General features: G+C 40.5%; 2 protein-coding genes and 1 non-coding gene across 3 annotated transcripts; 2 read left to right on the top strand and 1 right to left on the bottom strand.

Moving 5' to 3' along the window:
* Window positions 1-50,064: 50,064 nt before the first annotated feature.
* On the bottom strand, window positions 50,065-99,472 carry HSPA4 (heat shock protein family A (Hsp70) member 4). Its single transcript, XM_065918550.1, has 19 exons — window positions 99,123-99,472; window positions 89,619-89,676; window positions 87,652-87,792; window positions 83,320-83,442; window positions 74,603-74,702; window positions 73,814-73,947; window positions 70,865-71,109; window positions 66,731-66,807; window positions 65,384-65,535; window positions 64,782-64,888; window positions 64,041-64,174; window positions 62,605-62,786; window positions 61,492-61,581; window positions 57,797-57,949; window positions 56,812-56,937; window positions 55,935-56,042; window positions 54,360-54,479; window positions 52,431-52,592; window positions 50,065-52,251 (listed from the first exon to the last, which is right to left on the bottom strand). The coding sequence occupies exons 1-19, from the start codon at window positions 99,227-99,229 to the stop codon at window positions 52,048-52,050; spliced, it is 2,523 nt and encodes an 840-aa protein (XP_065774622.1). The 5' UTR covers window positions 99,230-99,472; the 3' UTR covers window positions 50,065-52,047.
* A 24,961-nt stretch (window positions 99,473-124,433) lies between these two features.
* Window positions 124,434-138,760, top strand: ZCCHC10 (zinc finger CCHC-type containing 10). The gene is made up of 4 exons (XM_065918548.1): window positions 124,434-124,507; window positions 133,198-133,359; window positions 136,407-136,448; window positions 137,087-138,760. The coding sequence occupies exons 1-4, from the start codon at window positions 124,467-124,469 to the stop codon at window positions 137,352-137,354; spliced, it is 513 nt and encodes a 170-aa protein (XP_065774620.1). The 5' UTR covers window positions 124,434-124,466; the 3' UTR covers window positions 137,355-138,760.
* Window positions 138,761-141,351: 2,591 nt separating this feature from the next.
* Window positions 141,352-141,455, top strand: LOC136156722 (U6 spliceosomal RNA). The gene has a single exon (XR_010661208.1). It is a non-coding gene; the product is annotated as a U6 spliceosomal RNA (small nuclear RNA).
* Window positions 141,456-144,179: the final 2,724 nt, after the last annotated feature.

The following is a 144,179-nucleotide window of genomic DNA, read 5'->3' as shown; positions in this document are numbered from 1 at the left end:
TAAGAATGTCCTTCAGGGAAAACCAGAGTTAAAATAGTCAAATATCTGGCAAGTAACAAAAAAGACAAAATGCTACATGAGAAAACATGGAGCAGATACAGGGAAAAAATTAAAAGTATAAGGCACTCAAGTTGTTGTTGTCTAGTCGCTCAGCTATGTTCCACTCTCTGCAGCCCCATGGACTATAACCCACAGAGGAGACCACCTGTCTCCTTTGTCCATGGGATTTCCCAGGCAAGAAAACTGGAGTAGGTTGCCAAGTCTTCTTCCAGGGAATCTTCCCAACCCAGGGATTGAACCAAGTATCCTGCATTAACTGGCAAGTTCTTCACTACTGAGCCACCAGGGAAGCCCTTTAGACACTCGTACCTACGGACAATTAATCTTCAACAAAGGAGGCAACAACATACAACAGAGAAAAGGCAGTCTCTTCAGCAAGTATTGGGAAAGCTGGACAGTTGCATGTAACTCAATGAAGCTAGAACACTCCTTCACACCAAATAAAAAAATTAACTCAAAATGACTTAAATACTTAAACACAAGACATGACATAAAACTCCTGAAAGAGCATAGGCAAAACATTCTCTAACATAAATTGTACCAAGGTTTTCTTAGGTCAGTCTCCCAAGGCAATAGAAATGAAAGCAAAAAAAAAAAAAAAAAAAAAAAACTTAAAAGCTTTTGCAACAGCAAGGAAACTATAAACAAAAAGAAAATACAACCTATAGACTGGGGGGAAATACTTGCAAATGATGCATCTGACAAGGGTTTAAATCCAAAAATATACCAATAAGTCATACAATTCAAAAACAAAAACAAACAATCCAATCAAAAAATGGGCAGCAGACCTAAATAGACATTTCTCCAAAGAAGACATACAGATCACCAATAGGCACATGAAAAGATGCTCAACATTACTAATTATTGAGCTTCCCTGGTAACTCAGCTAGTAAAGAATCTGTCTGCAATGCAGGAGACCCCTGTTGGTTCCCTGGGTTGGGAAGATACCCTGGAGGAGGGCATGGCAATCCACTCCAATGTTCTTGCCTGGAGAATCCACATGGACAGAGGAGCCCAGAAGGCTACAGTCCATGGGGGTCACAAAGAGGCCAATAAGGACATGAAAAGATGCTCAACAGTACTAATTATTAGAGAAATGCAAATTAAAGCTACAAGGAGATACCACCTCACACAGGTCAGAATGGCCATCATTAAAAAGTCCATAAATAACAATGCTGGAGATGATGTGAAGAGAAGGAAAGCCTCCTACCTTGTTAGTGGGAATGTAAGTTGGTGCAGCCACTGTGGAAAACAGTATGGAAATTCCTCAAAAAATTAAAAATAGAGTTGTCATATGATCCAACAATTTCACTCAAGCATATACACAGACAAAACTATAATTTGAAAAGATACATGCACCCCAATGTTCATTGCAGCACTATTCATAATAGCCAAGATATGGAAACAATATAAATGCCCATTGACAGAGGAGTAGATAAAAAAGATATGGTATATATACACAATGGAAAGCTACTCAGCCATCAAAAAGAATGAAATAATGCCATTTGCAGTAACATACGTGGATCTAGAGATCCACCATATACTAAGCCAAGTCAGTCAGAAAGAGAAAGACAAATATTACCATATGATATCACTTACATGTGGAATCTAAACTACAGCACAAATCAACATATTTATGAAACAAAAACAGACTCACAGATACAGAGAACAGACTTATCCTTACCAAGCGGATGGGGATAGGAGAGGGAAGGATTGGGAGTTTGGGATCAGCAGAAGCAAACTATTATATAGAGAATGAATAAACAACAAGGTCCTACTGTATATCACAGGAAACTATATTCAATATCCTATGATAAACTATAACAGAAAAGAACAATAAAGTTTTATTTCTATATATAGAATATATCTGAGTCACTTGGCTGTACCACAGAAATTAACACAATGTTGTAAATCAACTATACCTCAATAAATTTTAATTTTTAAAAAACTTTCAACCTCCCAAAAAATATTGTAAGGCATTTAGCTATTATTTTTTGCTAGTGAATCTGAATCTCTCAATAACATGGATGATTGGGGAAAACAGAACTTATAAAAATCAATCCTATAAGAATTCTTTAATACCAATAATCGAAAAAGTTACAGAATATTTACTTCCAAATACTAAAAGGCTTCATGTCCACATGTCAAATTTAACTTTCAAGAAACTGCTAATTCTTGTCATGTGAACTGTTTTAATATGCAAAAACAAGTTGAACAGCAATCTAATTTATTTTATGGTACTATCCTAACTCTGACACTAAAATCTGAGAGCAATAGTAAACATGTATACTCCACACTTAAGAAAATAAGTGTAGGGATTATCAGATATAAACTAGTATATATCTCCAGAAAGCAGGAATAGAGGGAACATACCTCAACATAATAAAAGCTATATATGACAAACCCACAGCAAGCATCACCCTCAATGGTGAAAAATTGAAAGCATTTCCTCTGAAATCAGGAACAAGACAGGGGTGCCCACTCTCACCACTACTATTCAACATAGTCTTGGAAGTTTTGGCCACAGCAATCAGAGCAGAAAAAGAAGTAAAAGGAATCCAGATAGGAAAAGAAGAAGTGAAACTCTCGCTGTTTGCAGATGACATGATCCTCTACATAGCAAACCCTAAAGACTCTACCAGAAAATTACTAGAGCTAATCAACGAATATAGTAAAGTTGCAGGATATAAAATTAATACACAGAAATCCCTTGCATTTCTATACACTAACAATGAGAAAACAGAAAGAGAAATTAAGGAAACAATAACATTCACCATTGCAACAAAAAGAATAAAATACTTAGGAGTATATCTACCTAAAGAAACAAAAGACCTATACATAGAAAAATATAAAACACTGATGAAAGAAATCAAAGAGGACACAAACAGATGGAGAAACATACCGTGTTCATGGATTGGAAGAATCAATATTGTCAAAATGGCTATTCTACCCAAAGCAATCTATAGATTCAATGCAATCCCTATCAAGCTACCAACGGTATTTTTCACAGAACTAGAACAAATAATTTCACAATTTGTATGGAAATACAGAAAACCACGAATAGCCAAAGTAATCTTGAGAAAGAAGAATGGAACTGGAGGAATCACCCTCCCTGACTTCAGACTCTACTACAAAGCCACAGTCATCAAGACAGTATGGTACTGGCACAAAGACAGAAATATAGATCAATGGAACAGAATAGAAAGCCCAGAGATAAATCCACAAACCTATGGACACCTTATCTTTGACAAAGGAGGCAAGGATATACAATGGAAAAAAGACAACCTCTTTAACAAGTGGTGCTGGGAAAACTGGTCAACCACTTGTAAAAGAATGAAACTAGAACACTTTCTAACACCATACACAAAAATAAACTCAAAATGGATTAAAGATCTAAATGTAAGACCAGGAACTATAAAACTCCTAGAGGAGAACATAGGCAAAACACTCTCTGACATAAATCTCAGCAGGATCCTCTATGACCCACCTCCCAGAATATTGGAAATAAAAGCAAAACTAAACAAATGGGACCTAATGAAACTTAAAAGCTTTTGCACTACAAAGGAAACTATAAGTAAGGTGAAAAGACAGCCCTCAGATTGGGAGAAAATAATAGCAAATGAAGAAACAGACAAAGGATTAATCTCAAAAATATACAAGCAACTCCTGCAGCTCAATTCCAGAAAAATAAATGACCCAATCAAAAAATGGGCCAAAGAACTAAACAGACATTTCTCCAAAGAAGACATACAGATGGCTAACAAACACATGAAAAGATGCTCAACATCACTCATCATCAGAGAAATGCAAATCAAAACCACAATGAGATACCATTACACGCCAGTCAGGATGACTGCTATCCAAAAGTCTACAAGCAATAAATGCTGGAGAGGGTGTGGAGAAAAGGGAACCCTCTTACACTGTTGGTGGGAATGCAAACTAGTACAGCCACTATGGAAAACAGTGTGGAGATTTCTTAAAGAACTGGAAATAAAACTGCCATATGACCCAGCAATACCACTTCTGGGCATACACACCGAGGAAACCAGATCTGAAAGAGACACGTGTACCCCAATGTTCATCGCAGCACTGTTTATAATAGCCAGGACATGGAAGCAGCCTAGATGCCCATCAGCAGATGAATGGATAAGGAAGCTGTGGTACATATACACCATGGAATATTACTCAGCCGTTAAAAAGAATTCATTTGAATCAGTTCTAATGAGATGGATGAAACTGGAGCCCATTATACAGAGTGAAGTAAGCCAGAAAGATAAAGAACATTACAGCATACTAACACATATATACGGAATTTAGAAAGATGGTAACGATAACCCTATATGCAAAACAGAAAAAGAAACACAGAAGTACAGAACAGACTTTTGAACTCCGTGGGAGAAGGTGAGGGTGGGATGTTTCAAAAGAACAGCATGTATATTATCTATGGTGAATCAGATCACTAGCCCAGGTGGGATGCATGAGACGAGTGCTCGGGCCTGGTGCACTGGGAGGGCCCAGGGGAGTCGGGTGGAGAGGGAGGTGGGTGGGGGGATCGGGATGGGGAATATGTGTAACTCAATGGCTGATTCGTGTCAATGTATGACAAAACCCACTGAAATGTTGTGAAATAATTGGCCTCCAACTAATAAAATAAAATTAAAAAAAAAATAAATAAATAAACTAGTATATATAGAATGGATAAATAAAAAGGCCTATTGCATAGCACAGGAAACTATATTCAATAACCTGTGATAAACCATAATGGAAAAGAATGTATAAATATCTATAACTGAATCACTTTGCTATATAGCAGAAATTAACAACATTGTAAATCAACTATACTTCAATAAAATAAATGTTAAGAAAAGAAATGTAATAATCCTAAATAAAATACCAGAAAATAGAATTCAATGGAATATTAAAAGTATAATGCTTAACAGTAAAGTAGATCTATCCCAGGACTGTAAAAGTGATTTAGTGTTAGGAAATTAATCAGTCATATACTCTCCCAGGTCAAGGCATCAATTTTTTAGTGACAGTCTTACGTTTAGACTCTTGTTAAATTTAGTATCTTTACCTTATGAAAATTCTAATTCTGGGAATAGAATGACACTTGCTAAACATAATAAATATATATTGTATAAAGAATTTATCTCCCATGAGGATCCTGGTTATATTCAAATAATTGTGTATTTAATAATTGCTTGACATTATCAATGGGAAGAAAATATATACTCTCCTCAGTTATTCTAGTTCCTTCACACTGTTGAAATAAACCTTTCAATCAATGTGTAAGGTTATATTAAGTAATTCCTTCTCCTCCTCTTCCCATCAAATGGGTACATCTTAGAACCAATAGCTTAAACCTAAGGAAATCAGATATATCTCAAGTGAACAACTCACTCCACACTTACTGATGTAACTCTCCAACTCTCATATGAAAATCAGGAAAAAGACAGGGATGCTCATTATCATCATTATTATCTGAGACTATTGAGAAAGGCCTGACGAGAACAATAAGAAACAGCACTTAAAACTGTAACTATTAAAAATGAGACTATACTATCATCTTCATTCATTAACTCATAAGATTGTTTTCTTGTAAAATTTGAGACAATTTAAAAAACTATCAGAACTAATAAGAGTTCAGTTCCATGTTACTAGTATACAAAACTCAAGAGTTGGCAAGGGTCTGGTAAAACAGACATACTCACACATTGTTCATAAGAATTTAAGTTGGTACAACCCTTTTGGAAACAATTTGGCTATAGGTGTTAGAAATCTTAAAATATTCATACAAAAATAAACAAAAGTTTAGCTCTAGTAATTTTCTGGAAGAGTCTTTAGGGTTTTCTATGTAGAGGATCATGTCATCTGCAAACAGCGAGAGTTTCACTTCTTCTTTTCCTATCTGGATTCCTTTTATGTCTTTTTCTGCTCTGATTGCTGTGGCCAAAACTTCCAACACTATGTTGAATAGTAGTGGTGAGAGTGGGCATCCTTGTCTTGTTCCTGATTTCAGAGGAAATGCTTTCAATTTTTCACCATTGAGGGTGATGCTTGCTGTGGGTTTGTCATATATAGCTTTTATTATGTTGAGGTATGTTCCTTCTATTCCTGCTTTCTGGAGAGTTTTAATCATAAATGAGTGTTGAATTTTGTCAAAGGCTTTCTCTGCATCTATTGAGATAATCATATGGTTTTTATCTTTCAATTTGTTAATGTGGTGTATTACGTTGATTGATTTGCGGATATTAAAGAATCCTTGCATTCCTGGGATAAAGCCCACTTGGTCATGGTGTATGATTTTTTTAATATGTTGTTGGATTCTGTTTGCTAGAATTTTGTTAAGGATTTTTGCATCTATGTTCATCAGTGATATTGGCCTGTAGTTTTCTTTTTTTGTGGCATCTTTGTCTGGTTTTGGAATTAGGGTGATGGTGGCCTCATAGAATGAGTTTGGAAGTTTACCTTCTTCTGCAATTTTCTGGAAGAGTTTGAGTAAGATAGGTGTTAGCTCTTCTCTAAATTTTTGGTAGAATTCAGCTGTGAAGCCATCTGGTCCTGGGCTTTTGTTTGCTGGAAGATTTCTGATTACAGTTTCGATTTCCTTGCTTGTGATGACTCTGTTAAGATCTTCTATTTCTTCCTGGTTCAGTTTTGGAAAGTTATACTTTTCTAAGAATTTGTCCATTTCATCCAAGTTGTCCATTTTATTGGCATAGAGCTGCTGGTAGTAGTCTCTTATGATCCTTTGGATTTCAGTGTTGTCTGTTGTTATCTCACCCTTTTCATTTCTTATTTTGTTAATTTGGTTCTTCTCTCTTTGTTTCTTAATGGGTCTTGCTAATGGTTTGTCAATTTTGTTTATTTTTTCAAAAAACCAGCTTTTAGCTTTGTTGATTTTTGCTATGGTCTCTTTAGTTTCTTTCGCATTTATTTCTGCCCTAATTTTTAAGATTTCTTTCCTTCTGCTAACCCTGGGGTTCTTCATTTCTTCCTTCTCAATGAATATAGTAAAGTTGCAGGATATAAAATTAACACACAGAAATCCCTTGCATTCCTATACACTAACAATGAAAAAACAGAAAGAGAAATTAAGGAAACAATACCATTCACCATTGCAACAAAAAGAATAAAATACTTAGGAGTGTATCTACCTAAAGAAACAAAAGACCTATACATAGAAAACTATAAAACACTGATGAAAGAAATCAAAGAGGACACAAACAGATGGAGAAACATACCGTGTTCATGGATTGGAAGAATCAATATTGTCAAAATGGCTATTCTACCCAAAGCAATCTATAGATTCAATGCAATCCCTATCAAGCTACCAACGGTATTTTTCACAGAACTAGAACAAATAATTTCACAATTTGTATGGAAATACAAAAAACCTCGAATAGCCAAAGTAATCTTGAGAAAGAAGAATGGAACTGGAGGAATCAACCTGCCTGACTTCAGACTCTACTACAAAGCCACAGTCATCAAGACAGTATGGTACTGGCACAAAGACAGAAATATAGATCAATGGAACAGAATAGAAAGCCCAGAGATAAATCCACGAACCTATGGACACCTCATCTTTGACAAAGGAGGCAAGGATATACAATGGAAAAAAGACAATCTCTTTAACAAGTGGTGCTGGGAAAACTGGTCAACCACTTGTAAAAGAATGAAACTAGAACACTTTCTAACACCATACACAAAAATAAACTCAAAATGGATTAAAGATCTAAATGTAAGACCAGAAACTATAAAACTCCTAGAGGAGAACATAGGCAAAACACTCTCCGACATAAATCACAGCAAGATCTTCTATGACCCACCTCCCAGAATATTGGAAATAAAAGCAAAAATAAACAAATGGGACCTAATGAAAATTAAAAGCTTTTGCACAACAAAGGAAACTATAAGTAAGGTGAAAAGACAGCCCTCAGATTGGGAGAAAATAATAACAAATGAGGAAACAGACAAAGGATTAATCTCAAAAATATACAAGCAACTCCTGAAGCTCAATTCCAGAAAAATAAATGACCCAATCAAAAAATGGGCCAAAGAACTAAACAGACATTTCTCCAAAGAAGACATACAGATGGCTAACAAACACATGAAAAGATGCTCAACATCACTCATCATCAGAGAAATGCAAATCAAAACCACAATGAGGTACCATTACACGCCAGTCAGGATGGCTGCTATCCAAAAGTCTACAAGCAATAAATGCTGGAGAGGGTGTGGAGAAAAGGGAACCCTCTTACACTGTTGGTGGGAATGCAAACTAGTACAGCCACTATGGAAAACAGAGTGGAGATTTCTTAAAAGACTGGAAATAGAACTGCCATATGACCCAGCAATACCACTTCTAGGCATACACACTGAGGAATCCAGATCTGAAAGAGACACGTGCACCCCAATGTTCATCGCAGCACTGTTTATAATAGCCAGGACTTGGAAGCAACCCAGATGCCCATCAACAGATGAATGGATAAGGAAGCTGTGGTACATATACACCATGGAATATTACTCAGCCGTTAAAAAGAATTCATTTGAATCAGTTCTAATGAGATGGATGAAACTGGAGCCCATTATACGGAGTGAAGTAAGCCAGAAAGATAAAGAACATTACAGTATACTAACACATGTATACGGAATTTAGATAGATGGTGGCGATAACCCTATGTGCAAAACAGAAAAAGAGACACAGAAGTACAGAACAGACTTTTGAACTCTGGGGGAGAACGTGAGGGTGGGAGGTTTTGAAAGAACAGCATGTATACTATCTATGGTGGAACGGACCACCAGCCCAGGTGGGATGCATGAGTCAGGTGCTCGGGCCTGGTGCACTGGGAAGACCCTGAGGAGTCGGGTGGGGAGGGAGGTGGGAGGGGGAATCGGGATGGGGAATACGTGTGACTATATGGCTGATTCATGTCAATGTATGACAAAACCCACTGAAATGTTGTAAAGTGATTGGCCTCCAACTAATAAATAATATTAAAAAAAAAAAATAAAAAAAAAAATAAAAAAGAAATCAAAGAGGACACAAACAGATGGAGAAACATACCGTGCTCATGGATTGGAAGAATCAATATTATCAAAATGGCTATTCTACCCAAAGCAATCTATAGATTCAATGCAATCCCTATCAAGCTACCAACGGTATTTTTCACAGAACTAGAACAAATAATTTCACAATTTGTATGGAAATACAAAAAACCTCGAATAGCCAAAGTAATCTTGAGAAAGAAGAATGGAACTGGAGGAATCAACCTGCCTGACTTCAGACTCTACTACAAAGCCACAGTCATCAAGACAGTATGGTACTGGCACAAAGACAGAAATATGGATCAATGGAATAGAATAGAAAGCCCAGAGATAAATCCACGAACCTATGGACACCTCATCTTCGACAAAGGAGGCAAGGATATACAATGGAAAAAAGACAATCTCTTTAACAAGTGGTGCTGGGAAAACTGGTCAACCACTTGTAAAAGAATGAAACTAGAACACTTTCTAACACCATACACAAAAATAAACTCAAAATGGATTAAAGATCTAAATGTAAGACCAGAAACTATAAAACTCCTAGAGGAGAACATAGGCAAAACACTCTCCGACATAAATCACAGCAAGATCTTCTATGACCCACCTCCCAGAATATTGGAAATAAAAGCAAAAATAAACAAATGGGACCTAATGAAAATTAAAAGCTTTTGCACAACAAAGGAAACTATAAGTAAGGTGAAAAGACAGCCCTCAGATTGGGAGAAAATAATAACAAATGAGGAAACAGACAAAGGATTAATCTCAAAAATATACCAGCAACTCCTGAAGCTCAATTCCAGAAAAATAAACGACCCAATCAAAAAATGGGCCAAAGAACTAAACAGACATTTCTCCAAAGAAGACATACAGATGGCTAACAAACACATGAAAAGATGCTCAACATCACTCATCATCAGAGAAATGCAAATCAAAACCACAATGAGGTACCATTACACGCCAGTCAGGATGGCTGCTATCCAAAAGTCTACAAGCAATAAATGCTGGAGAGGGTGTGGAGAAAAGGGAACCCTCTTGCACTGTTGGTGGGAATGCAAACTAGTACAGCCACTATGGAAAACAGTGTGGAGATTTCTTAAAAAACTGGAAATAGAACTGCCATATGACCCAGCAATACCACTTCTAGGCATACACACTGAGGAATCCAGATCTGAAAGAGACACGTGCACCCCAATGTTCATTGCAGCACTGTTTATAATAGCCAGGACATGGAAGCAACCCAGATGCCCATCAGCAGATGAATGGATAAGGAAGCTGTGGTACATATACACCATGGAATATTACTCAGCTGTTAAAAAGAATTCATTTGAATCAGTTCTAATGAGATGGATGAAACTGGAGCCCATTATACAGAGTGAAGTAAGCCAGAAAGATAAAGATCATTACAGTATACTAACACATATATACGGAATTTAGATAGATGGTGGCGATAACCCTATATGCAAAACAGAAAAAGAGACACAGAAGTACAGAACAGACTTTTGAACTCTGGGGGAGAACGTGAGGGTGGGAGGTTTTGAAAGAACAGCATGTATATTATCTATGGTGAAACGGACCACCAGCCCAGGTGGGATACATGAGTCAGGTGCTCGGGCCTGGTGCACTGGGAGGACCCTGAGGAGTCGGGTGGGGAGGGAGGTGGGAGGGGGGATCGGGATGGGGAATACGTGTAACTATATGGCTGATTCATGTCAATGTATGACAAAACCCACTGAAATGTTGTAAAGTGATTGGCCTCCAACTAATAAAATAATATTTAAAAAAGAAAAAAAAATAAATAAATAAACAAAAGTTATTCCCCTTATAATAGATACTATTGCTTTCCCAAAAGATTTTGGATTTTTCTGACAGAATCTAAACTTTGGGGTATATTCAGCCAAGATCTAAGGCAAGCATGGTAGTTCTGTTACCTTTTGCCAATGATGGGTCAGGAATACACATTTGACTTAGACCAAGGAAAGGGAAGTCTGCTTGAGACATTAACCTCTGCAAATAGAAAGGTCTTAAGAATAAATCCCTTCTGCCTCTACCCTTTTCTCTCCTTTTCTATCAAATGATGATGTGGTACTTGGAGCTATGGCAGTTATCTTGGATCATGAGGGCACACGTTGTCAATACACTGAAGAACAGAAAGCAGCTGGGCTCTTGATGACATTACTCCAGCCTGTATAGTATTTCTCTAAATTGGCATCTGAACACATAGCAGGCATCCACTATTCTTGGCTGACATCTTTTCAATAACTCCATGATATTTTGCTAGTTTCACATAAGTCTTACCTCCCTATACTAGGAATTCAAAGATCTACTTAGACTTCCTTTTTGCTAGATGGCAGACACGTGTCCCAAATTCTGTCAGCATGGTTCATCCATATGAGACTAGATTCAGAAGGGAGAGGTGAAATGACAGCAAAGAGCTCAGTTTTCTAATAGTGTGTTGTTGGAGGCCACTGGTGCTCCTAGAGGATCTGTGGCAGAGTTTCTGGAGTCTAGAACTTGGGAGTCACTGGGGCAAAGTAGCAGGAATTGGCAGCAGTAGTGTTTCGCTATTAATAGAAAGTCCCACAATGGGATAGAGCACAGATTCTAGCCTCACTGTTCCCGGCAGTCATATCTGAGACTAGTTGCCTGTATCACCATCCCAACTCCCCAGAGATACCTATTATCTTGTGTAAAGATTCCTTTCTGCTTAAATATACCCTGTAGATTCTCTCATTTGCAAACAAGAGCCTGAACCTTTAATTCTACATCTAGCAAACCATTTCAAAGAAAATAATTCAAAATCTAAAAGGAGCCTTATACACAGATGACCACTGCTGTATTATTTATAATAGTTGAAAGAAATATTAAACCAGCTAAATGTTCCACAATGAGAAAATTATTAATGAGTAATTTATAATAAATCCAGTTGAAGTCTGTAAAATGTATAAAATATGGAAAACTACTAAAACCATAATGCAGTAAGGCAAAATCATATAGAGTTTGATCATAGCCATGTTAATAGAACAAGCCTCATAAGCATTTCTCCCATTTTTATTTATCCACCAAGTACCTCCTATGGTCTGTATAGTCGAAGTTATGGTTTTCTGAGTAGACATGTACAGATGTGAGAGTTAGACCATAAAGAAGTCTGAGCACCAAAGAACTGATGCTTTCAAATTGTGGTGCAGAAGGCTCTTGAGAGGCCCTTGGACAGCAAGAAGATCAAACGAATCAATCCTATAGGAAATCAACCCTGAGTATTAATTGGAAGGACTGATGCTAAAGCTGAAGCTCCAATACCTGGCCACCTGATGCAGAAAGCTGACTCATTGGAAAAGATCCTGATGCTGGGAAAGACTGAGGGCATGAGGAGAAGGGGTGATAGAGGATGAGATGGTCAGATGGCATCAGCAACTCAATGGACGTGAGTTTGATCAAACTCCTGGAGATAGTGAAGGACAAGGAAACCTTGTGCACTGTGGTCCACGGGATCACAAAGAGTCAGACACAGCTTAGCAACTGAACAACCACCTCCTATGGTAAATACCTTGGCATGTCTGCACAGCCCATGAGTCATTCCATCTTCCCTGAGAATTTGCCTTCCCACATCACAAGTTTGGGTCCTGGCAGCCAAGCTTGTGCCTCATGATCCCTGCTCTCTGAGCAAAGTTGACCTGGGGAGACCACATGAGCCAAGCTGAGTCAGTGAGAATCTTCTCCAGGTATCTGAACCCAAATATTAATGTTAACTTCCTTGTGTGACTGGAACTGTCTACCAAGTGAGAGAGGTGGAGGGAAGAGGGAAGAAGGGGAGGCTGAAGTGGGGAAAAGGGAGAGGAAGAGAGTGGGCAACTTTCTAAATTCTCATCTCAGCCTATTCTTGAGTTCTAACTTCCTCCTCCTCTTTGGGTTGTGGAAGAAACTCCCATGTCCTTATGAAAACATTTTGCCACTAACTAGTTTGAATGGGCTTCTGTTCCTCAGAACGAAAGATGGTTTTACTAGCACGTTTCTAAAGGTGAAACCTCAGGATGCCATGGGCAATCTGAGGACATCTCACCTTCAGCATCCCTGAGTTATTTCCCGTCTACTTTCACCTTCCCAGAGGGTGAACCTTGTACCTCAGCGTGCACAAACAGGTCAAAGTCACTCTCAGCAAATTTGGCTAAACGAGCTTGGACCCTTGGAGAAGGAAATGGCAACCCACTCCAGTGTTCTTGCCTGGAGAATCCCAGGGGCGGCAGAGCCTGGTAGGCTGCTGTCCATGGGGTCACACAGAGTCGGACACGACTGAAGCGACTTAGCAACAGCAGCAGCAGCAGCTTGAACCCTGAGCTCCCTTCACTGGACTGGTCAGAGTGGGGGACCAGGGAAGGGTAGGAATGAGGAAAGCCTAAAGGTATCTATACTAGAATGAACTTGTCTTATGGAATATTAATGAACCATAAAAAGGAACAAAATTGTACAATTCGTAGAGATAGGCATGTATCTAGAGACTGTCATACAGTGTAAAATATGTCGAAAAGAGAAAAACAAATAACTAACATTGTTTATACGTTCAGTCACTCAGTCGTGTCCAATTCTTTGCGACCCCATGGACTTCAGCACGGCAGGCCTCCCTGTCCACACTGACTCCCAGAGTTGACTCAAACTCATCTCCATTGAGTCAGTGATGCTATCCAAGCATCTCATCCTCTGTCATCCCCTTCTCCTCCTGCCCTCAATCTTTCCCAGCATTAGGGTCTTTTCAAATGAGTCAGCTCTTCGCATCAGGTGGCCAAATTATTGCAGTTTCAGCTTCAGCATCAGTCCTTCCAATGAACACCCAGGGCTGATCTCCTTTAGGATGGACTGGTTGGATCTCCTTGCAGCCCAAGGGACTCTCAAGAGTCTTCTCCAACATCACAGTTCAAAAGCATTAATTCTTCAGCAATCAGCTTTCTTTATAGTCCAACTCACATCCATACCTGACTACTGGAAAAACCATATCCCTGACTAGACAGACCTTTGTTGGCAAAGTAATGTCTCTGCTTTTTAATATGCTGTCTAGGTTGGTCATAGCTTTCCTTCCAAGGAGTAAGCGTCTTTTAATTTCATGGCTGCAGTCACCATCTGCAATGATTTTGGAACCCAAAAAATAAAGTCAACCACTGTTTCCACTGTTTCTCCATCTATTTGCCATGAAGTGATGGGACCAGATGCCATGATCTTAGTTTTCTGACTGTTGAGTTTTAAGCCAACTTTTTCACTCTCCTCTTTCACTTTCATCAAGAGGCTCTTTAGTTGTTCTTCACTTTCTGCCATAAGGGTGGTGTCATCTGCATATCTGAAGTTATTGATATTTCTCCCGGCAATCTTGTTTCCAGCTTGTGCTTCTTCCAGCCCGGCGTTTCTCATGATGTACTCTGCATATAAGTTAAATAAGCAGGGTGACAATATACAGCCTTGATGTACTCCTTTTCCTATTTGGAACCAGTTTGTTGCTCCACGTCCAATTCTAACTGTTGCTTCCTGTTCTGCATACAGGTTTCTCAAGAGGCAGGTCAGGTGGTCTGGTATTCCCATCTCTTTCAGAATTTCCCACAGTTTATTGTGATCCACACAATCAGAGGCTTTGGTGTAGTCAGTAAAGCAGAAATACATGTTTTTCTGGAACTCTCTTGCTTTTTGGATGATCCAGCGGATGTTGGCAATTTGATCTCTGGTTCCTCTGCCTTTTCTAAAACCAGTTTGAACATCTGGAAGTTCACGGTTCAGTACTGTTGAAGCCTGGCTTGGAGAATTTTGAGCATTACTTTGCTAGCGTGTGAGATGAGTGCAATTGTGCGGTAGTTTGAGCATTCTTAAGGAAAGTTTTGACCAACCTAGAGAGCATATTAAAAAGCAGAGACATAACTTGGCCAACAAAGGTCCATCTAGTCAGGGATATGGTCTTTCCAGTAGTCATGTGTGGATGCAAGAGTTGGACTATAAAGAAAGCTGAGCACCAAAGAATTAATGCTTTTGAACTGTGGTGTTGGAGAAGACTCTTGAGAGTCCCTTGGACTGCAAGGAGATCCAAACAGTCCATCCTAAAGATCAGTCCTGGTTGTTCATTGGAAGACCTGATGTTGAAGCTGAAACTGCAATACTTTGGCCACCTGATGCAAAGAGCTGACTCATTTGAAAAGACCCTGATGCTGGGAAAGATTGAGGGCAGGAGGAGAAGGGGATGACAGAGGATGAGATGCTTGGATGGCATCACCAACTCAATGGACATGAGTTTGGGTGAACTCCAGGAGTTGGTGATGAACAGGGAGGCCTGGCATACTGCGGTTCATGGGGTCGCAAATCGGACACGACTGAGCGACTGAATTGAACTAATAAGAACCTGCTGTATTGCACAGGGAACTCTACTTAGTACTCTGTGGTGACCTGAATGAGAAGGAAATCCAAACAAGAGGGGATATATGTGTACATATAGCTGATTCACTTTGCTGTACTGTCAAAACTAACACACATTGTAAAGCAAATATACTTCAATAAATTAATTTTTTAAAAAGAATGGATTTGTGTTTACTGGAAGGAAAACAAAAGTGTTGGAGCTGGGCGTTGCTTAAAAGGCCTTGGCCAGAGCCAGAAGGAACAGTGAAGGAAGAAAGACAATCTGGAGACTGGGCATTTTGGAGAGAAAGCAGAGGTCTGAACAGTTGTTAGAAGACCCAGTTTTCAAGGACATAAACAGATAAAAGAGGATGTTTAGAAACTTTGCTGATAACTGCTGGTTGGTGGTCCCATTAAGAAAGCCTCAGCAAAGCTGTTCTTTATGCCCATCTAGCTTCTGAGAGACTGAGCATTTCTTTCAAATGCTTAATTGTACTGAGACTGTCTTAATGAAAAGTGATCTAGGTTTTTTCTGACTTCACAGGAGGGGGTGGAACAATCCATGCATTACTTGGATGGAGTATAGAAGATGAGATTTAGTGGTTGTGATCCTAAATATAAAAGGGAAGGGAGCACATGAGGGTTTGTGCATTTCCTGAAGAAAGCGCCGCTCATGAGCACACATTCCCATGGCTCCCCAGAGTGTAGAATGAGCTGTGGTGTGCAGAAAACCTCCATCATCCTTCTGTACCATTTGCAGCAGAACCTCTCCAGGAATCCTGCTAGAAATGTAATTCAATTAAAGGTGATGAGTTGACTGCTGATCAGGATGATTAAAGCCTTTGCTGAGGCAGAAATTTCAGCACTTTGAAAGGACCAGACCTGGCATGTCTCCCCCAGTTTCCCTGGGCAAGTGGTGCAGCCCAACCAGACAGAGCAGTCTGGTCTCCCCTACACACACACCCATAGGACCCCTATCGCTAGGAAGACAAAGATTCCCTTCCCAGTACACATCCCTGACACCTCTGGAGAAACAATTCAAATCCAGAGATAAGAGAGAATCCTTCCTTCTCTCTGAGACTCATCTTCCCCAAAGGAGACAGGCTTTCCCTGGGCCTCCTAGGACTGCTAAAAAAGGAGATTGGGCTATCCGAGAAGGCACTTTCTGGAAGGTCCACATCTGCACATGTGAAGACACTCCCACATGGGTCAGGAATAATGTCCTGAAAAGAAATTGATGTCTACCTTGTCTCCCCCATCCCATTAACTCAGAATCATTCCAGACACTTTCTCCTCCCTCTCCTCACACTCTTGATTCCGTGGTTGTCTGCAAAGTCCTGTGAGGTTTGTACAGAAAGATGATTGACCTGTCATGAAGAATTCCCGACACACAGTCCCAAAAAACACATCACTGCCTGCACCCCATACACATGTCCCAGCCTGCCCCACACAACTGACAGAGTGGCCCACCAGGGAGCTGACAGTTCTAATTAGGCAGAGAGACTTAATTAGCATAGCCACAGTGGTGAGAACTCCCTGGAGAATCCAATGAAAGCCTGAAGGATCTCCAGACATGTCTGTGCAAAATAGTTAGGGGAGAGAAATGTGCCACATGCTGACCATGAGACTCAATGTCCTCAACCTGCCCTGACCAAGGCTTGGGTTGGAATGAGCCCCTCATCCATTCTCTCTCCATCCTCCATCAGCCACCACCCAATCATCCCCTCCACCTAATCATCCATTTTCCTTTTACCTACTCCATCTATTTATGCCTCCACCCACCCACTCATCCGAAGAAGGCAATGGCAACCCACTCCAGTACTTTTGCCTGGAAAATCCCATGGATGGAGGAGCCTGGTAGGCTGCAATCCATGGGGTCACAAAGAGTCAGACATGACTGAGCAACTTCACTTTCACTTTTCACTTTCATGCATTGGAGAAGGAAATGGCAACCCACTCCAGCATTCTTGCCTGGAGAATCCTAGGGACAGCGGAGCCTGGTGGGCTGCTCTCTATGGGGTCGCACAGAGTCGGACACAACTGAAGGGATTTAGCAGCAGCAGTAGCACCCACTCATCATCCTTTCAGTGATCCAGCCACAGAATGACCATCCTCTTTTTAATCCACTCTTCTACTCATCCATCTTTCTGCCCAACCACCCACCTGTCCGTCTCTCTGAGTTGCATCCAGTCAACCATTCATCCAGTTGCAATGTATTCAATCTCTAGATTTATTTATGCCATCAAAAACCAGGCTGCCACACATCCACTCACCCATCTATCCATCCAGCCTACTGCATGCAGGATCTATGCCAGGGTCTGTGGCTACAGAAATAAGTATGAGCTGCTTCCCCCTCAACCCCAATAAAGTCATCTCGGTACAGTGAAAAGGGGCCTTTATGAAATAAAGCCCCCCTTTTTTTATAAAGCCCACACAGTGAGCTCCTCTGGAGATCTGAGTGTGTTTTCTGTCTGGATCCCCAAGCACCACATTCTGGTTGCCCTACCCCACCAGCTCCATCATAGCCTGGCCCAGGGACATTTTCCTAGCAGACCTAAAGGCAAAAGAGAGGAGCAACATTCCATGTGGAACTGCTAGAGACTTGAGTACCCAGCCACCCACAGTGCCCAAGTACCTGACCAGGCAGGGGTGGGAGGAAGTTTCTCTTCAAGGTACTAAGGGTCCCTCATCTATACCACTTCCTCCCTTCAGCCTACAGATCCATGCTGTCCAGCAAAAATATAATGTGAGTTACATATTGAATATTAAATTTGCAAGGGACCGCATTTTCAAAAGTCTTTAGAAAGGTGAAATAAATTTAATATATTTTACGCAACACAATATGTTTTAAATATTATTTCCACATGTATTCAGTATAAAGATTATTGAGGTAGTTCACAATTTTTGGTACCAGGTTTTCAAAATCTGTGTGTGTTTTATACTTAGAGTACATCTCAGTTCAGACAAACCAAATTTAAAGCGCTCAATACCACACACAGCTAGCAGCTATCATATTTCAAGGCCGGACCCAGACATTAAGGCCACCCTGATAATTTGGGTCCTTTTCAAACTGATATTTGCCAAGTGTTTGCTAAGCACTTAATCAGAGGACTAACTGAGCAGTGTGACAGGAAGGACAGGAAAACAAAGAGCACTGCAGCCCCCTCACAGCCCCTCCTCCACTGTCCTGAGCAACTAAGGTCCAGCCTCAGACCAGCACACCCTCTCTGCAAAACCTAGGCCCTGCAGTCACCAGACTGACCTCTGACACACATAGTCTAACCACCTTGAGTTACTTAACTGTGCCCCCAGAAGGCTGTCTCCATTCTTAGAAGTCCCCAAGGGAATTCTTGCCAACCATAGGGAGTGAGATCTGTCATCATGGCTCTGCCCATGTTCATGGAGCTCCTGGTTCCTCTGAGAGATGGGGTTCCAGGATGCTACCCAGCCAGCCTGCCTCTCAGCCGGCTTTACCCCTGCTCAGATTCTCTCTTAGCCAGGACTAGCCAGTGAGGCTGGAGAAATAGAGAGGTATTGGTCCCCAGGAGAGAGACTGCCCAATGCTTACATACTGGGTGGTCTCCTGGCTTCTCTGAGACCCCCTAGAAGTCTATGGGGGTAGGGAAACCCTGTCTCATCCAAGAGGTAAAGAAACTGAGGCTCAGAGATGCTGAGGGCTTTGCCCAGGCATATAGGGTATCAACAAGAGTGGGGCAGCAGATTGGACCCCAGGGCGCCCACTGTCCATGCCGCTGCCCTCTTTCCTCCCACCCTTCCCCACTGGCAGCCCCTCTAGACAGAGGGACCAGGCAGCAGAGAGGGCTCTGAAAGGCTCCTCCAAGGTCCCAGAGCCAGGATACCACCAAGGCAGGCCCAGGAAGAGGCACTGTCACCAACCGGTCCCACCTTCCTCCCATCCCGTCTCCCAGAAATAGCATGCCCTGGAGAGCACAGCCTGCAGGTGCCTACAACAAGCTCAGAGCCTTCACACCTCGGTGCCTCTGCCCATGCTTCTCTTTCTGCCTGTTATGTTCTCCCTTCCCCTTCCTGCTCAGAAAAGTCCACTACAGCCTTCAAGTCTCCCTCAGAGCTCAGCTCACTGAAGCCTTCCATGCATGACAAGCCCAGGCGGAACAACAGCTCCTCCTGCATTTTCCCCTGTGAACAATACATCTGTTGGTTCGGGAGCCCCTCCATACTCTGGCCCCCACAAAGAGCAGATATGGATCCTGTAACCAAACCAGTGCCCAGCAAGCAGGAGACTGGCACACAGTAAGGACTCAGAAAATGCTTATCAATAACCAGAAGGAAGCTTACCGTGCAACGATAACCTGTGTCACCAATGGGCTGTCTGGGTCCCCACTATTCTTTTCTTTTTCAGTTTTATTGGAGTAAAGTTGATTTACAATGTTGTGTTAGTTTCAGGTATACAGCAAACTGATTCAGTTTTACATATACATATATTCTTTCTTTTTTTAGATTCTTTTCTCATGTAGGTTATCACAGAATATTGAGTAGAGTTCCCTGTGCCATACAATTTGTTGTTCACGTGCTTAGTCATATCTGACTCTTTGCGATCCCATGGACTGCAGCACACCAGGCTTCCCTGGCCTTCATTATCTCCTGGAGCTGGCTTAAACTCATTTCCATTGAGTTGGTGATACCATCCAATCACCTCATCCTCTGTCGCCCCCTTCTCCTCCTGCCCTCAATCTTTCCTATCATCAGGGTCTTTTCTAATGAGTCAGCTCTTCCCATCAGGTGGCCAAAGTACTGGAGCTTCAGCTTTAGCATCAGTCCGTCCAATAAATATTCAGGGTTGATTTCCTTTAGGAATGACTGGTTTGATCTCCTTGCAGTCCAGGGGACTCTCATGAGTCTTCTCCAGCACCATAGTTCAAAAGCATCAATTTTTCAGTGTTTAGCCTTCTTTATGGTGGTACACAATAGCTCCTTATTGGTTATCTAGCTTAGATATAGTAGTGGGTGTATGCTAATCCCAAGATCCTGATTTATTCTGGGTCCCCACTCTTAATCACAGCCTCTTCCCATTTCTCTGCAAGCCCATGCACCTGTGGATCACCCCACCTTGGTGCAGCAGGGACACTGGGAACCCCTGCACACATGTTCACTTGCAGTTTCCCTCAGGGAGAGCCTCTCCTAGGCTCCCAGCTTCCATCTGTAACTCTCTGTCCCCTTGGCAGCAGGCTACCCAGGAAACTGTAGCATCTCCCCTTCCGCAGCCACCCACTGAAAGTGACATCCTCTTGGGGGATATCAAAAGTCACAGGTAATGTAGTTTGCTCGAGAGCATTTTGGAAGATTATTTATCTGTGTTCTCCAGAAAATGAAGGCTGTAGTAGATCTTGCTGATCATATTACCCCACTGAGAGGCAGAAATAATCCTGAAGGTGGCACGTTAAATCACTACTTTGTAATTTACTAAAACAAAACTAATACCCAAAGAAATGTTTTCTCCACCATTTTATAGCAATTTCACCATTAAACTGTCTTTGATTGCAATGCATAACAATGAATAAAGAAAAGGAAAAAATATCTTCAACCCAGCCAAGAAATTTATTTTTCTGAACACTAACAGTTTTCCCCATGAGCAAAGTGGCATCATCATCTCCAGAGTAGACATGGCCACCTAAAATGATGAGTGGGAATGAGCAGGGTCACTCTGCATGACAAATAGCTTCATCCTCCCTCCTCCCCAGAGAAAGCCACCGAGTCCTCTCGCTGAGACTGAACCCTGGATGGTCCTCACTGGAGCAGCCAGGATGAGCCAGCAAGGCAGTGTGTGGAATCCCAGAGAGCCCTAGACTCTAGGATTCAGCATCTTTGGCCTTCAAAGTTCAGGAGTATTTATAGGCAAGGGCTCCTGGCAGGTGGGGAGAGTCAACTCCCAGGTAGAGATGGACTCTGGGAGTGTCTAGACATTAAGCTACACAGAAGGTGGCAACAGTCACTGAGAAAGGGAGGCCAGACCATTGACCTTCTTCAGCCACAGCTTCCCAGTACCTGTAAAGCCCCCAGAGGCCAAGACCTACCCCTCTGGGTTCCAGACCTCCAACATGAGCAGCTGCACACAGCCTAGGACGGACAGGAAGGAAGGAAGCAGGGCACTGGGCCCTCTGCTCGGCTAGGTGATCCCTTCTCACTTAGACACTCTCCTTAGGCCATCTCCCTTGCCCTTGTGGGTTCTATGACCACGTGACTCTCAGATATGCCTCTCTCTGGTCAACTCACTACCCTGAGTGCCAGACTAAAATAGCTAACTGCCACCTTGACATTTACTCTCAGACACTTCAGCATCATTACAAAGTGAAGCTCCAATACTTTGGCCACATAATGGGAACAGTCAACACACTGGAAAAGACCCTGATGCTGGGAAAGATTGAAGGCAAAAGGAAAAGAGGGCAGCAGAGGTTGGATGGTTAGGTGGCATCACCAACTCTATGGGCATGAATTTGAGCAAACACCAGGAGATAGTGAGGGCAAGGAAGCCTGGCATGCTGCAGTCCATGGGGCTGCAAAGAATCAGACACGACTTAACGACTGAATAACAATAACAGTGGACATTTAAAACTCAACAATTCAAATCTGGGCTAGTGATTTTCTCCACCAAACCTGACTTTTCCTATTTAAGGGAGTGGCATCTTCATCCAACCAGTCATCCCACAGAGCAAGCCAGACATCTGGAAGCAGACACCTCAGCACCTCCCTTCTGCTTACACTGCATGCCCAATACCCCCACACATACACAGTCCTGGCGATTCCTTTTTTTTTTTTTTTTTTTCCTTTTGGCATGTGGCATGCAGAATCTTACTTCCCCAACCAGGGATCAAACTCATGATCCCTGCCATGGAAGCCTGGTGTCTTAACCTAAACTGGACCATCAGGGAAGCCCTTGATTCCATTTTTTTAATTCCTCTCAAATAAATGGCATCTCTCTGCATCTACACCTCCACTACTGGGCCAAGCCACCATTGTTTCTCACCTAGACACCTGCACTCATCCCCTAACTGGTTTCCCTACTTGCATTCTACCCCTGGACAATCCATTCTCAATCAGGAGCCAGGGTCACTCACCTTCTACTTAAAACCTTCAGTGCTGTCCACTGCTCTTAGGTAAAGACCACATTTCCTCTCCAGCCTTCATGGCTCTACATGGTCTGGCTCCAACCTCTCTCTCTCCCATTCCACCTCCCACTATGGCCCCTTGCTTTCAGCACTCCAGCCACCAGCTTCCATTTGGTCCCTTGAACTCACCTTGACCATCACAAGGAAACCCCATCTTTCTTGCCTACTTATCTAAAGGTTATCCTTCAGGTCTCAGTTTAAATATGCCTTCCTAAGGCAAGAAGTTCTCCTTACCATACACACATTTTCCTTCCAGCACTCACTACTGTTTATGGCAATGCTTCCATATGTATGAATATTAAATGCCTGGCCCCATCAGGATCTAAGCTCCATGAGAGCAGGGACCACAGATTTTGCTCAACATCATGCAACTAGGGAATATTATAAAGATGAATAATGAATAAAGACAAAATCAGGGTTATAGTGCCATGGCTCAAGCCCCTTTTCTCAATGGAAGAATATCCTTTCCACATGACTCAGCCTAAATGTCAGTCCCCAATGGCCCTAGACTGTCACTTGCCCCCAGTAGCAAACTGACTCTGGACACCAATCCCTCATTTATTCCTCCCATGAGTGACAGTGTGTGGATGGCTCAGAGTCACTTGTCCATATATTTGAAGACATATACCCCAGTGTCACCCAGGCACACCCATGGGAAAAGCTGTGACACCATGGGAAAAGAAGCAATAAGTAGAGCATGACCAAGATGGTGGAGTAGTAGGACATAAAGCTCACCTTCTCCCACCAACATGTTAAAAAGTAATTGCAGTTTCTGCATTGTTGAACTTTGCCATTTGATATTGGAATACATTCTAAAATAAATGTGACTATGTAATACATCATTGTAATGCACATTTCTTGCTTTGTGTCTTTTGCTGATGAACTGAAACTTACCACTTATCTTATATGTATTTTAGACTATGGAAATGATGTTAGACAAAAGGCAAATTTGAGCAATTTTCTTATTTGAGTTCAAAATGAGTCATAAAGCAGCAGAGACAACTCACAACATCAACAACGCATTTGGCCCAGGAATTGCTAATGAACATACAGAGCTGTGGTTGTTCAAGAAGTTTTGCAAAGGAGATAAGAAACTTGAAGATGAGGAGTGTAGTGGCTGGCCATCAGAAGTTGACAACGACCAACTGAGAACCATCATCAGAACTGATTCTCTTACAACTAAATGAGAAGTTCAAGAACTCAATGTCGACCATTCTAGGGTTGTTTGGCATTTGAAGCAAATAGGAAAGGTGAAAAAGTTAAGCACCTGAATGTCTCATGAGCTGATAAAGAAAATAAAGAAAGAAATAAATCACCACAAATAAAGAAAATCATCGTTCTAAAGTGTCGTCTTCTTTTATTCTATGCAACAATGAACCATTTCTCAATTGGACTGTGATGTGCAACAAAAACTGGATTTTATACAACAACCTACAAAAACCAGCTCAGTGATTGGACTGAGAAGAAGCTCCAAAGTACTTCCCAAAGCCAATCTTGCATCAAAAAAGGTCATGGCCACTGTTTGGTGGTCTGCTGCCAGTCTTACCCACTGCTGCTGCTGCTAAATCACTTCAGTCGTGTCCGACTCTATGTGATCCCTTAGACAGCAGCCCACCAGGCTCTCCTGTCCCTGGGATTCTCCAGGCAAGAACACTGGAATGGGTTGCCATTTCCTTCTCCAATGTGGTGTGAAAGTGAAAAGTGAAAGTGAAGTCGCTCAGTCGTGTCCTACTCTTAGCGACCCCATGGATGGCAGCCCACCAGACTCCTCCATCCATGGGATTTTCCAGGCAAGAGTACTGGAGTGGAGTGCCATTGCCTTCTCCAGGCTTATCCACCACAGGTTCCTAAATCCCAACGAAACCATTACATCTGAGAAGTATGCTCACCAAATGAGCATACTTCTCATTGATGAGATGCACCGAAACTGCAATGTCTTTAGCTTTGTTCAACAGAAAGGGCCCAGTTCTTCTCCATGACAGTACCCAACCACACATTATACTACCAATGCTTCAAAAGTTGAATGAATTGGGCTACAATGTCTTGTCTCATCTGCCATATTCACCTGACCTCTTGCCAACTGACCACCACTTCTGCAAGCATCTCAACAACTTTTTACAGGGAAAATGTGTCCACAACCAACAGGAGGCAGAAAATGCTTTCCAAGAGTTTGTCGAATTCCAAAGCTACAGGAATAAACAAATTTATTTCTTGTTGTCAAAAAATGTGTTGATTGTAATGGTTCCTACTTTGATTGGTAAAGATATGTTTAAGCCTAGTTATAATGATTTAAAATTCAGGGTCTGAAACTGTAATCACTTTTGCACCAACCTAATACATCTACCTGTGGTATGATTCTCACAAAATAGCTATTGAACTCTGCCAGAAGACTCAGACTGCTGAAACGACAAGAAAATTTCCATGTAATTAATAGGAAAAAGAAAAGAAAGCAAGAAAGGATCCAGGTTGGGACCTGCTCCTTTTGGAAGGAACTGTGAGAAAAGCCCCCTCAGTGGTGGAGAGATAAGTTGGGACAGGGAGCTTCAGAGCGAGCTTCAGAGCCTCAGAGGAGAGTGCAGCAGCTGGGTTGGGGCAGCCAAAACAGGTGTGCAACCCCATGGTGGGTGAGGACTGGGTGCTAGAACTCAGGCTTCAAAGATTAGAACCAGGGAAAGGACTGGGGTTGGTGATATGGAAATAACCTGAGGAGGCTGGAATCAATGTGACCACAACTGAGTATACTAGGAGGAATCCTGGGCTGCCTTAGAGACCAGACACCATTGTTTGGGGGGATGCATAGGGGAGAGGAGGAACATGGGTTGCAGCCTTTTTTCCTGTGTGCATGGTCACAAAAAGCAGGACATTGCTTGCATGGAGTCCATGGGCAGTCCCAAGCCTCCAACACCTCCTCCCCAGAGATTACGAGTGGTCCCATGCCTTCACTGCCTCCTCCATGGACACCAGGAGTGCTTAAAAGCTCCCACTGCCTCCCTCCAAGGCTGCATAAATGGTCACCAACTGCTGCCACCACCACCCTAGCAGACTCCAGGAGGAGTCAGAAGCTACCTCCGCTCCCACTGCAAACTCTGGGGCCACACCTGAGCTACCACCACTGCCAAGAACCTCAGAACTGGGAACCAGCCACCACATCTTCCCAGGTGGCTGAGATGGTAAAGAATCTTCCTGCAATGCAGGAGACGTGGGTTTGATCCTTGGGTTGGGAAGATCCTCTGGAAAAGGGAATGGCTACCCTCTCCAGTATTCTTGCCTGGAGAATTTAATGGACAAAGGAGCCTGGTGGGCTACAGTCCATGGGGTTGCAAAGAGTCGGACATCAGAATAGTCCCTATCAAGGGGATTGTTGTTGTTGTTCAGTCGCTAAGTCATGTCCTACTCTTTGACTCCATGAACTGAAACATGCCAGACTTTCCTGTCTTTCACCATGTCCTGGAGTTTGCTCAAACTCATGTCCATTGAGTCAGTGATGTCATCCAACCATCTCATCCTTTCTCAGGGGCATAATGACCAGCACATGCTGAGGAAAGAGGTGACAGACATCCATACTAGAAAGAGTCCTCACTCCAAATACAGTAAACCCACACAAGCTACACAGAGACACCCCCACATATAAATAGCCCTCCAAGATCAGAGTAGATAATTATTTCCCCTAAACTCACAGAGTAAGAGAAAATATAAGTAAAATGAAGAAGTAGAAGAACCACTCACAGATAAAAGACCAAGATAATTCCCCCTGAAAGAACAATGAAAAAGACCTCTTCAGTCTAATAGAAATCAATTTCAAGAAGGAAATAATGAAAATACTGAAGGAATTTAAAAAGGCTATCAGTAGAAATGCAAAATACTATAAAATAAGGAATTAGAAACTATAAAGAAGAATCAGAAAAAATTAGAAAACTATTTGCTGAAATGAAAGCAGAGCTAAAGGAAATGAATAGCAGAATGAATAATCCAGAAAAACAAGTAAGTGACCTGGAAGATAGAATAAGGGAAATCACAGTCAGGAGAGCAGACAAAAAGCCAAACTCCCCCCAAAAATGAAAGCAATATAAGAGACCTACGGAATAATAAACAGCATGCCAATCTACACATAAAAGTTATCACAAAAGAGGAAGAAAGAAAATTGGGGATAGGATCAAAAATGTATTTGAGGAAACAGATATGTAGGTACAAGAAGCACAGAGGATCCCAAAGAAGATAAATCCAAACAGACCTATACCAAGACATATTATAATAAAAATGGCAAGTCTTCCCTGGTGCTCAGTTGGTAAAGAATCTGCCTTCGATGCAGAAGACCCCAATTCAATTCCTGGGTTGGGAAGATCTGCTGGAGAAGGGACAGGCTACCCACTCCAGTATCATTGGGCTTCCCTTTTGGCTCAGCTGGTAAAGAATCTGCCTGCAATGCAGGAGACCTGGGTTGGGAAGATCCCCTGGAGAAGGAAAAGACTACCCACCCACTCCAGTATTTTGGCTTAGAGAATTCCATGGACTATGTCCATGGGGTTGCAAAGTTTTGGATACGACTGAGCAACTTTCACTTTCACTTTCCCTGGTGGCCCAGTGGTTAAGACTCCGCACCTCCATTGCAGGGGGTGCAGGTTCAATCCCTGGTCAGAGAACTAAGATCCCATATGCCACACAGTGCAGCCAAAAACTAAAAAAAAGGAAAAAAATTAATGACAAAAGTAGGAGAATTTTTAAATGCAGCAAGAGAAAACAAGGAATTAATTACAAGAGAACCCCCATAAGGCTACCAGCTGTTTTCTCTACAGAAACATTGCAGGCCAGAAGGGAGTAACAAGACACATTCAAAGTCCTGAAAGAGCAAAGTCTGCAACCTAGGCTACTCTACCCAACAAGGTTATCGTTTTGAAACAGTTCAGTTCAGTCACTCAGTCATGTCCGACTCTTTGTGAATCCGTGGGTGGTCATGTATAGATGTGAGAGTTGGACTATAAAGAAAGCTGAGCATTGAAGAATTGATGCTTTTGAACTGTGGTGTTGGAGAAGACTCTTAAGAGTCCCTTGGACTGCAAGGAGATCCAACCAGTCCATCCTAAAGGAGATCAGTCCTGGGTGTTCATTGGAAGGACTGATGTTGAAGTTGAAACTCCAATACTTTGGCCATCTGGTGTGAAGAGCTGACTCATTTGAAAAGACCCTGATGCTGGGAAAGATTGAGGGCAGGAGGAGAAGGGAATGACAGAGGATGAGATGCTTGGATGGCATCACCGACTCAACGAACATGGGTGGACTCCGGGAGTTGGGTGATAGACAGGGAGGCCTGGCATACTGCGGTTCATGGGGTCGCAAAGAGTCGGACATGACTGAGTGACTGAACTGAACTGAACTGGACTGAAGCATGCCAGGACTCCCTGTCCATCACCAATGCCTGGAGCTTGCTCAAACTCATGTCCATCAAGTCAGTGATGCTATATCCAGCCATCTCATCCTCTGTCATCCCCTTCTCCTCCTGCCTTCATTTAGAATAGAAGGAGAAATAATGAATTCCTCAGACATGCAAAAAATAAAAGAATACAACAACACTAAGCCAATCCTAAAGAAAATATTGAAAGACCTTCTCTAAGTAGAAAAGAAAAATCTGTAGGAAAGAGAAAATCACAGTTGGGAAGTAAACCATTAAAGAAGCCAATACATACATTTTTAAAAAACCAAAATATTTCAGTGAAAGCAATGATAAACACAATGAAAGCTGAAGGATGAACACAAAGACGTAAAAGAGGACATCAAAATCATAAAATGTGGGGAAGGAGACTAAGAAAATGTAGGGACTCTTTTCAGAGAATTTGTTTGAGCCTATATGACAACTGGTCTAATGCAAGCAGAGATTGGAAGGGGTTAGCATACTTGAAAAACAGGGTAATCACAATTCAAAACATACAATAGATTCACTAAAAACAAAAAGAAGAGAAAATCGGTATAATACAGAAGAAAATCAAACAACAAAAGGAAAAAGACAAAGAAGAAATGTAAAATCAATGGGAAAACAAAAATGACAATACTTATCAATAATTACCCTAAATTTCAATGGACTAAATGCTCCAATCAAAAGACACAGATTGAATTTTTTAAAAAAGAGCCTACAATATTGTGCCTCCAAGAGACCCACTCTAGGGCAAAGGACACCCATAGACTGAAAATGAGAGGATAGAAAAAGATATTTCATTCTAATGGAAATAACAAGAAAGCTGGGGGCACAATACTCATACCAGACAAAATAGACTTTAAAACAAAGGCCATAAAGAAAGATAAAGAAGGACACTATACAATGATATAAGGATCAACACAAGAAGAGGATTTTATATTCATCAACATATATGTACCTACTATAGAAGCACCCAAAAACATAAAAGATATAAAGGGAGAAATTGCCAGGAATACAGTCATAGTAGGAAACTTTAATATCCAACTCAAATCCGTGGGCAGATCTTCCAGACAAAATCAATGAGGCAGTAGAAATCCTAAATGATACAATAGAATAGTTGAAGTTAATTGATATTTTCAGGACATTACAATCAAAACAATAAGAGTACACACATCTTTTTCAAGTTCACATGGAACATTCTCCAGAACTGACCACATACTAGGGCAGTAAACAAACCTCAACAAATTTAAGAGTTTAGAAATTATCTCAAGCATGTTTTCTGACCACAACAGCAGAAAACTAGAAATTAACCACAGAAAAAAAATGAGGGGGGGGGGGGAACCAATTACATGAAGACTAAACAACATGCTACTAAAAAAATTTAAAAGGGTCAACTATGAATTCAAAGAGAAAATTTTAAAATACCTTGAGGCAAATGATAACAAAAACACAACCATACAATATCTATGGAATATAGCAAAAGCACTTCTTAAAGGGAAGTTTATGGCAATACAAGCTTTCCTCAAAAACAAACAAAAAACTCAAAAAAAACAACCTAGTCTACCACTTAGAAGAATTAAAAAAAGAATAAATAAAACCTAAAGTCAGGAGAAGGAAGGAAATAATAAAAATCAGAGATGAAGCAAATGAGATTTTTTTAAAAAGGAAAAAAAAATCAATAAAATCAAGAGCTGGTTCTTTGAAAGGATAAACCAGTTGACAAACTTCTAGCCAGGCTTGCCAGGAAAAGAGAAGGAACACAAATAAACAAAATAAGAAATTAAAAAGGACCCTGAGAAAACCACGATTGAAAAAAACATATGTATCCCAATGTTTACTGCACACTATTTACAACAGCTGGGACATGGAAGCAACCTAGATATCCATTGACAGAAGAAATGGATAAAGAAGCTATGGGATACATATATACACAGTGGAATTACTCAGCCATAAAAAGGAACACATTTGAGTCAGTTCTAATGAGGTGGATGAACCTAGAGCCTATTATACAGAGTGAAGTAAGTCAGAAAGAGAAAAACTGATATCATATACTAATGCATATATATGGAATCTAGAAAGGTGGTACTAATGAACCTATTTGCAGGGCAACAGTGGAGACGCAGACACAGAAAACAGACCTGCGGACACAGTGGGGGGAGGAGAGAGTGGGATGAATGGAGAGAGCAGCATGGTAACATACACATCACCATAGGTAAAATAAATAGCCAGTGAGAATTTGCTGTATGACTCAGCTCAGGGAGCCCAAACTTGTGCTCTGCGACAACCTAGATGGGTAGGATGGGGTGGGAGGTGGGAGGAAATTTCAAGAGGGAGGAGACATATATACCTATGGCTGATTCGTGTTGATGTATGGCAGAAATCAACACAATACTGTAAAGCAATTATCCCTCAATTAAAAATAAGTAAACTTTTCAAAAAAGAAATGATAAAGGAGACAAAGCAACTGATACTGCAGAAATACAAAAAACCATAAGGGTATATTATGAACAATTATATGCCAACAAATTCAACAACCTAGAAGAATGGACAAGTTTTGAGAAACATACAGTCTGCCAAATTGAATAAAAATAGATAATTTGATCACTAAAAGTAAAATAGAATCTGTAATTTGAAAACTCTCTACCAAAAAAAGCCCACAACCAGGTGGCTTCACAGGCAAATTCTACTTACACCAATCCCTCTCAAACTCTCCCAAAGAATTGAAAAGAAGGGAACAGTCTAAAGACGTACTATGAAGCCACCATCATCCTGATACCAAAATCAAAGACACCACCAAAAAAGAAAATTATAGGCCAATATCTTTGATGAATAGAGATATGAAAATTCTCAACAAAATATTAGCAAATTAATCCAACAACATATATAAAAGATCATACACCATGACCAAAAGGGATTCATCCCAAATTCACAAGGATGATTCAACATGCACAAATCAATGTGATATACTACATGAGCAAAAGAAAAACTAAAAATCTCATAATCATCTCAAAAGATGCACTATAAGCATTTGACAAAATTCAACATTCATTCATGATAGAAAAAAAAACTCTTACTAAAGTCAGTATAGAGGAGATGTATCTCAACAAAATAAAAGTTATTTATGACAAACCCACAGCCAATATAATACTTGTGGTGAAAAATTAAAAGCCTTCCTGCTAAAACCTAGAACAAGACAAATCCACTCACTCTCACCTCTTCTATTCAACATAGCATCGGAAGTCCTAGTTACAGCAATCAGACAAGAAAAAGAAGTAAAAGGCATCCAAATTGGAAGGGAAGAGGCAAAATTGCCATTAAAAGCAGATGATGTATATTGTATATAGAAAACCCAAAAGACTTTATATAAAAATTCCTAGAACTAATAAATTCAGCAAGGTAGCAGGATACAAAAATAACACAGAAATCAGTTGCCTTTCTTTACATCAACAATGAAATATCACGAAGAGAATGGAAAAAAAAAAAAAAATTTTTTTAAATTGCACTAAAAAAAAAACAAACAGGAATAAACCTGACCAAGAAGGTGAAAAATTTCTTCACTGAGAACTATAAAATATTAATAAAAGAAACTGAAGATGATTCAAAGAAATGGAAAGATATCCACTGGAAAAATTAATACTGTTAAAATGGTCTTAATAACGGAAACAAACCACAGAATTAATGATATCCATGTCAAATTATCTATGACATTTTTCACAAAACTAGAACAAACAATCCTAAAATTCATTTGGAGCCATAGAAGAAAAGGAATTACCAAAGCAATCCTGAAGAAAAAGAACACAACAGGAGGCATACCCTCCCAAATTTCAGATAATACTACAAAGCTATAGTGATCAAAACACTGTGGTATTGTCACAAAAACAGATATATGTATCAATGGAACAGAACAGAGAGCCCAGAAATAAACCCACACACCTATGGTCAGTTAATCTTCAATAAAGGAGGCAAGAATAATCAATGGTAAAAGACAGTCTTTCAGCAAGTGATGTTGGCAAAGTTGGAAGGAGTGTGTAAATCAATGAAGCTAGAGCACACGCTCATACCATGCACAAAAATAAACTCGAAATGGCTTACAGACTTAAACCAGAGACATGACACCATGAAACTCCTTGAAGAGAACACAGGCAAATCATTCTCTGGCATAAATTGTACCAGTGTGTTCTTAGATCAGTTTCCCAAGGAAAGAGAAATAAAAACAAAGATAAACATATGGGACCTAATCAAACTTACAAGCTTTTGCACAGCAAACCATAACATAAATGAAAAGACAACCTAACAAATGAGAGAAATATTTGCAAATAATGCAACTGACAAAGGCTTAATTTCCAAAATATTAATCTCATACAACTCAACAACAACAACAAAAACAATTTTAAAATGGGCAAAAAAAACAAAAACAGGCAGAAGACTTAAATAGACATTTCTCCAAAGAAGATATGCAGATGGCCAATAGGCACATGAAAAAGATGCTCAAATTCGCTAATCATTAGAGAAATGCTGGGACTTCCTTCGTGGCCCAGTGGTTAAGAACCCACCTGGCAACGCAGGGGACTGCAATCCCTGGTCCAGGAAGATCCCACATGTGGCAAAGCAACTAAGCCCATGTGCCACAACTATACAGCCTGCTCTCTGGAGCCTTTGAGCCACAACTACTGAAGACCTGTGCCTAGGCCCTGTGCTCCACAACAAGAGAACCCACTGTAACAAGAAACCCACCCACACACCACAACTAGAGCAAAGCCCCCACTCACTACAACTCAAGAAATTCCCTACATGGCATCAAAAATCCAACACAGCCAGGAGAAAAAAAAGAGAGAGAAGTGCAAACCAAAACTACAATGAGGTACCCTCTCCCATTAGTCAGCATGGCCATCATTAAAGAGTCTACAAATAACAAATGCTAGAGAGGATTTTGAGAAAAACCAAACCCTCCTGCACTGTTGTTGGGAATGTAAGTTGGTGCAGTCACTGTGGAAAACGGTATGGAGGTTTCTTAAAAATATAAACTATAATTACCCTATGATCCAAAAACCCCACTCCTGGGCATATATCCAGAGAAAACTATAATTCAAAAAGATACATGCACCCATATGTTCATAGCAGCAATATTCTATGTTCACATTCTAAGTTCACTATAGCCAAGACATGGAAACAAACTAAATGTTCATCAACAGATGGATAAAGAAGGTATAATACATATATGCAATGTAATACTACTCAGCCATAGAAAAGAACAAAACAGTGGCATCTACAGCAACATGGGTTCAACTGGAAATTATCATACTAAGTAAAGTCTTTCAGAAGGAGAAAGACAAATACCATATGATACCACTTATATGTGTAATTTAAAATATGACATAAATGAACCTATCCATGAAACAAACAGAATCATGGATATAGAGAACACACCAGTGATTGCCAAGGGAGAGGGATTTGGGGGTGGGATGGAGTGGGAGGCTGGTGTTAGCAGATATAAGCTTTTATATCTACAATGGATAAACAACAAAGTCCTACTAAATTCAATGTCCTATAATAAACCATAATGGAAAAGAGTATTTATTAAAAAGAATATATATATTATTTTTATTATAGTTAATATATAATTATATAATCTAATATATATATAACATTAAATGTATTTTATATATTATGTTATTAATATACAATTATATATATATATATATATATATATAACTGAACCCATTTTACCATACAGCAGTTATTAACACAGAACTGTAAATCAACTATATTTCAGTAAATGAATAAATAAAAATAAGGCATCAGCTCTTCCAAAAATTAATTAAAATTAAAGTTTTTAAAAAAGAAGGAATAGGATTCTCTCTCAGAAATTTGGGGATCACTAAGCAGAACCGCCTGTTCACCCATGGGCAGCTGCATCTACCCTTGTCAATGCCCACTCCACATGCAGCCCTCATCATTCAGGCCTGTCAACATTCTTCAGAGGAAAAACACCCTCGCTGAACAATCCCCAGCAAAAACCATGGGTAGGGGGAGACACTTCAAGCTAAGCCTGGCTGGGCTCATAAGCAGCGAGCTTGACAAGAGTACAGTGAGCTCCCTGGGTGTCCAGCTGCTGAGACACTGAAGTATCTCCCAGGAGAGGACTTGTCCCGGGAGAAAAACAATCAAGCATGACGAACTTAACCCAGAGACCAAGCCTGATGATGTGATCAACTCTGTCCCTGATGCTTCAACCAGGGCGTAAGAGAGAAGAGAGCTATAAACCAAAACCAGGAACCCCTCTCCTACAAACCCTGCAGGGCAGCAGACATCAGGGCCACAGGCATAAACCTGAAATACCCAAGAAAGAGACTCCAGGGGGAGACGACAATGCCTTCAGAATCAGGAGGCTCTAACCAGAGTCAGCAGGGCCCAAGGGACCAACCAGAGCCCAGCAGTTGGCGCGAATGAGAACACAACCCAGCCACCATGACGATCCCAGGCTCAACCTGTTCATGGACGTAAAGGTCAATCACAAAATGCATGGGGAGACCACACTGGGAAGCGATTCCCAGTGGGTTAAGGGTCAAAAAAAAGTGTGAAAATGCACCAGTCTGGAGAGTTTAAATCCCCCAGTTACTTTACAAAATTTGTAAAAATCAACTGGTCCTCAGAGACTCAGCCCTTCCAAATCTAAGTCCATGAAGACAGATTTATGGATCATTATTAAACTGCTGAGAAAAGGTATCAACCAGGAGACTATTAGTCATAAATCAGACAAATGAGTCTGCGGTCCCATCAGTAACGAGGAGACGTGGACATGAGCCAGCAGCACTGAAGTCTCAGGCACACTGGTTCAGAGCAGGTGAGGGACAGAGAAGGCTCAAGCCTGAGTTTCACTCCCCTCACTCCAACCAGACCCAGCTCAAATTCTCTGCCCTTGGATTTCAGGCTCTGATGAAGGTGCCCAGCCAGGCCTATAGAGAGGAAGGATCAAGCCCTAGAAACAGTTGTTCCCAGAGCAGGCAGGTGTCCTAGGGAAGAGAACTTGATGTCAATGGAATTTTCCTGGGTTGGAGTTTGGACTGAGCCCCAAAGCTCAGGACATTGTGAAGACAGGCCTACACATTTCAAACAGAACAGCTCTGCCCACTAAATTAAGACATGGCCAAAGGTCTTCTTCGGTGGTTCAGCGGTAAAGAATCTGCCTGCCAATGCAAGAGACTCAGGTTTGATCCGTGGGTCAGGGAGATCCCCAGGAGAAAGAAATGGCAACTCACTCCAGTATTCTTGCCTGGGAAATCCCGTGGACATGGGAGCCTGGTGGGCTACAGTTCATGGGGCCACAAAGAGTCAGACACCACTGAGTGACTAAATAAAGAGACAAGGCGAAGCAGGCCCTTCTTATCCACCCCGACACCCTCATGCCCAGAAACACTCCCAGAGGAGGCTCGGAGAGGGTGTTCAGCCCCCTAGCTATGTGGCAACTTCAGGGCTTCTGCCAGGAGGGAGACCCCAGTTCACCCCCCAGATGGTCCCTGAACTGTGGTATCACAGGCCCTGATGTCACTGAGCTCTAGAAGTGTGGTGTGCGGAGGGGGAGAAGACAGAACTCCTGGATCTACTTTACACACCAAGACTCACAGAGGTTCCATGAGCTACCCAAGACAAGGCAGCCAGGCACCAGCGCCTGTCTCTCCCCCTGCCTAGGTGGGCCGATGCCAACATCTCCTAATGTTCCCCCTACATGGACTGGACCAGTCACACCCTGAGGCCACCTGGAACCCCACTCCAAAGTCCCCTCCTTCCTTGCCCAAGTGTCCCCTCCCCGTTGCACTTCCAAGATTCAAGCACCAGGCTGGGCTAGAATGGACCCCTGGGAAAAGGCCAACCCTTTTTCAGGCCCGCATGGGAATACTAGCGCCAGAGGACCAGGACAAGGCGGATGGCACCCACACGCCCCACTCCGGCATCACTGAGGGTCTTTTGTTGGCACAGATAAGCTTTGTGATGAACAAAGGGAAAGGAAAGGTGAGGACAAGCCTGCCGCTGTTCCCATCCCACCCCCAACACTGGTGACCAAGCCACTCTCTTGCTACAGCAGAGCTGATGCCAAGCTTGATTCAGCAAGGAAGGACACCCTTTTATTTTCCTCTATAAATTACTTTCCTGAAGAAAGCCGTAAAATTGAACAGGAACTGTTGAGTTTAAATCGTTTAGGATGTTTTTACCTAGGAATGTCAGTGGGGAGTGAACAAAGTCCAGGCCCTGAAATGGGCCTCTGTCACTGGAGGCCTGACCTCTGCCATCCACTGAGATGACCTTGGTGCTGCTGCTTTATTCACTGAGCTTCTGTGGACCATCCATGTCATCCTGGGTGTGTCATAGGCACTGGAGTACAGCAGAGATTAGGTGAGACATGGTTCCTGCCTTCCAGGAGCTTACAGTCTAGTGGCTAGGATACGAGCAAATAAGGTGAGTACAGACTGTGATAATAATCACGATAGCTCACACTCTCTGAGCACTGACGCTAATGGCAGGCACTGTTCTCAGTATTTTACATGCATTAACTTTTTTACACAGGAGGCACTGAGGAATTAAATAACTCATCCAAGGTCACTCGGTCCATGGAGGGTCAGGAACTGTTAACACAGATGTGTCTGGTTCTAAACCCTCTCTCTCTCAACCCCCTCACTCTGCATCTCTTGTGATAAGACCATGAAGGAGACAAACAGGGTGATGGGAAAGAGCAACTGGGGGGAGTCATTTTCACTCAGAGGAACCCAGGATGGCCAGAAACCTGAAGAAGTGAGCCAGGAACCATATGGGCCTCTGCGAAGCAGGCTGCTGCCCACAGAAACTGCATCACAAACCCCAGAAGCAAAACTAAGTGTAGGGGGATTTCTCTGGTGGTCCAGTAGCTGAGGCTCTGCGCTCCCGTTGCAGGGCACCCGGATTCAATCCCCGGTCAGGGAACTAGATCCCACATGCCACACTGGAGATTATGGGAGTTGAGAGGGTTGCTGTTACAGTGAACACCAAGGCCCGGTAAGACTGAGCAAACCAGTAGAGTCAGAGTGAGACCCATCGAGACCCAGGTGGGTTTGATCTCACACTGAATGCCAATCTGCCTCATGTAACCTGAGGAGTAAGATGAGTTAGTTTATTTAGAACTTACCAGGGGCCAGATGTGGCACTACGCACTGACACACACTATCTTGTTTAGTCCCCACAGGTAGATTCTGTGCTTATCCCATTTCACAAATCAGGAAGCTAATTGCAGTTTCCAGGGCTGAGTCACAGGGGCACCAACCTTTGGGCTCAGTGCAGTCTGAGCTACATGACAGTCACAGGTTCGTTGCTGGGAACCTGTCATCCTGGGGTGCTTTGGAGCAAACTGGCATCAGGGATTTCTCATCACTCCCCACCAACCCATGAAAGAGGCCAGGCTGAAACTTGCCATTATGATGAGGGAACGCTGAGCTGTCTTGGGCCATGTACTCCCTGGAGGAACCTCCGCAGCTCCAGTTCTTCCAGGTAGGCCCACCAGATGAGTTGTGCCAAGGTCAAAGGGCCAAAAGAGCGGCCCCATGCTGGCCAATCCCTTCTGCCCCACAGCACCTCAAACCCTGGAGTGCAGACCTGTTGGGTCCCCATCACTCCTGCATCCTGGGAATGCCCCACCACGTGGACACAAAGAGGAGGCACAGCCGGAACCCACCCCCAGATAAAGGACATTGAGTACCACGCATCTCAGGGCTCCCACCCCCAATCACAACTCCTACTGGGCCTTTCCCAGCACCTCTGGCCCTACAGGAGTTGAGTCACTGTGGGTGGACCAGTCAGTGGATGAAGAGTCTGGCCAGATGACTAGGAAAGCAATGTGACTGCTAGCATGGAGGCCCAGATGAGTCAGGAAGGACCCTGCAATACAGGGGGGACACCGCCCACTCTCCCAGCCAGACGGCAGTGCATGGCCAGCACCTAGTCCATCTCCTGTGCAGGCCCGCTCCTGCCATAAGGAGGCAGCCATACGGAACCCACCAAACCCAGTGCCCTTAACTGCTCCTGTGGACAACCATCTACCCAACTCCCAGCTCTTTGATTCAGCCCCTTCCCTTCACTTCCCGGTACTAATATTCCACTTTGTGGGGTCTCTCTGTGTGGCCAGAATGGTGAGCCTCACACACAGTCTTGTTACTCCTCATCACCTATATTTCGCAGAGCCTTGCCAGGGTCACCCAGCTGGTTCATGGTAGAGTCAGGACTGAGGCAGGTCTGTCCAGTTCCAAGACCATCCACCTATTCCCTCATCCTCCCAGCCCTATCAAATATTTCTGTGCCCAAATCCCCAGTGCATCATATCCCCCAGTGCATCAGGCATTGGGAACCCCCACGACCCTCCTCCCCTTCCACTGCCTCCTTCCCAGGCAGATGTAACTTCTATCCCCACCCCCTGTCCCAGGTGCCCCACGTTAGCAGCTCCTGGACTAGCGTACTGACAGCAGATGCTTCAGACTCCCTGGCTGCAGTGTGGCAGTATTGGGCTCCCCAAATGTTGTTTACTAACAAGTCCCTGAGAATTTATGATAAAGTTGATGAGGCCTAACTGATGGGTCCAGGACCAAAGAGAGCCAATTACCCAACACTCACGGCTATGATCTTAAAACAGATGTTTGAGTGTGTAAAATTATGGCTTGTGGTTGAGAACTGCAGATACATTCCAGCCTTCCCTTTTATTGCCACTCATAAATGTTAAATGCAGCAAGATCTACATCTGAAATTCAGTTGTTGCCTTTAGGTCCCAGGTTTCTGAAGCTAAGGCTACGTTTGGGGCTGGGGTCCTGGCGATCACTCTGAAACCCCAGGAACAACCTATGAAAACAAGCTGACACAAAGCGCAGCAGAGGACCCCCAGGGTTCACCCCTGATGACCCCAGAGTACAGGTCACAGGAGTCAACAGTCTCTGCGCTCTAGTGTTTATACTTTAGGTGACCCAAGCCTGGACCAGTAGACCACCCTTCCAGAACACAAATCAGCCTGATTCTTGGCACATATATAGGGGCCAGCTAGGAAGGTGGATTCTTGCACATTTGGGTGTGACTTACATTTAGAGTTACACCTGGTTCTCTGGAAGTTTCCTGGGCCACCCACAGCAGGGTCTCTAGGAAGCCAGCCCTGCTCACATGTGCCTCCTCATACAACGAGCAAGTGGGGGGTGTGGGGGTAGGACAGACACAGAAAAGAGAGCCTGGGAAAGTGGTGCCCCCAGGCCAGAATTCTCAATAGCAAAGTTTGGCATTCTGCTCAAGCCCGGAGACCCTTGCTGAGGGACGAGCCCCTGGACCTGCTCACGGGGCAATCCCAGAGACTCAGTCAGCACACCCTCGTCTCTGAGCAGATGCACCTTGAAGTCTCTGAGAAATTCACACATTAAGGGGCCACTTGTGGGTTGGTTGTGTCCTTCACGAAAGGATAGTGTGAAGTCCTAAACCCAATACCTCAGAATGATACCTTATTTGGAAATCCGTTGTCGTTCAGTTACTAAGTTATGTCCAACTCTTTGCGACCCCGTGGACTGTAGCACACCAGGCTCCTCTGTCTTCCACTATCTTGCAGAGTTTGCTCGAAGGAAATCTGTGGTTGTTGTTCAATTGCTAAATTATGTCCAACTCTTTGTGACCCCATGGACTGTAGCATACCAGGCTCCTCTGTCCTCCACTATGCCAGAGTTTGCTCAAATTCATGTCCATTGAGTCGGTGGTGCTATCTAACCACCTCATCCTCTGCTGCCCGCTTCTCCTTTTGCCGTCAATCTTTCCCAGCAATAGGATCTAATAGAGCCCTTACAAAGTGAAATGAGTTCATTAGAGTGAACCCTAATCCTATATGACTTGGCATCCTTATAAAAAGGGGAAATGTGGACACAGAGCAGACCCACATGGAGAGAAAACAGTGTAAAGACATAGGAAGAATGCCATCCGCAGGTAAGGAACACCTGAGGCCATCAGAAGCCAGGACAGCATCACAGGTAGGTTCTCCACCACAGCCTCAGAAGGAACCAGCCCTGTCCATGCCTTGATTTCAGACTTCTGGCCCCCAGAACTGTGAGAGAACCATTCCCCAGTCATGTATGTTCCCAGCATGAGGGACTTTGTGACAGCAGCCCCAGGAAATCAATACCCCCATCGTCACTGGAACTACAGCCGGGCAGAGGCAGGGCCACCCCCCAACATGAGCCTCCTCCAGTCCTGGTAGAAGGTCCTACTAAGTTGTTCACATGGTCCCCTGATTTTGGTGAAGTTGTTAACTGAGCCATTCTAACACAAATATGGCTGAAAACAAAGGAAATGTAATCACCACCAGCAGGACCTATGAAATAAGAAGAGAAAGACTCAAGGGGCTTCCCTAGTGGTCGAGTGGTTAAGAATCTGCCTGCCAAAGCAGGGGACATGGTTCGATCCCTGGTCCAGGAAGATCCCACATGCTGTGGAGCAATTAAGCCCACGTGCCACAACTACTTAGCCTGTGCTCTAGAGTCCAGGGGCCGCAACGCTCAGCCCACACGCCCTGGAGCCCCATGAACTGCAACAAGAGAAGCCACTGCAATGAGAAGCCTGCACCCCACAACAAAGAATAGCCTTCTCTCACCGCAGCTAGAGAAAAGCCCCCACAGCAACAAAGACCCAGCATAGCCAAAAATAAAATAATTTTTTTAAAAGAAAAGAAAGGCTCAAAACTGGCATGAAAATAGAAATAACTGGACCCAAAGACGACTTACCCGTATTTTCAAACTGGGAACAGCAACTGGGATGCCTGACACCTTTGCACTGGACTGGTCTCTCCAAGACCCAGGGCAGGTGTTCCTCTTCCCTGCTCCCTTCAGAGAAAAGATGAGGTCACCCAGTTGTCAGTGCTCAATTGCATAATTGCAATTATGCATGGGGGAGAAACCTCAGCCAAATCCATTTTATATTGAACGTTGGAAATTGGGGAGTTGGACAGCAAATAGCCAGCATGTTCTTGTGCTTCCAGAGACGCCGAGGCCCGAACCCCTGCTATGGCCATCTTCAGCAAGCCACCGGCATCCTCATCAAGGTGTCTCCTCCCAGAGTCCCCCAGGCCTCATCTTTTATCCTCAAATCCCTCTACCAAAGGGCCAGGACTTGGAGGAGGTAGTCTGAAGAGAAGACACATCCCAAACAGACTGTCCCGCTTGTGGCTCACAGGATTCCCACTCTGAACACGTACTGTGTCTTCTTAACATATGACACTGTGCGTTTCCTAAAAGGCAGATTGATTCCTTCTGATTCTACTCATAGCACACGTGAGCCCTCACCTAACCACAGAAACCTGGCCAGATCTCTGGCCACCCGCCTTCACAGTGAAGCACCCAGCCCCAGGATTGCTATTTCCCAGAGATAATGGCCCTCTGCCCTGACCCCGCAGCCCACCCACTGGGCCTCACCCCAGATCCTCAACCAGCCTTCCAGCTGCCAGTCCGTCCCCTCCTCCTCTCTCCCCGCAAACTGCCAGACCTCTCTACAGTGCCAATCAGACAAACTGTGTCTTTGCTTAGAAACTTACCAGGGCTTCTCAACACCCTCAGGAGAAAATCAAGGCCATTTTTGCCTCTTAAGAACAATACAAGGCCCCAAACGCCAGGAAGTCCCTCCCCAAGTGCTTGGGACCTCCCCTAGGAAGCTGCGTGCATGAATGACTTACCCACCACATCCTATAATGGGTGCCAGGCATCAGCACAGGCCCCACATAGGTGACACCCACCCCTTTGTCCTGCCTGTTCAAGAGAGCCACGCTCGGGCAAAGGTGCCTGGGGGCCAGCTGTCACGACGCACACACCAACGTACCCTTGAGCTGCAGGGGGGCAGGGTGAGGGCGTGCCGCTCCCCGCTCCTCCATCACCAGGCCAAATTTAAAGACCCTCGCTTTATAGACCCTCTCCATGGGTCTCTGTGGCCTTTCCTAGAATCTGACCTTGCTCACCAGCACCCTCGTCTGGTGGTGTTTACCATCCTCAATTTTCAAAGACTGAACTCCCATATAAAATAATGGCTGCAAAAAGGCGTCCTAGAGAGGGGCACTTTATGCGACTCCACCCCCTGACCCCCAACCCCCTTATCTCTGGGCATTCCCTGCCCTCACTCTCCACCCAGAGCTGTGTGCCCATCCCTGCCCACCTTTGGTCACGCTCTTCCCTCTGCAGCTCCTGCACCAACCCTTCTGTCTTTACTTGCCTATGCAGCCACCATCCGCTCACCCATTACATCTCAGCTCCAATCCTACCCTGCAGGTTGACTCTCAATTACCTGTTGATTTCTAGGCCCCAGCGAAGCGCTATGGGGAGATAGCTCTGGGTCCAGATGATATTTGCATCCTCGGGACAGGGCAGAGCCCCATGGTTACCCAAGAAAATGGTTGTGGAAAGGACCAAGGAGCCAACAAATGAAACCCAGACTCCCCATTAGCCGCATCCTCCAGGTTTTCTGGGGCAGTTGCCATGGCTGCCAGGGGCTGTCCTCCCAGGCCACTGCTAGTAGCAGCCCACTCTGGGAGGTGGGCACCGTGAACAGCAGTGCCAGATTATCAGAAACCATTTATTTTGTAAGCTCAAATTAACAAGAAGCAATTTCATTAACAGATAGTACTGCTTGATGAGTTTGTTCCAATTCAGAGCTTATTTTTAAACTGTCCTTAAACGCTATGTGTAGCAGGCTGAAGAGCAGAGACTGATTTAATGGAAAGTGCATGACATTATGCCTCACCTGGGAACATCAAAACGCTGAAGCTTTTCTCTTGAACTGTGAGGGCCCTTCCAAGCCACAGAAATCTCCTCCAGTTTGAGGAAGTGGGTAGACAGGGGTGTGCCTACATGCAACAGGGCTCTGGAGCCTGTGGGCCCAATTCGAGAAGGGAACCCAGCCCAGCAAGTGCTTCTCCAGACTCTCAGCAGTCAGGAAAAAGACACACACTGAGAAAAGGAAATCACAGACTTACCTACCCTGCAGTGCTGGGGAAGCAAACTGCACCGTGGAGAGAGGCTGAAGGCCGGTGGGGCCCAGAGAAGAGAAGCCCCACACGCTAGAGACCGCGAGTCAGGGCAAATTTCCTGAGGCCCTGGTCACACCGGGACCAGTGTAAACTAGATAGTGTGTCGAAGAGACATGTCGTCCTGCCATCACTAGTAGTCTCAAAGAAGTTCCAAACTTGGCATTTCCAAAAAAATGCTGCGTCTTCCTCTCCCTCTGCTCCCCACAGCTCGGCTTTCTGTTTCCACCTCCAGCCCACAACCACCTTCACCCTCAGCTGTTGGTTATATCAATCAACAGCCTCATTTATTCCCTCTTTACCCATTCCCCAGGTTCTCTACACCCAGAACAAAGGCATCAACCTCACCTGAAACTTGTTATATATACAAATCTTCAGACCCCACTGCAAAGTTTCTGACTCAAAAACCCTATGGGGTGGGGGTGGGGGGACAGATTTTAACAAGCTCCCGAAGGCTTTGAGGCACGGTGGGGTCACGGCTTCACCTGGGAGGGAGTCCAGGAGCTGATCCACAGGGAGGAGACTCCCTACCACTGTCTGCCCCACCACTTCAGTTCAATCTCTTGCACTCATCCTCCTGATTTGGTATTAAAGAAATCTGGAAAACGAGTGGCCAAGACAGAACTCGCAGAGGGTGGGCTATGGCAGGAGATAATCCTCTTAAATGAATGGGAGTGGAGGGGAAGACCAGGGGCCCTCCTACACGAGGAAAGTTGTGTCTCTCATACCACTCAAAACAGGGATATCTACCACGAGGCAAGGAGAGAACACGAAACTAGGTGTCTGGAGGCTTCCATTTCCCCCAGTCCTTCTGAAGCTAGTCATAATCCTCTGCAGCAAAGTCCAGGGTTCAGAGAGGCACACTGCTGATTCCTGGGAGTCTCTATGCCCAGCTAGAGACCCTACCCTCTACAGAGATCAGGAGCAACCCCCCCCCCTTTCTGGGGCTACAAGTGGGGTCACACCAAGTCAACAGGAGAGGCCTAGGTCAAAAAGTGTGTTGAGGCCTCTGGTGCTCGGTAATATGTACAGCCCAGGGGCAGGAAGAAACACTCCTTCCCCAACCTGCCAGTGGGATGGGGGAAGGGCACTCCTGACCATACCCACCAGGAGGTCAGTGCTTGTAGGCTCCCTAGCCTGCTCATCAACATCGTTCCTCAGAAATCTGGGCTACTGGAAGGATTGTTGTTCAATTGCTCAGTCATGTTCGACTCTGTACCCCATGGACTGCAGCACACCAGGCTTCCCTGTCCTTCAGCATCTCCCAGAATTTGCTCAAACTCATGTCCATTGAGTCGGTGATGCCAGCCAACTGGCAGGATAAGGGCAAGAAGGAAATTTCTTCCACCGCCCTGAAGCTGCTTATACCTCAGTCAGTTGCTCCTTGTGCTGCTAATAGGGCTTAAAAAGGGAAATTACATGCCTAGAGCTCACAGTAACTTCATCTTTTTTGTTTATCTAGAATGTCTTCCACATTCATCATTTCATGTGATGAACAGAACTGGTGTGATCACAACTTCGCTGATGGAGAAACTAAGACTTCTAGAGGTTAAGTTTTTCAAAGTAAAAATATGGTCCATTGTGAGTGTCACCTGGGAGCTTGTTAGTACTGTAATCTCCAAAGCCCCTACCAGATAAGTATCTGTTTTTTAGCAAGCGCAGGGTGCTTAAGATCTGGGGTTAGTCCAATATTCCTTTATAACAAGCAATGCCACACTTTGAATGATAAGGACATCTTACAAGCAAAAGTTCATAAAAGTTCCCTGCTTTCTAGCCTGAGGCTTCTGTTAAACCACGTTAGTTTTGCTCTCAGCTACCCCAAAGGAGAGGAATGGAGCGTCTGCATTCTCCTCAACTCCAGGACTCATAAGGCACAAAGCTGCTAGTCCATCTGGACACCAAGCAAAGGAAGAGCGATGTCGCCCTCAAGTGGCCACTTTAACCCTGCCACTCACACCACACCAAATCAGAACTGACTTGGAGGGGGGGCATCGGATTCTCAGCAAGTCAGTGCCTCTCCAGATACCGCAGTGTGCAGGGTTATTGTTTGGGGAGGTAACAGCCCCATATTCCAGGCACAAACTTTTCCAGAAGGTTGTTGGTTATTGTTCACTCACTCAGTCATGTTCGACTCCTTGTGACACCATGGACAGCAGCATAACAGGCTTCCCTCGGTCAGTTCAGTTGCTCAGTCGTGTCTCTTTGCGACCCCATGGACTGCAGCACACCAGGCTTCCCTGTACATCACCAACTCGCGGAGCCTACTCATCCTCATGTCCATCGTATCAGTGATGCCATCTGACCATCTCATCCTCTGTCGTCCCCTTCTCCTCCTGCCTTCAATCTTTCCCACCATCAGGGTCTTTTCCAATGAGGGTTCTTCGCATCAGGTGACCAAAGTATTAGAGTTTCAACGTCAGCATCAGTCCTTCCAATGAATATTCAGGACTGATCTCCTTTAGGATGGACTGGTTGGATCTCCTTGCCGTCCAAGGAACTCTCAAGAGTCTTCTCCAACACCCCAGTTCAAAAGCATCAATTCTTTGGTGCTCAGCTTTCTTTATAGTCAGTCCAACTTGCACATCCATACATGACTACTGGATAAACCATAGCTCTGACCAGACAGAACTTTGTTGGCAAAGTAATGTCTCTGCTTTTTAATATGCCGTCTAGGTTGATCATAGCTTTTCTTCCAAGGAGCAAGCATCTTTAAATTTCATGGCTGCAGCCACCAACTGCAGTGATTTTGGAGCCCCCCAAAAAAAGTCTGTCACTGTTTCCATTGTTTCCCCATCTATTTGCCATGAAGTGATGGGACCGGATGCCATGATCTTAGTTTTCTGAATGTTTAGTTTTTAGCCAACTTTTCCACTCTCCTCTTTCACTTTCAAGAGGTTCTTTAATTCTTCGCTTTGTGCCATAAGGGTGGTGTCATCTGCATATCTGAGGTTAATGATATTTCTCCCTGCAATCTTGATTCCAATTTGTGCTTCATCCAGCCCAGAATTTCGCATGATGTACTCTACATGTAAGTTAGATAAGCAGGGTGACAATATACAATCTTGACATACTCCTTTCACTATCTCCCGGACTTTGTTCAAATTCATGTCCATTGACTCAATGATGCTTCTGCTACCCCGTTTTCCTCCTGCCCTAAATCTTTACCAGCATCAGGGTTTTTTCCAATGAGTTGACTCTGCCCATCAGATGACGACCAAAGTATTGGAGTTTTAGCTTCACCATCAATCCTTCTAGTAAATATTCAGGACTGATTTCCTTTAGGATTGACTGGCTTGATCCTCCTGCGAGTCTTCTCCAGCCCCACAGTTCGAACACAACAATTCTTCAGTGCTCAGCCATTCTTAATGGTCCAAATCTCACATCTGTACGTGACTACTGGAAAAACCATAGTAGGGATTCCCGGCCCCGCCATCCACCTGCTCTATGAGCTTTACTTGCTTTGACCCTTTCCTCATCCACAAAGTAAGAGTTGAATGTTTTCAAATATAGTTCTGTTTTTATTCACTAAAAATAGTGTGTGTGTGGATTCAAGTATTCCGTGCTTCACGCTGGCTGCCCAGGGCAGTGGTGAACAAGGCAGGGTCCATTCTTTAGTTGAAAATATAGATGAGGACAAGACTCACAGAGGAAAGGCCCCTCACCCAGCTTCGTTTAGGACTGCATGTACCCTCTCAACTTTCTAAGTTCTATCCCACACAACCCTCCTGGTCCTCACGGAGGTCTCATCTGAGTTCTAGAGGCCTGTCCACCAGCATTGCTGAAAGGCACACTATTGTTTGGGCCATCCTTTTTTGGAACACCTACCAAATTCAGCTGATCCTCAAAAATGCTCCACCGGGATTTACAATGCTTCACTGAGACTGTTTTCCAAGTGTTTTCAGTTTTCTCTCCCCCAAGCATTTAGCCAAGTCTTGACTGAATAGTAGTCTATTTTAAAATGCACATAGAAAAAAACAATGTACATGGTAAGGGCCTGCTTACTTGTGATACGAATTTTGATCTTCCGTGATCCAGGACTCCATATCTTACAAGTTCACCTGGCCTTTGAAGGATGTAAACACAGACCCAACTAATGAAAAAGGGCCCCAAACACAGCTTTTTTTTTTCCCCCTGTTGGTTGTTTTTGAAACCAGCAAATCTCAGGTTAGAAGTAAATATTTCCCCTACTCTCCTTCCCTGCCCTTACCGCTATATCAAAACCAGAATGACAAGGTCAGGATTAGCCTGGCACTTGCTCATGTATATTGGACGGATCTGGAAAGCATTCTGTATCTGGCTCACATCTTCTGAGGTCCTCCCTTCTCTGATCCACCAGAAATGCACTCCCTCCTTTATCCTCCTGGTGCTTCTACCCCAACATGGCCTTTTTCCCATTCTGCCTCTAGCCTGCTGCTTAAGAGGTCCCCTCCTTCTTTTCTACACTATGGCACCTGCCCCAGAGTGCGGTATCCAGCTCAGATGACCAGGGCAGTGAGGGTCATATCCCAGGGCTGCTCCAGCCAGAGGCAAGGGAGCACTACCCAGGGAAGGAATGCAAGTCTCCAGGTAACTGGTGCAAATTCTCCCCATTTGCACACAGGACAGTGGCCTAGGATGCTGCCTAACGTCCTTCCTCCCCAAGTTGACCCCTTAACTAGGCCAAGCTTCCTGACCAAGTGCTCTCCTCCACCTGAGGCCTCACTGCATGCTCCTGAAGGACCCCCGCAGCCGCTGCCACCTCTCATTTCTCAAACCCCCTCCTCCCTAACATGCCTGAGGCATGGTCATTCCCCTCTGGGAGCTCCTTGTTTCCTTCAAAGACCCCACTTCTTTCTGACACAGCCAATAAACCATCCTTTACTCCCTAAGGCAGGAACACACCCTGACCTCCAAAGCTTCCTTCCACAGCAGCTGTAGCTACAGGACCCCTCAGCTCCATGTTATACAACTTCCTGATCTTATCCAGACTCCCAGAGCATCTGCACCGACTCCTACAGACCAGGAGCTCCATCTGTCTATTGTGTCCTTTGTTCCAGCTTTGAAACCTTGGAGCCATTCTTCTTAACATATACTTCTAGGGACCTTCTCTCATGGTCCAGTGGCTAGGACTCCACGCTCCCAAGGCAGATTTGATCCCTGGTCAGGGAACTAGATCCCACATGCCACAACTAACAGTTCGCATGCCTACTACAACTGAAAAGATCCTGCATGCCACCACAAAGATCAAAAAGCCCACGAGCCACAAGGAAGACCTGGTGCAATCAAATAAATACAATAAATAAAGCAAAACAAAACCAAAAGAAAGATCTAAAAATAAATCAAATACGCTAATTTGCTTAACACTACAAAACTCCAAAATGCTTACCACAGAAATCTTAGAAAACACAAACAAGCAAAAATTTACTAACAAAAAATCACTCCAATCCCACCTTGAGAAAAACCCATTTCATTTTGAAACATCTAGCCAGATTTGACTTTTATGCAAACACATTCCATGTTCTTTCCAAACTAGAAATTGTGCATATTGTTTTATAATTGACAAATTTTACATAAGAAATGATCTGTTAAAGCCACTTAAAGAAAAATGATTGAAATCAACCAAATATACAGAAGTGTACTACCAAAAGCCAGATCAATAATATGCCAATTGGTCCTTGAAGCCTGGCCCACGTGCCCTTGTCATTAACCCATAGACTGGCTTCTCCCCCTGCTTCTAACAGCATGGTTTTTTTTAAACTTTTTTCAAGGTTTTTTGTTTTTTTCACTTTTCTATCTTCCCTTTCCCTCCAGTACCAAGAATTACCATTTATTCCTTCTTTTGGTTCACAACCCTAAAACATGGATTTTAAAAGTTCTACTACCTCCAACTTCCCCCAGGTCCAACTCACTCTGCACGTATCACACACTTAAACACTGTCACCCTCGGGCTAGAAGCCCAGTGCTCCACACCAGGACTCGTCTCTCAGCCCTAGCAAGACCTACCACCTCTTTCACCTCTGACAGTTCCCCTACAAAGTCCCTTAAGATGCTTGCAAAGCATCTCAGAGGTCACTGGTTTAAAGCCTGTGTGAATCCTCACAAATCCCATGGGAGCTGTGCAAGGTCTTCACATTAATCTGTAGCTGCTCCATTGCAAAACCTTCAACTACCAGCCCTAGCTCTACCTCCAACACCCTCTTCCCCAGTGACACAGAAAAATGCTGGTACCTCTCCCAGGTAAATAGGTCTGCTATACTTTACACATGACTCCCAACATCCCTATAAAATGGCTACACTCTGGATAATCAGGAGCTACCTGGCTGGGCCCAGGCTTCCCACTCACACTACCAGGTGTCCACTCTTCCCCCGGACAGAGGCCCAGAGAAAAACAACTTTACTCCAGACACTTCTTGAAGGTGGCGAGTGCTGGCTCTCTTGGTGGGCCTAGCATGGGACTATTGAGCGGCAGGACTACAGGAAGGCCCTGGGCCCCTCCACATCTCAGGCCCAGGCTTTGTACACTTACTGTCTCTTCTGGTGGCTTCAATTCCCTTTCCGCATTCACCACCCACCAACCACCCCCCCCCCAACATATACACCAACACACACATGCGTGCACACACTACTGCAAGTGCTATGGTAGCCACTTTTAAAAGCACATTCTGGGCCATGTCCTATTCTCTGAAAGGGCAGGCATCAGTCCTGGCACTGGCCTTCGTGGGGCCATAACTCACCCCCTGCTACTGTGAAAACCCTCAAAATAAGGCCCAGTTACAGGAGCAAAGTAAGGAGCCCAGAGAACCGGGCTGAGACTCAGCATGGGGCAGCTGAGTATGGAAAGAGAACTACTTCTTACAACCCAAGGTGCTGAGCCTTGAATGTTCTTTAGAATGGAGATCACTGACAAAAGTTAACAACTTGGAATTTAGCTAAGAGGACTCTTGCCTCCAGAGAAAATTTTTTATTGGAAACACAGAAACACACACACACAATTATGAAATTAAGAAAACCATTCCTTAAGAGTGTAAGACAGGTTTCTTTTTATTAAGTTTTCCTAAACTTGTCTCATGTTTACTGAATGTTTTTCTTTGTGTAAGAATGTAACCTGGAGCTTTAACAAACCAATTTAGATAATGCAACCTGGATAAATGCTTGTCTGCACACAAGTCATCAACTGTTACTCTCTGGTCTGGCCTCCATGTAAATTCAATTGGTCTGCAAGCCTGTCTAAACAGAGAGCAAGAAGACCACATCATCTTAATTCTAATTTAAACCTCAAATTCAACCCCATCCCAAGTCCCACACCCTCCCCACACACAAAAGAAAATTTTTAGAAGAAATGGCCATTAAGGACTGAGTCAAGTTGCATAAGCATTGGCTTAATCCTGCAGCCAGCACTCCAAAGGAGCTCCTGGCCTCACAGCAGGCCAGCTGAACTCTTGACGCTGGACAGGTAGAGAATGGACAAAGCATGTTCTAAGAACAGGGCCAAGTCCTGGTGCTGCGAGGCTTCCATGCATGCTTACACGCCAACATAAATACACTTCCACCTTCCTCCTCTAAGTGACGTTTCTGTACAGCATTTTAGAGCTTGTAACAGTCTGAAATTTTTAGTGCAGAGATGGCCAGAAACTCATTCTAAATATGCAAGGTATACTCTTATTTCTAACAACATAAGTCAAAAGTAACAGAGAGGTACTCTGTTACACAGATTAACAATTATTACAAAGGTCCAAAATGTAACCAACAAAGCTTGTAACAGTTTCTAGGGCAAGGACCAAACACTACAGGTTTCCCTTAGAGTTCCCGAAATGCCTCACTCCTATCAACAGCGCCCAAAGCGCAGTCACAGGGAATGCTCTGGTGCTCCTGACGGTGACTGCAGAGTAAGAATGAGGCACTGCTAAAGTCAGGCACCACACTTTTTTTAACACTAACTTCAGACTCATCCGGTACAATCCAGTGCATCTTAGCTTTTTGTACAGTCTGTCAGCTGTTTAACACATCCACATTGGCAGATTCATGACAGATGTTAACACTAACACATAAGTGACTGTGAATGAGCCAAAAAAGAACTTTTTAACTCTTGTCCTAAGACTTCAAGCTATACCTCAAATTTACACAGAATCTCTTTCACCTGAACAAGCAGGCCAGGATACAAATCTTTATACCATAATTAACAAGAATCAATCCCTCAGTTAAATTTACCATGCCTATATTCAATAATACATCTACCCAATTCTAACTTTCTGAAGAGAAAATTATTTAGACTTTGATGCTTGGGGTATTAACGAACATACTTTCAGAAATATACATTCTCAGGAAGAACCTCCAGGTTTAAAATCCTCAGTTAACATGCTCCAGGTGAAAGGGTCCATTTTCCCAAGAGCAACACACGGTATTTGTAATGGGAACCCCTTTTATTTGGGGAAGATGGGAAGATGGGGTGGGAGTCCCAGGGGAGCGGAGTGACACGTGAAGCTCAGAGCACACCTTTGTTGTTCTATGTTAATCTATGCCATGCTCTAGCCCCTCAGAAACAGAGGGTGATCCCTCCCCCACCCCCACACCAGGCGGGGAGCCATTGTGGCAACCTCCACAGCAGAATCTTTAAGCACAATTAGAGTTCCTGTCATTTATGTCATAACAAAAAGTTTGCTTGATAGCTAGGTATAGCTTGTGCTATAGCTCAACTTTCTAAAACAAACTTCTCTTTGTATAAGCATGATTAAACATAAAAGGAGTGAAGCATAAGCTCAGTAAGACTAACTGGGCTTCTAAATAGTACCGTTATGAAAAAGATACAATGCACTTCATTTCTGTATCTAACTATTTAGAAGTCAAAATGCTCCATACATTACCGATATCCCCTCCCCCTCAAGTCCCCTAAAAACTGACTAAGAAATCTCCAGTATTTAATTGCTCTAGTTGATATTTAGAACAAAGTTGACAACTTAAAGCTTTATAATAGTCTGTTTTAATATAAACAATTGTTGGAATCAATCAATGTCCATTTCAGGAAGCTTCTTGTCTGAATCCGAAGGCACAGCTGTGTCTGTACCCTGCTCAGCAGCCTGAGGGCCCGGGTTGTCTCCTTGTCCATCCACTGGTCCATTCTGCTCTGCATTTTTTTGCTCCTCTTTTGGAGGTTCCACTTTGGGTTTGGGCTTTGAAATGATAGGGCTGCAGATACTCGTCAGCTCCTACAACAGGAGAGAAAACTGGTTTCTTGTAACAAATCTTACATAGCATACTAAAATCCAAGTCCACCCTCTCCTATCCTATCCCCAAAATGTAAGCAAAGATGGAGTAATGAAATTCTCTATTAAAAATACCAATACTGACTAGAAAAAACTATTAAATCTTTAAAATCATGAATTACTTTAATTTTAGCTTCAATCTCTTTTGCCTTGACAACTGGATCCATGGTCAGACTCTGCTTGTTCTGCAGATTCAGCTTGTTATTCATCCACTCCATTGCCTCATTCGTGCTTTTTTCCACCTTCACCATGTCAGCAGCATCCAAATGATCATACTGGTCCTCCTATAACCAGAAGCCAACCAGACAAGCATCAAAGAATGATACATTCCCTACTCAAACACTGCCTAGTTCTTCAGCATCTTCCAAAAAGTTACAATCTTTACCAAAATGAAGCCCATCTAGCCTCACAAGCTACACATTCAATTCCCTAAAAATTCAATAAAGGAAAGTAACCTCAATTTTTAAAACAGAGGAAATGCATTTCAAGATCAATAGGAATACACAAGGTGGCAATTAAAAGGTTTCAGCAGTATAAACAGCACATGCTTTACACAAAATCTTATAAATATAGTTGTGCAAATAAATATAATTTTACAATGCAAAAAAAAAAAAGGCCATGTCATTAGATATGAGGCTGGTGGTTTAGGCATTGAAGTTAAGAAACAAAATAAATATGAATACAGTTTTTCAAAAGAATCCTTTCAGAAGTAAAATTTTAAAATTAATCTTTTTAGAAAGCTTAATTTATTGTATTTAAGTTTCTTACATGCAGATGACCACCACCCTTATGGCAGAAAATGAAGAACCACCAAAGAGCCTCTTGATGAAAGTGAAAGAGAGGGAAAAGGTTGGCTTAAAGTTCAACATTCAGAAAACTTAAGATCATGGCATCTGGTCCCATTACTTCATGACAAATAGATGGAGAAACAGTGGTTGACTATTTTTTGGGGCTCCAAAATCACTGCAGATGGTGATTGCAGCCATGAAATTAAAAGACATTTACTCCTTGGAAGGAAAGTTATGACCAACTTAGACACCATATTAAAAAGCAGAGACATTACTTTGCCAACAAAGGTCCGTCTAGTCAAGGCTATGGTTTTTCCAGTAGTCATGTATGGATGTGAGAGTTGGACTAAAAGGAAAGCTGAGTGCTGAAGAATTGATGCTTTTGAAGTGCAGTGTTGGAGAAGACTCTTGAGAGTCCCTTGGACTGCAAGGAGATCCAACCTGTCCATCCTAAAGGAGATCAGTCCTTGGTATTCATTGGGAAGGACAGCTGTTGAAGCTGAAACGCCAATACTTTGGCCACCTGATGCAAAGAGCTGACTCACTTGAAAAGACCCTGATGCTGGGAAAGATTGAGGGCAGGAGGAGAAGGGAATGACAGAGGATGAGATGCTTGGATGGCATCACCGACTCAATGGATATGTTGATGGAGAGGGAGGCCTGGTGTGCTGCAGTTCATAGGGTCACAAAGAGTCGGACACAACTGAGCGACTGAACTGAACTGAACACTGACAATACATCAAGAACCTAGAGTATAATAGTAGAATTAACCAAACTATTGACCAAAGTCTGGGAGCAACCCAGACCACAGGCCAAATCCCAGCTTCCCCAAGAGTAACCTGGGTAAGGATTAAACCACCTATTTCATAAATGTCTGTGTGGATTTAATGATATAATATATTTTGGAGTATCATATGGTACTCAAGAAAATGATACACCCATAGTTTATTGTTGAAACAGTCCTACAAACTAAATTATTTGCCTAATGTGTTCTAAAACCAGATTAGAGCAAGTTAAGTCACTAATGAAACATTTCATAACGAGAAAAGGAAACTGAGTAATACTGCTCAATTACTGAGTCTCCTTACTAAAGAGAAGCAGCAAATCCCAAGGTTCTCAATAAGGTCAAATAAAACATTATACATGTCATTAACATCCAAAAAGAAAACAATGTTATTAAATAACAGAAAAAATTGCTTCAAAAATGTCTCAAAACTCTACCAAAACATTAGTAGGGAAGAGGAAAAGAAAAGAAAAAGATACCTTGTTTTTGAAAGAGCTGATTACTTTCATATACTGTTGAATTTGTTTCCCTAGTTCCTCAAATAATTTTGGTCTTTCTTCAGATTCCTGGAATCGCATCTTAATAGGCTGACCTAAATTCTTAATAGAAGAGAGAATATACAAATTCTTCACAGGGGAGTTTAAACTAACAAAGCAGTATTTTTCTACTAAGATTGATTATGAATTAAAATACATTTAATCTTTGTGTTCTATATTTTTCCCCAGACCATTGAAATATTACCCTCAGGCTTCATTAGAATATACATCAATACTGTTCCATGTGGATCCACTTCAACTTGTCACCTGAACCGTAGTTCTCAAAATACATTGGGGAGACAACCAAAAATTAGATGCCTCCTGACAGTGATACACAACACTGTATATGACGTACACTTGCCAAAAATTTTTAAATCTATCTTACAAAGCCTCCAGCTCTAACCATAAATTTACCAATAAGATAAAACACCAAAGGGGTGAAAGGAGTAAAATATAAACTGGGAATAAATTCTCCAAGACAAATAATTCAGTTTTTTCACCAAGTAAAGGAAGAGAAAATGATGGAAGGAGAACTACAGATACAGATTTAAGAGATTTATCAATACAATGTATGGGCCCTATTTGGATCCTAAGTCAAAGAAGCTAAAAAATAATTTACGAAACAACTGGAACTTCAAAACTGACCGAACATATGGTGATATTAATAATGATGTTAAGGAATTTTTATACATGGTACAGCATGGTACAGCATAAGGTTACATTTTCTTTTAAATACACATTGATGTATTTTGGGGTTAATTATAACCTAATAGACTTGCTTAAAATAACTGGAAGTGGAAAGGAGCAGAAATGGAACAAAACTGGACATAAGCTGACAACAGCTGAAACTATTATTCTGTCTCCTTCCATGTGTTAGACAGGTTCCATAAAAAAAGTAAAAAAACTCCATGAGCGGGATCTCCCTGGAGACTCTGAACACTCTTGCCAGAATGACAGGAATCTGCATCACTTACTGTCCTTGAGCAACTTCACTCCAAAGGTCAGTCACAATGGAACAGTTTAACAAGAAACCAAGTAACCAGAGAAATGGAAAAAGGTCCTATGTACCTGCATCTTTTTCCAGACAAGAGGCCTCAACTTAATTTTTTGGACTTTTAGCTCTAAAGTGTAACTATCACTTCTTTAAATACAAAACCAGTCACTTCCGCTCTGAGAGGGGAGGCTGTACATACACAGCCCTGCCCCACTGCACTGCCGCTGCCTGGCAGGACAGGAATGAACCCTGTTCGTCTTTCAATTCCTCGGCACTAAGAACACACTCCAGCTCCAATTCGGTAAAAAATTTAATGTCTGAACTCAATTTTCAGAAAAATTCTTTTGTTATCATGAAGTTTTAAAAGAAAGAAAGAAAAATAAAAGAATGAAAGACAGTGAAACTAAGTGATAAAAAGTATAGCTTTTCAATCACTTTCAACCTGCCTTCATTTAACATGAGAATTACAATTTTGAGGTATTCTCCATGCAAAGTACATCATTTCGCTTTCAAGAATCACTTACTTTTAATTCAGCCAATTTATCGACGTAAACTTGCTTTGGCTGGTCTTCTCCATCCTCATACAACCAATTTTCAGTGTCTTCTAGTTTCAAGGTAAAATTGTTACGGTCCTAAAGATGAAGGAAACAATGCAATTAAGTTGATCAAAAATTGGTTGATTCACGAATAAAGAAACAGTCACAGACAATGATACATCTGGAATTTTCTTTAAAACATGAGGTAGTGGGGAGATGGGGATATAGGAAACAAGACTGACACAATCTTATTTTGCTTTATAGGTAGAAAGGGGTTTATTACATTATTTTCTCCACTGTAGGAAACATTTGGATATGTTTGAAAATTTCAGAATTAAAAATTATATTTAAAAATAAGTGAGTTAATAGTAGATAACACTGTACTAAAAGCTACTAAGAGACTAAATCTTAGAAGTTTTCATCACAGGAAAAAAAGTATGTGTTTAGACTTATGGTGGTAATCATTTCACAATGTATATAAACATCTAATCATTACACTGTACATCTGATACAACTAAAATGATATGTCAATTATACCTAAATCTTTTTCTAACAAGTGAGGTAAAATAAACATCAGGAGAAAAGTGAGCTTTTTTTTTTTTTTTAAGAAAAATACTAGGTAAATAATAGCATGCAAGTGTATCAAAAAGTGACACACCAAAAAAAAAAGTGATGCACAAAGACTAACCTTTAGGAAACAGCCCACCAATACTGTATAAAACAAAACTACATAAAACTGTCCCCCCAAAAAATATTTTTAATCATTTTACTGTATACCTACAGATGTAAAACATCACTTTTAAGTACATTTAAGGATCCTCCCAGAAGACACAAAATGAGCAGACACACTGTGGCACGTACTTACATCTTCACTCACAAACTTCTCATATTCACCACTCAGCTTGTCTCTCATTTCGTACACATATTCTTCTACTGCATTCTTAGCATCATTCCTCTCTTTCTCTAGTTTATCCTGCATGATCATCTTACCCTGTGAACAGTAGTCAGACATTCAAAAAAACTGTGACAATTTCCTCTTAACTATTAAGTAATATAGTTACAAAAGGCTTAGAGAAGACTTGTTCTCAAAATCCTTCTAGTTCTGCAACTCATCAGAGAAAAGAGCTGGAAGCATTAGTTCTCAGTAAATTATGATGATCAAGTGAGTTTCGTGGGTGTGCTTAGGAAAAAAAGAGCAACAGAAGAAATAGCAAGATGTTGAAACTCAAAAGTAAAAATGAGGAAAATGCTAGGACAAGAACTAAAACAAACTATTAGCTCACTGTCACATAACCTGCTTGTATTACATACCCAGGAAAAACCAAAATTATTCATATAGTATAGATGCTAAAGGTTCTATAAAACTATTCTAAGACCCAATGTACCGATCATAAGAAACCTCACAGACAACAATTAATTGAAAAATTGTGCCCCAAGGTCCCAAATGCTGCACCACTCACCATAACTAGAGTTACATACCGACTGGTAACAGGGAAAGAAACTAATAAGCAAAACATTAAGGCTACTCTGAGTTCTGCCACTGATCGACTTCCCTGACCCTGGCTTCAAACATCCCAATCTCTAGTGAACAACCAAACTCACACACCCAAAATCATGAATGATACCTCCCCGAATGTCAAAGATTTCCTAAGAGTTTTTAGCAATAGACATATCACCATAAAACAATTTTGATGATATATCTTGGGATCTATTAAACTTGTCCTCCAATACCCCAAAATGTTACATTGTTCCCAAACCCCATACAATGCATAAAGATCACTAGACACCTTTGAACACTATGGTCCCATTAATGTTCTAGCTTATTGCTCTAGCAGACTTAAAATAACCACCTCATTTTCAATGTATAAGTTGAGCATCTCTCTGTCTATCTGCCATAACAGCTGATTCTCAATTGGCAGGTCCACAGTACTGGTCTTCACTTTTGCTTTCTTGGCTTGAGGTGGTTGGTCCATCTTTTTGTCTTTTGATCCAGCTTGAGAGGTCTAAAATAACAGAAATCATTAAGTACACACAAACAGACTTCAGCTTCCAAATGGGTCATGTTTCAAAGGCTGGTTTTGCTTTTTTACTAACTTAAGTTTGTTTGCTTATAGTATCTGAAAAGTTAAGAAATATATGAATAGTCAAATCCATAGACAAAAAGTAATGATGGTTCCCAGAGGATGGGAGAGAAATGAATAGAGGAAATTGGAATTATTGTTTCACAGGTGATTTTGGTTGGACAGATGAAAGAAGTTCTGGAGACTGACTATACCACAGTGTGATTACACTTAATACTACTGATCTGTACACACACATACACTTATATACACACATATACACATACACACACACAAAAACAAACTCCCATAACCCCTATACATACACATACACTTATATACACACATACACACAAAAACAAACTTGATAATCCCACCATCAACATACCATTACAATTAAATATTCTCTAATTTTCTTCCACGCTTATCTAAACATACAAACGTGCATAGGAAATTAGTAGGGAGAGGATAATGACATTTTTAAGGATCAAAAATACAGCAATAAGATGATTTCCAAAGTATATTCACCTATTTATATTATCACAAGGAGTAAGAGTCCATTTCGCTGTACCCTGGCCACAAAGAGGAATTCATTTGCCATGATCTATTATTTTCATTGGGGCAATAACCTTTTCATACACATTTATAAGGCATATTTGCTCCTCCAAATTGCCTAGTCTTATTTCATTCACCATTCTCTTGGGATCTGTGTGATGTTTTCCCCCCAGTGATTGACTCTTCTAGATTTTTTCTAATCTTTTATTATTAGTCTATGCAAGCTTTTATTTTTTAACTCATCCATCTTTCCCTTTGAGATTCCTTTCACTGCTTTCATGCTTTTTCTTTTTGTCTGTACTGTGCAGCATGTGAGATCTTAGTTCCCTGACCAGGGATTGAACCTGCACCCCCTACGTTGGAAGCACAGAGTCCTAACCACTGGACAACCAAGGAAGTCCCTGCTTTCACGCTTTCAAAGCTCCTGCTGATTCACAGATTAGATAAATATTCATTCCAGCTTTTTTTTTAAATATTTATTTATTTCTGGCTGCACTAGGCCTTCACTCCTGCTACACACAGGCTTTCTCTAGTTGTGGTGCAAGGGCTTCCCATTGAGGTGCTTCTCTTACTACAGAGCAGCATCCTCAGTAGTTGTGGTGCACAGGCTTAGCTGTGTGATCTGTGGCATATGGAATCTTCCTGAACCAGGAATCGAACTCATGTCTGCACTGGCAGATAGATTTTTAACCACTGGACCACCAGGGAAGTCCCATTCCAGCTGTTTTTTAATTCTTCATCTGTAACTTTCAAATAATCTGGAATATAATCTTCTCTATGACATGAGGCAAGATTTCAAAATCATTTCCCCACCTCCTGTCCAAATCTTACGTCAGAGCTGAAATTTATGTTATCATTTGTATTTTATTTCCTTTAGAAACAATACTATAAAAGGTATAAGTTCCCAAGCCACCTCACGAAAGAAACCTAAATAACTCCATGAAACTTCCCACACCTCTAAGGCCTGATGGGGGGAGAGGGAAAGGTCAGGCCCACCTCATTCCTTTCTCCTCCCCCACCTTCAAGAACAAAGAAAACTAGGTATTTTTCTTCCCCACTGCTGCCCCCAATCCAAGCAACAGGTCTTCACCTCCAAAAAGGCCTACAACATATTAAAGCAGCTGTGAGCATGATTTCCTCTGTCCATTATTTTCTCTTTTTACAATTATTTGCAAAGTTAAAATAATTAAAATTTGTTAACCCACATGAAAATGGGTATCAGACTTGAGCCTCCTAAAGGCTCTGCCAAACTTTTTTAAATGCCACAATCAGAAAAACCTTAGAAGGTGAGATCACACCCTGCAATGTCATAAATAATTTGTAAGAAAAGCTGTTTTCAATGTTGATGATAAAATTTAAACATGAAAACTTGAAAGTTAAAGAACAGGTTGTAAAGGACCCAAAAATGTTACACATTCACTTAAATATTATTTACAAACTGTATCTCAATATATTATTATTTAGAACAGTATTTCGATGTAAAGATAAGTTTCATAAGAGTTGACAAAATTTGAAAAAATCATGTTTCACTATTAGTAAAGAATACATTATGGGTAAGATGACTATTAGTAACAGCCATTCAGAAACTAGCATGGACCAATCACTAATCTAAGTCAAACTAGGGCTTCTGAGTGCTTTCTTCCCACACGCCACCCAGACTAAAGTTCAAAGACCATCTTGCCAAACACACTTTCCAAACACACTACAAAACCTTGCTCTAAAACTTCAAATATGCTGGCAGAGACGGGACAGCAGCACAGTCTCCTGAGTGGGACTGATGGGTGCTGCACAACCTTAGCCAAGTTTACAAGGTCTTTTATTTCCCATGGACTTCCCGAGGACCCCAAGGCTCAATGCTAACAGATTCACAGTGCTTGAGACAGACATTTCAACAATAATACAGTCCTGTCATCTCGAGCAAATGATTTGAAATTTTCTCCTTTTGACTTCTTTTGTATTAGGCTATGTATCAATAGTTAGGTCCATTAAAAATTACCTGGAAAACTACAATAGTAAGACTCTGAAACTACACTGACAGGGCAGAGCTACAAGATATGCAGAAATCTAGTATTATCACGGTGGGAAATAAGGTCGACCACATAGCTCTCAATTTCACCCCACTGCACTGAGAGCTTTTGGTCTGAAAGTTAGGAAGTTAAAAGCTTCAAGGCCTAAGGGAATTTTCTGCTCAAAAAATATTGTGTTAAACGCTTCAATTTGCAATATTAAAATATTGACTGGTAAGGCCTTGCCCAGGGATTTTCCAGTTGAATATTTATTTAAAAAAAGAAAATCACAATACTCAAACCATTCTTAAATGGGACAATCAGCCTCATGTAAAACTGATGTAAATCAAAAGAGCACCTCAGAATTTGAGGCACAGGGACGTAAAGCTTCAAATTTAGAGATCAGTTTTCTGGCTTCTTGGAAACTAAAGCAGAAAGTTGTTACGTTTTTTTATGAAAGGCTTTTAAGTATTGCGGAGTTAATATTATTGAGTTTTATCTCTATGCAAGGCAGAACTCTCTGTATTCTCTCTCTTCCTGGTACACAGTGTTCAATAGCTCTTAGGGGAATGTCACACTGATCTCTTAAATTATAAAGACTACAACATGTCAAAATTATGAGAACTGATATAACTTTGCCTTTAAGAGTACTAGCCTGGAACTTGTCATACATTATTTAGGGAAGACTCGGAGTGTTCATTAATGTTTACAATTTTAATATTTCTAAAGGCTGTTAAGGCAGCCTGGATAGGTGCTGAAAGCCAAACTTAAAAATTTGGGGGATTTTTTTTAACAAAAAAGATTCTAAATAAATTCAAGTAAATGAAGATTTCTAATATAATCCCTTTCTAAGACATGATATGTCAGGTCAAAACCAAGTGTGTAAAAAAGACAGCAAATCACACTGTAAGATACAATTTATACCTCCATTTCTTCAGACTCCACCTTATTTTCCGCTGGTGTCTGCTGCTGCTGCTCTTCAACATGTGGCTCCTCCTGGTCCACTTGCATCTTCTGAAAAATAGGTCACATCGAATTCTGAAACCAGGAAATACTAGCGAAAGACTAAAGCAACTTTCACAACACATGGGCAAAATCACAGGATATGGAAGTCCTGCTAATTACCAGCAATCAGACAAACCAGACTCTAATTCCAGCTATGACATACATGTTATACTTAGAACACAAGTTTTCCTCTCTGGATCTCAGTTACCACATCTGTACAATGGAGATTAACATTTGCCCGGCCCTTATATAAACAAGAGTGGTTACAGAACTACATTATAAAGCCGAAGCAGTACTCAGAAGTACACAGTGTAGCAATATTTAACACAATAAAATCTGAAGAGAACATGAGTTTCTCCTTGCTTCCTCACGAACACATTTCTCTCAAAAGTCTAAACTTCTTCCAGTAGGTTTTAAAATCAGACATTTCATCCTCTAAAGTACAACCACTGTATGCATTAGGGAAAGTGGACACCTTGAAAATTCTGTTAGAAGTGCTTAAAGAACAAAGTCTGCCAATAATAAAGATGTCTGTAGAGACCTTGAATCACACTAGCTTTCAATGCCTACAGCATATTATAATAGCCTCAGAGGTTTTTAAAACAAACACCTGGGCCATAGCCCAGACCAACTTTAACAAAATCTGTGGGGATGAGACCTGAACGTGCACCGTTTTATAAAGCCTTGATTTTTACACACAATAAGGACAAGGCCTAGTGCATGACTCCAACAAATGAGTGTGACTCCTATGCTACCTATGAAGTAATAACTGAGACTCAGCATTCTCCAGTAATTACAAAAGATTCAAGAACAACTGAAATTGACAAGTGCATGGTCTAAAGGAGGAAGCCAACTATGTCCCATTTCTATACAAATTCCATATAAAGACTTTGTGCTAGTTCACACATGATGGGGTATGCATGCAAACCTCCTCTCAGCAGCTCTGTCGCCCTATTTGCTAGAATTTCTAGACAAGCGTCACCTCTGAGCCATTATAAATGGCCTAAAATGGTATAAAATTGTCTAGATTACCTCTTCCTCCTTTGCATTCTGGTCTGTTTCCATCGGCTCCTCATTTTCCTCAAACTTGTGCACTTCCACTAGAGACGCACTGGACACACTGAAGATGCCATGGACATTTACTCGAACCTTGACCTTTACTTTTGAACTGGAGCCATCAGACTGAGGAGTGACTTTCTGAACTGAAAACTGAGCTAAGAACACATGAAAGACAAAAGAGAACACATAACCTAAGAGGATGAATTCAAACACAAATGTATGCCCATACTGCCAGCTTATGTCAATTTCTCAGTGAAAGGTCAGTAGCATGATACTTCAGATAAGCAAAGTGGGCACTCAGAATCTTAATACATCATCAGATTTCTCCTTCTTCTTTCACATATAACCAAACTTTTAATCATCTTCTCCCAATTAAGAACTCAAGTATCTCCTAACTCTTCAAACATGTCCTTCCCTCTAGTCCCTTATCCCAATTCATCTTTATATGCTACTGCAGAGTAAATTCCTAGAACAGATTTGTCACATTTTCCATATACTAAAAACCCCAAAGATTCCATATTCTTTGTCACTTATTAAGAAACTGCCATTTCTAGATTCAGTTACTATACTAACATTGTGCTTATGTTTTTAATCTCATAAAAACTCTGTAAACTATGAATTATGATGTTTATTTCTGTTTTACAAGTGAGGAAAACACAGTAGGTTAACTATCTAAGCTTCAAAGTGCCATTCAGGATGTTCCGAATACTTTTCCCATGTACCCTAGTTCTGTAATTATCATTAACTCTAGATTCTCTCTCCTCAACTGGTATTATTTCCAGATACTAAGTTTCTCATAATCAATGAAGAATGAAGACAACGTGGTTCCATAACCTATGATACCAACAGTCACAATCTGCTAATAATTTTTCTGCGTACACCTAACTCTATGTTAGGGTCACAACTGAATACTTTCAGTAACCAGCATCACATTATGCACAAAGTGTAACAATAATGTGCATTAACCAAGAACTACAGCCCAGGGAATTCCTTGGTGGTCCAACGGTCAGGACTCCATGCTTTCACTGCCAAGGACACAGGTTTGATCCCTGGTCAAGGAACTAAGATCTCATAAGCCACATGGTGCAGCCAAAAACTTTTTAACTGATTAAAATTAACTTTAAAAACCTTTAAAAAAAAAAAAAAGAACTTCAGTCCACAGTAGGAGATACAATTAAATAATGACCATCCTGCTGGTTCTGAACCTGATAATAAGACTGAAAGGTTTTTTTGGTGCATGTGATTTAAAGTTCTCAAATTTCAGTATATTATACTCGCTTTGATATTCCCAAAGGTTTTTTGTGCATGTGATTTAAAATACTCAAATTTCAGTATATTATACTTGCTTTGCTAATCCCGTTCTCCAAAGTACACGATTTTTTTTTTTTAATTCCCAACTCTCTACTTACCTATAGCAGGATCTGGATAAGGCAAATCTTGAGGAGAGCTATAATAAGCCTCAAGAGTGAAAGGTTCCTTTCTATAAAATGTGAGTACTTTAGAGAAAGGAGCAGCATGATTTTTTGAAAAGACTTCACAGTCACTGAATGGAGGAAAAAAGACAAACACAAATTTAGGACATTTCTAACACTTTTACCCAGGTATTCTAGTTTTGTAATTATTGTACAACTCTAGTTACTCTTCTCAACTGACCAACTGGCATCATTTCCAGTTTATAACAGTTTCCAAGAAAAAAAAAAAAGTATGTGTGTGTGTGTGTATACAGTAACAGTTTTAAACACACACACTTCATGAAAATGAAAGTAAAGTCGCTCAGTCGTGTCCAACTCTTTGCAACCCCATGGACTGTAGCCTGTCAGGCTCCTTCGTCCACGGGATTCTCCAGGAAAGAATACTGGAGTGGGTTGCCATTTCCTTCTCCAGAGGATCTTCCCAACCCAGGGATCAAACACAGGTCTCCCGCACTGCAGGCAGGCTCTTTACCGTCTGAGCCACCAGGGCACATAAAAGGCACCAATTATTTCAGCAGGATCAAATAAACAAAACTAGTGAGGACACAAACCTATTCTGATGAGTAAAGTAATTATCACTTTATTTCATGCACTATAACATAAGAGATTTGTGTAAGCTGAAACAGTATTTACCAAGACTTAACTTGTTAAGTACAAAAATGATTAAAAAAACATTACCTTGACCCTTCTTCAGCTGGAGAATTCCATCTCAGAGATATTGGATATGGCACTACATCAGTGATAGAAAATTCTCTGACTTTGAAAGCAGGCGATAAGATTGCACACTAGAATAAGAATTTTTAAAAATTCCATTTGGCAAGTAGACATTATGAACTAACTATTATAAGACCTATAAGAAAAATTGACTTCAGAAGAGCATCTACTTACATTAATAATATAGCAATATCTAAATAAGTTAGTTTTATAAGTATCTATCATTTGTCAAATCACCCATTAATCTAGCTATTCCTTATTTTTCCATTAATCTCAACCTTTATTTAACTGATGTATAACACTACTTCATGTAACAAATATGCCAAATTCTAGCAATATTTCAAGCCTACTTATGTTTCTAGTAAATTCTTTCATCTTATTACATGTTATATAGTACAAACAATTCCACTTATGAACGTCACCTCTAGTATCAACTTTAAAACAAAAGTTTCAGAACCTTAGACCTTAAAATCACTGAGCTAGTCTCAGACTAGCTGGATAATTAGCCACTGCTGTGCTGCTACAACAACCTGTCAGTGACCACCTGGGAAAGAGAGCAAGCTCACCTGCAAGGCACAGCCTCGCGTAACAGCTTCATCGGCATTTAGTGTTGTACTAATTTCTTTACCAAAAAATTTGCTGATCTTCTCTTTCACTGCAGGGATTCGTGTTGCACCACCAACTATCTCCACTGCATAAATATCTTCTTTCTTTAACTCTATTTGAAAAAATTAGAATAGACATTTAGAGTAAAAGAATCTTTCATGTTTTACAATGAAATGAAAGAGCAATATGACATCTTTTCACAACAAAATAATTCACAAATATGTAAGAAAACCCACTACCACTCTTCATCCCCTTCACAGTAACATACACACAAAAGTGCTTGCCATTTAGAAGCAGGTAGTTATATTTTAATGCTCAAAATAATGAGGGCAGGGGTGGCACAACAGTACTGAGATTTAAGAGGTGAGAGTGAGGAACATCTAAAGTCCTATAGTGCTTAAGTCCTGTAACACAAGTAAGTGTTAAAATACCAACAGTTAAGCTAGCCATAAAGAAAATAAAAGGGCTGACACAAAGTGGTAAGGAAGTTCAGTCTGACCCAGCCTGACAGGCCTGTATGGACTAAGACTAAATAGACTTCAGGATACAGTCTGAGAGTATCAGCCAAGGGATCTCAGGGCTCTGCTGGCTCAGATTATAACACAGGTTCAGTCTCCTCCTAATTCAGAAGGACAGAGGGTACCACGAAGGCTCTGCTGTCATTCATAAAACACCTGTTAATACCACCTGGTTTCCTGCTCACATTTTATGCAACAATCTGTTGAGTGACAATCTGTTGAGAAGGGCTATCTAAAGAAATGGGCTGTACCAGTATGAAAGGAACATGCATTTGTCAAAATCACTCCATTTTCATATCTGAGCCTGTGTCAAGATCAGAGTATATCTCAACACAAGACTGGACTCTAGGAAAAGGTTTGTCAAAAATTTGGGAAACAACAGTAATATATATTCCTAAATCAAGCTTTTATCTTTTACACTGAGATTAAATTAAGTATGTGGTTATCATATCCTCCCCCTTCTTAGTCAACAAGATTCAGTGACAGAAAATCCTACAAAACCACCACACAGCAACATTGCTAAAGATAGTTTTTACCACCATGAAATACTTGAGACATTAAATCCATCTTTGAATTTGTCTGAATTATGTTTGCAGGGGAAGACTAAGACTTTCCCAAATACTACTGGAGGTACTACATACAGGGGGAAGACATTGGTAAAAAGAGGTTTAATATTGCACTGAAGTAGTTCATACAACGAAAACTGGTAAAACTGGGGATGGGGGGGTGGAGAGAGTTAACATTTTCCAAACAGTCCATGATGAACAATTCAAGCACAAAAATACTTACTGGCCTGTTCCAAAATACTACGAAGCGGTGGCTCCACTCTAGCTAAGAGATCATCACACATCTCCAGAAATTTGCCTCTATGAAAAAAAAACAACAACAGGTTAAATCACAGTCCACTTTTATGTAGAATAAATGACTATAATCAAACAGACATAACAAGCAAGATGTGGAGAAACTGGACCTCATATACATTGTTAGCAGGAATATAAAATGTTACAGCCACTTTGGAAGAGTTTAGCAATTCCTCAGCATATTAAACATGGTGCTCCCATATGACCCAGCAACGCCACTCTAGGTGTTTCTCCACAACTGAGAACATGTGACCACACGAAACTCCGCACATGCATGGTCACCCCAACATTATTCACAAGAGGCAAAAAGTGTGAAAAACCCTCATTTCCATGAACTGTATTCAGCAGAAAGGGATGAAAAGAATCAAAAGGACTGATTACATGCTGAAACATGGATGAACTTTGAAAATATTATGCTAAGTAAAGTAAGGCAATCACAAAGAAGACATATTATATGATTGACCCCATTTATATGAAATGTTCAGAACTAAATCCAAAGAGACAAAGTAGATTAATGACTGCCTAGAGCTAAGGACAGGAAGAACAGATGTGGAAAGACAAGTTACTGGGTAAGGGTATTTTTTTCCCCTTTAATTAATGCTTTATTTTTTAGACTGGTTTTAGGTTTACAGAGAAATAAACAGAAAGTACACAGAATTCCCATACACCTCTTATACCCAACTCATTTTCCCTATTAGCATCTTGCATTAGTAAGATACATTTCTAACAACTGATGAGCCAATACTGACACATGGTAGTATAAATTAAGGTTCTACATAATTTGACAAACGGTGCAAGTATTCACCATTACTGTACCATACTGAACAGTTTCACTACTCTAAAAATCTTCTGTACTCTATTCATCCCTCCCTTCCACTGAACCTCTAACCATTGATCTTTTTTACTGTCTCCACAGTTTTCTCTATTCTAGAATGTCATATTGTTATCATATAGAATGTCATATACAATGTCAAATATTTCTAGAATGTCATAGAGTTGGAATCATACAGCCTTTTTAGACTGACTTCTATTGCTTAGAAATATACATTTAAGATTTTCCCATGTCTTTTCACAGAATGATAGCTCACCTAGAGCTTCTTTATGAGGTGATGAAAATATTCTAAAACTGGGTTGTGGCAATGGTTGCAAAATTCTGTGAATACATTAAAACCCACTGAATTATAAATGTGTTAACTTTTACAAATTACATTTCAAAAAAAGAAAAACAGTAGAGGCATAGAATGCACCCACCAGAATGGCAAAAATTCAAGATCACTAATACCAATACTGATGAGGATGTGTAGCAACCAAAATCAAGTTTAAAATGACAGTCTTGTTCCCAATATCAAAAAAGTGGAAAAGAGTTAAGTGTCTAGCAATAGGAGAAAACCTAAGTCTAAAGTGTCATACTAGGCAGCAATATACAAGAAGGAACAGGTGATATATGCAACAACCAAGTCAGGGGTCCAAACCCTGGGCCATAGACCAGTACTGGTCCTTGGCCTGTTAGGAACCAGGCCACACAGCAGAAGTGACTGGAGGGCAAGCTTCATCTGTATTTACAGTCATTCCCCATCACTCACATTACTACCTGAGCTCCATCTCCTGTCAGATCAGCAGCAGCATTATAAATGTAATGCTCTTGAATCATCCAGGAATCATTCCCATCTTCCCTACCCTGAACATCTGTGGAAAAAATTGTCTTCCACGAAACCAGGCCCTGTTGCCAAAAAAGTTGGGAACTGCTGAACTAAATGAATCTCAATTTCATGCCGACCAAAGAAGTCTTACACAAAAAATGAAATACTGTATGATTTCATTTATACTTCTAGAAAAGGTTAATGTAACCTATGCCCCTCAAAATAAAAAACCTTATCAGTGGTTGTCCTTGAGGATGGAGGCCTGAGGAAACTAAAATGATGGAGAGTGGTGGCTTGTAGGATGCATGCAACTGTCAAACTCAGCAAACAACACTTAAAACTTGAGAATGTCTTTACGTAAAAGTACACCAAAAACTACAAACATTAAACTCTGGTTAACATGCATACTTAAAAGTGTACAGATAGATGGCTTTGAGATGCATCAAAAGATAGACAGAAGGATGGACAGATCAATAGGTATGTGAAAAAACAAGTACAGTTAATATTATCGGTAGAGCCTAAGTGGCAGGATAAGAATGTTCACTGTAAAATTCTTCCACTTTTGCTGCATATGTGAAAATGTCCATAATAAAAACATGAAAAACGAAGTACAAAGAGCATTCTAGAAAGACAGCAGTGGTAGTGGTAGAGGTCCTTCCTTTTCATAAAGTTTTACTGAAATTTAAATTCACATACAATAGAAATGACACAAAAAGTGTCCTATTTAAAGTGCACAATTCAATTGCTCTTAGTATATTCAGATGTGCAAGCATCACCACTATCAATTTTAAAACATTTTCATCACCCTAAAAGAGTATTTTTACCACCATTAACATTATTCTTCCAACTCCACCAAAACTCTAGCCCTAGGCAACCACTCACTTTGGACATTTCATATAAACAGAATTAGACGAAATGCAGTAATTTTAACTTATTTCTTTCCTCTAGCATAAACTTTTCAAGGTTCATTCATGCTATACTATGCATCTGTACAACAGTTTTTTAACTGCCAAATAATATTCTACTATATGGACATATCATATCTTGTTTATCAGTTGAGTTTTACCTAGTCTATCAGTTGATGGGAATTTGGGTCGTTTCCATTTTGGGGGTATTATAAACAGTGCTGCTATGAACATTTGTGTATAAATTTTTGTGTAAATGTGTTTTCAGTTCTCTTGGATATATACCTAAGAGCAGAAATGCTGAATCATATGGTAACTCAGTATTTTACTCATTTTTATGCGAAATAAGTATTTCTGAGCTTTTAGGAGGGAAGTGAGCACTTCCACTAGAGATGCCCTGGATACACTGCAAACAGTTTGGTGATTGCACAAAAATCTGAATATATAATTACCACAAGACCAAGCAATTCCACTCCTGGCTATATACCCAAAAGAACTGAAAACAAGATACTCAAACAACTTGTGGTGAATGTTTACAAAGCACTCATCACAAAAGCTAAAAGGTGGAAACAAAGATGTCCAGTAATTGATGAATGGATAAATAAAATGTGGTATGCCCACACAAATGGATTATTACTTGCCATAAAAAGCAATGAGGTACGAACACATACAATGTGGATGAACTTAAAAACATTAAGTTAAAGAAGCCAGACACAAAAGAAGCCAAACACATAGTGTAGGATTTCACCTATTATACAAACACAAGAAAGCTATGGTTTAATGGAAAAAAAAAAAAAAAAAAGCTGAAAACCATCACTTCAAGTAGAAGAGAAAAGTGAGTACAATCTGGTTACTAGGCACAGTAACCTAATTCTGGCAGGCTGGAAGCAATTCTGATGCCCATCTCAATATTCTGAGCATGGCTCAGGCCACACTTTCCCAAGCAATTCATTAGTCTTTGAATTCTACCAGTAAGTAGAGTTCACATCATGAAGAACATCCAAGCAACCTAACCTGGTAACGGAAACATTCTGGGTGTTTCTGAGAATAACCTTGAAACAAATTACCCAGAATTCGTTATCATGTTATGCAAAAAGACCTGTTGTCTCAAGTGATACTAAATTACTCAAAAACACAATTTCTGAATCAATGACTAAAGCAAATTCCATATAATTCTGCATTAAAGTACTCTGCCCTGAATTTATGAAAACTAGTGACTCATGTTTTTTGTTTTTGTGTGTGTGTGTGTGAGATTCATGTTTAACACACGTTAAGCACATGTCAAAGAACTGCCAATTTCTTGGAACATTCAATTAACCAGAACAAACCTAATAGTTGACATTATTTGAATAATCAAACCCAAACTTCACATTAAAGGCAAGATCCTGAATGGCCTCTAATTTTTACCTACAAAATCTGAAGTTGTAACAATCATGATAACTTCAACAATTAGATATTTAAGGCTAATACAGAGAAACTCCACAGTTCAGTTTACCATCAAAATATTAATATGGTTACCTATTCATAGTTCCAGAAACATCAACATCATTCATAAAACATTCGATGCTCAAAGGAAGGTCTGAAGCATTTGCACTCATCAATTTCTTGAGTTTCTCACACTCCTGAGACAGTCGTAGTAATGCACGGATTTTGGACTTTATGTCTAGCTTGTATTTCTTTCCAAATTCTTCACAGAAGTGATTTACTAGCACCTCATCAAATTTTCTGCCTCCCAGTGTTGTGTCAAATGCAGTGGCCAGAACCTTTGGGAAAAGATGATAATTAGTTAAAAAACTAACCAATTTAAAATTTTACCATGACATATATCTAACTGGTAAACCGTAATAAAAAGGCAGTAAGGGACATTAAGGTCGAAACAAGGCAACGTGCATATGTCATTTAAACAAGGTTACAACCACTATGAAATGAGACATCATAACCCTCAATTTACAGATCTAGACAGATCAGACAATCTGTAGGCCACAAAGATATTAAGTGGTAGAAGTAGAATTCAAACCGAAGCTTAATTTCAAAACCTATGCCTTCCCCACTACATCAATCTGACTCCAAACAATAATTATAATTCAAGAGCCAATACACTAACATGTCATATACAGTTCTAGTCTTATCTCTACCACAAAACTGCAAATAATACCAAAGGTTACTAATTATTTAGCTCTATGCAATTTACCACCAGAAAATATGCTAAAGCCTTAACTCACAGTAATCTGTTTCTATTCAACACAGAAGACTATAATTAGGTTTAGTTATCCATTTCTAAATCTCTAAAAGAAATCAGAAGCAAACTAGATCTAATCAGATTCAATAATAGAAAACTGGCTAAGTAAATGATGACCAACACCCTCAAAATCATCTCTTCAAAGAATGTTAAATGTCCTCAGGAAGTTGTTCTTAGTGAGTGATCTCATGAAAGAAAGAAAAAAACAAAAAACACAGAACTGAATACAGTTCTGTGCTAATTCCAATTTTGTTTTCATAAATGACTAGAATGAAATATTCTGTAGTAAGATCATGGATGCCTTTCCTTTATACATATATGTTTCCAAATTTGGTATGATTCTATAGTATTTTGATAGTTAAATTTAAACTGTAATTGGAAAACTGACAAGTGACAGATGAGAGTGAAGCAAATACTAATACACATCACTCTGACTCAAAGACAAGGATAAATTATAGCCAATACCTGCTGTCTAAAAAGGTGAGAGTATAAACTGGAATTTAGAAATAATCCTATTATGGATAAAAGTAAAGCTTAAACACTGAAAATAATAACACTTGGTCCATCATTTGTATCTGTAAAAATCATGATCCTCTTATTTCCCAACCATCCCCAAGATCTGCTTTACATTAAAAAAAAAAAAAGGGAAACAAATCAGAATATAAAGCAGAAGCAAGTCCATTTTTCAAAGAAACAAAGGACTGTAACAAAGAGAAACTCCAAATACCCTTCAAACCTAACAAATACTTATTCTGGGATAGGTAGTTCCATTGGACTAATCCCCAAACTGGAGGAGCAGAAAGCCAATTTAGACCCAGCAGCAAAAACTCTGATACAGAACCCAAGTAATTAAAGCAAGTATGCAGATTATCCTTGGTTTTTAAGTACATTCTAGATAAAATCACCAAGATAGAAAATTGATTTTATGTACCACTGAGGAACTAGCAAATACTATCAAATCTGACTGTGACCCACAGACATAGGAAACAAACTTACGGTTACCAAAGTTAACCACAGGAAGGTGAGGGAGAGGGATAAATTAGGAAGATGGGATTAACACTACTATAAATAAAAGAGAGAACCAATAAGGACCTACTGTATAGCACAGGGAACTACACTCAGTATTTTGCAATTTTATAATTTTCCCTGTAAAGAAAAAAGAATCTGAAAAAGAATTTATCAATATATGTATAACTGAATCACTACGCTATAATACCTGAAACTAACACAACATTGTAATAAATCAACTACACTTCAATTAAAAAAAATTTTTTAACTCACTGAACACCTAAAATCTATACCTCTCACTCTACATAAATTTTACCTTAATAAAGAGACTAATATAGGAAGTGTGTATACATACTTAAAAAAGCTTTTTTCAACTGTGACCAGCATCACCCTCTGGTCCCTCTCTGCCGTTAACATTACTAGACTTCTCTGTATACAAAACTGCCTTCTCCAGAGCTCTATCATCTCTAGACAGCTAGACTAGAACTCCTAGGCTGGTTTCTTTGGCCAGTCAAGTTCTAGTCACCCAGAACACTCAAAACCTTAAGAGAATACCTTTATCATCCCTTAATCCTCGGTGTAAGACATCTGAAGGAACTATACGTTAAAGACTCCCTAGTAAACCTGCAAGGCAAGCATTATTTTCCCCACATTATAGATTAAAAAAAACAGGCTCAGGAATCTAAGGACTTTTTCCTCAAGTTCTATGCTCTTTGCTTCATTATCTTGTCAACACCTCAAAAATTATTTTGGGCTTCCAACTTCCACCCCACCCCTACACAACTAATTTCTAATTCAGATGACTCATACCAAGTTTCCACTAGTGAAACAAAATTCTTTAAGATGTATTTATTTATGGCTGAGGTGGGCCCTCACTGCGCTCTCTAGTGGGCTTCCTCTAGTTGCAGTGGCTTATGCTTCAGAGCACAGGCTCTAGGCGTACAAGCTTCAGCACTTGTGGCATACAGGCTCAACAGCCGCAGCCCAAGGGCTCTAGAGCACACGGTCAGTAGCTGCGGCACACGGGCTTCACCGCTGAGCAGCACATGGCATCTTCCTGGACCAGAGAACAAACCCATATCCCGTGAATTGACAGGAGGATTCTTAACACCAGGGAAGCCCCGAAACACAACTCCATAACCAACTACTTTAAGTTGCCTCTCATGAATTCCTAATTATCATACATCTGTAATATAGTCTCCTGGGAAAAATATACTTACTTTAAGTTTTCCTCTGTTAAACGCACATACAGAAACTTGATAAGAAGAATGACCCATGTCTACAAAAACTACATTTCTTGGTTTCTCTTCTAAGCCAGGAAGATCTTGTTTATAGATTCCATATGCAAGAGCAACTACACAATAATACAAAAATAAACATAATGTTATCATTTTAGTAGTAAACTTAAAATTCATTTACATAGAAAAAAAACAGATTTACAACTGCAAAAAACAATTCAAAATCCTTATAAGCTCTGCATGGTTTACTCATGAAGAACACTGACTTTGAAGAGTTATATGCTGACATTCATTTCACTTTGGCTTCCTTAATGTTTCCAATTTCCAGTTCCAGCAACTGTGGCAATTTTTTCCAAAACCACTTTCTCCCACTTTTCCAAACATCTTCCCCCATATTCCCTTGTGCCATCTCTCAACATTCCCATATATTCTGCCTCCTGAGATCTTGCTTTATAAACCCCACCCCTCTGACTCTACTGGCCCACAAGTTGGGAGAAAAACCCAGTATTTAAACCAAAGCAATGTTCCAAGCACACAATAAATGTAGTTCCTTTCCAAGAAAGCATGCAATTAAATATCAAAGTGTTATGAAGATACAGAAAAAGAACTTGTCAAGTAAACTCTTCATATGTGACAACGTACCCAAAAATACTGTGACACTGGTGGTAAGTGTTCCAAGTAAAATATGGAATAAGAAACCCTAGGGTTTTAGGATTTCACAACCTCTGAGACTGAGCAAGTAAAAAAAAATTTCAGTTAATAATCACTTACCTGCAGTAGTTTCATTCATTAATCGCAGACAATTGAGACCAGCAATCTGTGTTGCATCCATCACTGATCGTCTTTCTGCATCAGTATAGAAACAAGGAACCTATAAAAAGAATTTTTTAATTTACCGTATTATGGAGATTCCTGATTTAAAATATACCTGTCAAAAAAACAGTAAAACCCAGAAATGACCTCAAAGAGCTACAGCATTTTATTCTGTATTATGGTCAAGGAAATCTTTCAAACCAGTACAGAAAATCTGAACTATTCTATAGTCTTGGGACAAATGGACAGCCATATAGAAAATAAAGTTGCATCCCTACTCAACACCAAACACCAAAATATATTTCAAACCAAAGATGTAAATACTTTTTAAAAATCATGAGTATCAGAATAAAAGGGAATCTTTACTGTCAAAGAAAGAAGGAAAAAAACAGAAGGGATTTTCTAAATATAACACAAAATCCAAAAGAACCAGCAGGTCAAGATGAGCATCCTCTGGTGGCCAGTGCTAGGGCCCAAGACGTGGCCAGGAAATCAGCGGCACTGGGGCCAAGGGTCGCAGCAAGCATCAGCAAGGCCCATGGGAGTGGGGCACAGGCCCGGTGTGTGGGGCGCTCAGCTGGACCCTGGTTCACTCAACCTGCATGATGCTTTTCTTGCTCTGGAAGCTGGTGCAGTGGCTAGGATTCACTGCCTCTGAGATCTTTGTGCACTTGCCGGGTGTTTTTTGTGCTACTGGCCCTATGTGATTACAGCCTGGCTCCAAGCCTCTCCTGGCTAAACATGTTTGTGCCCTTCTTTGCTGCTCACAAGCTTGGTACCTACTTCCCCACTATCATCTCCATGCACCTCTCCCAGGACGGAGAGAAGCAGTTGGCTGTGCTCAGCCTTTTCTGCTGCTGCTGCTAAGTCACTTCAGTCGTGTCCAACTCTGTGCAACCCCAGAGATGGCAACCCACCAGGCTCCCCCATCCCTGGGATTCTCCAGGCAAGAACACGCAAGAACACTGGAGTGGGTTGCCATTTCCTTCTCCAATGCATGAAAATGAAAGTGAAATCGCTCAGTCGTGTTTGACTCGTAGCGACCCCATGGACTGCAGCCCACCAGGCTCCTCCATCCATGGGCTTTTCCAGACAAGAGTAGTGGAGTGGGTTGCCACTGCCTTCTCCTCAGCCTTTTCTGGGTATACACAATTCAGATTCAAGATGATATTGTGCCAGAAGCTGGTGCAGCAGACTTAGGAGCTCTGGTTTGGCCTGATCATGTCTCACGTCTTCATTCTCCTGCAGTTGCTCATGAGCTGCACCTGCTGAGGCAACTAGCCTTGCAGAGGATAAGCTAGAATGCTGGACCCCAGGATGAGGCCCCACTTCCACCATACCACTGAAGCAACCTGGGCCTGAAAATCAGCTTGTGCCCTGCCCAGGGCCCACTTTTCTCTATACCAAACATGTCTACAATTTTCCCTCAGCAGGGATAAAAAGAGCAACCTTGATCCTTAAAATGTATTCCCTCTTATTTCACGATTTAAATAGCTAATCCTGAATTAAGATCCTAGTAAAAGCCCCAGGTCAGACAGTCCTGACCTCCTCTGACAGGTGAAAACTGCATACAAGTAAAATGGTCTGATGAGCTCTGAGTATGTTCATGGATCTGGGAAAGGACTCATCGTACAAAGGCTGCTAAGCTTTGAGCCAACCTGTGAGTTCTCTGTCCCATTCCCTGAGACAAGACTTTCTAGACGCTCTATCTCTTTTTAAAAAAGTGTAAACCAGCTTGTGAATCCTCCCCTGTGCTACTGGAGAGGATGGCCCTTATCATCATTCCAACCCAGGCAGAATATGTTGAGTGAGCATGATTGGGACCCTATCTGTAGTCCTGTCGCCTGAGAAAAAAAAACTTTTCAGTTGCTTTCAAGGCGCTGCTTGGCTTCCAATCCCAGAGACTACAGTACCATGACTCTTCCACCATCTTGCGGCCAGCACTGTTAGTGCACCTAGGACAGACTTAGGACCAGATAGAGTTCTTTCCAAGAAAACTGGAGACACCAAGGGAATATTTCATGCAAAGATGGGCACAATAAAGGACAGAAACGGCAAGGACCTAACAAAAGTAGACGAGATTAAGAGATGACAAGAATACACAGAAGTGTACAGAAAAGGTCTTAATGACCAGGATAACCACGATGGCATGATCACTCACCTAGAGCCAGACAGCCTGGAGTATGAAGTTAAGTGACCCTTAGAAGTATTACAACAAACAAAGCTAGTGGAGTGATGGAATTCTAGTTAAGCTACTTCTAATTCCAAAACATGATGCTGTTAAAGTGCAGCACTCAATACACCAGCATATTTGGAAAACTCAGCAGTGGCCACAGGACTGAAAAAGGTCAGTTTTCATTCCAGCCCCTAAAAAGGGCAATGCCAAAGAATCTTCAAACTACCATACAATTGTGCTCATTTCACATTCTAGCAAGGTCATGCTCAAAATCCTTCAAGCTAGGCTTCAACAATACGTGAACCAAGAACTTCCAGAGGTACAAGCAGGATTTAGAAAAGGCAGACGAACCAGAGATCAAATTGCCAGTATCCGTTGGATCATAGATAAAGCAAGGGAATTTCAGAAAAACATCTACTACTGCTTCATTGACAATGCTAAAGCCCTCAACTGTGTGGATCACAACAAACTGTCAAAGAAAGAGATGGAAATACTAGACCACCTTACCTGTCTCCTGAGAAATATGTATGCAGGTCCAGAAGCAACAGTTTGAACCGGACAGGGAACAACAGACTGGTTCAAAATTGAAAAATAAGTACATCAAGGCTGTATATTGTCTCCCTGCTTATTTAACTTATATGCAGAGTACATTATGTGACATGTCAGGCTGGATGAATCACAACCTGGAATCAAGATTCCCAGGAGAAATATAAACAACCTCAGATATGCAGATGATACCACTTTAACGACAGAAAGCAGAGAGGAACTAAACAGCTTCTTGATGAGTGGTGAAAGAGGAGAATGAAAAAGCTAACTTAAAAACTCAACATTCAAAAAACTAAGATCATGGCATCTGGTCCCATCACTTCTTGGCAAACAGATGGGGAAAAAGTGGAAATAGTGGCAGATTTTATTTTCTTGGCCTCCAAAATCACTACAGATGGTGACTGCAACCATGAAATCAAAAGATACTTGCTCCTTGGGAAGAAAAGCTATTGACAATCTTAGACAGCATATTAAGAAGCAGGGACATAACTCTGCCAACAAAGGTCCATAGAGTCAAAGCTATGGTTTTTCCAGTAGTCATGTACGGATGTGAGAGCTGAACTATAAAGAAGGCTGAGCGCTGAAGAATTGATGCTTTCCAACCATGGTACTGGAGAAGACTCTTCAGGGTCCCCTGGACAGCAAGGAGATCAAACCAGTCAATCGTAAAGGAAGTCAACCCTGAATATTCATTGGAAGGACTGATGCTGAAGCTCCAATACTATGGCCACCTAGTGGGAAAAGCCCACCCACTGGAAAAGATCCTGATGCTAGGAAAGATTGAGGGCAGGAGCAGAAGGCAGTGACGGAGGATGAGATGGTTGGATGGTGTCACTGACTCAATGGACTTGAGTTTGAGCAAGCTGCAGGAGATGGTGGAGGACAGGGAAGCCTGGTGTGCTGCAGTCATGGGCGTGCAAAGAGTCAGACACAACTTAGTGACTGAACAACAAAGGGACAAGAAGAGGGGCTTTCCAGGTGGCGTAGTGGTAAAGTATCCGCCTGCCAACACAAGAGATGCAGGTTTGATCCCTGGGTCAGGAAGGTCCTCTGAAGGAGGAAACTGCAACCCACTCTAGTATTCTTGCCTGGAAAATTCCACGGACATAGCGGCCTGGCAGGCTAGAGTCGGACATGACTGAGCTCGCACACAAGGGATCAGAAGGAGGAGCAGGTGTTCTAATGCTCATAGAGACTGAGACCTACAAATGTTAAGTTTACAAGTGATCACATCCACGTCTGTTGGACTGATGTCTTTGGTTGATGTCAATCAGGTGCCAAATGAGAACATTTGCTAAGATAAAGAGAATGTTTTGCTAGGGAAGGAAAAGGGGGAGTGGAACTGAAACATTTGATTCATTATAAAATTCTAACACCCTAATGAAGAAAAATATTTGCAACTCACATCATAAAATAGCAAAGAGCTAATCTCTCTAATATACAAAGAACTACAAATCAAAATGAAGACCACGCTTCCCTGGTAGCTCAGTAATAAAGAATCCGATTGCCAACACAGGAGACGCAGGTTCGATGCCTATTCCGGGAGGTCACACATGCCACGGAGCAACTAAGCCTGTGGGCCACAGCTATTCAGCCTGTGCTCTAGAGCCCTGGAGTTGCAACTACTGAAGCCCACATGCCCTAGAGCACATGCTCTGTAACAGAAGAGGAAACCACAATGAGGAGCCCACACACTACAAGTAGAGAGCGGCCCCCCCTTGCAGCAACTAGAGAAAAGCCTGTGTGGCAACAAAGACCTAACACAGCCAAAAATAAACAATTTTTAAAAACATAAAAAGTTTTAAAAATGCAGTGGAGAAAAGTAAAAGAAAAACATTTTTAAAAAATGTTTTCTAAAAAACTGAAGGCCATAAATTCAAAATAAAATGAGGAAAGGATAGGAATATTTCACAAAAAGTGAAATACAAAATGGTTCATAAATTCTAAAACATTCAAGTTTACCTAAAAAGTAAAATATTAAAATCGCACATACTTTGCTACCATTATTCACTGGTCAGAATTATCTGACACGCCAATAAGCTGAGCTGATGAGGCTGTGGTCAAACAAGTCCTCTTATGCACTGCTGACATAAATATAAATTAGTACAAATTCTCTAAAGGGCAATTACACAATAGTTGTTAAAATTTAAAACATATGTATCCTCAGTCCCAGCAATTGCACTTCTAGGAAGTTAGCCTATAACCTACAAACTTACCATGTAAGAGCAAAATGTATTTGTCCAACTTTTACTCACTGTAGTATTCTTTGCAATTAAAAAGACAAAATCTGGAAGTAACCGAGATGTCCAAAACAGAGACCATGCTGTGTTGCGTATTTAGTTGCTCAGTTGTATCCGACTTTTCAACCCCATGGACTGTAGCCCACCAGCCTCCTCTGTCCATGGGATTCTCCAGGCAAGAATACTGGAGTGGGTAGCCATGCCTTCCTCCAGGGGATCTTCCCAACGCAGAAATCAAAGCCAGGTCTCCTGCATTGCAGGCAGATTCTTTATCGTCTGAACTACCAGGGAAGCCCATGAATACTGGAGTAGGCAGCCTATCCCTTCTCCAGGGGATCTTCCCGACCCAGGAATCAAACCAGGGTCTCCTCTGGTGCAGGAGGATTCATTACCAGCTGAGCCACCAGGGAAACCCCCCAAAAAAGAGACTATAGTTAAATATTAATAGATTATGGCACATGCATAAACTGCAACATTCTCCTCCACTACATGGAACGAAGCACCTCTCTAATGCTATGAAACAAATAAGAAGCCGTCCAAAATTTCTTAAAAGAAAAATAAAAATACAGACAGACTTGTACTTACTTGGGTACATAAAAACCTCTGGAAAGATCTGTAACAAAATGGTAGAACTAGTAATCTCTGCGAAGGAAAATCTACTTACTAGGTAGCAGAGGTGCTAAAGCTTCCCATACACCCTTTTATACATGTGATTTGATTCAAACTTGAGGGGTATTATTACCTTTCCCAAAATATAAAACTTATATTTAACAATAATCAATTTACAAACAGAGCAAAATACACCCAGGCCCTATTTACGTAGCAGTCGGATACCACCAGAGCACCAACGGCTGGAGCAGAAACTGCACGGAAGAGTTCATACAGAGTCCACAGACCACTGTCCTCAGACAGACCCAACGGCAAGGTCGGCCCTTCCCTGAATCCAGGAACCTGAGTGACAAGTAGTTCCCTAAAGCGACAGAAAAACTTCCCTAAATTATAAAGTGGCTCACTGTGATTAAACTGTTTGTACAACGTAGTTTATGTTTTTATACTTAAATTTCCTTCCGGAATTCTCACATTTTGGTACATCCAAGGTATAGCATGCCTTTGTGAATGACTTCCAACAGAAATCCTGGACTCTGAGCCTCAGGCAGAACTCCCCTGGTATATAACATTTCACATGTGTTGTTACAACTTGTTATTGGAGAAATTAAGCACTTCTGGTCCAACGCCCATGGATGGGGACTCTTGGAAGCTTTTAGCTGGTTTCCTCCAGATGTTCTCCACATACCATTTCCCTTTACTGATTCTTCTTTGCATCCTTTCACTACAATAAATCTTAGCCATGAATATGGTTTTATTCTGAGTCTTGTAAACTCTCCAAGCAAATCACCAAATTTCTCCAGAACCCACAACACATAACTTAATCCATTACCTTTTAACTTGATCCCAAAAGCTGGAAAAGCAGCTCAGGCAGTCTTGCCATTTTAGATAAAATTTACCTCTATACAGAGCAAATTTTGTCACCCTGCTTATTTAACTTATATGCAGAGTACATCATGAGAAACGCTGGGCTGGAGGTGGCACAAATTGGAATCAAGACTGCCGGGAGAAATATCAATAACCTCAGATATGCAGATGACACCACCCTTATGGCAAAAAGTGAAGAACTAAAGAGCCTCTCAATGAAAGTGAAAGAAGAGAGTGAAAAAGTTTGCTTAAAGCTCAACATTCAGAAAATTAAGATCATGGCATCGGGTTCCATCACTTCATAGCAAATAGATGGGGAAACAGTGGATGACTTTATTTTTCTGGGCTCCAAAATCACTGCAGATGGTGATTGCAGTCATGAAATTAAAAGATGCTTACTCCTTGGAAGGAAAGTTATGACCAACCTGGACAGCATATTGAAAAGCAGAGACATTACTTTGTCAACAAAGGTCCATCTAGTCAAGGCTATGGTTTTTCCAGTGGTCATGTATGGATGTGAGAGTTGGACTATAAAGAAAGCTGAGTGCCGAAGAATTGATGCTTTTGAACTTGATGTTGGAGAAGACTCTTGAGAGTCCCTTGGACTGCAAGGAGATCCAACCTGTCCATCCTAAAGGAGATCAGTCCTGGGTGTTCACTGGTAGGACTGATGTTGAAGCTGAAACTGCAAAACTTTGGCCACCTGATGCGAAAAGCTGACTCATTTGAAAAGACCCTGATGCTGGCAAAGATTGAGGGCAGGAAGAGAAGGGGACAAGAGAGGATGAGATGGTTGGATGGCATCACCGACTCAATGGACATGGGTTTGGGTAGACTCCGGGAGTTGGTGATAGAGAGACCTGGTGTGCTGCCGTGCAAGGGGTCGCAAAGAGTTGGACACAACTGAGCGACTGAACTGAAATACAGGGCAAAATTCAGAATCAAAGTTAGGACAGTAGGTGGGGAAAATGTCCACTGAAATCTGAAAGTCCACTAGAGATTTGGGGGAAAGCAGAAACCATCTAAGAAACACAGTGCCTGTATTGAATTTGAGCTCTTCAAAGGAAGTAGCTTTCTTCTTTGCATCCTCCAAATGTGGATTATGGGCCATAATCCAATTCTTCCTGACAAAAGTCAGTATGATTTTACTAGATAGCCAAGAAACAAGAACTCCACCAGACAAAGACTATGGGGTGAAATAAGCCCACCTGCTTTGCCAATCAGTGCACCAAAATTAAGACAAAACAGGCCAATAAACAACAAAGTTCTATTGTGCAGCACAGGGAACTATGTTTAACATCCTATCACAAATCATAATGGAAAGCAACACACACGCACGCACACGCACACACGCACACACACGGCTTCTCTGGTGGTTCAGATGATAAAGAATCTGCCTGCAATGCAAAAGACGTGGGTTCCATCCCTGGGTGGGGAAGATCCCCTAAAGAAGGGAACAACAGCCCACTCCAGTCTTCCTGCCTGGAGAATTCCATGGACAGAGGAGCCTGGCAGGCTACAGTCCATGGGATAGCAAATGAGTCAGATACAACTTAGCGACTAACACATTACATGTATACATATATAAATGCATTACCAAGTCACTTTGCTATACAGGAGAAAATACACACTTTATATCAGCTATACATCAAAAAAAAATTTTTTAATAAAAATTTGAAAGACAAAAGAAACCAACGAGCTAAAATATCAGGTAACAACTGCAGAATGAGGAGATTCACTGGAAAAGCAAATTCAACCACCTAAATTTCAACAGTCACTAAGGACGCCACCATACTACAAGCACAAAGCTATATACAGCCAGGCTTCCATCTAAATAAGCAAGTGGAAATTTCAAGGTGAAGTCTACTGCTGTCTTGCCTTTAGTGCTGGATATAAAAACAGCAAAGAGACAGGAATAGAGAAAAAACATTTCTTATTGAGAGCATTCAACTAATTCAACAAACAAGAGGCTACCATGTGCCAGGCACTATGCAGGGTGCTACCAGGAATCCAGGAAGCAACAGGCTTAGTCAGAGAGAAGCCTTTAAACAGACAGAGTAATAGAAGCAAGAGCAAAAACTAGGGAAGGAAAAAAATTATTCAAGAATATCAGAACCAGTCTGAAAAGTTCTTATAATAATGATTGCCACCTAAGACAAAAAGCAATTTTATTTTCAATTAACAGCTTTCTTCTTTCTGCTTCTTCATAGACCCTAATAATGTGCAGGGATGAAACTTACCGAAACAACACAGTCCACAACAGGCTTCTTAAGAACACTTTCTGCTGTCTCCTTCAGTTTGGATAAAAGCATGGCAGTCACCTGCTCCGTGGTAAAACTACGTTCCTCCTCCATATATTTCACCTGCAATAAAAAATAAAAGGATCTAAACTTAACTGTATTTCTTCATGTCCTAAAAACCTAAAATGAATAATTTCTAAATCATCAGTGGAACATTATCTCAAGAGGAAATTAAGAAAGCTAGTTTTGGAAGCAAAAAATAATTCAAAGGTCACTTTTAGCTTGTTAACGTGCTTACCAACCAGGATACCTGGAGATGAGATTCAGTTCAATTCAGAAGCTCAGTCATGTCTGACTCTTTGCAACCCCATGGACTGCAGCATGCCAGACTTTCCTATCCATCACCAACTCCCAGAGCTGCTCAAACTCATATCCATCAAGTCAGTGATGCCATCCAACCATCTCATCCTCTGTCATCCGTTTCTCCTCCTGCCGTCAATCTTTCCCAGTATCAGGGTCTTTTCAAATGAGTCAGTTCTTCACATCAAAGTATTAGAGTTTCAGCTTCAGCATCAGTCCTTCCAATGAATATTCAAGACTGATTTCTTTTAGGATTGACTGGTTTCATATCCCTGCAGTTCAAGGGACTTTCAAGAGTCTTCTGCAACACTGCAGTTCAAAAGCATCAATTCTTCACTCAGCTTTCTTTACGGTCCAACTCTTATATCCATATATGGATGACTACTGGAAATACCACAGCTTTGACTAGACAGACCTTTGTTGGTAAAGTCAAGTCTCTGGTTTTTAATATGCTGTCTAGGTTGGTCATAGCTTTTCTTCCAAGGAGCAAGCATCTTTTAATTTGATGGCTGCAGACACCATCTGCAGTGATTCTGGAGTCCAAAAAAATAAAGTCTGTCACTGTTTCCACTGTTTCCCCATCTATTTGTCATGAAGTGATGGGACTGGATGCCATGATCTTAAGTTTTCTGAATGTTGAGTTTTAAGCCAACTTTTCCACTCTCCTCTTTCAATTTCATCAAGAGGCTATTTAGTTCTGCTTTATTTTCTGCCATAAGGATGGCGTTATCTGCATATCTGAGGTTACTGATACTTCTCCCAGCAATCTTGATTCCAGCTTATGCTTCATCCAGCCCAGCATTTCACATGATGTACTTACTCTGCAAAGAAGTTAAATAAGCATGGTGACAATATACAGCCTTGACATACTCCTTTCCTGATGTGGAACCAGTCTGTTGTTTCATGTCCGGTTCTGACTGTTGTTTCTTGACCTGCACACAGATTTCTCAGGAGGCAGGTAGGTAGTCTGGTATTCCCATCTCTTGAAGAATTTTTCACAGTTTGCTGTGATGCACACAGTCAAAGGCTTTGGCATAGTCAATAAAGTAGTAAATGTTTTTCTGGAACTCTCTTGCTTTTTCTGTGATTCAAGGGATGTTGGCAATTTGATCTCTGGTTCCTCTGCCTTTTCAAAACCTAGTTTGAACATTTGGAAGTTCTCAGCTCACGTACTGTTGAAGTCTAGCTTGGAGAATTTTGAGCATTACCTTGCTGGCATTGTTCTTTACAGCATCGGACTTTACTTTCATCACCATTAATATCCACAACTGAGCATTGTTTTTGTTTTGGCTCCATCTCTTCATTCTTTCTGGAGTTATTTCTCAACTCTTTTCCAGTAGCATATTGAGCACCTATTGACCTGGGGAGTTCATCTTTCAGTGTCATATCTTTTTGTCTTGGGGTTCTCAAGGCAAGAATACTTAAGTGGTTTGCCATTCCCTTCTCCAGTGGACCACATTTTGTCAGAACTCTCCACCATGACCCGTCTGTCTTGGGCGGCCCTACACAGCATGGCTTATTGTTTCACTGAGACAGACAAGGCTGTGGTCCATGTGATCAGTTTGATTAGTTTTCTGTGATTGTGGTTTTCATTCTGTCTGCCCTCTGACAGGAAAGGATAAGAGGCTTATGGAAGCTTCTGATGGGAGACACTGACTATGGGGAAAACTGGGTCTTGCTCTGATGGTTGGGCCCATGGTCAGTAAATCTTTAATCCAATTTTCTGTTGATGAGCAGGGCTGTGTTCCCTCCCTATTGTTTGACCTGAGACCATACTGTGGTGGAAGTAATTCAATACTAGGTAATGGTGACCTCCTTCAAAAGGTCCCATGCACACACTGCCACACTCAAGTGTCCCCAACCCTGCAGCAAGCCACCGCCGACTCACACCTCCTCCAGAGACTCCTGGACACTCACAGGAAGTCTGAGTCAGTCTCTTGTAGGGTCACTGCTCCTTTCATCTGCATCCATGAGGACCACTATGTCAATGGTATGTTCTGACCACCAACAAAACTTGAGACAACTACCTGGGAGAAGCGAACTAGTGTGTAACTCACCATAACCCACACTGCCCCTCCATTAAAGGGCCTGGTGGTGGAAACTATTTTATCATCTGACATATTATGTATATTTTACTTTGCTCACTGTGTTGACTTTATAATCATCACCTCAATTACGATCCAATCTAAGGCAATAGTTTTTGTCAGATCTCTTCATTGTTGACTCGATGGACATGAGTTTCAGCAAGCTCCAGGGAAAGCCTGGCGTGCTACAGTCCATGGGGCCACAAACAGTTAGGACACAACTGAAATGACTGACTATTCACTGTCTTAGCCCCAACATCAAGGGCAGACCTGACAAAATAAATAATTGTTGACACCTTCAAGATATCGTACACCCTGCATAAAGGTATGAAATTCTGACAAGAGTTACAAACTGTAAATGCTGAAAAGACTGCCTAAGGTCCTATTTCACATGTCCATACTTCCCAACTACAATACAGACCAAAAAATGTCAACTCTGTACTTTTAGCTCCTGCTCCAACTTGACCACCATCTTCTCACCTTCTCCCTCCCAAACCCAACCATCATTTATTCTGGTTTAGAACAGTTTCTCACCTTCCTGATACAGACAGGAAAATATATATCCTCCCGGTGAGCCTTTCAAAGCTACCTCTTCTTTTCTCATGTAAATATTCCAAAATTCCTCCAGCCTCATACTTGGATCCACAGGTGTTCTCCCTAGTCTCTTCCTCCTTTGGCTCTTCTGATTAAATCTGCCAATACCCATCCTATTTCTTTCTTAACTATTAAGCAATCCTCATTTCCTCACCTCTGTTTCCTTTTCTTCCTCCTCTGCACTTCTTACCCATCATTAGGCCCATTAAAACTGTTTTAAAATTACTGCTGAAAATACCCTAAGTAAACCCAGTGATCATTTTTCAGTTATCAGAATTCTTTACTTTCAAATTCAACTGAATTCTCAGCTACAACTGCAAAACTGACGATCTTTTTCCCATGATTTTCAACATCTCTTGGACTTGAACCTGTTCCCATGATCCTTACTTCTCCAAAAGGGGTGTCTCAAAAATCAAATCTCCTCTCTCTAAGCTCGGTTGCCTGGAAAGCTCAAACATACTTCTGGATTCCTCTTACCACCTGAGCGCAAGAGACAGATGTGTTCACCATACCCATTGCTCACCATACCCATTGCTCAGCCTCTCATCTTTTTGAATGATCAGCTCACTTTATGCTTCACAAAGAGATTCTGCTAGATATTCCAGAGATAGCAAAGACTAAACTCCCTTTTCTCCAAAAGAACAACACTGTTTTCCAATCCTACTGTTGAGAGTATGACTACATATCTGGGAGTGACTTTATAAAGTGTTGACTTCTTTTCTTGTTCCTCCCGTAATCACTCACTAAAATCATACCAGAAAGACTACTGGGCATTAGAAAACAAGACAAGAAGTTAACTTCATATCATCACCACCTATCTGTCCAACCCCTATTAACAGTGCCACCTATGGCTCCCAAATAAAAGCCAGATCATTTAAAAAAAAAAAAAAAAAGCCAAATGGTCTTCACCAACAAGACTTCCCAAAGCATTTGTAACAATTTTCATTACAAGTTAAAACTAGAATGGTATGATATACATTGATCTGGTAACATTCTCAAGGGCTTCCCTGATAGCTCAATTGGTAAAGAATCCGCCTGCAATGCAGGAGATTCCGGTTCAATTTATGGATGAGGAAGATCTGCTGGCGAAGGGATAGGCTATCCACTTTAGTATTATCGGACTTCCCTTGTGGCTCAGCTGGTAAAGAATCGGCTTGCAATATGGGAGACCTGGGTTCGACCCCTGGGTTGGGAAGATCCCCTGGAGAAGGGAATGGCTACTCACTTCTATACACTGATCTGATAACATAAAATACTGTTTTTCAATCATAAGGCATTATCTTCAGAACCTTACCTTTATACCTGTTAACCCAGTGGGCAACTGCACAATATCATATGCAAGTTTGGATTTTTCTGCCTCCACAAATGGATCAGAGAATGCTCGGCCATGGAATCTTTTAAATCCTTGGACTGTGTTCTTTGCATTGGAAATTACCTAAGAGAAAGGATATCAGAGTCAAAGAGTAGAAAGACTACTATAACAGCAATTAAATGGGGGGGAGGGGGAGATTCAAAACTTTCAAGATTAAATTAGAATCCTTTTCATGCCAAACTTTCCTTCCTAGTTTTGTTTCCTTCAGCACTAAACCTTTATAAAGATGCCTTCTGAAGTGAGGAGGGATGGACCGATACGGTCACACAGTGGCAGGCTAGGACCACAGCCCAGTTTGTCTTACTTCCTCAGTAAGACAGATCATTACCCTTGTAAAAATATTTCCTGTTATTCAACTTCTAATGAACATTTACATTAAATAGTTTTTATCTTTTAAAATTACCTGTAGTTTGTGATTCAAACTTTCCAGGAGTCAATCCAACAGTATATATTCATTCAGTTATTCTAGTGAATGAAACTTACCATAAAAACAGATGACACTAAGCATCTGTTAAAGATAAATGTAAATAAACTGACACAGTATTACTTATCAAAATAGGAAACTGGTAAGAGCCGAGAGGGTCAACAACAGGGAATATGAGTAAATAAATTACAGTCTATCCATACAATGGATAAATTATTTTATAAGTCTGGAGAACATGATGTCACTTTCTTAGAGTGGGGGAGAAAAACATTTATATGCTTATAATATAAAAGATTACATATTAAGACAGTAACAGTGATTTCTGGACAATGGTAGTATGCTAACTTCTAAACACCTTATACTTGTACACCTGCGTTTCCTAATTTATCTCTAACAAAAACTACTGTAATTTATGAAAAAAATGCTGGCAAAGATATTCAAAAACTGAAAATGAATTTCTGCTCAAGACTTATGGGCTCTTCTTCCCAACGCAGAAGTGAGTGCAACAAGTCCCAAGGAAAAATAACAGAGCTCCTCTGAATCCAGTATGTCAAAAGGCACAAACAGAAGTTCTTTTGTAAAACAATATGAGGCCTCCAAAGTCAGGCTCTGCTTCAGTAAGCTGCCAAGAAATTCAATATCACAATAACTATGTCAACCTAGAACTAGGCAGCCAGTTTAGTATAACAACTATTCTCAATAATGAAAGCAAGTTTAAAACCAACACAGCTCTGTATTTGCTACCTGCTGTCTCCTAAAACATCTTGAACTTTCTGCAATTTATAAAACACCCAATTTAATTAAAAATCAATTGATCAAGCACCATTGGGGGGGGGGGGCTTAAAAATCTTATGCCCAGACTGGTCCAGAAAAAGACAGTTATTCATTCTATTATGCTGCTCCAGAATGAACTATAGAAACATCTAACATGCAACTCCTTAATTTTATAGCAACTTCAGGCACTGAGAAAAATACAACTCTTCAGGTTCTGCTGCTCTGGTTACTGAGAGACAGGCAAAAAAGTCCGGTTCCTGGTTTAAAAGTAAACTAATGGCAAGTGTGCTTCTCCAAGTATGCTTTCCTTCCTTGAGAACCTTGATGAACAAGGTCAAATCTAGAGACAACACTGACCCTAAATATGAGTAAGATGAAAACCCAACAAGACAGACTTTATGGATTAAATACTCAGGGGAAAAAATTTTTTAACAACTCAGGAACAAGTAAAACCTTGCTTTAACAATATCTAGGTAAAATACATCCTGGTAGTTTGCATTAAACAGACCACTGTTCAAACTATTACAAAAAGCTCTTAGCTTCTCACTCAAGTACATGAGAATAGGTTTGTCTCTCAGTTGTACACACAGAGGCCCCCAGTGCTCCACACATAATGGGCACTGAAAGAGCTGCTGCATGGGAAGGATGGCCCAACCACAGAAATAAGTATGAAAAAAAAACAGAACTCTACCTGGCTTTTAGCTGCTGCTCCAATTGAGCGATTCTTAGGTCCAAAAGAAATGCAAGCCCTAAAAGATAAAACAAACATTTAAGCATTAAACCTTACTGCAACATTACATCCAAAACCAGAGCAGACAAGATTTCTGAGTCTCAGCCCAAAAGCCCTGTTTATTAACTGCACACAATGAGTCTATGATTTTGACCTTTCTATTGAGTAAAACTGCCCATGGAATGCACTGCTTCTTAGAATAATGGGAATTCTGTCACTGAGATGCTGAAGCACAAGCCTGATATGACGATCTGTCTAAAATACTAGAGACAGGTGGACTAATCAGTCTCTCTATCCTCTAATTCTTCAAGTCTGGTGTTCAAAATTCCAATATAAAATAATATGCTATCATATTAATACATCAATTAAATGTTCTTTGTGTTTTATAAACAGCTCATAACTTCGCCTAGAGAGTAGTCTACAAGCCCTGAAAACAACTCTTATCTTATTGTAAATATGTGGAAAGTTATTTTTCTAGAACTAGTTTCCAAGGAATCAATTTTTTTTTTTTTTTTAAAGACTCAATTTCTGACAAGGAACTTCATTCCCACTTCTGAACACCTTCTTCCAAATCAATTCATATACTGCCTGCTGGTTTCACCTATATGACACTTATTTTAGAAAGCAGAATTGATACCTGCTTAAAGGTATAAATACTTTAAAACACTGTGCTTAAGCTTAGAAAGTCAGTTATACTTGAGAGCTGATGCCTTTGTAATCATGGCCTCTATGCTTCTCCCCATGTTTCACTCTGGAACCTTGCCTGTGTTCCCTTCACTCTCATATTCACACGCTGCCTCCCTCTCCAGGGGCAGATTTCTCTCAAACTAAGATCAAGTTCACCCGTGACACCCAAAAAATTCTAAAAGACAAAGTTCTTCCCAGAGTCCATTTACCCCTCAGGCTAGGAAACCCTTCTCCTACTTCTACATTATTACTAAAGTAATAAACTGCTTATGTGCACTATCTTATTTAATCTTCATAAGCACCCTATCTTACTTCTACCATATAGAAGAGGAAACTGAGTCCAAAAAAAGGTATTATAGGTAAATGTATCCCAAGTCATAAAATCTTAAAACAACAGGAGTCAAGACTATAGATCATTTCTCCATACTTTACACTCTAGCTAGCTTTGATCTCCCTAGCCTCCCTGGACCCCTAATTCTTCTAATTGAGTGAAATGAGTAGGAATGAGAGCTCCGGCACCACACTGCCTTGGTCCAAATCTGACACAATAATTAAATAGAACCGTTTTACTTAGGTAAACTTACTTTGTGCCTCAACAGCCCTTTCCAACTCCCAGAGCAGTTCCAGGCAGCTATGCCCTGTATCTATACAGCACAGTCTGGGATCTCATGAGATTTCCTATGAACTCTAAGCTCCACGTGCCAGGAACATGCTGGGAGAGCCCTTCAAGAAGTACAGGTGTCAAGATCAGCCTTTCTGCAAATAGACAACCTATCATTTAAAAAAAAATTTCCTGAGTACTACTTACCTGTCTCTCCTATGGTGGTGCTAGTAGTAAAGAACCTGCCTGTCAACGTGGCAGATAACAGACGTGGGTTCGATCCCTGGGTCATGAAGATCCCCTGAAGAAGGGCACAGCAACCCACTCCAGTATTCTTGCCTGGAGAATCCCATGGACAGAAAGCCTGGACAGTTACAGTCCATGGCGTGGCAGAGTCGAACACGACTGAGTGACTGAACATACATGCATATCACAGCGCATAAAGCCCTTTAGGAAATTGCCCACTGTAATCTCATCCACTCCATTCACCCTCTCCACTGCTTCTAGCCTATGCATGCAAACATACATCTTTCTAAAAGCCAGCAGATCTGAATTTCTAAGATGTATCCCAACAAAACTAAAAGTCCATATTATTTATCTTAGTTTCCTGCAGCCGTTTTCAAACCTTCATCTCCTCAAAACAGGACAAGCTCTAAGAATGAAAAAATTAATGTCCCCAACTTTACTGTATGTCCTGCTGAAGGTTTAATTTTCTATTCTACCTTGGTAACTGTTTTGTTTCTACTTATCCTCTAAACAAAACGAATTACCAATAGGGTCCAGATTCCTTAATGTGGAACCTGAGACCTCTCATAATTCCAACCCCACTCCCATTTTTCAGCTGCATCTCATGCACATAGTGCCTCAACACAAGTCAGACAGTCTTCCAATCTTCCTACTTTGCTCTATCACTTTGGCCACCTGAAACGCCCTGGTCCTTCTAAATCTCACTCATTTTCCAGAAACAGCACACACTTTGTGATGCATTCTCAATCCCTCTCAAGTAAAACTTAATCACTTCAACCTCTTTCAACTTACTGGACTTTGGGCAATGCAAATGTAGAACACTTCCACTGTCACACAATGTTCTTACTGTGCAGAGCTGCTCTAAGTAATGTTCTCTTTGAAGTCAGTGAACATTTTCACCTACACTTAAAAACGACATATGCCTTAACAGTAACAGCTTGCAAGTGTTTCATAGATTTTGAAAAGCCGAATACAAGTTTGTCTCAGTTCAAATTATTCATCCTCTTATTTGTCTATGCATGCACACGCTACAAACAGTTCCCCACTTCTGCTACAAAGCAACCAAATCTCACTAATGGAACAACAATCTTTACCACATAATATAGCAATCACACCTCAAACAAAGTATAGCTCTTGTAAAGTACTGGCAGAGTTCACACTCTTATCATATCGTAGAAAATCATTAATATATTATTACATAATTCTTACATTCTAAAAAAGTTCTGTAACAAGCCAACTATTACACTACAGAAAGAAATCCTTGGCTTTTCCACTCTATCATCTTGACTGAGTACAACATATGTACAGTTTGAAGGGGGAAAAAAAGGGCTCAGGCTCTAGAATTAGACAATATGGATCTGTCTGAATCCCTTCTCTATCTTTCAAGCTGTGTGACCTGTGTTAATTAACATCTCTGAAATTCAATTTGCTCATCTCTAAAATAGGGAAAATTACATATGGTTGTGCAAAGGACTAAATTTGTTGATCCACTTTTGAAAGTGAAAGTCGCTCAGTCGTGTCCAATTCTTTGCGACCCAATGGACTGACTCTACAGTCCGCTGGAATTCTCCAGGCCTGAATACTGGAGTGGGTAGCCTTTCCCTTCTCCAGTGGATCTTTCCGACCCAGGAATCGAACCTGGGTCTCCTGCATGGCAGGCTGATTCTGTACCAACTGAGCTATCAGAGATCCACTTTTAAAGGACTTTATTATTAGAGACTGGCACATCATAAGTAATATTAGCTACTGTTAATCCTCCAACAGTTGGAAGTTTTATACAAAAAATATACCAACTAAGGAGTTCCCCAATGGCTTAGTGGTTAGGATTCAGGGCTTTCACTGCTGTGGCCTGGGTTTAATCACTGGTCAAGGAACAGAGATTCCACAAGCTGAGAAGCACAGCCAAAACAAGACAAAAATATATCAGAGTTTGCCTTGAAAGTTCTACTTCACCTTCTCAAACTATTTACTAAAACCCACTCAGTCATCTTTAAATCATAAGGAATAAAAATTCTACCATTTCCTTTTCAGTAAGACAACTGAAAGAGATCAGTATGTTAAACAGCACTAACTGCAGAGGTTTTTCAACTACAAGCTTACACTTACAAATATTCAAATGTGAAAAGGGCCCAAAAAGATTAGGTCAGATATTGGGGCCACCACTAGAACAATCTCATTGCAGAAAATTAGCAAAGTATAAAGAAGAAAATAAGTATTATCAATAACTCTGCAACCAAAACCCTCCCCCCATAAATGGCCACCACTACCATTGAGGTAAATATTCCTATGCAATCCTAATAAATAATTATTTTAAAAACAGAAGCTACATACCCCCAGTAAATCTGTTTCTCAACAAACACGCTCTAAAATCTTCAGTGACTGAATAATTCTGTCCAAGTTTTGATAGCAAACCAGATATTTAAAGTAAACGTGTACCACTTCCCACTCACCAGGATATTCAAATATTCAAATTTGCACACAGCCTATATGGAATCCCCATGTATGGCAGGAAGCCTCTCTTTCATCTAAGCAGGTCAAATTCTCTTGTTCTACAGCTTTCATTTTTGAACCTTTCTATGCCAGGCAGTGCGCTAAGCATTCTACATTTGCTTCTCCCAAACACTCTAAGAAAAGAACCATTACTGACCCAACTTTGTAAATGAAGAACTGAATAAAGTCATTATGTGCCTAGAAACATAACTAATATTAGAGTCCAGCATTCAAAATCAGGACTATCAAACTCCAAATCCTAACCATAAACATACTTCTGTACTGCTTAGAAACCCTCTAGATTTATTCCTAATTCTATACCTTCACTCAGACTGTCCCAATCCTGTCTTCATGTATTCTAATCCTATTTGCAAGTCCCACTCCTGCCTTTCCATATCATCCCATCCCCCACTAATGTTCCCTCTCCATTTAACTTGTACTTAATTAAGGTATGTACTTAACACCTTCGCCCATAATTGTACTCTATCCTTCTTCTATTTACTTTTGCTTTCCTACTTCCAACTAGACTGATTGGAAGAGCCCTCCACAGCAGGGCTCTTTATCTTACACTTCCTCTATACTTCACACAAGGCCAACTTAATGCTGCCAAAAACAGTAGTCCTCAAGACACTTGCTACTTGACTGATACTGCTTTTCCTCCATTCCAAATTACAGGGTGACATCAAAAAGTTAATTTAAATCAAGTTCAAAACATCTCTGCTCTAATCTTTAAGTCCTATAAAAAATAATCCATTTAAACTAGGTAACAATGTTGCTCTCCTCCCTGGGTATGAAATACCACTGACCAAACATTTATGCACATTCTAATAGGATATTATGAACAGCTGCAACCGGCACAGATCCTTAAAAGGCAGCTTCATGTTCATACGTGTGTGTAGAACTGTTCTCAGGATATGAAGACACCTGTTGTTCTAATTCAATGTTTTAAACAATATAAGAAAATAAGTTTTACAGAGAACCTACAATAGTATCTAGACTATTAAATAAGAGACAGTGGCAAAACTGGCATGAAAATGGTTACATTTATTAGTGTATCCCATGATCACTGTGTTAGCCCTGAGCTAGAAAGTACCCAAAACAGAAAAACTCATACTTGCAAGATATGCAGTTCCTAAAGAACTAAACTCCTGAGTCAATAAGATTTGCACATTAAAAGCTACATATCTGATAAGTGCTAAAGGCAAAGTTCCATAGATTTCCTTCTACTGTCCCAAAGTAGTCCATTAATAAAGAGAAATAATAAAAAATACAAAAATAATAGCAGTATTAACAAACACAGAGATTATTTTAAATACTTCATGTAATTTTAACTCATAATCCTCACCAACTCCAGTGAAACAGAGAAATCACTTACGTTCCTGGTATGAATTAATCTCTTAAATTTTTGTAAAGTATTCAGGCAATATGCACTGAAATTCTAGGCCTATATATCCTTTGTCCAACATCCGGAAATCTATCCAACAAAAATAAAAGTATTAACATGCAAACATAAATAAAAAAGGCTACTTGTTGAAGATTATTTCTAATTGTAAAAATTTAGAAACCACCTGAACATTTGAGTAAAGCATGTTCAAGTCATAATATGGACTCTCATATTCTTGAGGTGAACTCGTATTTACTGACTCTGAAAGATGTCTAAAAAGTCTAAAACAAGTGAAATACTTACAAAATACTATATGAGCCTATTTGTTTATATGGGTATATTTATATATTTACAAATATACATATATATCTATATTTATATTTGTATAAATATATTTGTATTTATATGTATATTTACATTTGTATAAATCTAGAAAATGTCATGAAATGATATATATATTTATATGTATATGATAGCAAATAATTTGATAAGAAACAATTTTACTTAGTACTTTATTTTGTTATTGTGGCAAACAAGCATCTTGTTAAGTCAGGGAAAAAGTTATAATTTCGGAAATCCAATCTAGAACCTGATGACAAAGTTTCTGTAGACTATGCCCACCAATTCTGTATACAAGCTTTTGTTTTAGTTCTTGTGGGTTTTTTTAAACTACTTTGATAACTTTCACAACTAGATATGGGAAGTAGACTAAAGCTTTAATTAACAAATCAACTTTCCTTTTCATTGAACCCAAAAGATCCAAGTCATCTTACAGCTCTACTCAGATCTACAACATGTAGATATTTATTCTAGAGAGGAACACTTTTCTTGCACAAATAAGGTATCAGAAGTTAATCTGCCAGTTAACCAGAACCTATACTTATTTTCAGCTTTCCCTCTCGAGTAGTTATTAATAGGCAATTTCATCTCTTCAAATTCCTAATATGCTGTTTTATTAGGAATTAAGTCCATGAAAATGATAATAAAAACTATTCATACACAGAATTCTTTTCTTAGGTAACTCATCTCTACCCTATAAATTTTGCATAATGCAGCCCAACTAACTCCTGTAAAGTTTGGCAGTCCGTTAACATTTCAATTCCAAAGCTTTAAGGTTGTACTCTTTCTATTTTAATAATCCAACTAAATATAAAAATAGGCTTTCCATCTTATACCAAAGCCTACGGTCATAAAATGCCAACACTCATAATTTAGAACTCCACAGTTTATCTCTAAGCCGCCCACACTTTCCTCCCGGTTCCATACCAGTGGAGAGCAACAGCAACTCCCACGTGGACCAAATACTGCAGTAGCCTCTTAAGTATCATTGGGTACATCGGGCTTCTCTTGCCCTTCTCAAATAAATCCACTCTCCACCAAAAAAAGCCAATCACATTTTTAAAGTACCAATTGAATCACCTCCCACAGCACCTAAAAATCTATGATTTGCAAAGCCTTGCCATGATCTCACCCACCCCGCCCAACCAATTCAGGTCAACATTCCTTCAAGTGGCCATAATCCCCTCAGTAGTGTCAAGTGTGCCAAGTTCAGGTCTTCCTCACTTGCTATTTCTTCTGCCTAAACAACTCTTGCTCACTCCCACCACACATCTCCATGGTAAAACCCTATTCATCCTCCAGGTTACATCTTAAATGGCACTTTTTTAAGAATGCCTTCCATCACCACCTCATATGCATTTAAATTAAGTCCCCCTTCACTGTTTTCCATATATCAGGGTCCTTACCACAGTCAGTAATTATACATTTAACATTTGGTGTTGCCCACTAGCCAGGTGTCCGTGATGGAAGGATCTTATTTCCTGAGAAAGCAAGGATCTCTCCCAGGTAAAATTCAACTAGCTCCTCAAAAATGGAAATCAAATCCTGATGCACCCAGAAATTGAAATGAGTTATGTCTACTACCATACCACCCTGAACACTCCCGATCTCATCTGAAATGCGTTACTTTCTTCATACCCAACCCTCCATTTCATTCCACTCTCACACTCAAGCAAACCTACATCAGTCCCTGTGTATCTCTGAGGTATAAATCCATGCTTTGGTAATCACTACTTTAAAAAAAAAAAAAAAAAATCAACCTTTCTGCCCCCATGTTCTACTTAACCAAAGACTCCAAGACAGAAATCGAAGCTAAGCAAGATCATAGTCCAAAAATTACTTGAATGTATGGCATCTAAGTTTCCAAGAGATATAAGGAAAACATGTAAGGAAAACTATTTTTAAACATTCTTTATCAAAAAAATAAAGAATAAATATTCTTTATCACACTTACATGGTGTATCTATCCTTTTCTGAAACAACTCTTTCAGTTCCAAATAATGAGATTCACGGTAACACTGTTACAGTTTCTATTTGTCTAAAGGCAAAACAGGGGGCTTCATAAGAGGCTAAAAAGAAAGGTCAGGAACACTTCGTTCTAATACTTGATATTCTTACCTTTGGAGCTAAATAAAATATGCTCAACTCTAGGTGGGAAAAAGACCAAAAAGTTACATTACTAACTCAGTGCTCTAGTCCTTGAGGAAAACTCTACAGATGAAGCACAACAGGATCCAGAAAGACAGTAACAAATAGGAAATTAATGCTTAAATACTTAAACTTCAGTGTACAATACACTTGCCTGGAAATACACATCAGATGCACTATTACAAACTATGAAGATGGGACGGTGGGGGATCGGCTTGTGGCTGTTAAAATGAGTACAGGGTTTCTCTTGTGGGGTAAAGAAAATGTTAAAATTGTGTTGATGGTTGCATAATTGTGACTACACTAAAACCAAATTGTACACTTTGAAAGAGTTAACTGTATGGTATGTGAATTATATCTCGTTAATGCTGTTAAAAACTATAAAATTGAGAAAGGGACATCAAACTGAGATTTTGAATCTGGGATGGGTTTTCGGGGAAGCACCTGGGTTAGGTCTAATAAAAGGGGTAGAAATCTGGTAAGTTTAAGGAAAATGTTGTCAGCCCCCTGGGTAGCAAAGATCAGTCTGGTAAACGGAGCAATCGAGTTGGCCAGAAGTCTATCGCTGAAGAAGCCTAACAAAAGTCAGGGTGAAAAAAGAGCCTTAGAACAGAGGCCCTTAATGAGACACAATGAGAACCAAACAAACAATTATGAAACTTCTTAAAAGATTTTTGTCCAAAGGAAGACAATGACTGAAAGGTATCTCTAAGTATACAAGATTCTTACTTACCCTATGCAAGGAAAAACCTGGGTGAGTCATGATTTTTTTAGTGCTGTCTTTACCGGGCCCATAACTTACTATAGGTTCTTTTAAAAGTCAGAGTGAGCCCCTGAGTCATTCATTAACAACTGGGGCCAACACCCTGGCTGGAATATATATTACCGTAAAAGCGGAACGCTATTGGGGTGGATGCACAAAGGACGGCAGAAAATGACCCAACACAGTTCAATATACTGAAAAGACGTGAAAAATCAAAGTGAACGCTAAAGGTATCCAAAAGGCATCGATTTTATATCTTTTTCTGAATCTTTCCGTGCCAACCCAATCTTGAGATCTCCGGTGCTCTCTCCCCGGCGCCACCCCACCCCCACTCACGTGGGACTGGCCGCTGCACGGTCTTACCGCCTGCCGGCAGATGCCAGAAGCGGTTCAATTAAACTTTTATTAAGCGCTTGCTGTGTGCAAAGCCCCGAACTCTGCTGGCCTGAAAAAACGTTAGTACACCCCGCGCCTATAACGTGCCTTCTAAAAGAGAATATCGGTCCATCCCACAACCCAGGCCTGCCTTTCCCTCCAGTTCCTACCCATGGCCTCCGCGGGTCCAAGGAGCCACTCAGAGCCCTTGTTCGGCCGGCCGGTCACAATAAAAAGGCGTCGCCCTTAGTGCAGACCCACAAGAAGGGTCGCAGGCCCTAACGACCTAAAACCCAGTGGGGTTCCCCTACCTACCGGAACCTCGGCTCGGAACGGAGGTGACCACCCGGTCCCCAAACCGCGAGGGTCACAGCCCGGACAAGCTTTACCTCCCCACCCCCAGTATACGCGGCTAGCCTGGCCCACACTCACGGCGTGCAGCGGTCGCTGTACTCATTAGCGATCGTTTCGATGCCGCCAGCGCGGGCTACAGCGACGTAGCAGCTCTGGAAACCCAGGTCTATGCCCACCACCGACATGGCGCCGGCTACAGCTCAGGCTCCAGCCCAGGTCCGGCCGGCAAGACAAGACACGGACCCCGGAGGGGCTGGCGCGCAGAAACCTGGCCGCTTGGGACAGGGGGACCTGGGATAGTGGGGGACGTGCGAAGATCCACGCGAGCGCCTACGGTCTTGGAAAGAGGGCCGCGCTGAGGGCACTGCTCAGGCCGGCTCCGGCTCAGCGGCCGCAGAGTGGGCGCCGGTAGCGGGGGCGGAGAAGATCTCGAAAGATCTCGTTGCGACGAGAGTAAAGCTGCAGCGCGAGAACTGCGAGGGAATGTTCTCGCGAGACCCCGTCTCAGAGGCCTTTCTTCCTGAGGCTCCGCCCCCCAGTTACGTACAAGAGTGCGTCAAGCCCGGGCCCAAGAACCAGAGGAGCGACAGGGAAGCCGAAAGGTAGTTGGGAGGCGGAGCTGATCACTGAGCCTGCGCACAGAACCCGCCGCAGCACTCCCTGCAGCGGTAAAGAGCAGTGAAGCACCTCTCTTCCAGTAGCAAGTAGGAGGGAGAGCAGGTTTGAGGCAAAATACTGAGGAAGTGCTTCTGGCCTACTTCCGTCTGTTTTCTTTATCTCAAAGGAAGTTCCGGTTGTGGCACCTCCTACGCCCCACCTTGTGTAGGGAAGTGGGATCGCAAACTGACTTTCAAAGTCCGGACGGACTTCTCATCTGCTCTGCTTGGGGAAGGTTACTGGGCAGAGGAGAAGGCCTCCTTTGAAACGCGACCCTCAGCAGAGTGTTCAATCGAGCTCTGTCAAAGACAGTGCCCTCTGCGCCGGAGGCCAGGACTCCACCTTGTTTTTTGTTCGTCAGCCTTGTCGCACCCTTTTCTGAACCACTCTTGCCCTTCGGTCAGATTGAGGGGCCTTCGGCACATAAGACTTTCAGCCCCCAACCCATTCTAAGCACAAGTCTTCTCTAAGGACAAGCATAAGTCTAAGCTCGATGCTTGACACACAGAAATAAGATGACATGCTCCTGGTAAGTGGCAGGATGAAATTGAAGGTAGCTAATCTTCAGGGCCCCTTACTTGTTTGGACATCTGGAAGAGAAACGCTTCTGAAAGTGGCTTCCAGGTGTGCAGGGGAAGCCAGCTGGCAATCAGGAAGCAATTCTAAGTATTGAGCATTTCTGATGAATTGTCGAAAGATACCTCAGAATACAAGGAGTCTGACTCTCCATGTCTCCAGTAATTTGATGTGATGTCTTGTTACAAGTCGGACACGACTGAGTGACTAAGCACAGTACCTTGTTATAAGTATTTACTCTGATTTAAGGGCCGCTGACGCTGTATAAGCTTAAGTCCCCTAAAACCCAAATCCAACTGGTCACAAGAGTAGCTAAAGGAGTAAATGGAATCCCAGTGACTCGTAGCAAGTTTGAATCATTTATAATTGGGAGGGGGGAGGCAGAGAAAGCTTTTTATGTTTGAATTTTTCTTATTTTGCCATAAAATATGAATTTTATTTCATACTTGCTACCTAAGAAAGCCTCTCAGTCTCTAGGAGCAATGCCTAAAGCCCACTTTGTGTGCCTTTAAACTTGTTAGCTACCACATGTGGTGGTTTAGTCCTTAAGATGTAGCCTACTGTTTACAACCCACTGTAGCCCACCAGGCTTCTCTGTCCATGGGATTTCACAGAAAGAATACTGGAGTAGGTTGCCATTTTCTTCTCCAGGGGGTCTTCCCAACTCAAGGATGGAACCTGGGTCTCCTACATTACAGGTGAATTCATTACCAACCGAGTCAGGAGGGAATCATCACATGGTTCTCACATTTTGGCTGAATCATACCTGTTTTTGTCTTCAAAAACAAGTACAGAGTGCGCCCTGAGGCTGTAATAAGAGGTGTAGAGACAGAAAGAAAGAACCTTTCAAAAAGAGGGCAAGGACAGATGCTATACACCCCTATTCACAGCGTTACCACAACAGTCAAAGTTGGGAATAACCCAAATGTCCACTGATGCATGATTTTTTTTAGCACATGGTATATACCCTGCTTATTTAATTTATATGCATCATAAGAAATGCCAGGTTGGATGACGCACAAGCTGGAATCAAGATTGCCAGTAGAAATAGCAATAACATCAGATATGTAGATAACACCACCCTTATGGCAGAAAGTGAAGAGGAACTAAAGAGCCTCTTGACGAACGTGAAAGAGGAGAGTGAAAAGCTGGCTTAGAGCTCAACATTCAAATAAAGCGAAGACCATGGCATCTGGTCCCATCACTTCATGCCAAACAGATGGGAAACAATGAAAACAGTAAGAGACTTTATTTTCTTGGGCTCCAAAGTCACTGTGGATCATGACTGCAGCCATTAAATTAAAAGACTTGGAAGCTTGCTCCTTGGAAGAAAAACTATAACAAACCTAGACAGCATATTAAAAAGCAGAGACATTACTTTGCCAGCAAAGATCCATATAGTCAAAGCTATGGTTTTTGAGGATTTCCCTGGTGGCTCAGATGGTAAAGCGTCTGTCTACAATGTGGGAGACCCAGGTTCAATCCCTGGGTCAGGAAATGGCAGCCCACTCCAGTACTCTTGCCTGGAAAACCCCATGGACAGAGGAGCCTGGTGGGCTACAGTCCATACAGTCACAAAGAGTCGGACACGACTGAGCAGTTCCACTATATGGTTTTTCCAGTAGTCATGTATGGATGTGAGATTTGGACCATAAAGAAGCCTGAGCACCGTAAGATTGATGTTTTTGAACTGGTCTTGGAGAAGACTCTTGAGAGTCCTTTGGACAGCAAGGAGATCAGTCAATCCTAAAGAAAATCAATCCTGAATATTCATTGGAAGGACTGATGCTGAAGCTCCAATACTTTGGCCACCAATGTGAAGAGCCAGCTCATTAGAAAAGACAGGAGGATTGAAGAAGGAGGAGATGCTGGAAAGATTGAAGGCAGGAGGAGAAGGGGACAACAGGACAAGATGGTTGGATTGCATCACTGACTCAATGAGTTTAAGCAAGCTCCAGGAGACGATGAAGGACAGAAAGGCCTGGCGTGCTACAGTCCATGGAGTCACAGAGTCAGACACGACTGAGTGACTGAACAACAAATATACCTATGATGCAATATTATGCAGACTAAAAGGAACAAAATCCTAACACACTGCAACATGAATGAACCTTGAAAACACCATGCTAAGTCAAAGAAGCTAAATATACAAAAAACAAATATTGACTATGTTTATACAAGGCGCCCAGACTAGGCAAATTCATAGAGATAGAAAATAGAATACTGGGGAAAAAAATTTTTTAAAAAAATGGAATAGTGGTCACTAGGGGCTGACTGGTGCAGGAGATGCAGGTTTGATTCCTGAGTTAGGAAGATGCCCTTGAGGAGGGAATGGCAATCCATTCCAGTATTATTGCCTGGAAAATCCCATGGATGGAGGAGCTTAACAGGCTATAGTCCATGGGGTCACAAAGAGTCGGAGGAGACTGAGCACACATGCACACACACATGCGCGTGCAAAGGGCTGGGCTGGTAGTTGGGATTAGAGAATTATTGTTTAATGGGTACAGAGTTTCAGTCTGGGATAATGAGAAAGTTCTGAATGGATAGCGGTGATGGTTGCACAACAATGTGAACATACATAATGCCACTGATTTGTGCTCTTTAAAAATGGTTATAATGGGGCTTCCCTGGTGATCCAGTGGTTCAAAATCCACCTGCCAGTGCAGGGGACCCGGGTTCAGTCCTTGCATGCCATAGAACAACTAAGCCCATGCACCCCAACTATTCCAGAGCCCACACTCTGGAGCCTGCAAGCCATAATTACTGAAGCCCTTGAACCTAGAGCCGATGCTCTGCAGTAAGAGAAGTCACCACAATGAAAAGCCCACATACAGCAATGAAGACCCAGTGAAGCCAAAAATAGCTAAATAAAAATAAATGAATCTTTTAAATGGTTAACATGGTAAGTTTTCTTATGTATATTTTGTTACATTTAACCGTCCTTCCTCTATCTCCTATTTTTTTCCCACCTAGGGGGATATCAATAACAGCAAAGATATTATTGACCTTCCTTATTACAGAGTCCTGTCTCCATCTGTCTACTCTAGGTTATTAAGCACTGGACAAACAGAAACCAGTCTGTAAGCAGACTGGGGGTAGGGGAGGGGAAGTGAGGGAATGCAGGAATAAAGGAAAACCAATCAAGAAACAAAAGTTCAGCCTTAAAAAAACAGAGTCCTGGTTCCTTCTCAAAGGATATACATAATCTGATACACATCTTTTCAGTTCTATGGGATCTAAGGCCCCCACTTAGGTGGAGGATGGAATGATGACATTTCTTTTCTGACTCTTGTGGCTTCATTCACAATATGTCTCAATTCTGTGTCAAGAATTCTCAGCTCAAGCCCCTTCATGAATATGCATACACCACACAAGGCCTTTCATGAATATGCGTGTACCCTTCCTTAGCTTAAAACTTCCCCAATTTTGCTGTTCAGGGAGACACTGTTTTGGAAAATATCCCCAGTGTTCTCCTTCCTAACTGCATGTAATAAATCCTTTTTTCCACCCCATCTTTGGCTTGGTTGTGTTTTTTAGCTCAACATCCACCAAAAGTAGAACCCAGTTTTCGGTTAACAAGCATCCCCTAGGGTGAAGTGCCTAAACTACCTAAAAGATCACTATGTCTGGGTTGTGGCCTCTCTGTCTTTTATCTTGTGGGAGGCCTCGACAGCCTTTAGCTAAACTGGCAGAAACACATCCCTGATCTGTCTCAAACTTCATACCTACCTGCCTCATTTGCCTTGGCACAGCTTTTAGTTTAAAATACCATTAGTACTATCAATCCTTTTAACAATTTGTCCTTCTCAAAATAAAGTATAGCTAACATCCGTCACCCAGAGTACTCATCCTGCTAAAAATAGTTTCCCTGATCATCAAACTTATAGCTCAAGAGGCTATTCTGGGATATTTAAATAAATGAAGTCAGAAGAAAAGTTACTCAAGAATTTCAAAGAATAAAGGGACAAGTTTCCAAGAATCAACTGTAAAGCAGTAAAGTTGCCAGAATATTTAATGTTAAAGATACCATGGGTGTAGCACAAGTTCTTTTCATTTAGCAGAGCATTTTGAGTATTTTAGAAGGAACCTGTTAAATGCCTTTCTCTGACACAGTAGTTGAATATAGACTTCCCTGATGGTCCAGTAGTTAAGAATCTGTCTGCCATTGCAGGGGACATAGGTTCGATTCTTGGTCCAGGAAGATTCCACATGCCATCAGGCAACCAAGTCTATGGGCCCAAGAGCCCATGCTCCACAAGAGAAGCCACTACAGTGAGAAGCCCACACACTGCAACTAGAGAGTAGCTCCCACTTGCCACAACTAGAGAAAGTCTACACACAGTAATGAAGACTCAGTGCGGCCATAAATAAATATTTTTTTAAAAATTGTTTTAAATAAATATATTTTGTTCTAAGCAGTTAAGTGTTTGTTTGTTTTAAATATACAGTGTTCATAGCCTGCTCACCATAAGACAAAAATCAGTTGGAAATTCATAATCTTCCCTACCAGGTGTCCAGTGGAGTCCTGTCCTACATTCTTGGAGTGACTTCTGGAATTATCTGTTTCACAAGTAAGCTACAAGCTCAGATAATGGTGTTTTCTTTCTGATTTCCCAGGTATCACAGTGAGTAGACCAGGTCCTTCATCAAACTGATGCCGAGCAGGGCCCAGAGGGACTCCTGGGAAAGGCATTTTTTCCCCCATTTCTTGTCCGCAAGACTCCACCCTCGGTGACCTTCTCTGAGTTCCAAAGGGCAGACCACTTACTGATTAAAGGAGAAGCAGAAGCAAAACCACGTGAGGCAAAACTAAAGGGACCAGAGAGGCTCATCAAGATTAGGAGATGAGACCACCTGAGACCTCCCCCCTCCTATGTTTTCAGCCACCCCATCCTTTTGAAACTCTGCATAAGAAAGGATGAAAAACTGTTACTGCCTTGATACTTATCGAATACACCATCTAACTACATACATAAAATCTCTCCTCCAACCTACCAGGGAGTGAAGGTGGGGGCATGGGGGATGTGTGTGTGTGGGGGGGGTACAGTTCTTAATGCACTAGCCTACTGTGTTTTCTCTTGCCTGGCAAAGTAATAAAGCCACTCTCTCTTTCTCCTCCATTACTCTGTCTCCATATTTCTGTTTGGCATTGGTGCACAGACAGCCAAGATTTTGGCCACAGAACCAGCGCTCCTTTCTTGAACTCTAAAATTCTAACAACTCAGGAATGATGGTAATTACTCCATCTCCAGCTCCTACAGTATGTGCCACACTGTGCTGAGTGATTTGGATATCATAATCTATTTAATCTTCACAGCAAACCCATTAAGTGTCAGTCACTCAGTCATGCCCGACTCTTTGCAACCCCATGGACTGGCAGCCCACCAGGCTCCTCTGTCCATGAGATTTTTCCAGGCAAGGATGCTGGAGTGAGTCGCCATTTCCTTCTCCAGGGGATCTTCCCAACCCAGGGATCGAACCCAGGTCTCCTGCACTGCAGGCAGATTCTTTACCGACTGAGCTACAAGGGAAGCCCATAGGTGTTATTTTCCACTTTTAAAGGTGAAAAAACAGACCTATGGGGTTAAAGAGCTTGGTCAAGGTCACATAACTTTAAAAATTCCGATTTCAAAGTGGCCTCCTACAACTACACCACTGCTTTCTTTAAGCTCATGTTCTTTGTAAAGCCTCATTAGAATAAAAATGTTAGTCGCTCAGTTGTGTCCAACTCTTTGGAACCGCATGGACTGTAGTTCACCAGGCTCATCTGTCCATGGAATTCTCCAGGCAAAAATACTGGAATGGGTGCCATGTCCTTCTCCAGGGGCTCTTCCCAACGTAGGGATCAAACCCACGTCTCCTGTATTGCAGGCAGATTCTTTACCATCTGAGCCACCAGGAAGCATTAGAGTAAATATGCAAAACAAAAGAATTGTTGTTGTTCAGTCACTAAGTTGTATAGGACTCTTTCCACGACCTCATGGACTGCAGGACTCCAGGCTACAAAAGATTAAGAGAAATTAATTCATCTAGAGTCATTCACTATAGACCTTTTGGAAGACTTTCCTTATTTTCAGTGTTTTTTTTTTAATGTATAGATGATGGTTGAATTTGGTTGTGCCTTTTTAAATATCTTGATATTTAATTTTTTTTTTTTTTAATATTTATTCATTTATTTGGCTGCACCAGGTCTTGGTTGCAGCATGTGGGATCTGGTTCCCTGACCAGGGATTGAACCTGGGCCCCCTGCATTGGGAGCTCAGAGTCTTAACCACTGAGCCAGCAGGGAAGTCCCTTAATATTTTTTTATATTTAATATTTTTTAATATTGGGCTTCACTGGTGGCTCAGCTGGTAAAGAATCCATTGCAGTGCGGGAGATCTGGGTTTGATCCCTGGGTTGGGAAGAGCCCCTGGAGAAGGAAATGGCTGCCCACTCCAATATTCTTGCCTGGAGAATTCCATGGATAGAGGAGCCTGGTGGGCTACGGTTCATGGGGTCACGAAGAATCAGACATGACTAAAAGACTTTCACTCACTCACTTTTTAATATTTGGTTAAACCAGCCTTTCCCAAACTGTGTTCCATGAGATTTGAGGTTAATAACGTGATTTTAAAGGCTCTGACAAAGCCTAAAATAACCTGTTTAAACATTGTTTAATTTTAAGTACAAATGGAAATACAACGAGTATAAGTATACAGAGTATAGCACAATTTCCCTGGAGGAGGAAATGGCAACCCACTCCAGTATTCATGCCTGGGAAATCCCATGGACAGAGGAGCCTGGTGGGCTACAGGCCGTGAGGTTGCAACGAGTTGGACACAGCTGAGCGTCTGAACACATAGCACAATTTAGTCTCTCGCTTTTTTTTCCCCTTGAGCATTTTTCTAATCATAACACTCTTCTGATACAGAAACTACCATTACAGTTCACTTCTAACTCCAAATTGTCTGAAATCCTAGTGTCCTTCCTCCCTCTATCATACTGTCGGCTTACATAGTAGCACTATGCTCTCACTCTGAGGTCTTTCCCCAAAGTCTCACTCTTTTCCCTTATTTGGGCTGATTACTCTTATGCATACGTCCTGCAGTGTCATCAATCCCAACTCTTTCCCTCTTTATAATCTTAAAATGCTGGATACACTTGCACAGATTTCTCCAGGCCACCATGCTGATACCATCAGTAAATTTTAACCACTTCATCTAGTTCCCTTGGTCACTGATAATTCTCCTGACCTGACTCACAATCTCCTTGCCTAATAAACTCCACCCTCTCCTCAACCAGCCCCAGACTCAGCCGCCTTCCACCTCTAGCAGCTGACATTCCAACCCCACCCCCAAAGTCCAGCCTGTTGGTCTGGTCCACTTAGGACAGAAACATGACTCTGACCTGCTCGGTCCAGTTTTGCTCTGACTTGTCCTGTTCTTGAGTACAGAGTGACACCCCCCCACCCCCCTCCCCCTTCCCCGCCCCGGCAGGGAGCTATCCTGCCGTAGTAGCAGCTGGCATCTCTCCTCTACAAATTGCAAAACTCTTTTTACCATTTTTTGTTTAAAGTATCAAATTCATCAGGACTCAGTGTACCCTGTGCTGGTTTCCCTTCAACTAAATACAGCTCCTTTGTCTCAGGACAGAATGCTCTTTGCTTCTTGCTTTAAGACTCAAGGACAATGATTTTAAAAGGACCTGTGCCCCATGATAATGATTTGCTTTTCAGGCTTCCTGATTGAAGAGGAATCTGGAGTGTGAATATTTGTAATTTGATAAAGAATCAGTGTTATTATGAACAATTTTATGTGGCATTCTGCCCAGGCATGGCTTCACAACTAAAGGACGACTATTTATTTTCTTGTGGACATGCAGCGAATGTTCAAATGCAGTGTGAGTTCAAATTCTAAATATATCACAGACGATTACAGTTTGACACTTGAACGCCAGCAGTGCAAACCCTAACTCAGAGGAGAGTGACTAACAAGTTTTCCTGGCACTGGCACAGGAATCCATCCCCAAGGCCAAAGGCAGCAGCAATAGCAACAGCAGGCTGAAACAAGAGAGGGGATGGCTTGAGCTCACTGAAAGCATCAGAGTTTCTCTTTCAGGCAAGACAAAGACAAGTGTGAAAAAAGGGTAACCAGAAGAAGCTTCCACTATGGGGGTACTATGAAACAAAACCATAATAAGAACTTTATGTATTCTTGAAATGCTTTGAAAGAATTGGATACTTGCAAAGAGTAAAAATGTGCATAATAAGTCATTCTTCAGATGATGGGCCCTTTAGGAATACTATTTAGTCTATTAAATATGGTTATATTGTGTGCCATTTCCACTGAAGGCAAAAGTTTACTTTCGAAAAAAAGCAATGACCTTAAAGATCTCAACCTAATATCCTTGGTTAAGTGGTCTGTGACAATGAGCAGAGCTTGGGCTATCTTATTTTTATTCCAATAATATTAGCACTTGTAAGAAGTCAGGAAGGAGTAGCATACTTGTCTTTAGCATATTATCTTACCCCTAAATGAGATGAGACCCAGGGCCCCAAGAAGGTCCTACCATGCTAAAAGTTCTCTTCCAATCATTTAGAATGTCAGTGGAGTGACATTTGCTTCTCTAAAAGTAAAATCCTCTTCCACACCAGAGAGGACACAGTGGCAATCTGGCATCTCCATGTAAATGAATAGAAAGTAAAATCACATGATGGAGTGGAAGTTCATGAATGAGCTCCCCACCACCCCCCCTCAATCACACACACATACCACTCAGGCTTTATTTTCAGATTCCTTACGTGAGTGCCTTTCTCTAGACTCTTCAATGGAATTTCCTAAAGCACTGCAATATTTGAGAGTTGCTGATACTTGTGAATCAAGGCTGGGCTTTGCCTGCCTGCCTGTTTCTGTTGACTAAAGGCGTGGTTGCCGGTAGCAGAGCCATCATGTCAAAACTACAAGAAGGAACACTGTATAATGAAGCAGTAATAATTACAACTGTGATCCTGTATCAGAAAAGACATGGACAAACAGAAGTAGAATTCCAGAAACAAATCCTAGTATGAGAATTCAATATAGGATACATGGCATCTCATGATAGTGAGGGAGGGATGGTGTTGGGACATTAGCTAACCTTTTGGGAAGAAAATTTTAGATTGCTACCTCAAACCTTATGCAAGAATATATTCCTGATAAATCAAATACTTAAAGGTTTACAAATTAAGTTTCAAACATAAAAACATATAATTACCAGAAAATAAATGTGAAATTTTACATATATATATTTACACAAACACACACACATAGGGAACTTTTGTAAGCAAAACAACAAAAGGCAAAAACAATAAAGCAAAGATAGAAAAATGAAGGCAAAAAAGACCATAAACAAGACTTCCCTGGTGGTACATGGATAAGAATCTGCCTGCCAATGCAGGTGACATGGGATTCTATCCTTGGTCCAGGAAGATTCCACATGCTGAGGAGCAATGAAGCCCAGGTGCCGCAACTACTGAGACTGCTCTAGAGCCTTCTCGAGCCACAAGTACTGTAGCCCCCGTGGTACCTAGAATAAGAAAATTCATAGAACATAGAATAGAGGTTAACATGGACTGTGGGAAAGGGTGAATCAATTACTTTTTAATGGATACCTAGTTTCTATTTGGTTTGATAAACAAGTTCCAGAATGATTAGTGGTTATGGTTGCCCGACATTGTGAATATACTTAATGCCATTCACTTATACACTTAAAAACGATTAAAATGATGGATTTTATGTTTTGTATACTTTCCCACATAAAAAAACTTATTCTTTGACAATAATTTAGGAAGAAATACCCTTAATATATTGTGACATCAAATAATCTTGATATATACATGCTTGTCATAAGTTAATTTTAAAAAATGGACCAAAGATTAGAAGACAAAGCTCACTAAAGAATAAGTACAGTGAATAAAGAAGTTGTGGTACATATAATACACAATGGAATATTACTCAGCTATAAAAAAGAACACATTTGATTCAGTTCTAAAGAGGTAGATGAACCTAGAAACTATTATACAGAGTGAAGTAACTCAGAAAAAGAAAGACAACTATCACATATTAACACATATATTTGGAATCTAGAAAGATGGTACTGATGAACCTATTTGCAGGGCAGCAAAGGAGACACCAATGTAAAGAACAGACTCATGGTCATAGTAGGGGAAGGAGAGGGTAGGATGACTTGAGAGAATAGTACTGAAACATATATAGTACCACATGTAAAATAGATAGCCAGTGGGAATTTGCAGTATGATGCAAGGAACCAAAAGCTGGTGCTCTGTGACAACCTAGAGGGGTGGAGTGGGGAGGGAAGTGGAGGGAGGTTTAAGAGGGAGAAGACATATATATATATACCTATGGCTGATTCATGTTGATGTATAGCAGAAATCAACACAATACTGTAAAGTAACTGTCTTCCAATTAAAAATAAAATAAAAACTACGAAGGAACATAAAATGTTCAACCTCACCTGGATTTTTTTTAAATGTTAATTAAACAATGAGGGATCTTCCCTGGCTGTCCAGTGGTTAATACTGTAGCTTCCACTGTAGGGGGCATGCATTCAATTCTTGATCAGGGAGCTAAGATTCCTCATACCATGTAGTAAAGCCAAAAAAAAAAAAAAAAATCTATTTTTTATAGCAAATTGTAATACATCTTACTGACAAAGGTAGCAGGGAAAATATGATCTAGTTCTATCTTCCTAGAGAGTATGCTTTCCTGTGTATACAAGACAGAGAGTATAATAAACTACTTAACACTATCGCTTGGGCTTAAATTCCAGTTCCAAGTGGCTTAGTGTCTACAAGTCTCAATTTCCCCAGCTGGAAAATGGGGGAAAAATAGGACCTACCTCATAGGATTTTTTTTATTATAGGCAGATTTAACTTTTTAGTGTTGTAATTTCAAGATCTAAACTTAAGTTTCCCATAAACATAATTCCACAAAAGTGTAGGATGAACAAGAGGGTGCAGTACATTGTTTTCTTCATATACAGACAATCCCCGACTTAAAATGGTGCAAAAAAAATACACATTTAGTAGAAACCATACTTTGAATTTTGAATTTTGATCTTTTCACAGGCTAGTGATAGGTAGGACCAACCTCTCTTGAGATGCTGGGCAACAGCTGTGAGCCACAGCTCCCAGGTAGTCATGCAGTCATCTATATGTATACAAACAGACAGCCATTCTGATTTCACTTTTAGTACAGAATTCAATAAATTCCCTGAGATAGTCAACTCTTCATTATAAAACAGGCTTTGTGTTAGATGATTCTGCCCAACTGTAGACTAATTTGCATTGCTTAGATGTTTTGAGCATGTTTAAAGTATGCTTTAACATGTTTTAGGGCTTCCTTGGTGGCTCAGACAGTAAAGAATCTGCCTGCAATGCAGGAGACCCGGGTTCGATCCCTAGGTCAGGAAGATGTCCTGGAGAGGGAAATGGACAGTATGCCTTTCCCACACCAGTATTCTTGCCTGGAGAATTCCATGAACAGAGAAGCCTAGAGGGCTACAGTCCATGTGGTCATAAAGAATCAGACACGACTGAACGACTAACACTTTCACACTTTCAGGGTATGCTAAGTGGTGTTGTTTGGTAGGTTAGTTGTATTAAATGCATTTTTGACTTATGATATTTTCAACTTATGATGGGTTTATCGAGACATAACCCCATCATGGGCCAAGGAAGATCACAATCCAGTTGTTCCAGCACCATTTGTTGTAAGGACTCCTTTTCTCATTGAATTGCTTTGATCCATTGTCTACCTCGTAGGACAGATGTGACACATAAATAAGATGGTTACTATAAAATGTACATTGCCTGACACATAACAATTGGCTCAAGAAAATTAGAGATGGTTGTCGCTATGCCTGAGATTTTGTCCAGTTGTCCCAGAGTTGGTGATTAGGGCCCACAGGTGAGAACAAAAAAGTACGAACTAAACTACACCGTTAAGAAAATTGCTAATGATTAGAGCCAGGCACCTCCCCAAGAGAGTAGACAGAAAACAGCCTAGACATTTGCAGCCTCCTCCTCACTCCAGTTCTCCGGGCCTCTGTAAAGTGAGAAGGAGTGAAGGGCACACAGTGACTAACTTTCTGGGCAATGCAGAATTACTTCATGATGAGGAGAGACTTTCTCCTCCCCGTAGAAGAGGGACAGAAGGTGCTGTCTCTCCAGGGAAAATGAGTAAGAAGGGAGACCCATGTAAAGACTGGAGGGTGGTCCGTGAGGAGGAAAGACCTCCATTCTATGCCTTCATTGGCCATTTGCTGAGGCAGCATGTTAGCCAATTTTCCCCTTTGAACAAAGGAGGGCAAATATGAACAAAAGAAAAGAAAACTGAAGACAGCAAGCAGGAAGTAGTACGGTGTGACAAGGAAACAAGTATTTCCCCTGGATTTACTGCACATTCGAATAGGTGGCTGAACTTGGACCGTTTCACCAGACCCCACACATAAAGGCTATTGGCTGGGAGACAGCCTTGTAACAAGAGGCAGCAATGGAGAAGGAAGGTCGAGCTTGAGCTGGGACTCCCCCCAACCCCCATCAGCGACCAAAGGAGTAGCAGGCCCAGAGGGTCCTCTGAAGACACCTCTACTGGGCATGTGCCACACAGTGGTTAGTAACACACAGGCCCCTCAGCATAGACTAAAGAAACTGATACGACAGACAGAAAGCCTTACAGACACACTAAGGCAAATATAAAACCTTTTGATTTAAGATTTCGATTACTTGCAGCTAAAAGTATCTTAATACACTTCTTTCTCTGTAGACCCAATTTCTCTCTCTTCATGAACTGGCTGCTGGGAGCTCTGAATGCACATGTTTCAAGCCCAGCCCTATGCAGGGATGAAAACTGAAAACTTTCAGTTCTACTATAAAATTGCCAGGTAAGAGAACCTAATTGGTCCAGCTTGGTCAAAGCTGTTTCCGTCAAATATACCTGGGAATTTGTTGTTTTAGCTGCCAAGTTGTGTCCAACTCTTTTGCAACCATATGGACTGTAGCCCGCCAGACAGGAATACTGGAGTGGGTTGCCATGTCCATCTTCAGGGGATCTTCCTGACCCGGGGACCAAATCTGAGTCTCCTGCACTGGCAAGCAGATTCTTTACCACTGAGCAACCATGGAAACCCCACACCTGGGAATACAGGGTCACTAATTCCAGTCTCAGAGAACCGTCATCATGAGCTAGAAAGGCACCCCAAAAGATGTCTTACAGGGCTGATATAGTAAAAGAAAATGTTGTGTCGCAGAATTCTAGAGCACTGAGGAATCAGATAGGCTTGGGAGGGCTTTGAAATAAACATACACAGGGGAGGGCAGTCACTTCACTTTCCAGAGAGCTTCACAAGGTAACATGCAGGGACTGTGGGGGTTGAGAAGGGCAGAGGGAACTGGATCTGTGAGGAGATGAGAGAGGTCATTGATTGCCAGAAAGAGAGTGTGAGAGGTCATGTCATCTACAATGTGACCACCCTTTACAGCCACCCATATATCTTTGGTAGAATCATGAACTACTTGGCGTGATGGGATTTCCAGTGGACACCTGAAAAGGGAATGCAACATCACATCTAGGTATGACCTAGGGCAGGAACCTAAGAGCAATTAAACCACTAAAAGAGTAGGGTAGTCTTTGAAGTGGGCTTCCCTGGTGGATCAGTGGTAAAGAATTCACCTGTCAACGAAGGAGACACAGATTCAATCCCTGGGTCAGGAAGATTCCCTGGAGAAGGACATGGCAACCCACTCCAGTATTATTGCCTGGGAAATCCAATGGACACAGGAGCCTGGTGGGCTACAGTTCATGGAGTTACAAGAGTCACACACGACTTAGTGACTAAACAACAACAACAAACTACAAATTAGAGTTCTGATCCTTCTCAGTCTGGGGCTTTTGTGCTTTATCTGCAGTTGGTCTGGTGAAATGGAGCAATGAAGAGTTTCAAAACTCTTAGATGTTCCTTAGATTCTAAGGCTTCTAGTCTATATTTGCTTCTTTGAAGTCAAATCTCCCTGGAACCTTATTATATTGGGCTGTTTTCTTAACATACTGATTCATATACCTTGAAGCTTTGAAGCTGTTCGTTGGTGGGAACAAGGATTTCTGTGACCTCAAGCCCACATTTAGGCAAACATGACTTTGAGGTAGAATGGGAGAAGTGGCAAGTACTAGGAGAAAAGCTACCAAAAACAGAATGAATAATTTGAAATATAACTAAAGGCTTTTGCTGTTTCAGTTCTAGAGCATTAAGACTGGAAAGAGTGAGGGTCAGTTTTTCTGAAGAAGGAAATGCAGGATAGCCTGTGAGACTTCTCAGCCTATTAAAAAGCCTAGAAAAGAATTCGTGGTAATTTACCATTATCATCATTATAGTGCCTCTATTTAATTTTGAACAAAAGTTTGTGTCGTCTTTTGTGTTAAGGAAAAGTGAGAATTTAGTTCAATTGGCATTAAATTGTGACAGTTTGCCAACTGTGGAACGATTTTCTCTATCTGCCTGCCACCCATTTTCGTCATCACCCTGACCGTAGGAGTGGACATAACTCAAGCCAAATCACTCACAGCACTTCCTCCCACTGGACCACAAAGACTGAACCAGAGCTAGGCAGATGACCACATGACCATGCACAAGGCACTCTTCCCAGAGATGTATCTCTTGTAGTCAGTGGTGAAATTTCTTCTCTGTCTTGAAAATGTTGAACATTTACCTAAGCCCTGTTTTCCTGGAAAACCTGAGATGGTTTAGAAATCCCCCGCACCCTCATGTTCCAGCTTACTTCAAAGAACGTGTGACTTAAGATTCACAGTGACCTCCTTGTTACCTACAGTAAGGCCAGACACCACCTTTCCAAATTCCCATTCATGGTCTCCTAAGTGATAATCTGAAACTTAGCTACACATGAATATTTGCCATTCAGACTGACTGAGACCCCTTGATTACAACAACAATTCCAACTGAAATCACCCCACCTATAAGCTGTCTCCCTATAAAAGTCTCCAGGCAAAAGTGCTCACCCTGTTGCAGTGAACTAAATAAAATCAGTTCACTTATTTGTTTGGTTTTGGTCTTTGACAGGCTCTGAATGTGCTCTCAAGGTTCCAGTAGCCATATTCACACCCATGGAAAGATGTCTGAAGGAAGGAGGCTACTACTCAGAAGAAAGTAGAAACTAGGTTGTCTGGGCAAAAGGCATCCCATTCCTGGTTCTGAGCCCGCATGCCTAGAGCTGCCCTGCCCTAGCTGCCCCCAGTATGTATCCCTTCATCTCCTTCTTTGCAAAGGTTAATTTGCTATTGGTTTCTGTCACTTGCAACTTGAGTATCCCTGACTAATAAATCTACCGCATTTAAAACCCACCTTCTAACTGCAGTAAATATCTTCATGTAAAAATTCCTGGGATTAAAATTCACTTTAAAGGGAGTTCCCTGGTGGCCTAGTGGTTAGGATTTCAGGCTTGCACTGCTATGGCCCAGGTTTAATCCCTGGTCAGGAAACTGATATCCTACAAGCTGCTCGGCACAGCCAAAAAGAAAAAAAGATTCACTCTAATGATTTTACCGATGATAAAAAGCCCTTCATATGGATGCTAACCAGACTTACTAGGGTGATCATTTTGCAATATGTAAAAATAACAAATCATTATGTTGTACACCTAAAAGAATATAATGTTATGTGTCAACTATACCTCCAAAAAGAAACCCCTTCATGACATCTATTTTTTTTTTCCCATGACATCTATTTTTAAATGGCTTCATGAAACTTCACTGAAGAGAATGGAAGAGAAATAGAATAGTATATACATACATACACACGTGTATATATATATATATATATATATACATATATATATATATAATTTTTTTGGCCACGTTCTGTGGCTTGCAGGATCTCATTTCCCAGACCAGAAAATTAACTCGGGCAATAGCAGTTAAAAGTGCCAAATCCTAACCCACTGGACCACCAGGGAACTCCCTGTAGTTGGTATTTTTAAAATGCAGAGACAAAATAATAAATAAATAAATAAAGTGCAGAGACAGAGCATAAATGTGTCACAAAAAATAATACTGCTCCAACATGTAATGATTGCAAATGATGTTCATTTCAATACCTGAAATAAACAAGATTTACAAATACTGGTTATACTTGGAAATGTAAAGCAAATCTTTACAGTATCTGGTACAAGCATGCTGAGTCACTTTGGTCATGTCTGACTGTTTGTAACTTGTAGCCTACCAGGCTCCTCTGTCCATGGGATTCTCCAGGCAAGAATACTGGAATGGGTTGCCATTTCCTTCTCCAGGATATCTTCCTGCCCCAGGGATCAAACTTGCACCTCTTGCAGCTCCTGCATCACAGGTGTGTTCTTTATACCAGTAGCGCCACCTGGGAACAATGTCTGGAGTCAATTCAAATTTTCCAAATTCTCAAAAGATTGATAAAAACCAGATGATGTAAAAAGAAAATCCTTATAGCAAAGTTACTTATGGCAAGCACAAGAAAAGAATCTGATGACAACTCCAGAGCCTGCCTTGAAGTGGTGCTATATAAAATGCTTCTCACAAAAAATGTAACTGCTCTTAGGATGTATCTGCTATTTTTTGGAGAGAGGCTACTTGCCACTATTACTCATAAAACAAAGTGTAATTACTGTTTTCTTTTTTGCATTACACACCACATAAACTGAATCTTGATTTAGTATTTTTCTGATTAGCATTCTAATGAAAAATGATTTAGAGGTATTTATTTTTAAGTAGTTTGGCCAGCTTGAGTTTTTTCACTAATAGCATTGGTAACCTGGAAAAAAATAAACAAAGCTTTTTTTCAGTTGTTTTATCTATCATAGAAAGGAGTGTTTGGTATGATAAAATATTACTTGCTTTATGCTTTTTAAAACTTAAGATACACATTCATAGACAACATTAAATTTTAACAAATGTTTAATCTATATACAGTTAAGGACCTAAAAGTAAATTCTGTTTTTCCATATTTTTTATATTTACCAGAACTAAAACTTTCCTTTAAAAGTCAAAGACTTAAGAAATAATTGTATGTAGGCTGAATAGAGAAAATGGGTCTATGTGAAACTCAAATTTTCAAAAAATAAATATATTTTACAGGGAAACGAAAATAGCTGAAAGGAATTATCAGATTTTCTACACTTAGGAGCCCATCCTCCCACTAAGAGCCAAGAAATGGGGATAGGAGTTATGTGGATACTGTGAAATAGGAAAACAGACACCTTTGTTCTATTCCAGATGGACGGAGGGTGATGGTGGAACTCTTACCACTTATACCTCTTGTACATCACTACCTCATGATATGTCAAACATGGAGAGAATATACTGTATCTTGATTGAGATGGTGGTTGCATCTTTTGTGGTTTCGTGATGTGTTAAAATTCATCAAATTCATATGGTTTAAACCTGTGCATTTTGTTGTTAGTAAATTATATCTCATCTTTTAAAAGTACTACATACAAAGACCTAGCACAGTGTCTGACACTCAATACGTGTAGTTGCTTAAAAATAAATAAATAAAAGAAGCAAAGATCTACTAAGCACATGTCATGCCATGCTCGTCACTTCTGTCATGTCTGATTCTTTGCAGCCCCATGGACCATAGCTTGCCAGGCTCCTCTGTCCACGGGACTTTTCAGGCAAGAATACTGGAGTGAGATGCCATGCTCTCACAAATTCTTTACTGCTGAGAGATGTATTGTCTGTGATATTTTACACTGTGTTGTAATTAGCTAAGATTCAGTTGTGCATATAAGAAATATCTGCCTTCTCAAAAGAAAACCTCAAACATCTCTGTCTGTACTTAATGAAAAGTAATATATATTGTTTTCTCTTTATCTCTATTTTTAAGTTTTTCCACAATGAAAATACATCTTTTGTGTTTTAATAAAGGCAGGAGAGGTGTGGTTTCAAGACTTGAGCTCAAACCAGGATAAACTCATTTTTGCCTCAGGACACGTATGGCACAAAAGCTGCATATAGAGGGCATAGGCAGCCAGGGACAGAAGTTTATCATCCTTACCAGAATAGGGAGATCTGAGATGAGGATTTTTTGTTTTTGTTTTTGCTATATGACATTTCTAAATGTTTGGCCACTTGTAGGCCTTTGTAAAGCACTGTTACCTCTCCCACCACTATCTACATGTGAAAAATTTACATGGAAAGATCTTATCAAAAGGTCCTGTTATGGGATATACAGCTTTTGTTTTTTCTGCTCAGCATTCATTCCTTAAAGTATTCCTCTGATCTTCCTCATTCTGGGGACCACTAACTGTGGGATCCTTTTCCTGACCAGAGGGTTGGGCACATCTCAGTAAGAAGCCAAGCAGACTCCTACCAGGGAACTTCACTGTTGATATTAAGCACACAGGTACTGCAGGGGGTTGGACCTGATCATCTGCTTAAAGAGGTGGCACACGTGTTCCTATGACTAAGATCTGGACTTTCTGGTTCAAGGCTTCACAAGGCTGGGTGTGTATTTCCTACTTCTAAATTATGAGCTAGTCATGAGCTATTAATAAATTCTTGCTTTACTTAGCCAAAGTTTTATTTTGTGTTTCTTGCAATGGAATCCAGAAAGATTAAGGGAATTCCTATATCAAAATACAGTCACCCCTCTGTATCCTCAGGGAACTGGTTCTCTGAGGACACTTCCCTGCTTCCCCCTACCCCCCAAAAAAATCTGTAGATGCTCAAGTAGCTTATACAAACTTGTATAGCATTTGCATAAAACCTATTCACAGCTTCCCATCTCCCATTTAAAACATTTCTAGGTTACTTATAATAGCTAACATAATGTAAACGCTATGTGAAGAGTTGCCAGAGCAAATTCAAGTTTTGCTTTTGGGAACTTTCTGGGATTCTTTTTCCCCAAATATTTGTGTCCTATGGTTGACTCCATAGATGCCCAAACTGCAGATAAAGAGGGCTGACTATAAACAAAACTGGCAGGAAGGGAAGAAAGGTTGTGTAATGGAAAAGGCTCAGGGCACTGGACCTTGGATAAATCACTTAATAAAAATGTCTGAGTTTCAGTCCCCTATTCTGTAAAATGGGGGTCCTTTGGAGGCAAGACACAGAATCTCCACTTGAACGATCTGAATCACAAAAGAGATTTACTGAAGGAAGGGTGTGATAATCAAAAGAATTAAAGGAAAAGACAATCAAGTCTAGGTAGGTCTTTTTCTGTCTCTCTTCTCTATTTCTCTTAGCATATCAATTTTAGTCTCTCCTAAACCAACAAAAAGTCAGTTTTCATTCCAATTCCAAAAAAGGGAAATGTCAAGGAATGTTTAAAATACAATTCACTCATTTGACATTCTAGCAAGGACATGCTCAAAATCCTTCAAGCTAGGCTTCAGCAGGATGTGAACTGAGAACTTCCAGATGTACAAGCTGGGTTTCGAAGAGGCAGAGGGAAAAAAGATCAAATTGTCAACATTTGTTGGATCGCGGAGAAAGCAAAGGACTTCCAGAAAAACATCTACTTCTGCTTCATTGTCTACGCTAAAGCCTTGGACTGTGTGGATCACAACAAACTGTGGAAAATTCTTAAAGAGATGAGAATACCAGAGCATCTTACCTGTTAGAAACGGACATGGAACAATGGGCTGGTTCAGAATTGGGAAAGGAGTACATCTAGGCTGTATATTGTCACCCTCCTTATTTAACTGCTATGCAGGGTACATCATGTGAAATGCCAGGCTGAATGAATCATAAGCTGGAGTCAAAGTGGCCAAGAGAAACAGCAGTAACCTCAGATATGCAGACCATACCACCCTAATGGCAGAAAATGAAGAGGAACGAAAGAGCCTCTTGATAAAGGTGAAAGAGGAGAGTGAAAAGCACACTAAAAAGTCAACATTCAAAAAACTAAAACCATGGCATCTGGTCCGATCACCTCATGGCAAACAGGAGGGGGAAAAGTGGAAGCAGTGACAGATTTTATTTTCTTGGGCTTCAAAATCACTGCAGATGGTGACTGCAGCCATGAAATTCAAAGATGCTTGCTCCTTGGAAGGAAAGCTACGATAAACCTAGACAGTGTGCTAAAAAGCAGAGACATTACTTTGCTGAGAAAGGTCCATGTAGTCAAAGCTAAGGTTTTTCCAGTACTCATGTACAGATGTGGAGAGTTGGGCCATAAAGAAGGCTGAGTGCCAAAGAATTCTTCATTTTGAATTGTGGTGCTGGAGAAGACTCTTTAGAGTCTTGGACTTCAAGATCAAACCAGTCAATCCTAAAGGAAATAAACCCTGAGTATTCATCAGAAGGACCATTGCTGAAGCTGAAGCTCTAATACTTTGACCACCTGATGAGAAGAGCTGACTCATTGGAAAAAACCTTGATGATGGGAAAGATTGAAGGCAAAAGGAAAAAGAGGAGGCAGAGGATAAGATGGTTAGGTAGCATCACTGACTCAAGGGACTTGAAACTGAGCAAACTCTGGGAGATGATAGAGGACAGAGGAGCCTGGCGTGCTACAGTCCATAAGGTCAGAAAGAATCAGACAGGACTTAGCAGCTGAACAACAACAACAAACCAGCAAATCCTGGACTCACAAGCACACAGCTTTATATCATATCATAGTAAGGCACTGCATCAAGGCCCAAGGATTTAGTTTTCAAGCCCTCTTGGAAAGTGGAAGTAATCAGGGAATGTAGCTCTTACCCCTTTCCAGGGGGCCTTAGGCACCACTCTCACCCCCAAACCCAGAGGTGAATGGAATTCTTTTTTTTTTTTTTTTAAAGAAAAGAGCTTTTTCATTTGGAGAACCAGAGCTTCATATCCACAGAGGCCCAAAGGCCTTTCCACCAATCCCCTTGCATGATCATTCCCCTTTATAAAACAAATCGTCTCCTATTCTGAACCTCTCCCTTACTTAGCCAAGTTAGTCAAATTCTCTTGTCCGACTGGAAGGAGAAGAACTCTTTTTGTTGTATGCAAAAGCATATTAGGAAGAACCCACATGTGATTTTGTACCAGGGTCCAATCTTACAACACTAAAATTTATTGAATAGTTACAATAACTAGTTGTAAAGCACAATGAAAGGGCAAAAAACTTAAAAGCATATCCATTCTCTCCCCTCTTCTCATCCTGATGGAGCTAGTTTCCATTGTGGTTAGTCTCACAGTCTTGTGAAACCACTTTCACCAGCTTCTGGTGCCAGATCAGCTATGTATTGTATAGGATCCAGGGCAAAATTAAAATGTGCACTGTTCAAAAGTTATTAAGAATTTCAGGACTTCCCTGGTGGTCCAATAGTTAAGAATCTGCCTGCCAATTTGAGCAACATGGGTTCCAACCCCAATCTGGGAGATTCCACATACCATGATACAACTAAGCCCATGTACCACAACTGGAGAAAGCCCACTTACAACAGTGAAGACCCAGTGTAGCCAAAAAATAAATACATATTCTTTTTTCAAAGTTTCAAGACAGCAATAGCAGAGCATTAACCCAAGTGGACTGTATAGTTTGCCTGTTCATGTTCTGCACTCAGCTCTCTAACCACAGATGCTTACCATCAGGGCAGGAAACAACCATCCTGACCAAAACCAACTCAGTTCAGAGAGATGCAAATCTCTCTCCAGCACATAACTTTTACATCCATCTTTTCCCATGTATTACATAACTGGAAGAAACTTGAAAGAAGCTTTCCTAGAGTAGAAGAATAGTCTGCTTAAGTCTTGGTGTTCATTTTTAAATTTTTTTAAATTGAAGTATAGTTGATATACAATATTACATGTTACAGGTGTACAGTATAGTGATTCACAAATTTTAAAGGTTATATTCCATTTGTATTTACAAGTATTTACTACATTCCTCATGTTGTATAATATACTCTTGTAGCTTATCTTATACATAATAGTTTGTGTCTTTTAATGCCCTACCTCTATCTTGCCCCTTCTTCCCTTCTTTCCTCCTAAAGTATTCATTATTGCCAGTAGAAATTACTTGCAGTTTTCGCAAGAGTTTTAACTTTTTTTCAGCTCCTACCCATTAAGGTTTACAATACTTAGTGTCTGAATTTTAGCCTGGGCCCTATGGACAAAGTTGAGAGGCTCACAAGCCCATGGGCCTCAATGGGAAAAAGCTACATTGGCCTGGTCTTACCATTGAAAAAGCAAGATATTATTGTATTGTATGTGTTTGTATATGTCCCCTATGTCTAGATGCTTTTAATTAGCTCTTGTAGGTTTTCCAGGTGTGCAAACCAAATCACAAAAAATGTCATGTGCTTCCTCCTTTCTGTTTATTATATCTTATCCTGTCTCTTGACATTTCACATTTACTAGAGTGCAATTTCTTTTAAAATTAACCAACAAATGGGAATTCCCTGGCACTCAAGGGACTCCATGCTTTCACTGCCAAGGGCCTGGTTTTTCTTTTTTTCCTTAAGATTTATTTATTTATTTGGCTATGTCAGTGGTTAAGAATCTGGATTTCAATGCAGGGGACTCATATTTGATCCATAGTTGGGGAACTAAGTTGGGATCCTTAGTTGGAGATTCAACAAGTCCATCCTAAAGGAAAGCAGACCTGAATATTCATTGGAAGGACTGATGGTGAAGCTGAAACTTCGATACTTTGGCCACCTGATGCAAAGAACTGACTCATTGGAAAAGACCCTGATGCTGCGAAAGATTGAAGGCGGGAGAAGGGGACAACAGAGGATGAGATGGTTGGATGGCATCACTGACTCAATGGACATAAGCTTGAGTAAACTCCAGGAGTTGGTGATGGACGGGGAGGCCTGACGTGCTGCAGTCCATGGGGTTGCAAAGAGTCGGACATGACTGAGAGACTGAACTGAACTGAACTGGGGAACTAAGATCCTACATTCCTGGTAGCAACTAAGTCAGAACTTTGCAACTATTGAGCCCTAGTGCTGCAACTAGAGAGTCCGTGTACTGCCATGAAAGATCCTGCATGATGCAACTATCACCCAATGCAGTCTAGTTAATTAATTGAAAAGGTATGTGTGTTTCAAATAAATTTCCATGATCTGATACTAAATGCTACAATATCCTTAAATAATTAATATTTGTATAATCTTTTTCTAGTTGACAAAGCAGTTTTACCTGTATAACCTTCTAACATCACTATGAAATTAAGAAAAATATTATTATATATGTAACATAAGTAACATATATGTACACTTCATAGTTTGTTAAAGTCACTCTTTTTTTAATCATTTTATTTATTTATTTAGTTTTGTCTGTGCTGGATCTTCATTGCTGTGTATGAGCTTTCTCTAGTTGCAGCGAGCAGGGCCTTCTCTTGTTGCAGAGCACAGGCTCTACTGCACTCGGGCTTCAGTAGTTGGGGCAAACAGGCTCCATAGTTGCAGCTCCTAGGCTCTAGAGCACAGGCTCAATAGTTGCAGTACATGGGCTTAGTTGCTGTGGAATCTTCTCCTATCAGGGATCAAACCCGTGTCTCCTGCATTGGTATGTGGATTCTTAACCACTGAGCCACCAGGGAAGCCCCAGTCTTCTTCAACTGATAGTCAATTTTGTTCAACTTATTCCTTTAAACTTTGCTATCCAGACTACTTCTAGTTTCTGAAAACTGCAGTGGGGCTTCCCTGGTGACTCAGACTGTAAAGAATCTGCCTGTAATGAGGGAGACCTGGGTTTGATCACTGGGTTGGGAAGATCCCCTGGAGAAGGGAATGGTTACCCAGTCCAGCATTCTTGCCTGGAGAATTTCATGAACAGAGGAGCCTGGTGGGCTACAATTCATAAGGTCCCAAAAGAGTCAGATGCGACTGAGCAATTAACTTTATTCATTCATGTATATAAAAATGGATTTGTATATAAAGATGGATAGACAGATCCCTCATTCTACAATGTTCTTCCCTGCTTCTCCAAACAACATATGTGGACTCGTCCTTCAAAACCCTTGTTCAGATTAGTCAACTGGCCTCATTCCTCTCCCTCAAACTATAGACTACGCAGGAAACACAACACACCAGGCCCCAACCCACCATTGCCCCAAAAGCAGCTCCAGAGTCTAGCCTGGACCACTGGCTCCGCCCACGCCTACGCCCTTCAGGGTTCGAAGTCCCCGCCCACTTCGTGGAGTTTCCCAAAACCCAGCGCGGCCGTCGGCAGCCGCGCTAAGATGGCGACTCCCATGCATCGTCTCATAGCTCGGAGACAAGCGTAAGCTAGGGCCGGAGTTGGGCGGCGGGGCGGGCTGGGGGCGGAGAGAAGCGCGTCAGCGGGCTATTGAGCGGTGCCGGGAAGCGGGGTCGGTGTCGGATCCTCAGCTTGGCTTGGCGGAGGGTGGCCGTTTTTCTTACACGTCGCCTGCCCACAAGGGGCTCGGGCCAGGGCGAGAAGTTTGATGTCTGTGCACTAGCGATTTCGTGGAAGACGGCTGCGTAAGGCCACTGGGCGGGACCTAGGGGTGACTGAAGAGAGTCTCGCGTTTGGTTCCCGCGAAGGGGACGTCCAGGAATTGGTTACTAAGTGATTTATGCCGATTTGCCCAACCCAGCCGGCGGGCAGCGGCGGGCGCACCCCACGAGTGACCAGGCGAAGCTTGTAGCCCGCATCCAACACCCCCTACTCTCGCCGACGTAAACCTTCAGCTTCCTGTTCAACCTCCAGGCCAGCTGGCTTTTCCTGCCCCATTGTAATCGCCTTACCTAGGAACAGCCTGACTTTTCAAAGCTATCTTCTCACATTTTGCCATTCATTCTCTAACGAATATTAATGTATGCATTACCTATGGCTCTATTTGGGTGTAAGAAAGTGTTCAAGACAGAATATCTGCTTTCAGGAAGCTTACATTCTGTTGGTGGAAAGAGTCGATAAACTAAACATTTTAAGTAAATGCAGTTGGATAGTAAGAGCTTTGAAGGAAATGAGATGGTGGGAAAAGAGAACGGTCCAGGTTAGGTTGGTTGGACTGGAAAGGCATCTCTGAAGAGGTGGGGTTTGAACAGAGATGGAAAGTGTGAGAAGGAGTCAGTCATGAGAGGATTGGGTGAAAGAGCATCCAGAACAACATAATTAATTTGAGACAGGAGAGAACTTAGTTTCTAAGAACTGAAAGGTGTCCATTGTGGCGGCTAATGAGCGAGAGAAGGGCACAAGAGGTTTGCTGTGAACAGATAATGCAGGAGTTCGTATGCCCCTTTCTTGTACAACCTTTTTTTTTTCCTTCTACCTATCTGCACACCCAAACAACGTTCACAACTTAATTCACTCTCAGCTTGTCACTGTTTGCCTGTTTATCATACATCACTCAGCCTGCTCTAGTGTGTATATTTATATTCCCTTTTGTATTTATAGTTTTTTATTCTAAGAGTCCTGATCCTTTTCTTCTCTCTTTGATCAGACTCTGCCTCTCATGCTGGATGGAAAGAGTTCCTTGATCATAAAGGTAAAGACTTAGGGAATCAGAGTGAAGTAGTAGTATGCTTGGTGGAGGAAGGCGGCTTTTCCAAGGTGGTTCTGAGATCTAAATGGAGTAACAGGTCTACTTAAATAGATATCCACTTAAATGGTGTTACCATTTAATCTACTTAAATGGTGTACCAGGGTCTCTCAGATTTGCTCTTTTGGATGTTGGTTCCACACTTGGATAGATCACTCCTTTGGTCCTAAAAATGGCTGCAGTATCTAGAGTCCTTTATAGCCTCTCAGCTTCAAGTTGACAGCATCTCAGTGTCTAGATTGGATTACATGCCTTACCCTAAACCTTGCCTAGGGAATATGAAGTTCTGATTAATTTGGATCTCGTTCTCTTCCCTTGTGGCTCAGATTGTAAAGAATCCTCCTGCAACGCAGGAGACCCCAGTTTGATCCCTGGGTTGGGAAGATCCCCTGGAGAAGGGAAAGGCTACCCACTCCAGTATTCTGGCCCAAAGAATTCCATGGACTGTATAGTCCATGGGGTCCCAAAGAGTGGGACAGGACTGAGAGACTTTCACTTTCACTTTCACTTTCTCTTCCCAGCATAATTGAATGGGTCTTTATAAACAGTGGTTGGATAGGTCAGAGGAGGTGATGATGGCTAGATTGACTAAATCAAACAGTGTCCACTTTTGAAAATAAGACTTTTAGTGCTTTAAGCATGAGTTTTAGAGTATCACAGAGTTAAATGTTCCATTTCTTCAGTATGCTTGTATTCGGTACACGAGCTACATAAAAGTAAAAAACAAAGCTTTAGGAGCTTCTGGTCTTACTGGGAAGAAAACATGGTGTATAACAAAACCTGTCATGGTTTAAAGGCTGTCAGGACAACTCCCAGGGAGTTGGAGACCAAGGGCCATTAGAGGCAAGGAGAGTGCAGGAAAATTTGGGGAATATTTTAGGAGAGAAAGTAAAAGACGAGCTTTTGCTTTTTATTTTATATTCATCAAAAAGATTTGTTTATAAAGAGCAGATAGCGCTTCCACAAGAACAATTTTTAAGCTACAAGTTATGAGAAGTGAGACAGTACTATTGACGTTGTTTTTAAAAGACTTTGGACCAAAGAAGGAAAGGGGGGAGATTTGAACTTCCCATTCAGCAGATCTTTCAGGGGCTTAACTCTGAATCAGATTTAACTCAAACACAATTACATGCAGAATGACAAGAGTAGAACTGATGCTCAGGCTACTTGAGGAGTGGGTATTAGAGCCATAAGCCACTCTGAATATGTTTAACGCACTTGACCCAGGCGATTTGGTCCCCAACATAACAGAAAATTTCCAAGTGAAATGGCTGTAGTACTGCTGGTAATTTGAGGACCTCTGGCCAACAGCAGTGACGCTAATGGACTAGAAGTAGGCAAATGTTGTTTTGACTTTCAAAGTGAGAAGGGTAGATTCTACAAACTAGACTTGTGAACTTGATATCCATTCCAGGCAAAATTCTGGCTGGATATATTAAATCTGTTCAGAAATAAAAGCCAAGTTCATCAGGTATCAAATCATTACAGATTGATAACCCTTACTGCCTTTTTTAGGTATTTGGATTTCAATAAGGCATCTTGGAAAGTCTCTCACAGTATCCTTGTGAACGAAACAGAGCTGTTAGGTACATCAGTTGAACATCATAAACTCAGAGTATTGTTTAATGGTTTAAAGTAAATACACAGAGGTATCCCATGGTGGCCTCACTGTGGTACTCAGTTTGATCTTGTCAACAATTTTTGTAAATGACTTGAATGAGGACACATGTACATGTTTATCAAACCTGCAGTTAACACAAAACTAAGAGGGGTGACTAATACAACGGATAATGAGATCCCAATCCAGAAAGGTCTTGATAGATGAACTCTATGTTGAGTCTAACAAGAAGAAATTTAACAAGGGTAAAATTAAGTATTGTAGTAGTATTTTTTAATTTCCATTTCCAATTGTTCATTGCTAGTATATTCACTTTTGTATACTAACCTTTTTTCCTATGACTTTATTAAACTCATTTATTAGTTTAATAATAAATGGAACTCTTAGGGATCCTCTAGATAGATAATCATTATTGATATTATATTTTTTGTTTATTTGATATGCACATTTTTAAGATTTTTGTTGTGTATTACCACATAGTCTTTCAGAAAGTTTCTGCAACTTACATACTCACCAGCATTTAAAAATGTGTATTTTACTATATTCAGAGTGCCTGTTTTCCACCTTTGCCAACCATAGGCTTAAAGTTTTGCCAATCTGGCAGACATGTCTTAATATTTCAGGTATCAAAGAAGGTTGTTTCACATAAAAAGGCTGTACTGTTAAAAACACTTCCTTAAACCTTAGCTTAGTAGAAAAGGAATGTTATTAAATAGGGTATTCATTTGAAAAGAAATGCTTGCTGGTCTTGTTTATTTTGAAATTATAGGTCTGTCTCAGCATTCTATATAGAAGATGTAAGTATTTTTAAGAATGATTAGTTAGTAAATGTTTATCTATTTGGCTGTGCCTCATGGCATGTAGGGATATTGACTCCCTGACCAGAGATCGAGTCTGTGCCCTCTGTCACGGAAGCTTGGAGTTTTAACCACTGAACCATCAGAGAAGTCTCTAGTTAACGTTTAGAACATCATAGGTGGGCTTCAGATATTAGTGGAAGTTCTGTTTATAGCAACAAAAAACAGACCCCACAGTGTGGCTGATAATATTTTTAACAGTTGAGATCCCAGGCTATCAATTTCTTACAATATTGGGAAAACAAACTGTAATTTGAAGAAGACGACTTTATTTCCTTGATTCTGAAAGGCTTCCATCCTCCTCCATAATTTCATTACTAGGAAATATTGTGAAAGACTTTGAAATGGATTAAAAAAAAAAAGATTACTGGCTGAGTTGTCTAATCCCCTATCCTGGCTATGTGACCCTATCAGGACCTGTGCCTCATTGTCTTTGACCTATTTTAAAACTGTAAATTGTAGAAAAATCAAAGAGAAGATTCCTACCCATGCAAAGCAGTACAACTGATTCTTGCCCTTTGGCTGTTGACCAGTTTTTAACTATTAGTAAATTTGTTTCCTGCATTCCTGGTTGCCCATATATGTGTGTTATTTGAATACTGTTCTAAACCAGTTCCAACATCTTACTGGTTCCCATATTAATTAATGATTAAATAAAACCTTTGACATGTGTTCATTATATATTTGTATTAGAGTCATGATTTTACATTTTTTACTAATTATCCTTTAATGTTTTTTATTTTATCATTTCTGGGATGCATATTACAATAGTTGTTGTTTAGTTGCTAAGTCATGTCCAACTCTTTTGTGACCCCCATAGACTGTAGCCCACAAGGCTTCTCTGTCCATGGGATCTCCCAGGCAAGAAATACTGGAATGGGCTACCATTTCCTTCTCCAGGGGGTCTTCCCGACACAGGAGTTGAACCCGTGTCTCTTGCTTGGCAGGCAGATTCTTTACCACTGAGCCACTTGGGAAGCCCTGCATTACAATGTGTGTGCTAAGTCACTTCAGTCATAGCCAACTTTCTGCCACCATATGGACTGAAGGCTGTCAGGCTCCTCTGTCCGTGGGATTCTCCAGGCAAGAATTCTGGAGTGGGTTTCCATGTCCTACTCCAGGGGATCGTTCCAACCCAGGGATCAAACCTGTGTGTCATATGTCTCCTGCGTTGGCAGGTAGATACTTTACCACTGGCACCACCTGTATATATTAAATGTTAGTGATTCTTTTTACCTGAAAAGTGGGCAACTTAATGTTAAGTCCGTAAAGTCTTTTATTATAGAAAGCCTTAACAATTTGCTGTACTATTACATATTGAGATAAACTCTGAAGTTATAGTCATGGTACTGGCAGTTGTTTATGGAATTTTATGAACTATTACTAGGCAAAAAGCTGACTCTTCTTTATTATCTTTTAATACTACTGCTGGGTCTTAGTTCCTTACTTAAAACATTAATTTAAAAAAAAAACACATTAATTTTTCACATTAGGATTGGCTTATTTTTGGACAAGTGCTAAAAATGTTTTTTAATTAATTTATTTGTTTATTTTTGGCTTCACTGGGTCTTCATTGCTGCATGTGGACATTCTCTAGTTGCTTTGAACAGGGACTGTTCTCTAGTTGTACATGGGCTTCTTATTGTGGTGGCTTCTCTTGTTGCACAGGCTCTATGGCACTTGGACTTCAGTAGTTGTGGTGTGTGGGCTCAGTAGTTGCAGCTCCAGGGCTTAGTTGTCCCAAGACATGTGGATCTTCCTTCATCAGGGATCAAACTGTGTGTCCCCTGCACTGGTAGGCGGATTCTTAACTGCTGGACCACCAGGAAAGTCCAAAATAAATTACTGTCAAAATTACAGAAGCTGGCCCACAATGTGGGAATTAGTCAATGAAAAGCATACTATAAACAATATATGTTCTCTTAAACCCTTGCCTACTTTAACAGTCATTCATTTTACAAACATTTACTGAGCACCAATTATGTGTTCTCCAGGGATAAAAAGATGACTACTCTATGTTGAAATTAAAAGTGCAGCATCTCATCATGCACCCATGTTTGAGGAATTGGCAAGTATCATTAGTCCACATGGTTGATTAGTCTAACGTGTAGACTGATAGTCACCGCTCCCGTTTGTATATTACTTTATGCCAGATCCTTGTTGCTTACTATACAAACATCCCAGTTTGTAGAATGAGGATATTATTCTCAAACTCATTGGGTTGTCATGGGGATTAGATGTATTTATGCATAAGTAGTATTTAGCTAAATTCCTGACATACAGTAAGTATGAAACATGGTTATGGTCTTGTCTAATTCTCACAATAATCTAGTGAAGTAGATATTGTCCCATTTTTTAGAATAAGAAACTGAAGTTAAAAAATCAGCTTTCTAAAGAGCCTAAAACTATGTAGTGAAACAGCCAAGATTTTTTAAAAAATTTATTGTAAAAAAAAATTTTATTGTGACCTATAACACGATCTACAAAAAAGTTCAGACAACATAAGTATGTCCTTAATAAATAGTTTTAAAAAGAACATCCCAAGCTACAATAATAAAGATAGTACTGGCACAAAAACTGAACAATAGATAGAAACTGAACAAGATAGAAAGCCCAGAGATAAACCCATGCACCTATGGACACCTTATCTTTGACAAAGGAGGCAAGAATATACAATGGAGAAAAAACAGTCTTTTCAATAAGTGGTTCTGGGAAAACTGGACAGCTACATGTAAAAGAATGAAATTAGACCATTTCCTAACACCATACACAAAAATATACTCAAAATGGATTAAAGGCCAGAAACACTATAACACTCTTAGAGGAAATCATAGGCAAAACACTGATGTAAATCACAGCAATATCCTCTTTGACTTACCTCCTAGAGTAATGGAAATAAAAACAAAAATAAATGAGTAGAACCTAATTAAACTTAAAAGCTTTTGCACAGCAAAGAAAGCTAGAAACAAGATGAAAAGACAACCCTTAGAATGGCGGGTAATAATTGCAAATGAAACAACTGACGAAAGATTAATCTCCAAAATATACAATTCGTGTAGCTCAATACCAGAAAAACAAACAACCTAATCAAAAAGTGGGAGGAGAAGAAAGCTAGAAACAAGATGAAAAGACCACCGTTAGAATGGCGGGTAATAATTGCAAATGAAACAGCTGACAAAAGATTAATCTCCAAAATATACAATTCATGTAGCTCAATACCAGAAAAACAAACAACCTAATCAAAAAGTGGGAGGAAGACCTAAACATTCATTTCTTCAAAGAGGAGTTTACTGATCCCAATATAAAACCTTTCTAAACTCAGTTACGAAAAAGTTGACTTAAAACTCAACGTTCAGAAAACTAAGATCATGGCATCCGGTCCCATCACTTCATGGCAAATAGATGGGGAAACAATGGAAATAGTAAGAAACTTTATTTTGGAGGGCTCCAAAATGACTGCAGATGGTGACTGCAGCCATGAAATTAAAAGACACTTGCTCCTTGGAAGAAAAGCTATGACCAACCTAGACAGCATATTAAAAAGCAGAGACATTACTTTGCCAACAAAGGTCCATCTAGTCAAAGCTATGGTTTTTCCAGTAGTCATGTATGGATGTGAGAGTTAGACTATAAAGAAAGATGAGTGCCGAAGAATTGATGCTTTTGAACTGTGGTGTTGGAGAAGACTCTTGAGAGTCCCTTGGACTGCAAGGAGATCCAACCAGTCCATCCTAAAGGAAATCAGTCCTGAATACTCATTGGAAGGACTGATGCTGAAGCTGAAACTCCAATACTTTGGCCATCTGATTGGAAAAGCTGACTCACTGGAAAAGACCCTGATGATGGGGAAGATTGAAGGTGGGAGGAGAAGGGGAGGACAAAGGATGAGATGGTTGGATGGCATCACCGAGGTGATGGACATGAGTTTGAATAGGTTCCGGGAGTTAGTGATGGACAGGGAAGCCTGGCGTGCTGCAGTCCATGGAGTCGCAAAGAGTCAGACCTGGCTGAGTGATTGAACTGAACTGAAACTCACTTATGAATTCTAATTATTAAAAAAATATTTGTGGACTTCCATGGCAGTCAGTGGTTAGGATTCCACACTCCCAATGCCAGGGGCACAGGTTTCAATCCTAGGTTGGGAAACTAAAATCCCACATGCCACACAGCATGGCCAAAGAATAAAATAAAAATTTATCTATAGAGTCTTTTGGATTTGCAGTACACATGATACATCATCAGTAAGGAATGACAGTTTTTTTTCTTCCTTTCCAATTCTTTTATCTGTTTTTTCTCCACTTGTCAATCTTAATTCAATCTCAGGGATTGAGATTTTTCTTAGTCTCCTAGGTGACTAGAAGCTGGGCAGCACTTCATACACCGTTGCTTTATTCTTAGGGTAAAGCTCTTCAGAGTCCTAACTCTGAATGCATAATTTGTCTCCCTTGCTTGTTATAAATGATGCCTGCTTACTCTCCCGAGTTGGGAAAAGGCCCCAGGACAAGAGTTGAGTTAAATGTAGAGCTGACCACTCTGGGTTTCCCTCCTTCTCCATATCTTGGCTTGGTGATTCTTTAACCTCTTTGTTAGTTCTCTGATCCTTGAGCAGGTTGTTAAAAATGTTTTGGCTGTCTTTTCTAATTCTAAGCTGAAGAGTTGGTCTGAATTATCTAGACTGCCCTTACTAGAGTGGAATTGAGGAAACAAGGTTTGAACTCAGTTCTGTCTAACTCTAAGGTCCAAGCTCTTAACCACTTACTGTATTGCCTAGTGATTAAATCTAACAGCTAATTTAAAGTGTAAAATGATGTTTATTTTTGAATTGTACCTTAAACATACACATCATTTTATGCTTATATTGTTTATGTTTCTCACAGCAGAAAATGTCAAGTCAAAAATTTAAGGCCTGTTTTCTTATTTTTTTATCTTGTAGTGAAGCAAATAAGCAACATGTAAGATGTCAGAAATGCTTGGAATTTGGACATTGGACTTATGAATGCACAGGAAAAAGAAAGTACCTACATAGGCCTTCAAGAACAGCAGAACTAAAGAAAGCTTTAAAAGAAAAAGAAAACAGATTGTTATTACAACAAAGGTAAGGTTACATATGGTGTTCAAAGGAATATTTATTTTTATTTATAAAATTTATTATGGGACTAAATATCTTATGATGGCTATCCAGATTTAGATTATAAATACTAGCTAATGTTTAATGAGAATTACTGGTGCAAGGTACCATGCTAAGCTCTTTACAAGACCCAGCCCAACCAAAATAAATAAAATTATTTTTAAAAACTTATTTCAAAAAGTGTATTTTAATGATACATCATTATATGACTTGTGGAATTTATTTAGCATGGGAAGAATTCAAAGAACTAAGTGACATTGCTATACCATCTACCTGTTAAGGTTAACAAAATACATACAGGAATTAACTTGATACTGAATTCTGTCATAGTCAAGCAGTAAGATTGATGGATACAAAAACTAGAAAAAAAACAAACTGATGTCTTTAAAAGATACAGTTCCAGTAGAATATTTTATGTATGTGTGTGTGTTAGTTGCTCAGTCATGTCCAGCTCTTTGTGATCCCATCAACTGTAGCCAGTCTCCTCTGTCCATGTAATTCTCCAAGCAAAAATACTGGAGTGGGTAGCCATTCCATAATAGTTACTAAAATTTATAATATATTTTACATTGTTTTAATCAATTTGCATAGTAGCAGTGATGATGGTAATTCAACTCAGAATTTTTAAGCACTTTTAAAACTTTATGATCACATGTAATTAAAAGATACAATTTCAAGTTATGTTATGTCTATGTTTTTATTGCAGAGAAATATAAATGGTCACTACAATGTTCAGGCATAAAAATATATTAGGATACATTCTGTGGGGAAAGGAAAGTAAAAACACTGGTTCAAAGAGGAAAAGGGATAATGTAAAAGTGCCAATTGTTAAAGATAAGCTTGTTCATATTTTTTAAAAATTAATTATTATAGGTATCAAATTTTGTGATATTTACATTATCAAATGATAATGTGATAATTTGATAATTGATAATTTGATTTTAATGATAATATCATTACAATTATCAATGATAATTTATAATTATCAAATTATCAAAATGATATAACAATATTCTTTTTTAAATGTCAATATTTTATATATAATATGCCAGAGTTTATACCCTCTGCAAATATTGAAACTTAGGATAGAAAAAGATGAGGAGAAAAACATAATTTTTAAAAATTCATTTATTAGGAATGTAAGCAAAACATGATAAGAGTTATGAATAATTTCATTTTAACATCTACTTTTGTTTTTCTAGTTGTATTACACAAGTATCTTGATCTTAAAAAATGCATACAACTACCCACTCCAGTACTCTTGCCTGGAAAATCCCATGGACAGAGGAACCTGGTAGGCTACAGTCCATGGGGTCACAAAAGAGTCAGACATGACTGAGTGACTTCACTTTCACTTTCACATGAATTTTAGTTTTGACTCTGTTAAGTAGACTGCTAATTATTTTGGTTCAGTGATAAAATTATGGAAGTGTGTGAATTTTAGTGATCTTGAATTCTTGTGGTGTGGTTTAACACATGTACTTCTACCATTTATTTTAATTGCAAAAATGACAATTCTTCAGTAAGTAATTCCATCGTGTAAAACAACTTTACATAAATACATGTTTATATTTGAAGATCTGGGAAATAAGGATAGAAGCATTGTCTAGTATATGCAGAGAAGTTCAGAATATAAAAATGTTAAATTTATAGGACAGTGTAGAGTAATAGAAGTAATTCTGTAATTTGAAAGCCTGATTTAGTAGGCATGTTGTTTGGCAGCTATATAGCAGCAAGCCATTTATATATTTAAAATCACTCAGAAATCGCCAGACTTTTTTCTTTATAAATAATGAGGGAGCATAATCTTAAAGTGTTAAGTCTGGTTTTAAAACTGAACATTTGGAGGACATGCAGAAAAATTAATGGTTTGCGAAGTTTTTTTGTTTGTTTTTAAAATTTTTTTGCCTGTGCCTAGTGGCCTGTGGGATCTTAGTTCCCTGGCAGAGAATAGAACCCGTGCCCCCTGCAGTGGAAACACAGAGTCTTAACTATTAGACTGTCAGGGAAGTCTCAAGAAATGGGACTTTTTAATTTTTATCGGAGTGGTTGATTTGGACTTCCCTGGTAGCTTGCAGTGGTAAAGAATCTGCCTGCCATTGCAGAAGACTTGAGTTTGATCCCTGGGTTGGGAAGATCCTCTGGAGAAGGAAATGACAATTCACTCCAGTATTCTTTCCTGGGAAATCCCATGGACAGAGGAGCCTGGTGGGCTACAGTCCATGGGATTGCAAAAGAGTCGGACAGGACTTAATGACAAAGAACAACAATTGTTGATTTACAATGTTGTATTAGTTTTAAGTGTACACCAAAATGAATCATTTAAGAAAAAATTTTTTAATAGTTGCTTTTCTTTTTATATAAAATGACCACTTATAATACCATTCTAGAAAACCAAATTATAAATTACAATTGTTCTGCTATTATTTACTTTGTTCTATTGTTCACTAAGTAGTTGATTTAGCTGTGTCAACCCAAGTTCACAATTAAAAAAGAAGCAAATTAGTGTGTTTGCTCATTTTAACTATTAACTTATGAGACTTCTAAAATACAGTCGATAGCATCTGTCTTAAGAGCTAGTTAATTTAACTGCATGTACCACACATGCGTGCTCAGTTGTATCCGATTCTTTGCAACCTTATGGCCAGTAGCCCACCAGGCTCCTCTGTCCATGGGATTTTTCAAGCAAGATTACTGGAGTGGGTTGCTATTTCTTCCTCTAGGGGATCTTCCCAACCCAGGGATTGAACCCACGTCTCTAGGTCTCCTGCAGTGGCATGCAGATTCTTTACCACTGAGCCACCTGAGTAGCTCATGCGTGGACCATATACACCTGCAGTAGGAAACTTTTCTCTTGGTTATAATAAGAAACACTGGACTCTCAGTACATGTTACAAAAGACAAAGTGTTTCTCCAGTGTAAAACAGTTTTGGGGATATCAGAAGGGTTTGTCTGAGCTGTTTATAATCACTCTATTAACAAGAGCTCCTCCCCCTTTCCCTGTTGCTTATCAGCATTGGAGAAGCTAATGTAGAAAGAAAGACCAAGAAGAAAAGGTATGTGTGGCTTTAATATTATATAGGTAATATATAATAACAGTTGGAGGGATAGGATGGTTGATTTTAAAATAATAGTTACAAGATTTGGATCTGAAGTCTCTCGTTTGCGATTCATGATTAAACATCATCCTGTTTTCTGATACTTCCTCTGTTTACTTGTCTGGAGTTTCTTCCTTTGTTTCTCCTTTTTCTCCAACTTTCCAGGGTCCTTATACCTGGGAATAGTAAGTAATTTCTCTTGTCTTAGATTAGGAAATGTTATTAGAAATTATTGGTAAGAAATTATTGACCAGCTGTATCTTGTCTAAAGTAGTTAAGGTTATGAACCACTGTACATGAGGTTTAAATAAACCCAGTTGTTAAACTGCAACTATATTCTAACATTCACTCTGAAGCATAATATAGTATGTTCACTTTTCTCAAATTCCATCCTAGAAATTTAAAGACCTTCTGGTGGAGTGAAAGGGTGGGCACATTAGGGTTACTAACAGTTAGGCAATCCATAAAGCATCAAATCTAGTGATACCATACTGGCAAAGCTTCAGTATATGTATATATATGCATAACACCCAAGTGAAATTGCTTTTAAACATTCTATTAAATGTCAGCTTCTCATGCATATAATTATCTAATAGGTCTAAGAGTGTAACCAGTTCCAGTAGCAATAGCAGCGACAGTTCAGCCAGTGATTCTTCATCAGAGAGTGAAGAGACATCTACCTCATCTTCCTCAGAGGACAGTGACTCTGATGAAAGCTCCTCCAGTTCATCGTCTTCCGCTTCCTCCACAAGCTCCTCCTCGTCCTCTGATTCAGACTCAGATTCCAGCTCTTCCAGTAGTAGCAGCACTAGTACAGATAGTAGTTCTGATGATGAACCACCAAAGAAGAAGAAAAAGAAGTAGAATTGCTCCATCCATATTGGACTAATGGACTGAAAACATTAATGTGATTCTCAGAAGGGAATTCAGAATGTGTTATGGCCAAATAGGTTAACTGGCCAACATTTCTAGAGTTCAGAAGTTTCTAAATGTTTTACATTGTAAGAGCATAAAAAGTATTAATAATGGATTATATATATATATATACACACACACATATATATATATAAAGACTTTTTTATTTTAGGGGTGAATCTTGTTTTTCTTTTTTATCTTTAAAATATATCTCTAAAATTAATCAAAGCTTAAATCTAGTAAATATGTTTTTGTGATGAAACCTATCTTTTCTCCCTGTGAAATAAATGCCATACTCTGTTCCATGTTAGTGCCGTGTATCAGACATTTTTCAGGACAAAGCATCATAATACCTGGCAGTGAATTTCTAATGCTTTTGGCTGTATGTTATTATGTGAGATTTAATACATTAGAAACTTAAAGAGTTTTCCTACTGTTACTAAATGTGCTCTATTTTTGTGTTTATGTTCAGAAAGTTGTTCTGACTTCTTGTCCTAAATGAAAAGTTCAAGAAACCTGTTAATAAATTTATACCTTTTGGATGTTACAAGTTTCAGGTTACTGTGTTTTATCATTCATTTTCTTCTGGTTCTTAGAGTTACCCTTTTCTGAGGAAGGTGATTCTAGAGGAACTTAAAAAAGAGCAAAAATTCTGAAACTACATAGGAGTGTAGTCTTGGTGCCTTTGGATAAATTCAATGTGTCAGAAGAGAAAACAGTCATTTAAAAAGCTAACTTATGTAAAAGGGATATAAATACTTTTGTGTGTCAATATGCTACAAAAGATACCATTCAAAGGGGTAGGAGGAAGAGATGTAGTTTTTACAGAAAATTAGAGTGATGTTGGCTGCCTTTTACTAAATTTTTTTATAAAGTTTTCATAAAGATTGCCTTTTACCATTTTGCAATGTGGTATGACTGTTTATATGGTAACTCATCATATATGAGTCTACTGCATAAATATGAGTGACTTGGATTAATCTAGTGTGTTTACATAGCATATACACAGTTGAAATCTAGCATGAAAGTTTAAAAAGAAATACTGCCAAGTATTTCTTAAAAGTAAAATACTCTGTCATGATGAAATTATTTGATTTAACATCACATTATTTTGTGATGTGTTTTAAATTTTTGGAAAGAGGTATCGTTTGTAGAAAAATCTTGATTTAGGTAAAATATAGGTTTTTAAAACTACAGATGTTGTCTTTTTATATTTTTATGAAAAAGCAGTAGAAAATTACTTTTGAAGGAAATGAACTTCTATTTAAATGTTTAAATGTATGTATGTTGTCAGTTTAAAGATCTGTAATTACATGTTTTACAGAATCATCTGCTTTCAGTGATTATAAATGCTCTCAAAACATCATTTTAAGGCTCTATACAGAATGTGTCAGTTGACAGGCAGATTTGATAAAACTACTAATGAAATGCAGTTTACAATGTTTGTGATCTCTGTAAGGGCAATTTTAGCAGTGAAAAAACTTGGAAGGGAAACGTGTGCATAGGTTATATCACTTGCAATTAATAAAACTCAGTTTGTGCTGATGAGCTTAAGCTTCTTTAATGTCTCTGCTATTTTTCTTAATGCCATTTCTTATCCATTTAGATGGTAAGAACATTTAAATTCTAATTATTTTTACTATTACAACTATTCAAAGTCATACCTAGAAAAGTACAGAGGTCAAGATCCTTACTCTAGTCACACAGTTTACTCAAAAAAGCAGACTCAATGGCACAGTGGAGAGTAACTTCCAAAGAATTTACCCTATCCTGCCTAAAAGCAGAAGTCTGGAAGTTGAATCCCTGGCAAATGTAATATATTATTTCTCAGAACCATATCAAAAGGAGTCATAATCAGATCATAGGTTTTTACTCCTCAAACGTTTGTTAGTATGACTGTACAATATAGTAAATTTGTCTTGGCATTAGGCCAAAAGTTAGCACTGGAAATGGAAAAAAGTACAGAGAAAGTGTACTTCATAGTCATGATTTTATTTATTTTTTTTAACTTGCTAATTTGAACTAACCGTAGGTTTACAGAGAATCTGTAAAATTACAATTTCCTTGTATACCTCACGTAGCTTCCCCTAATGTTAGCATCTTACATAACCATAGTACAATGAGCAGAACCAAGAAATTAATACTTGATAAAATACTGTTAGTTAAACCAAAAACTTTACTCACGTTTCACCAGTTTTCTCAGTTGTGTTCTATTTCTGTTCCATTATATTACCCAGAAAATGCATTTCGTTACTTCTAAATCTACTATTGTCTCTAAGTTCCTTTGTCTTTCCTTATCTTTCATGCCCTTGTCACTGTTGAAGAGTATTGATCGGTTATTTTGTCTAATGTCCCACAATTTGGATTTGTCAAATGTTTTCTCATGGCTGAACTGATGTTATGCTTTTTGGAATAATATCACAGAAATGAAAAATTCCCAATATCGATAAAGTCATTTACTATTGGTGATATTGACCTTGATCACTAGGTTAAGGTGGTTTCATCAGATTTCTCCATTACAAAAACTGTCTTTCCCTTTTTAATTGATAGATATCTTGGAGGAGATACTTTTAGACTGCAAATTGTCCTCACAGTCACCTACTACTTTTAGTGTAGATAACAATAGTTATTATTGTGATGTTTGGCAAATAGTAATTTTCCACTTTCCTCTTTACTTCTACACTAATTGGAATTATACTATAAGGAAGAGCTGCGTCTTCTCTCCCATTCATTTAATCGATGGTACTGCGGACTCGTAAATGTTTCTTCTGTCCTGTGGGTTAAAATTCAATAATAGCGTTGTTTTTTGGCTCAAATTATTCCACCTTTGACTATTAGAAGCATTCCTTCAGGTTGGCTCCTTCGTTTTTTGTTTTTTTTTTTAATCTTCATCTTTTTGTTAGTACTTCCTTACCTTTTGAAATCACAAGATGTTCTGGGTTCATCTTGTGATCTCCTTGCCCTGTCTTTGAACCAACCACTTCTCCAAGGGACCTGTCCTGATTTTTAACTGGAGAACGATGTTTAGAATCCATGATCTGGGTGCTGTCTTTGTAGGTTTTTTATGCATTTTGAATAATCGTGTTCTAGTTAAGACATGGAGACCTGCCGTTACTAGGAGGAAATGAGGTGTCATCACCTTCAACATTTCTCAGCCTAACTTTCTTAATTTCACAGTACTCTTCAAGCAGCAAAGTTCTTTGGCAACAAATGGAAGAGACAAAGTCTTTAATCAAAAATTGTCATTACATCCTCCCTTCCCCTTTACAGTATATCTAAATTGATAACAGGCCAAATATATATTCAGACCTTGGACTATTGGTGCCTTAACTGAAAGGGGTCGCATGGTGTCTGTCCATGGGGTCGCATAGAGTCAGACATGGCTTAGTGACTAAACAATGACAGCAAATTGAAAGAAGTTGGCCCAAAGGAATATTTCAAATTGTATTTTTGTATGCTGTCCTTCAGGTTTTTACATCTTGGTAAAATTATACCATAAAAAGATGTAGGTGTGGGGGGGGTGGTGTGAGAAAGACAGAGAAAGGTAGTATGAAAGAAGAAGAGTGAAAGGGAAGCCAGGATGACATCTGACTGCAGACATTCTCAGATGCATTTTAGGAGAGTATGGATGGAAGTTGAGGACCTGGAAATTGCCAATGTCTTTGGAAAGTCTTTTGTATCCTCCCAAGGATACTTGCGCATGGGATACAAGGTTATCAATAGTAACCACAAACATCAGTATAACTCCTATTTGGAAGGTACTGTGCTACAATGTATAAATAACACTTCAACAGTGATTTCCTTGGAGTTCACTATCAGCTGGGGAGACACACACACAAAAACACTAAAATGAAAAAAGGCTTTCATTAAAATATAGGGAACTGAAACCATATTTATTACCGTTCCTCCTGACAACTAATAACATGGTAGAAAAGAAACAGACACAGTGCTCGCTTTGGCAGCACATATACTAAAATAGGAACGATACAGAGATTAGCATGGCCCCTGCGCAAGGATGACACACAGATTCGTGAAGTGTTCCATATTAAAAAAAGAAAAAGAAAGGAAGAAACAGACACAAAGTATAAACCCATAAGGCAAAGAGAAAAGGAAAGGAGATGAAACATGAGAAACTGCAATTCTTGTGGAAGCTGGAAAATTTGATGGAATCATGGATGCCTACTTAAACAACCAAATCATTTTAAGGGCCCAATCGTAACCCTACAGTGAAGGAAAGTCAATAGGAAGCAAGCCAATTCTTGCCATGGAACTCTGCGAAGGCTCCAAACTCAACGACAGCATGCACTCATCAGCCAAGGTCAGGGAGGGCTTAAGGACAGAGTGATGGTAAGTTTATGTAAGAAGCTACGCCCCTGTGTACTCCTCTCCTATTTGTGCTGTCTTAGTGGGTTTATGGTTATTATTATTTTTCATTACTTGAATGTGACATTTTGCAAGTAGTAGTAAACACCTGAGTTCAACCTTTTATGAGTATTATGTTAATTTAAAATTAAGTAAGACACAGTACAAGTCACCATGTGCTATAAGCTACTTGGGTTATAGGTAATAAATGCTATGAGGCCACACTGATAAATCCATAGCACTGGATCTTACTCTCCCAAAAATTCTGGTCAAAATCAGGAATGAAAAACCATGCAACTATTGGGTAATATTTTTACATAAACATTGTGGTGTACATTTGATAAAACAATTCCCTTCCTTAAGAAGTCCTAAGAGTATTCTGAGATTATTTCTGTACTAGGCAAATCCATAGGGTCAATAAACATGTAAGCCAATATAACTAGATACTTGTCCAAAGAAAATCACCCCTAACTAGTTAGCTGCCTTGGAGAGAATCAGTGAGTATGTGGACAAAGGAAAAAACACTTATTTATGCAAAATTTAACAGCCAGTATTAAGTATCTGTCTTCGTCCTCTGAGGATTAATAGGCTATTAATAAACACTTATAGACATGTGTTAAGTAGTTCAAGCTTAAGTCACTAGAGAGCTTAGAGTCTTAACCACAGGGAGAGTTTGGTAAAGCCTTCCAAGGTGCTGTATATGGCTGAGAAAGAGCTGTTGAACCCATGTAAACATATATATAGATACATAATTAATATTCATAGTTATTAAATTAATTGATCACCTTATAAAAACATACAAATGTTCAAGAAAAATTGTTTTTTCACATTTTAGATTTATTGCTTTAATTTACATTTAGATTTATTGTTTTAGTATCTTTATCATTAAGATAAAAGAATGAGATATTATTTCAATTTTTTCAGAAGAGAAATGAGGGTCATTCTTGATGATGTTGGTCCCCAGAGCTTTGACATAGTGACTCATCCCCATCACTCTTTGCAAGGCCAGAGGGAACACATCTCCTTACAGCAGATCGTATGTTGTGTGATTTTTGTACAAGTCTAACAAGATTATACTAACTTAACACATTAAAGATGAGAGTGGAAAGAAGGTGACAAATATGAGAGATACTGAGAAGGTAGAAATTACAGAACTCAGTGATCGGTTGATTTTGTGGTGAAAGAGGTGAACCCAGGAAGGTTTCAAGATCTGTTGTTTGGATGATTGGTAATAAAAGTATTCATTTCAGTATAATTATAATAATAGTAGCAACTACTACCTTGGCAAATAAAAATTGACCCTAGAAATTAGAGAAAGGTGAAATAATTTTTAACACGATGGAATACTACAGTTTTTGAAAATTTTCAGATACCACTTGGGTGTCTGAAAATTAGTCTGTAGAGTTTGACCAAATTGCTGATAGTTATCATATTTGGGTGCCAAGAACTCAGTGATCGGTTTATAATTACACTATAATTTACACTTTTTATTTCGTTACTTTCCAATTTTCTTTTTTCATTGCTTTCTTTCATTCTTTTTTTTTGGCTACATGGCTTGCAGATTCCTGACCAGAAATTAAATCCCGTCTATGGCAGTGAAAGTGCCAAGTCCTAACCACTGGACTGCCAGGAAATTCCTGCCAATATTTTCTTTTCAGAACTTTATGAGGTGCAATTGACCTACAATGATCTTCACGTATTTAAAGTATATAATTTGATGGATTTTGACATCTATATACACCCATGAAATCATAACCACAAGCAAGATAATTAAACCTTGCCTCACAAAGCTTCCATGTGCTCTTTTGTAATCCTTCCCACCCATTCCTCTTTGCTTACCCTATCTGCCATTAGTCCCCAGAAAACTACAAATATAGCTTACTTAACTATAGAATAGTTTGCATTTTTTGAATGTATATAAATAGAATTATATAGTATGTACTTTTTTGGTCTGCTTTCTTTCAACATGATTATTTTGGGACTCATTTTTTTCTTTTTTTAAGATTTTTTTTATGTGGACCATTTTAAAGTCTTTATTGAACTTATTACAATATTCTTCCTGCTTTATATTTTTGTTTATTGGCCATGTGGTATGTGGGATCTTAGCTCCCTGACCAGGGATGGAACCAGCAACTGCTGCATGGAAAGGCAAAGTCTTAACTGCTGGACTGCCAGAGATGTCCTTCATTCTTGTGGTCATGTTTATCAACAGTTTATTCCTTTTTACTGATAGTAGTATTCTACTGTATGGATATACCAAATTTGTTTATCCACTCATGTATTGATGGATATTTAGACTGTTTTCAGTTTTTGGCTACTACAAACAAAGCTACTATGAACATTCATGTATAAATCTTTGTGTGGATATATGCTTTCATTTGTCTTGGGGAGATTCCTAGAGGAAAGAATTAA

The sequence above is a fragment of the Muntiacus reevesi genome, chromosome 1 (assembly GCF_963930625.1).
Source record: "Muntiacus reevesi chromosome 1, mMunRee1.1, whole genome shotgun sequence".
Taxonomy (NCBI): domain Eukaryota; kingdom Metazoa; phylum Chordata; class Mammalia; order Artiodactyla; family Cervidae; genus Muntiacus; species Muntiacus reevesi.
Note: the sequence above shows the minus strand (reverse complement) of the source record. Positions and strands in the feature narration are given on the sequence as shown.

What these genes read in the sequence shown, in the direction of transcription:
- ZCCHC10 (XM_065918548.1), top strand. Translation starts at nt 124,467, where the DNA reads ATGGCGACTCCCATGCATCGTCTCATAGCTCGGAGACAAGC. An exon ending in CTCATAGCTCGGAGACAAGC is followed by an intron (nt 124,508 to 133,197) that starts GTAAGCTAGGGC and finishes TTTATCTTGTAG; the next exon opens with TGAAGCAAATAAGCAACATG. An exon ending in AGATTGTTATTACAACAAAG is followed by an intron (nt 133,360 to 136,406) that starts GTAAGGTTACAT and finishes GTTGCTTATCAG; the next exon opens with CATTGGAGAAGCTAATGTAG.
- HSPA4 (XM_065918550.1), bottom strand. Translation starts at nt 99,229, where the DNA reads ATGTCGGTGGTGGGCATAGACCTGGGTTTCCAGAGCTGCTACGTCGCT. An exon ending in TTATCCAGATCCTGCTATAG is followed by an intron (nt 62,787 to 64,040) that starts GTAAGTAGAGAG and finishes ATGTGTTCTTAG; the next exon opens with CTCAGTTTTCAGTTCAGAAA. An exon ending in AGAATGCAAAGGAGGAAGAG is followed by an intron (nt 61,582 to 62,604) that starts GTAATCTAGACA and finishes CCTATTTTTCAG; the next exon opens with AAGATGCAAGTGGACCAGGA.